General features: G+C 40.4%; 5 protein-coding genes and 6 long non-coding RNA genes across 27 annotated transcripts; 8 read left to right on the top strand and 3 right to left on the bottom strand.

The window, feature by feature from the left end:
• Positions 1-30,126: 30,126 nt before the first annotated feature.
• LOC309700121 lies at positions 30,127-32,842 on the top strand. The gene is made up of 2 exons (XR_014274593.1): positions 30,127-30,500; positions 30,711-32,842. It is a non-coding gene; the product is annotated as an uncharacterized lncRNA (long non-coding RNA).
• A 1,559-nt stretch (positions 32,843-34,401) lies between these two features.
• Positions 34,402-35,936, bottom strand: LOC309701287. Its single transcript, XR_014274933.1, has 2 exons — positions 35,405-35,936; positions 34,402-35,246 (listed from the first exon to the last, which is right to left on the bottom strand). It is a non-coding gene; the product is annotated as an uncharacterized lncRNA (long non-coding RNA).
• Positions 35,937-44,038: 8,102 nt separating this feature from the next.
• Positions 44,039-48,164, top strand: LOC309700114 (uncharacterized protein). 2 transcript variants are annotated; one of them, XM_082523525.1, is made up of 3 exons: positions 44,039-45,477; positions 46,522-46,872; positions 47,111-48,164. In XM_082523525.1, the coding sequence occupies exons 1-3, from the start codon at positions 45,414-45,416 to the stop codon at positions 47,323-47,325; spliced, it is 630 nt and encodes a 209-aa protein (XP_082379651.1). In that variant the 5' UTR covers positions 44,039-45,413; the 3' UTR covers positions 47,326-48,164. The 2 variants fall into 2 exon arrangements, 1 of the variants encoding a protein (XP_082379651.1); XR_014274578.1 differs by lacking the exon at positions 44,039-45,477 and adding an exon at positions 45,845-46,037.
• A 9,753-nt stretch (positions 48,165-57,917) lies between these two features.
• Positions 57,918-73,516, top strand: LOC309701031. The gene is made up of 3 exons (XR_014274843.1): positions 57,918-58,067; positions 58,144-58,214; positions 58,959-73,516. It is a non-coding gene; the product is annotated as an uncharacterized lncRNA (long non-coding RNA).
• Positions 73,517-84,884: 11,368 nt separating this feature from the next.
• LOC309700117 (uncharacterized protein) lies at positions 84,885-101,383 on the top strand (the record flags this gene model as incomplete). Of its 4 annotated transcripts, none has more annotated exons than XM_082523528.1 (4): positions 84,885-86,927; positions 99,586-99,921; positions 100,148-100,261; positions 101,310-101,383. In XM_082523528.1, the coding sequence occupies exons 1-4, from the start codon at positions 86,861-86,863 to the stop codon at positions 101,381-101,383; spliced, it is 591 nt and encodes a 196-aa protein (XP_082379654.1). In that variant the 5' UTR covers positions 84,885-86,860. The 4 variants fall into 4 exon arrangements, with proteins under 4 accessions (XP_082379654.1, XP_082379656.1, XP_082379655.1 ...); XM_082523529.1 differs by lacking the exon at positions 84,885-86,927 and adding an exon at positions 93,836-94,916; XM_082523531.1 differs by lacking the exon at positions 84,885-86,927 and adding an exon at positions 95,214-95,777.
• LOC309700119 lies at positions 100,999-103,961 on the bottom strand. Of its 7 annotated transcripts, none has more exons than XR_014274589.1 (4): positions 103,045-103,769; positions 102,048-102,139; positions 101,328-101,882; positions 100,999-101,071 (listed from the first exon to the last, which is right to left on the bottom strand). It is a non-coding gene; the product is annotated as an uncharacterized lncRNA (long non-coding RNA). The 7 variants fall into 7 exon arrangements; XR_014274587.1 differs by lacking the exons at positions 100,999-101,071; positions 103,045-103,769 and adding exons at positions 102,250-102,378; positions 103,874-103,960 and having other exon boundaries at positions 101,376-101,882; XR_014274588.1 differs by lacking the exons at positions 100,999-101,071; positions 103,045-103,769 and adding exons at positions 102,285-102,378; positions 103,874-103,960 and having other exon boundaries at positions 101,376-101,882.
• LOC309700118 lies at positions 102,388-106,912 on the top strand. Of its 7 annotated transcripts, none has more exons than XR_014274579.1 (8): positions 102,388-102,976; positions 103,776-103,805; positions 103,899-104,144; positions 104,380-104,458; positions 105,066-105,238; positions 105,319-105,391; positions 105,497-105,803; positions 106,561-106,912. It is a non-coding gene; the product is annotated as an uncharacterized lncRNA (long non-coding RNA). The 7 variants fall into 7 exon arrangements; XR_014274580.1 differs by having other exon boundaries at positions 103,899-104,204; XR_014274582.1 differs by having other exon boundaries at positions 102,389-102,976; positions 103,899-104,204; positions 105,674-105,803.
• A 745-nt stretch (positions 106,913-107,657) lies between these two features.
• Positions 107,658-109,557, top strand: LOC309699742. The gene is made up of 3 exons (XR_014274455.1): positions 107,658-107,970; positions 108,174-108,261; positions 108,960-109,557. It is a non-coding gene; the product is annotated as an uncharacterized lncRNA (long non-coding RNA).
• A 465-nt stretch (positions 109,558-110,022) lies between these two features.
• LOC309700116 (uncharacterized protein) lies at positions 110,023-114,384 on the top strand. The gene is made up of 3 exons (XM_082523527.1): positions 110,023-110,128; positions 112,183-112,518; positions 112,716-114,384. Exons 1-3 carry the CDS (start codon positions 110,059-110,061, stop codon positions 112,910-112,912), a joined length of 603 nt encoding a protein of 200 aa, XP_082379653.1. The 5' UTR covers positions 110,023-110,058; the 3' UTR covers positions 112,913-114,384.
• Positions 114,385-118,198: 3,814 nt separating this feature from the next.
• LOC309699934 (uncharacterized protein) lies at positions 118,199-124,699 on the bottom strand. The gene is made up of 3 exons (XM_082523187.1): positions 124,537-124,699; positions 122,025-122,372; positions 118,199-120,176 (listed from the first exon to the last, which is right to left on the bottom strand). Exons 1-3 carry the CDS (start codon positions 124,589-124,591, stop codon positions 120,007-120,009), a joined length of 573 nt encoding a protein of 190 aa, XP_082379313.1. The 5' UTR covers positions 124,592-124,699; the 3' UTR covers positions 118,199-120,006.
• Positions 124,700-125,598: 899 nt separating this feature from the next.
• LOC309699802 (zinc finger MYM-type protein 1-like) lies at positions 125,599-132,664 on the top strand. Its single transcript, XM_082522994.1, has 2 exons — positions 125,599-125,854; positions 126,106-132,664. Exon 2 carries the CDS (start codon positions 127,101-127,103, stop codon positions 128,868-128,870), a length of 1,770 nt encoding a protein of 589 aa, XP_082379120.1. The 5' UTR covers positions 125,599-125,854; positions 126,106-127,100; the 3' UTR covers positions 128,871-132,664.
• Positions 132,665-144,179: the final 11,515 nt, after the last annotated feature.

Below are 144,179 nucleotides of genomic sequence, written 5' to 3'. Positions count from 1 at the left end.
AATGCTCTAAAATGAAAAATTCTTGTTTCCACAGGGTAATTCCACCTTAGATCAACAGTATACAGCCCCACAGTGATACCATATCAATATCAAGTCATTCTGATTATGCCTTCCAAAATAAAAGCCTTTTTAAATTGTCCATAATTGACCTAACTTTCAGTGATTTCAAAATGTTTTAAAATGGAAATTTCCTGTTTCCACAGGGTAATTCCACTCCAGATCAACAGTATACAACCTCACGATGTTACCATATCAATATCAAGACATTCTGATATTGCTTTAAAAAATAAAAGCATTTTCAAACTGCCCATATCTGAGTTGCTCCTGGAACAATTTCAAAATGCTCTAAAATGGCACATTCCTGTTTCCACAGGGTAATTCCACTTTAGATCAACAGTATACAGCCCCACAGTGATACCATATCAATATCAAGTCATTCTGATTTTGCCTTCCAAAGTAAAAGCCTTTTCAAATTGTCCACAATTGACCTAACTTTCAGTGATTTCAAAATGCTCTAAAATGGAAATTTCCTGTTTCCACAGGGTAATTCCACCTTAGATCAACAGTATACAGCCCCACAGTGATACCATATCAATATCAAGTCATTCTGATTATGCCTTCCAAAATAAATGCCCTTTCAAATTGAGCATATACGGCCTACTTTTTTGACGATTTCAAAATGTTCTTAAACAGAATTTTGCTGTTTCCACAGGATAATTTCACTTTAGTTCAACAGTATACAACCTCACGATGTTACCATATCAATATCAAGTCATTCTGATTTTGCTTTCAAAAATAAAAGCATTTTCAAACTGCCCATATCTGACTTGATCCTGGAACAATTTCAAAATGCTCTAAAATGGAAAATTCCTGTTTCCACAGGGTAATTCCACCTTAGATCAACAGTATACAGCCCCACAGTGATACCATATCAATATCAAGTCATTCTGATTATGCCTTCCAAAATAAATGCCCTTTCAAATTGAGCATATATACGACCTACTTTTTTAACGATTTCAAAATGTTCTTAAAAATAATTTTGCTGTTTCCACAGGATAATTTCACTTTAGGTCAACAGTATACAACCTCACGATGTTACCATATCAATATCAAGTCATTCTGATTATGCCTTCCAAAATAAAAGACTTTTCAAATTGCCAAGATACGACCTACTCTTTTAAAGATTTCAAAATGCTCTAAAAGTGAAAATTGCTGTTTCCACAGGATAATTTCACTTTAGGTCAACAGTATACAACCTCACGATGTTACCATATCAATTTCAAGTAATTCTGATTATGCCTTCCAAAATAATGGCCTGTTGAAAATGCCCATAATTTACCTAACTTTCAGTGATTTCAGAATGCTCTAAAAAGGAAGATTTCAGTTTCTACAGGGTAATTCCACTTTAGATCAACAGTATACAACCTCACGATGTTACCATGTCAATTTCAAGTCAGTCTGATTTTGCTTTTCAAAATAAAAGCTTTTTCAATTTGCCCATATATGACTTACTCTTGGAGCGAATTCAAAATGCTCTAAGATGGAAAATTGCTGTTTCCACAGCATAATTCCACTTTAGATCAATAGTATCCAACCCCACAGTGATACCATATCAATATCAAATCAGTCTGATGTTGCCTTCCAAAATAAAAGACTTTTCAAATTGCCGATATACGACCTACTCTTTTAAAGAATTCAGAACGCTCTAAAAATGAAACTTGCTCTTTCCACAGGATGAATCCATGTTAGATCAAAAGTGTACATCCACACCATGGTACTACTTCAATTTCAAGTCATTCTGATTTTGCCTTCCAAAATAATGGCCTGTTGAAAATGCCAATAACTTACCTAACTTTCAGTGATTTCGGAATGCTCTAAAAAGGAAATTTTCTGTTTCCACAGAATAATTTCACTTTAAATCAACAGTATACAACCCCACAGAGATACGATGTTAAGATCAAGTCACTCTGATTTTGCCTTCCAAAATAAAAGTATTTTCAAATTGCCCGTAGACGACCTACTCGTTTAACGATTTCAAAATGCTCTTAAATTGAAAGATGCTGTTTCCACAGGATAATTCCACTTTAGATCAACAGTATCCAACCCGACAGTAAAACCATGTAAATTTCATGTTGGTCTGATTTCGCCTTTCAAATTAATGGCTCGTCGAATTTGTCCATATGTGATATACTCTTTCAATTATTTCAGAATGTTTTAAAAATGAAAATTGCTGTTTCAACACATATTGGGTTTTCATTTTGAAAAGCAAAATCAGACTCAATTGATTATGACAGAATTGAATCATAAAGATGATGTAAAAGGAAGCTGAAATTGCCACTAGGTTGTAATTGATAGTACGTTTATATTTTAAGTCTGTGGAAAGATGTCATGGTTGGTTTGCAAGCTGTTTTGTAATTTCTTTATTTAGAATGACATCTTTCCACAGACTTAAAATATAAACGTACTATCAATTACATTTTGGGCTGGGGAAACATGGAATAAAGCTTAAGGGAAAACAACGCACAGGAACTCAGAACTATAAGAACACAGATACACAGAGGGAGGCACAGGAGCAAAGACATGAGGAAATCTAACCACCAAAAGCTAAACATAACAACCTAGGGACTAGGACTAAACTCTAAACTAACAAGACGGACTCAAACAAAAGGAAACTGAAACCAGACTTATTTTACAGTACTGAAAAAAAAATCGTTTTTTTATTTATTTTATTTGTTTAAAAAAGTAAGTGTACTTAGTGTGCAGCATGACCTCTGACTTCACAAATCTCCAGATGTTTCTGTGTCAGTCTGAGATGTAGAAACATCTGTGCGGGTGGAGCCAAATTTCACTTTTATTAGGATGCCTCATCAACGAGCTGCACTCAAACACAGGACTGAGACTGACAGTGATGACAGGACCAGAGCAGATGGACTTAAACAGAAAGCAACGCAGAAACTCTTCATTTCTTCACCAGGCTCTTATTCTGAAACTTTAATAGAAACACAGCACATAAGGAAACACCACGTGGACAAAGCATCTGGCCACCTACACATTACACCTACAGGAGGTTTTACACTGATCTCTCTCTTTGCAGCTAAAACAGCTTCCACTATTTTCTAAATGTTGCTAAAGAATTTAATATTTTGTGAGTTTTTTGCCCATTCATCCAGAAGAGTATTTATGAGGTCACATACTTTCTGTCTTTACTCCAGTTCATCACAAGGTTTGATGGGACTGAGGTCAGCACTGCAGGAGAACACACATCAATGAAAGCAGAGCTGTGAGGAACACTAGAGTCTACTGAAGATGGTCAGACAGACAGAGATGAAGATGACTTTATGGTTTCTTAAAACAAAAAGGCATCATGTAAACAGTTTGTGACATCTACAGCAGCTGCATGATGCTATCATGACAATCAGGAGCAAAATCTCTGAGAAATGTTTTCAGAGTATATTTGAGTCTATGAAATGAAGAACTGGGGCACAAAGAGGGGGTCCACCTCAATACTGGTAAGGTGTTCCTAATAAAGTGGCCGCCTGTGCGCACTTCCATAGTTAAATCAAAAACTTGAACAAATATATGTGGTTATGTTTGTATATATCGTGGCATTCAGTGTCAGTGAAAACATGTGTGACTGGGCTCTTAATTTAAAGAGCTGAGCACTCCTGATACTGTGTGACATCACAGCAGGATGGATGAGGTTACTGCCTGGATGTAACACCACCTGTGTGAACAAACCTGTAAAAAGTATTTCACAAATACATGTTGTGAAGTTTATATCTGTTAGTGTGACTTTTCCTCTGTGTCAGATACAAAACAGCTTCTGCACAAAGTGCAGACATTGAGCCTATGTTACTGACATTTAAAGAAGCTGTTGTTGCACTTAGGTGCCAGTAGATGGCAGCACCACAGCACAGTTTAATCTTGGTACAGTCACACAGCAATAAGCTGCTGTTCACCTGAGACTCAATTATCCTGTTAAATCAGCTTCACATTTAAAAGCAGATTTCTGTCAAATGATCACGACCTTCCACTGAAGGAACTTTACTTTAAAGAGGCGTCTGTGATGTTTTGCTGTCAGTTATCTTAAGGAGATCATTTCAGCGGCATGCTTATAAAAAATCTAACATGTTGTACATAAACACAGCTTATTAGTTGAGTTTAATTTCACAAATCAATCAATCAATAATAATTACTCTGTATCCTGTTTTCTTCTACTGTCTCTGCTGTAGATTTGCTTTGCCTGGAAACACAAAAACACTTTTTTCTGATGTTAAAGTGATATTTGACTCTTGTAAACAAAAGTCTGGTCCTTCAGATCAGGTAAACATTTGTGTTAAACATGAACAAATTTGTCATGGTTCTCAGGCTCTGGAGAGGATGTGGGATGTTTTTGCCTTCACCTCTCCCTCCAGGGCTTCCCTACCTCTGAACCCGCCCTCAACGCATACCTGGGGCTCGTTTACGCTGATTCATCACAAGCATTAGTGGTTTTAGATACGGGCGACACGGGCGGTTCCCGGGGCGGCATCGTGGTGGGGGCGGCATCACGGGCATCGGCAAAAAAAGAAAGAAAAAAATTGCTCCTACTCATGCTGCGCGACGTCATGCCAGCGCATACTGGGGATGGCACAGGCACTGATCGGTTTTCTATCGCTCATTTGCTGGGAGTAAGGGCGCCCTCTGTTTGCGAGGTGCGCCTGCTGCTTGCCCAGCCCTATTCTCAAGCATCTGTTGGAAAGTCCCAAGAAATTAGTCTGGTCAAGCAAGAATTAGTCTTTCTAATTAACACTGAGCTGATAAGTTGCCAAAAAAATACTGCCTACTGGAATATAATGAACTAAAGTTAAAGACAACATCTTTCCTTATATATTTTGTATTGTGTGTGTAATTTAATTAAATAACATGTATAAATTGCCCATAATATTTTAGAAATGTGCAAATGATAATAAAAACAGCAAAATTTTATGTTTGTCTGAAATGAGTATTTATTTATTTTCTGTAGATGTACCACTATTGTTATCTGAAATTTGCTGACGTACCATGGGTGGCAGCCCCAATCAGAGTTTGGAGGAACAGACACATTTATTTAAGGTTTAGAGTTCACTCATTTATAGAAATCCTCAATCTACAATCACTGGACCAGATTCTACATATACCATGCACACACACACATTACAACACATGTGATAATAACATTTCAGCTTTTTACAAAATCCCAACATGCTCACCTATCAGACCTTCATTTTTTGGGGTCGTGCGTTCAGTGAAGTTAAAGACAACGCTGCCTAAATCCAAATTCCCACCGCATCGCCTGCAGTGTGAACGTAGCATAAGATTCATGTGTGAAAGTGTTCCTGCTGCTTTAAGTCTTGGCTCACATCAACTTTATCTGCTTTGAAGAAAACTGAAGTGTGTTTGTGTTCACAACTCATGTTTTCCATCAGACATCTTAGTGAAACCCACAGAAGCACACGAGAAGATCAAGTGAGACCAAAGCCACCTTCGGCAGATATAACACCACATTTTGTGGTGGTTTAATAGCCCTCCACCACAGGGAGCTTTAACACAATCAGATGTGTCTGTGATGCATTTATTGTCAGTTTTCTTTTAAAGACAGTTTCATCAGTATGCAGAAACTCCAACACACTGTACATGAAGACTGTTTATTAATGGAGTTTCCCTCATATCACCAAATCTTGATATGCATCTATTAAAATAAGAGTTAGAATAGATTATAACAAAGTCAAAGTCTCTTTGCAAAGTTGTATCCTGTGGTTTTTTCCCCTTCAAGCAAACTTGTTAAACATTTTATAAAACGGGGTTAAATTTTCACATCATATTTTATAATGAACAATGATCCATCGTGTAGATACAGAAAAAGCTGAGTGCAGCTGTACCTGAAATTTATTTTGTCCATTAAATGAGTTACAATCAAATCAGCTCTGCTGTCAACAGACAAACTTAACAGAAACTAAGATTCATGTGTGAAATCGTTCCTGCTGTCTGTGGCTCACATGAACTTTATCTGCTTTGAAGAAAACTGAAGTGTTTTGGGTTCATCACAACAACTCAGGTTGTCCATCAGACATCTTTGTGAAACAAACAGAAGCACACAAGAAGATCAAGTGAGACCAAAGTTTATTGAAACTGCAGAGAAACCAGATCACTGCTGTGGAGACGACAGCACTTAGAAACAAAATATAAATAACAGTAAAATTACTGAACACATGGAAACACGACACAAACAATAACTTTAGTCAATCCAGCTTCATCAGAGATTATTGGAAATGATCCAGTTTAATGTCTCATTGTACTCTGAAATGAAAGCACAGTACAAATAAGCAATTGGAGTTAAAAAAGAAATCAGAATCAATTTAAAGACAAATGTATTCTCAACTTCTCAAAGTAGCCACCTTTGGCAGATATAACAGCAGAACACAGTCATGGTGTTCTTTCTACAGTGTTTGACACTTGTAGGTTGCTTTGCTTTCACTCTTCGGTCCAGTTCATCCCAAACCAGCTTGATGGGGTTTAAGTCTGGAGACCGTGCTGGCCACTCCATATTTTCAAGCTTACCAGAGGGTACTGCATGGCGCTGCAGAATGCTGTGTAACCATTCTTTCGCCTACTCGATGGCGTACACAGATCCTGCGTGATGAACTGAAGATTTCAGATTATAATTCATCAGACTACAAGACCTACATCTAATTGTTATGATGGTCTGTCTCTCCTCCATTGTTAATTACTTTTTCTCACCATTTTCTGTAGCAACAAGGACAATACTGTTCCCCTGATGCTCACGAGGCCATGGTACACCAGTGTTCCAGCACTGCTTTTATGCAGACAGAGGGGGCTGTGGGTAATCCAGAAACATTGGACCACCTGTAAGAATTGATTATAATTATTGAGGTTAATTGAAATGATTCATCTTAAAGTAAAAGTACAAGGAAGCAACTGAAATGGCAAAATAAACACGGAGAAAAAGACAGACATACACACATTTTATTAATCATTTAAGCTTTATTTATATTAAGATTATATTTTCTTTTCAGATACTAAAAATAAACATCAGTGTCAGTCTCCATTCTGTCAAGCTGACAAACAAAGCAGAATTAAAGTCAAGTCCTCAAACTCTCCTATCCTGTTTGATAGGAGAGTGACCCCAAACACACTTCCAGTGTGTATAGTACCAAATCATAACAACAATTGCATCAGTGGGCTTTATAAGGCTATAATAAGGTAAAGACTACCATAATATCACCATGGTAACTTGATGTGAACATAACCTATTCTGGAGCCGATTAGAAATCCGCAGGTATGAAATCACCACCTTGTGCTATCCTCGCCCACTTATCAACCAGTCAACATCCACTTCTAGCACCACGCAGTCAGGATTGTGGAGGACTGCATGGGGACACGTCTCACTTAAGTGACCCGACCCAACCTTGGATGGAGACATTTGCTCACACAGAAAGATGTAAGGCAAAAGAAGTGAGTATTATTAGGGTGACAGCTGCACATTAGAGCTCTGAAACTTTAAACACTTTGTCCCACAGCCTGACAAAGGAGACGTGGAAATCTCTGCAGTTTGTCCCAAAAGGAAATTAAATCGATCGATTAAAAAGCTGTTTCTTGATCTTTCATCTGGATGACAACCTGCCCTACAGCACAAGTTACCATGGCGACTCACCCCAGTAAGAAGGGAACCACCTTCGTGGTAGAAAACCCAGACCTGCATGTACACCCTTAGTCCTACAGAGCAAATCATGTCTTCTCCTCCATCATCAGTTATCAGGAGAGCAGACAGTCAAAGTACAAGAAGTCAAACAAACACAGAGATTCTACTTACAGAGCAGACACAGCACAGATGTTTCCTTCATCGTCCTTCTCACTCATTTCAGCTTTTTTTCATTTCTGTCGCTGACACCAAGTAAAGCCCACCCTCTTCCTCTGAGCACCTTTCTGTTGGTACAAAAACAGTATATATATATTTAACAGGTTTTTATTTGAATTAAAACCTAGGAGAAGTGAAAAAGTTGATATTTTCCAACAGAAAGTTCTTACTTTCTGGGACAGTGACTCGAACTTACAAGTAGAGTACAGATCAACATAGTCAGTCATGTACGGCATGTGCAGAACAACTCAGTTTACTTGGTGAGTTGCATGTCTGCAGAACGCAAATATGTGAAGATTTACAATAAGCCAAGCTGTGGATCATATCTTTGCTGAAGGAAAATACAGAAAACAGCATTGCAATGTGAATGAGCCAGTTTCTGACGAGGAGGATGATAGAGAGCATCAACACAGACACATCTGATGAGGAGGTCACAGGTGCTGAAGCTGCTTCTGCTGAAATATACAAATCCAAAAGTGCAGCACCTCCTGGCTCACATGGCATTAACCTGGGCTCACCAGGTTTGCTGTGACAAGAATAAGTGTCTTTTTATGCCATTGACAAGAACGACATCATTGCTGTGACAAATCTTGAAAGAAAAGAAGTTGATGGCGACATTTGGAATGACACTGATAAAGAATACGTGGATTCCCATCTTCTTGTATCTGTAGTGTACAGATCCGAATACAAGACCACTGATAGTCTCTGGGATTCGTTAATTGGATTAAAGCATTCTGCAGTTTACACTCAGGATTAAACAAAATACTACATAACAAATATCTATAAAATACCTGGAATATTCTCAAACATTTCCAACATCCCCACATTGAAAACAATAACCAACAATAATCCTATAAAGATAAATGAAATTCCCACACTTTCTACTCATACCTTAACTCCTCCTCCTCCTCTAAGAAACCAATAAACTGTTTGTGGGCCCCGGGGCATCATTTTCCCCGATATTTCACAATATCGGAACCAGGAAGCAGCAGGTGAGCAACACGATCATTTATAATTGCTAACATGAAAATTATACAACTTAGACGAGTTTGTAGAATTTTGATATAGATCTCTCTGTGCTTTTTTATTGTAGACCAACACCGTAGTGATGAGGCGCAGATACCAAAGAAGACAAGTACGACTAGAACTTACACACACCGACCATGACCACCACGTATACACTCAGCTGAAAACCTGTAAATAAAGGTTTTCCTATAAACCTGTAAATAAAGGTTTCAACAGTCCCCCAATTACTGTCTGTTTACGTCACTGCCCAATAAGCCTGCAGAATATATTAAAGATGTAAAAAGAGTCCGCCCGTTCCAAGCTCTTAGCTCTGATCTTCAGAGGTGACAGCGTAGTCCATTTCCATGGAAAATGCTCCTTCTGGTAATACATGGCCAGCAATCCAGGCCAATCTGATATATAAATCATGGCAGCTTGTGATGCAAAAAACAGCTATTCCTCAAATCTACAGATTTACACAGGTGAGCCTGTGAGTGGCATCCTTGAGAAAAATCAGGGAAAACATCTAGTCCTGGAACATCTGGAAATGCCATTCCACATATTGAATGGAATAGTACGTTGTTCGTGATAGGGAAACATAGTACTGGCAAGTGTGATTACTGTGGGGTGGAGGAAACTGTAGAACATGTCATGTTGCAGTGTCAGAGGTATCAGGTTGAGAGGAGACATTTGATTCAAAATCTTAGTAACCTAAAAATCAAACTGGATCTGGTTGAGTTGTTGCGGCAGGACTCGGGAAGTAAAAGTTATCAGGCCTTATTTCAGTTTTTAAGAGAGGGGAACCTGTTTGGCAGGATTTGAGAATTTTTTTTTTTTTGGGCGTCGTTCCACCATACTCCAGTTGGTGGCGGTAATGCACCTTTCACTTGTTTGCCAACCGCCAATATAACTGTAAGAAAGAAAGAAAGAAAGAAAGCAGGAGGCGGCAAAACAAGGAAGTGCCTGTGCTTCAGAAGTGCCGGTCAACCGCGGTATCGAGCCTGATTTCTCTACACATTTATAACACTTATCTTCAGCTTCACAGAAGATACCAGTACGAGATGGGGGGTTCGGGAAAGCTGTACTTTTTCCTCGGTGTTCTCCATGTCTGCTACGCCTCGTCTGCAGGTGAGATTTCAGCCTTGAAGGCTAGCTTAGCCTAGCCGACACTAGCTCTTGAATCTATGAATCAGAAATTCAATTGGCTCTTGACGTTGGTTCTTTATTTTATAAAACGGGAGTCTGCGATCCGGGTCCGGAACCACCAGATGTCCCATAAGGACCCGGACCTACAGCCGTAACAAGAAACCAGAGTGGGGCAGCTTTTCTTGTTTTACAGTATTAGCAGTGGCTTGACAAACGCAAAGCAAATTATTCTGTGCAAAAAGGAAAACGGACAGTAATAATAGAGCACTTATGGGCTCCTCCCGAGAGTGACTGCAGTTAGTTCAAGTCCAGTCTTTGACTGTTTGCAGATTGTTGCCTCCTTTCAGGCGAGATGAGCCCTCTTGATCAATTTATTTGGTATAATTTTAGTATTTGGTGTCACTGTATCACTTTTACCCAGATACTAACATGTTTAGTAAAGCTGAGGACAATTTAACGTGTTACAGCAGTGATAAATGTTTTGGAAATTTGAGGGTTTATGTTTCTTTTGTTGATTTCATTTGTAAGAGTCTTCACAGTCCATCCAATATTAAGGATTACTTGTGTTGTAAAATAAAAATTGTAACCGCAGTTGAGCATTTGAGTCTGTGAACCACAAAGTTACAGATTCATCAGAGAGAAGTCGCTCGCTCTTTGCACACCGCTGACATAAAGACAACTCAGCTCATTTCTGCTCCGTTTCAGTAAAATCCGAGTGTTTAGAGGCATAAATCCGTATTATGCCTCTAAACACTCAGTGAGAGGACTGAGTTGAGCCAAAGCAGCTTTAAAATGCTTGTGCAAAGAACCATTACTCTATCTGGTAATGTTCCTCCCTCCTTTTAGGGATAAGGAGCAAGACAATTTTTGGAGGGGGGGCTAAGTTTATACAATTTGCAATAAGTTGTGTGCCACAGGCTTTCAAATTCATATTTATGTGACTAGTTTAAATATTCTCCTCCTGAAACTCTTACAAACGCCATAAAACCAGCTGAAACAATACAACAGTCAAACTGACGCTGAGTACATCCAGCAGCTTTTTAATCTCAGACAAGGCTGTGTGCTGCTGTAGATGTTAGTGAATCTGGCCCCAAATCTTCCTTTAAGAATTCAAGTTAGAATCAAATGCCTGACATCACACTACAATCTGACACCACAGCTTTTGGCCATCACAGAAAAAGGAAACACGAGTTCTGTCCATCGTCTGTAACTCTGAAATCTGAACCATGAGACAAACAAGAGCATCTCTACCTCTCAGCTCGGACTCTCTCTCTTCTCTCTGATGATGATGATTCGTCCATGACGGACGTCCTCAGTTCTTCCTGCAGATCCACCACCGTCTACACAACAAAGCACATACAGATGACGTCAGTGCAGCAGGCACAGTCCTACTGATACTGCTGCTGTTGTTTTAATTATAACACAAAAATCAGTCACATTATTCAATCTGGCCTAATCAAAGTTCAGCACGCTGTTCAGGTGTGAGTCCTCTTATTGGAGCACACCGGCTGATGTTTGAGTGAAAGGGAATTTTCCTTTCTTTAGTTTAATATTAGAAAATGTTTGTTACCTCAATAGTAGCATCACACACCATCTCATCTGGTTATCTATTAGTCAGTAAAAATGTTTGCTGTATGTTAAGATTAAGACTAGGATTATATTTTCTATTTTATACATTAAAAAAACTTCAATGTCAGTCGGCCTTCATCCTGTCAAGCTGACAAATAACCCAGAGTTGAGTCGATTTTTTCCTCTGAACTCAGTAGTCCTGCAGGCCTGAAGCAGGATTTGCTCTAACCTCAGAGTTAACTACAAAAGGTCATTCACTGCTTACCAGCATATAGTCAAATCATTTGTCGTTTGATAACTTCAAACAGCTACAACAGCAGTTTCCTAAAGGCATTCTTTAAGGCTTTGTAAAGTAAGACCCTAAAATAGTATCATCAACACGGTAACTTGTGCTGTTAACTGTCCTAGAATCAGTTACGTTCTAGATTATAGATCAACAGGGATTGAAATCATCGCCTCCTGACCAATCAGTTCTCCAAAAGTTAGCGCCACTATTCCTGGAAGATCCCTTGGACCACTTTGTAGACCACTGTGTATGAACCTCTGACATCTCCGCGTTTTCTTCATAGTTCAATTTTACCTTTTTATTTTTTTTAATTCTCTTTCTGATGGCTGCAAACAAACGTCCTCCTGCCCCGAAACAATCTACCTTACAAAACTCATATACCGTATTTTTCAGACTTTAAGGTTAAAGCATTTGAAAACCTTTCATTTTCTCAAAAATCGACAGTGCACCTTATAATCCGGTGCGTCTTATGTATGAATTCTCGTTGTGCTTACTGATGTCGAATCAATTTTATGGTAAGCTAAGAAGCCACATTCAGCAGTATAACTGCCACACAATACAAAACAATAACTACACAACACACTAACTATAGCCTCCAAACACGCTAAACGTCACTAATGTCTCACATATGAAAACTCGCTCTCTCTCTCTTTCTTTTGCTCGCCCGCTTTCCGTCACGGGTGTCACTCCTAAAAACTTCCCCTCCTCTCTAAACAACCAAGTACCATGTGTTGCCATATCATTTTTTGATTGACTGACATGGTAAACTAACACCAATAGGGAAGGGGTGTTTTTTTTTTCTTTTTTTCTTTCTTTTTCACTTGCAAGCCGAGAGTGTTTGCTAGCGCTGTCCATAGAAAATGCCATTTTTACCGTTCTTCCCGAAGTAAACACCACTGTTTTGTTCAGAAAAAAACATTGTGTGTATTTTTTATCATAACTCCGGTTTTACGTGGCCCATCGACACAGTTAAAAAACTGGTATATAGTTTGAAGTCCGCACTTTCGACCCAAGTTGAAATGGAGACTCTGAGCTGCTGCATCTTGTAGCCGTGTAGTCTTAAATTGGTCATGTGATTTTGACCCGTTGACCCCAAAGGTTTAACCTGTCCTACCACACAAGTTACCATGGCGATTTAAGGAGAGAACCACTGTCATAGTTAAAGATGGGTGACCAGCATCTAAACTAGGGCTGCAAGATATTAGGAAAACCTGCGATAACTGTGATCAATATTGTGATAACGATATGACTTGCGATAAAATAAATAAAAAAAACAAAACAAAAAAAACTCCCAGAATACATAATTTCAGTTTTACTGCAACAGTTTTATTTAAAGAAAGCTGCTGTATTAGCAGTGTAACAACAAAGTGCACTTTAACATTGAAACACTGTTCCCAAAATCTTTTTTCCTGAGGCTTGAATTCTGAAAGACATCCTTCCCGGTCTCTATAATTAGTTTTAGATAAACATAACTTAAATTATATTGTGAGAGTCTGGAAAATACACAGTCTCTAGACACCATGTTTTCAGTTCAAAGTCTTCGGTGAGGAAGTGCACTGTGAAGCTCATATATGGTTCCGTTGTACGACTTGACCATAGGTCTGTAGTGCCTGCGTAGTTTTCAGCTTGGCTCAGTTCAAACATGACAGTCTTGCGGCATGTTTCGTACATTTGTGGAATGGCGACATGGGAAAAGTAGTTTGGTGAGGGGATGCGGTATCTCCGGTCCACTTTATGTATCAGACTGGTGAAGCCCTCTCTACTAACTGTATTTATAGGCATCATGTCTTAAGCCAGAAAATGTGTAATGGCCTCTGTTATTGCTTTGTACCACTTTGACGTTTTCTCATAGAGTTCCACTTGAAAAACTCTGATACAGAGACGGCTGTTGGACTGCTGTGCTCTTTGTCTTAACATTAGCAACCTTTGTTTGGCTAGCCCTGTCTTTCTGGAACTTTTCAAACTGTTCTCTGTGGTTTTATTTGAAGATGATGGTGGAGATTAGTCGTGTTTCCTCTGGTGGTTGCCACGAGTGTTCGGCAAGTTTTGCAGAGTACCTGTGTTTGGAGAACGTCATCTTTATCAAATCCAATGTACCTCCAAATAAGCGAGGTACAATTTTTTTTTTTTACCCACGAGTTCATAGTCAGTAGCGTTCTCGTCATGTATCTCGCTCTCAGCCATTACAACTCTGACTCTTTGCTGCTGCGTTGTTCGCTCCCCACCTACGTAGGAGGCGGGCCTCTAATCCATTTGATTGATTAACGCTGTGAAGGGCTCCATTCGACTGGTCAAATCTGTAAAGGAGTTTCTTTGATTGGTAAATTCTTTAAAGCACGTGTGTAAACATTTTAAAGTACCCAATTATCGCAGTTTTCGCCATCTTTTGCAATGGGCCCATCGCCCATATGACAATAAATTTATTGTGCAGGCCTAATCTACACTTTCTGTCCTAAGAAAATCATGTCTTCTCCTCCATCATCAGTTATCGGGAGAGCAGACAGTCAAAGTACAAGAATTCAAACAAACTCAGAGATTCTACTTACAGAGCAGACACAGCACAGATGTTTCCTTCATCGTCCTTCTCACTCATTTCAGCTTTTTTTCCCCCCCAATCTCACACCATGTAAAGCCCGCCCTCTTCCTCTGAGCACAAGCCGTTCTGTTGGTACAAAAACAGTGTTCGTAAGGTAAACTATATCAAATATATATCACACAGCAATACTTTTTAATTTCCTTAAAACACTGAATTAAACACTTAATGACAAAAAAGGTTCTTATTTTTAAAAAGAATGTTATTGGTTTGACAACAGTGACTATGGCTTATTAAAAACAAAATCATCTGATACATCTAGTAATCTTCCCCAGTAAACATTGTCGTTATTTAACAATCAGGTGGCATTTTTTGTTAACATCTACTAGTGGCTGAAAAAAGTGGAAAGAAGCAGTGACACGGACATGTTAGTCTTCGCCAGCGTCAGTTTGTCGTACCTCTTAAACATTACCTGGTCGCTTTTATTAGAATTTGAAACGAGAGGAAAGTTTCTGCTCAATTTTTGTTTCATACTCTCATATTATCCATTCTAATAAAACAAAATACTTTCTTCAGTGTGAATTAATAGGTTACAAACCTGGATTCTGGCTTTGGAAAGCTGTAATTTGGGCAGGGTCTTCTAATTATAGACCATAATGTTTTTAATACTATCGTTTCTATTTATTACAAGCAGGTACAAGCACCTGCCGATATATCAAGAAAACAACACCTGATCTTTCATTGCTGTTTTTCCTCTGGGTTATCAAGACCTGTTTACTTAAACATCGAGATTCAAACTATAGTTAAATCAATTTTCTTATTGTAATGGAAAGATAACACTGCAAGTCACATACATAAATTTAGATTTTAACTTTAGACATAAAGTTAAAAGACAAGACCAAGTTCTATTTATTTATTTAGATTTTAACTTTATGTCTAAAGTTAAAATCTAAATAAATAAATTAACAGAACTTGGTCTTGTCTTTTGTCTCCCAAACCCCATGTAGGACATCTGAAACAAACATGTGATCAGTAAAAAACAAAACCGCCCACAGCGCATAAGAAGGTGTGCCCCAACGAAACGCCCGGCTAATGATCGAGTTGAGTTGTTGCACTCTCAGATTGTTTGTTGGTCTAATCGCACCATCCTTGGATATTTATTACACTGATCTTTAGATCCTCTGAATCCCACCACACAATGGGGGATATCTCTCTCTTATTCGGCCTGATTGTCGGTGTCTTACTTCCCTTGTTTACAGGTGAGATCCGTTAAAGCAGCTTTTGCGAGCTTATCCGTCAACTGCATCTGAGATTGTGTCTGTTACAGTTTTCATGGTCTGACTTTTGATTAAACCGCCTTTACTGTAACCCAGCAACGATGGGGGGCACAATCCAGTGTACTCTTCGCTGGCAGCTCATACTGGTGTGTTAGCATTAGCATCAAGTTTCTGGCAACATGGCCGAGCCGGTAACCGGTAACCCGGCAGCAGCTAGCTCAGGCTACAGCTAACTCGCACTGAACAAAGCGGAGACCAACACGGACATAAACACGAAGCAATCGCGATCCGTATAGATGGTAGCTACAGCTAATTAGCGGTTAACCGTCTAGAGACTGGGCTCAATACATTCACGAGCCGTAATCGGGGATCAAGACTAGTATTAATACCGACAGTCTTGCTCCGGCTAACTGAAGCCAGCGAGTTAGCACGGGCTAGAGCTAACTGGCGCTACATGGATGTAGCTGCTGTCAGGGCCATCACTGTTTGGTCTTACTAGTCATCCGCTGCTACATTTGTCGTAGTCCAAGATCGATTCGAGTATTAATACCACCCTCTGTAATCGGAGACGTACGCTGGTATTTAAACCAAGTAAAAACGGCCCCCACAGAAGCAATTGGTTAGCTAAGGCGCCAATTTGCTGTAGCCGGTGCTAAACCGCTGGCTAAATTCGCCGTAATCTTAGACCGACACTTTAAACACATTAAAACGCAATGATGAACCCGACAGCAGCTAGATCCAGGTAGCTACAAGTAACTAGCACTTAACCGTCTCACTACCTTGACTCACAGTAGGATCGGAGATGATCCCTACAGCTACTGTTAGTATCCATTTGGCCACAATGGAGTCTTCCAGAAAGTTAAACAAGAAAGAAACCCGAGGAAATTAACAAGTCGTTTAATGTAATTTATGGCAAACTGGCATATTTGTGAGGGCTTTAAAACGAGATCACGTAAAATAAATAATGAAATAATCTTTTTCTTTCACTTAAGCTTGAAATTGCAGGATTTGCATCAAAAAGGAACAAAAATTAAAACAGTAGAAGTGACAAATGTAAAGGATCTAGATAAATATAATGAAGCTGTTGTTGCCATTTGATAAACCCCTTTAACAGTGTTTTCACTGATGGTTGGGAGTGGCACACTTATTGACTAGTATCAATATATGATCATAGAGTCAAAGTTCATTTCCCCTCAAAATGAGACTCCCAAGCACAAACAGAATCACTAAAATCTGTCATACATGTTGCCTCCTATCAGGCGAGATCAGTATTACCACAGAATATGAAAATGACAACATCATCAAAGTGGTGCAGATCATGTAAATGTTAATTGTAACTGCATTTTCCATTTTGTGCCATAAGCTGCTGATACAGTTTGAGGTTTTTTTTTTTTAAGTTTGTTAAACTCACAACTGAACATCACACTGCTGGAATAAAAAAAAAAAATCTATTAACTGATCCAGTGTAAGCTCAGGTTTCATGCATGTGTTTCTCTCTGAAAACAACACGGCAGTTCAGATCAGTGAATAAAGCAAAACCAATATGCTTTGGATGTCAGGAAATAGTCTAACACACTAAAAACTGCTTTTACTCAGATATTTGATTTTATTCGTTATAGATTAGGCAGGAAGAAGTCACTGTTTGTGCAAAGCTTACATAAATGAATTCAGCAGAGCTTTCAGTTGTGCTTTACATCGCCAAAGTTACTGAGGGAGATGAACTGTGGTTTGTGTCGACTCAGTGACTGCGGTCAAGTGAGCCCTCACTTACGAAGTCGCAGTCAAGCTAGCCGCCCCGCCAGCCGCACCGAAAATGTGGTTGCACTACTCTTACGTATATTACGGTATGGGTGAAGACCGGCTTAGAAACGCAGTGTTTTGTGTCCTGACACTATTTTACTTCACAATCCACTCCCATTTTTAGTGTATCTCCACTTTCCCCCCTGTGATCCACAGCCCAAATTACTGTATGATTCAGAGAAAATTAACAATAAAATTTACCCAATTTACTCAACTATACTTTTAATGTCCTCATCTTTGACCTCAGATTACAGGAAAACTGTAAGAGGTGACGCAGATATTTCACTGGATTATGACTCTGGGTGACCCCCACTCTGCACCCTGTCATCCACAGCCAAAATTACTGTACGGATTTTGAGAAAATTCATAGCAAAATCTTCCCATTGTGCTTTACTGTACTCCACATATTAACATCTTTGAGCTCCGATTACAGGAAAACTGTAAGAGGTGACGCAGATATTTCACTGGATTCTGACTCTAGGCTGTCGCCACTCTTCACCCTGTGATCCACAGCCAAAATTACTGTATGGATTTTGAGAAAATTCATAGCAAAATCTTCCCATTATGCTTTACTGTACTCCACATATTGACATCTTTGAGCTCTGATTACAGGAAAACTGTAAGAGGTGACACAGATATTTCACTGGATTCTGACTCTGGGGGACCCCCACTCTGCACCCTGTGATCCACAGCAAAAATTACTGTATGGATTTTGAGAAAATTCATAGCAAAATCTTCCCATTATGCTTTACTGTACTCCACATATTGACATCTTTGAGCTCTGATTACAGGAAAACTGTAAGAGGTGACACAGATATTTCACTGGATTCTGACTCTGGGGGACCCCCACTCTGCACCCTGTGATCCACAGCCAAAATTACTGTACGGATTTTGAGAAAATTGATAGTAAACTTTGCACAATTTACTCTACTGTACTCTATATATTCTCATCTTTGAGCTTAGATTAAAGGAAAACTGTAAGAGGTGATGCAGATATTTCACTGGATTATGACTCTGGGTGACCCCCACTCTGCACCCTGTGATCCACAGCAAAAATTACTGTATGGATTTTGAGAAAATTCATAGCAAAATCTTCCCATTTTGCTTTACTGTACTTTATACATTGACATCTTTGAGCTCCGATTACAGGAAAACTGTAAGAGGTGACGCAGATATTTCACTGGATTATGAATCTAGGCTGTCGCCACTCTGCACCCTGTCATCCACAGCCAAAATTACTGTACAGTTTTTGAGAAAATTGATAGTAAACTTTGCACAATTTACTGTACTATACTCTATATATTCTCATCTTTAAGCTCAGATTACAGAAAAACTGTAAGAGGTGATGCAGATATTTCACTGGATTATGAATCTAGGCCATCTCCACTCTGCACCCTGTGATCCACAGCCAAAATTACTGTACGGTTTTTGGGAAAATCCATAGTAAATATGCACAATTTACTCTACTGTACTCTATATATTCTCATCTTTGAGCTCAGATTACAGGGAAACTGTAAGAGGTGACGCAGATATCTCACTGGATTCTGACTCTAGGCTGTCGCCACTCTTCACCCTGTGATCCACAGAAAAAATTACTGTACGGTTTTTGAGAAAATTGATAGTAAACTTTGCACAATTTACTCTACTGTACTTTTAATATCCTCGTCTTTAACCTCAGATTACAGGAAAACTGTAAGAGGTGACGCAGATATTTCACTGGATTATGACTCTGGGTGACCCCCACTCTGCACCCTGTGATCCACAGCAAAAATTACTGTACGGATTTTGAGAAAATTGATAGTAAACTTTGCACAATTTACTGTACTATACTCTATATATTCTCATTTTTGAGCTCAGATTACAGGAAAACTATAAGAGGTGACGCAGATATTTCACTGGATTCTGAATCTAGGCTGTCGCCACTCTTCACCCTGTCATCCACAGCCAAAATTACTGTACGGTTTTTGAGAAAATTCATGGTAAAATCTTCCCATTTTGCTTTACTGTACTCTACATATTGACATCTTTGAGCTCCGATTACAGGAAAACTGTAAGAGGTGACGCAGATATTTCACTGGATTATGAATCTAGGCTGTCGCCACTCTTCACCCTGTGATCCACAGCCAAAATTACTGTACGGTTTTTGAGAAAATTGATAGTAAACTTTGCACAATTTACTCTACTGTACTCTATATATTCTCATCTTTGAGCTCAGATTCCAGGAAAACCATAAGAGGTGACGCAGATATTTCACTGGATTATGAATCTAGGCTGTCGCCACTCTGCACCCTGTCATCCACAGCCAAAATTACTGTACGGTTTTTGAGAAAATTGATAGTAAAATCTTCCCATTTTGCTTTACTGTACTCTACATATTGACATCTTTGAGCTCAGATTACAGGAAAACTATAAGAGGTGACGCAGATATTTCACTGGATTCTGAATCTAGGCTGTCGCCACTCTTCACCCTGTGATCCACAGAAAAAATTACTGTACGGTTTTTGAGAAAATTGATAGTAAACTTTGCACAATTTACTCTACTGTACTTTTAATATTCTCATCTTTGACCTCAGATTACAGGAAAACTATAAGAGGTGACGCAGATATCTCACTGGATTATGACTCTGGGTGACCCCCACTCTGCACCCTGTGATCCACAGCAAAAATTACTGTACGGATTTCTGATAAAATTAAATCCTATTCCATTACCAAACAAAATGAGTTCATTGAAGTATTTGCTTAACTACAAGAAATGTCTTTCCACACACAATTTAAATTTTTCAAAATGTCATTCACACACCACCTCAAGTATCAACTTCAGTTTTAGACATTATTTATTCAGTGCTTAATCACAACAATAGTCAACTTAAGGCACTTACATAATAAGTTAAACCTTACAATAATACATACAGAGAAAAACCCAACAATCATATGACCCCCTATGAGCAACAGTGGGAAGGAAAAACTCCCTTTTAACAGGAAGAAACCTCCGGCAGAACCAGGCTCAGGGAGGGGCGGCCATCTGCCTCAACCGGTCAGGGTGAGAAATTACATTTCTCAGATTACTGATTTCTCATATTACTACTACACAGTTTAGATACACTCAACAAAAATATAAACGCAACACCTTTGTTACTGCTCCCATTCCCCATGGGATGGACGTAGAGACCGAAAATTCATTCCAGATACACAATCTAACCATCCCTCCCAAACAATGGTCACAAATCAGTCCAAATGTGTGGTAGTGGGCACATCTGCTATATTGAGATAATCCATCCCACCTCACAGGTGTGCCACATCAGGATGCTGATCTGACATCATGAGTAGTGCACAGGTGTACCTCAGACTGCCCACAACAAAAGGCCACCCTGGAATGTGCAGTTTTTTGCGCTATTGGGGGTCTGGGGACCCAGAACCGGTCAGTATCTGGTGTGACCACCATTTGCCTCATGCAGTGCAACACATCGTCGCATGGAGTCTATCAGATTGTCAATTGTGGCCTGTGGAATGTTGGTCCACTCCACTTCAATGGCTGTGCGAGGTTGTTGGATATTCGTGGGAACTGGTACACGCTGTCGTATACGCCGGTCAAGCACATCCCGAACATGCTCAATGGGTGACATGTCCGGTGAGTATGCTGGCCATGCAAGAACTGGGACATTCTCAGCTGCCATCTGCCCTGAACAATGTGAACCATGATTCATCCGTGAAGCGCACACCTCTCCAACGTGCCAGACGCCATCGAATGTGAGCATTTGCCCACACAAGTCTGTTACGGCGACGAGCTGGAGTCAGGTCAAGACCCCGATGAGGACGACGGGCATGCAGTTGAGCTTCCCTGAGACGGTTTCTGACAGTTTGTGCAGAAATTGTTTGGTTGTGCAAACCAATTGTTCCAGCAGCTGTCTGGGTGGCTGGTCTCAGACGATCTTGGAGGTGAACCTGCTGGATGTGGAGGTCCTGGGCTGGTGTGGTTACACGAGGTCTGCGGTTGTGAGGCCGGTTGGATGTGCTGCCATATTCTCTGAAACGCCTGTGGAGACGGCTTATGGTTGAGAAATGAACATTCAATGCACGGGCGACAGATCTGGTTGACATTCCTGCTGTCAGCATGCCAATTGCACGCTCCCTCATTGCTTGTGGCATCTGTGGCATTTTGCTGTGAGACAAAACTGCACATTCCAGGGTGGCCTTTTGTTGTGGGCAGTCTGAGGTACACCTGTGCACTACTCATGATGTCAGATCAGCATCCTGATGTGGCACACCTGTGAGGTGGGATGGATTATCTCAATATGGCAGATGTGCCCACTACCACACATTTGGACTGATTTGTGACCACTGTTTGGGAGGGATGGTTATATTGTGTATCTGGAATGAATTTTCGGTCTCTACGTCCATCCCATGGGGAATGGGAGCAGTAACAAAGGTGTTGCGTTTATATTTTTGTTGAGTGTATCTAAACTGTGTAGTAGTAATATGAGAAATCAGTAATCTGAGAAATGTAATTTCTCACCCTGACCGGTTGAGGCAGATGGCCGCCCCTCCCTGAGCCTGGTTCTGCCGGAGGTTTCTTCCTGTTAAAAGGGAGTTTTTCCTTCCCACTGTTGCTCATAGGGGGTCATATGATTGTTGGGTTTTTCTCTGTATGTATTATTGTAAGGTTTAACTTATTATGCAAGTGCCTTAAGTTGACTATTGTTGTGATTAAGCACTGAATAAATAATGTCTAAAACTGAAGTTGATACTTGAGGTGGTGTGTGAATGACATTTTGAAAAATTTAAATTGTGTGTGGAAAGACATTTCTTGTAGTTAAGCAAATACTTCAATGAACTCATTTTGTTTGGTAATGGAATAGGATTTAATTTTATCAGAAATCCGTACAGTAATTTTTTCTGTGGATCACAGGGTGAAGAGTGGCGACAGCCTAGATTCAGAATCCAGTGAAATATCTGCGTCACCTCTTATAGTTTTCCTGTAATCTGAGCTCAAAGATGTCAATATGTAGAGTACAGTAAAGCAAAATGGGAAGATTTTACCATGAATTTTCTCAAAAACTGTACAGTAATTTTGGCTGTGGATCACAGGGTGCAGAGTGGCGACAGCCTAGATTCAGAATCCAGTGAAATATCTGCGTCACCTCTTATAGTTTTCCTGTAATCTGAGCTCAAAGATGTCAATATGTAGAGTACAGTAAAGCAAAATGGGAAGATTTTACTATCAATTTTCTCAAAAACTGTACAGTAATTTTTGCTGTGGATGACAGGGTGCAGAGTGGGGGTCACCCAGAGTCATAATCCAGTGAGATATCTGCGTCACCTCTTACAGTTTTCCTGTAATCTAAGCTTAAAGATGAGAATATATAGAGTACAGTAGAGTAAATTGTGCAAAGTTTACTATCAATTTTCTCAAAATCCGTACAGTAATTTTGGCTGTGGATCACAGGGTGAAGAGTGGAGATGGCCTAGATTCATAATCCAGTGAAATATCTGCGTCACCTCTTACAGTTTTCCTGTAATCGGAGATCAAAGATGTCAATATGTAGAGTACAGTAAAGCAAAATGGGAAGATTTTACTATCAATTTTCTCAAAAACTGTACAGTAATTTTGGCTGTGGATCACAGGGTGCAGAGTGGCGACAGCCTAGATTCATAATCCAGTGAAATATCTGCGTCACCTCTTACAGTTTTCCTGTAATCTGAGCTCAAAGATAAGAATATATAGAGTATAGTACAGTAAATTGTGCAAAGTTTACTATCAATTTTCTAAAAATCCGTACAGTAATTTGGGCTGTGGATAACAGGGTGAAGAGTGGGGGTCACCCAGAGTCATAATCCAGTGAGATATCTGTGTCACCTCTTATAGTTTTCCTGTAATCTGAGCTCAAAGATGAGAATATATAGAGTACAGTAGAGTAAATTGTGCAAAGTTTACTATCAATTTTCTCAAAAACCGTACAGTAATTTTGGCTGTGGATCACAGGGTGAAGAATGGCGACAGCCTAGAGTCAGAATCCAGTGAAATATCTGCGTCACCTCTTACAGTTTTCCTGTAATCGGAACTCAAAGATGTCAATATGTAGAGTACAGTAAAGCAAAATGGGAAGATTTTACTATCAATTTTCTCAAAAACTGTACAGTAATTTTGGCTGTGGATGACAGGGTGAAGAGTGGAGATGGCCTAGATTCATAATCCAGTGAAATATCTGCGTCACCTCTTACAGTTTTCCTGTAATCGGAACTCAAAGATGTCAATATGTAGAGTACAGTGAAGCAAAATGGGAAGATTTTACTATCAATTTTCTCAAAATCCATACAGTAATTTTTGCTGTGGATCACAGGGTGCAGAGTGGAGACAGCCTAGATTCATAATCCAGTGAAATATCTGCGTCACCTCTTATGGTTTTCCTGTAATCTGAGCTCAAAGATGAGAATATATAGAGTATAGTACAGTAAATTGTGCAAAGTTTACTATCAATTTTCTCAAAATCCGTACAGTAATTTTTGCTGTGGATCACAGGGTGCAGAGTGGGGGTCACCCAGAGTCATAATCCAGTGAAATATCTGCGTCACCTCTTACAGTTTTCCTGTAATCTGAGGTTAAAGACGAGGATATTAAAAGTACAGTAGAGTAAATTGTGCAAAGTTTACTATCAATTTTCTCAAAAACCGTACAGTAATTTTGGCTGTGGATCACAGGGTGCAGAGTGGCGACAGCCTAGAGTCAGAATCCAGTGAGATATCTGCGTCACCTCTTATGGTTTTCCTGTAATCTGAGCTCAAAGATGAGAATATATAGAGTATAGTACAGTAAATTGTGCAAAGTTTACTATCAATTTTCTAAAAATCCGTACAGTAATTTGGGCTGTGGATAACAGGGTGAAGAGTGGGGGTCACCCAGAGTCATAATCCAGTGAGATATCTGTGTCACCTCTTATAGTTTTCCTGTAATCTGAGCTCAAAGATGAGAATATATAGAGTACAGTAGAGTAAATTGTGCAAAGTTTACTATCAATTTTCTCAAAAACCGTACAGTAATTTTGGCTGTGGATCACAGGGTGAAGAATGGCGACAGCCTAGAGTCAGAATCCAGTGAAATATCTGCGTCACCTCTTACAGTTTTCCTGTAATCGGAACTCAAAGATGTCAATATGTAGAGTACAGTAAAGCAAAATGGGAAGATTTTACTATCAATTTTCTCAAAAACTGTACAGTAATTTTGGCTGTGGATGACAGGGTGAAGAGTGGAGATGGCCTAGATTCATAATCCAGTGAAATATCTGCGTCACCTCTTACAGTTTTCCTGTAATCGGAACTCAAAGATGTCAATATGTAGAGTACAGTGAAGCAAAATGGGAAGATTTTACTATCAATTTTCTCAAAATCCATACAGTAATTTTTGCTGTGGATCACAGGGTGCAGAGTGGAGACAGCCTAGATTCATAATCCAGTGAAATATCTGCGTCACCTCTTATGGTTTTCCTGTAATCTGAGCTCAAAGATGAGAATATATAGAGTATAGTACAGTAAATTGTGCAAAGTTTACTATCAATTTTCTCAAAATCCGTACAGTAATTTTTGCTGTGGATCACAGGGTGCAGAGTGGGGGTCACCCAGAGTCATAATCCAGTGAAATATCTGCGTCACCTCTTACAGTTTTCCTGTAATCTGAGGTTAAAGACGAGGATATTAAAAGTACAGTAGAGTAAATTGTGCAAAGTTTACTATCAATTTTCTCAAAAACCGTACAGTAATTTTGGCTGTGGATCACAGGGTGCAGAGTGGCGACAGCCTAGAGTCAGAATACAGTGAGATATCTGTGTCACCTCTTATAGTTTTCCTGTAATCTGAGGCCAAAGATGTCAATATGTAGAGTACAGTAAAGCAAAATGGGAAGATTTTGCTATGAATTTTCTCAAAATCCATACAGTAATTTTTGCTGTGGATCACAGGGTGCAGAGTGGGGGTCACCCAGAGTCATAATCCAGTGAGATATCTGCGTCACCTCTTACAGTTTTCCTGTAATCTAAGCTCAAAGATGAGAATATATAGAGTACAGTAGAGTAAATTGTGCAAAGTTTACTATCAATTTTCTCAAAATCCGTACAGTAATTTTGGCTGTGGATCACAGGGTGAAGAGTGGAGATGGCCTAGATTCATAATCCAGTGAAATATCTGCGTCACCTCTTACAGTTTTCCTGTAATCGGAGCTCAAAGATGTCAATATGTAGAGTACAGTAAAGCAAAATGGGAAGATTTTACCATGAATTTTCTCAAAAACTGTACAGTAATTTTGGCTGTGGATGACAGGGTGCAGAGTGGCGACAGCCTAGATTCAGAATCCAGTGAAATATCTGCGTCACCTCTTATAGTTTTCCTGTAATCTGAGCTCAAAGATGTCAATATGTAGAGTACAGTAAAGCAAAATGGGACGATTTTACTATCAATTTTCTCAAAAACTGTACAGTAATTTTTGCTGTGGATGACAGGGTGCAGAGTGGGGGTCACCCAGAGTCATAATCCAGTGAGATATCTGCGTCACCTCTTACAGTTTTCCTGTAATCTAAGCTCAAAGATGAGAATATATAGAGTACAGTAGAGTAAATTGTGCAAAGTTTACTATCAATTTTCTCAAAATCCGTACAGTAATTTTGGCTGTGGATCACAGGGTGAAGAGTGGAGATGGCCTAGATTCATAATCCAGTGAAATATCTGCGTCACCTCTTACAGTTTTCCTGTAATCGGAGATCAAAGATGTCAATATGTAGAGTACAGTAAAGCAAAATGGGAAGATTTTACTATCAATTTTCTCAAAAACTGTACAGTAATTTTGGCTGTGGATCACAGCATGCAGAGTGGGGGTCACCCAGAGTCAGAATCCAGTGAGATATCTGCGTCACCTCTTTCAGTTTTCCTGTAATCTGAGGTCAAAGATGAGGACATTAAAAGTATAGTTGAGTAAATTGGGTAAATTTTATTGTTAACTTTCTCTGAATCATACAGTAATTTGGGCTGTGGATCACAGGGGTGAAAGTGGAGATTAACCAAAACTGGGAGTGGATTGTGAAGTAAAATAGTGTCAGGACAGAAAACACTGCGTTTCTAAGCCAGTCGGCACCTATACCGTAATATGCGTAAGAGTAGTGCAACAACATTTTAGGTGCGGCTGGCGGGGCGGCTAGCTTGACTGCGACTTCGTAAGTGAGGGCTCACTTGACCGCAGTGACTCAGTGTGAGGACTCTGCAGCGGCAGCTTTGAGTCATATAAGTAAATTACATGTTAGACACTTGATCTTGTTAGCTTGAAAAAAAGCTGAATGCTGGTGTAGATGTTACTCAACCCAACGTTTTTTAAAAATTCAAATCTTATTTTTCACACGTTATTCTCGTTGTTTGCTGTCGCAGTTTAAATACAGTGGTCGTTTAGAGTCTCCGAGCAACGCTTTTCCTTAGCAATCCTCCCAAACACTACCTTGAGTACAAAAATTACGTTTTTATTTAAAAAACGAAACGAAACAACATCAGAAGAAACAGCCGTTAAGAAAGGGGACGCGCCCTTCCCGTGTCGCTAACACGGCCTGCTAGCTGTGGGGTAGGGTTAGCTCAGTAACATGAGGGTTTATGCTTAAAACAGCCATTATAACTAAAGTAACACACAACAGGCTGGCACAGGAAGACTAAAACATGACTTTCAACGTGTGTATCAGCTCCGTGATCAAAATTACACCCACAAAAAAACCCTGTTTGTACTGTGAATAAGTTTTAACACGCCAGTGTTCTGTTCTGAAATACGGAAAATACAGTTGGAAAAAGACTAATATTCTTTTAGAATCTCCACAAAGATTACAAATATGTAACTAGAGCACTAAAGAAGGAACACTTTTAATCTAAGGTCACACCTTATTTCAAATACTTTAGGTATTAAAGCTCTACAAGTCGATTAAATGTTACTGAGGATCAGGACAAAGGTAGCTGATCGTAAACGACACGGAGCTGCTGCCGCGAGCACTCGCCATCTTGTTCTCTCAGCGAGGATTCAAATCCAAAACCAGGCCTGAAACACAAGCTCCTTTTTACTGTGTGTATCTGTACAATAACTATATAAATATATATTATTTGTCTTTGAATCTATAAAAACGTGTTTTGGCTTTAAAATCGTGAGCATTTTCTGTGTGACTCGGAGGTCATCAAATATTTGTAAGCTGAGTAAGCGCAGACTGTATGTGCGTTTGTTCGGACTACATGAAAGATGAATCCCTGTGTTTGTCTCGGGTTTAGCTGCTTAGTACTGTATCATTTGTTCTCTAAATTGTGTTTTCAGCACAGATCGGTCCGCGAATGCTACTGCAACAAAACATCGTTATAATAACACCGAGCTTCTAATACATGTATGTCATATGTTTATAAAAGAATAAAGCTTACACTTACAGCAGGCACCCGGTAGTCTGTCCATCTGAGCCTGCGTTGTGTCGGGCGCGAACAGGATGTGGTCTCTAGTACCGTAGGCGCCTGCTGTGTGAGTCTACTGTGTGAGTCACACAGTAGACTCACACAGCGACACTTTTGTAGTGGGTGGGGAAAAGTGACGTGTAAAGAGGGTGGAAAAACCAGCCTTACTTCTCCACCATTAGACCATTTGACCTTAGAACTGAAGAAGCTTCTCGGATGAGAGGCGAAACGTCTTCAAGTTACGCATCATTACACATTTACAGATCTGAGTATTCACACGCGCGTGTCCGCGTTCACAGCAAAATCTACAATCAGCTCTTCCAATAAACTGTTACGTAATATGTGTGTGATAGAATTTAGAAATCACGTCAGTGTAAATTACTAGTCTATATCATGATGTCTGGCGTCCACAGGTGAGATCTATCTCTTACATTGCTGCTGGATTGAATTGCCGTTATGGTTTTATTAAACACACGCAAGCGGGACGTAAGACTAATTAGCGAAGCTCGCCGAAACAAACAACGCCGAGCACAAGTTAGCTCGCCAGTTGCGAAGTAGAAGCGGCTATATGTGGTGTGAGTTTTCTGTGTGTTTTGCTTAGTCTTAGTATTTGTGTGTAGTTGAAGTAATTACTGTTAGAGTCACCGTGACTTACTGGACATCGTTTTTCGACTGAAACTTCAGAAAACGGAAGACATTCGCTTCGCTCAAAGCACGGCTACTTGCCGCGCTAACGACGGCAAAGCGACACGTCACGCTAACGTTAGCATGTCGGTTATACGGATTACTTTGACATCATGACAGATTTTAATCCAGGAAACCTGAAGTTGGAATCAATATAATGCCATTAACATGTGCAGTGCTCTGGTACGGGAGAACATGTTCGGATAAGAAGCTCAAAACAGGCGTTTCGACACGATGTCGTGCTTCCGTAGCGATCAGCGAAGGAGGAGAAGCGCTACCGCGAGTGTTAATGTTCGCGGCGGGTAACAGGTCGGCTGGCTTCACCCCGGCGCACAAATCACAGCTCACTTTACCGCGTTATCTCAGGAGAACAACCAAGCCACTAAAGAAGTACTAAAACTCGAGGAGTCGCACAACTGCAGCACTGTTTGCGCGCATTGTGTGTGGATTATTTAACCATCAGAGCCTGGTTAAGGAACAGTCATTTTTTGTCTCGCATCAAGTACCTGCTGAGAACATCACTGTAGTGAAGTTTATCTGAGTTTTCCCCATCCAGAAACTGGATGACAGCGAAGGTCAGGGATAAAAGAAAATAGGTCCTGTTGATATTTGGGCTTCGTTCCTCCTGTTCCAATAAGAAGTAATCCCTCACTTGAGAATGCGCTCAAACTTTAACATTTCCGCAGCAATTTGCTGAAACCTCTGAACCAACAACAAGGATGTAAGACTTCCTAAAACTATAACTTCTTTTTCTAGGAGGTTCCACTTTATGGTAATGTAACGACATCCAACTGTAACTTTGTCACCAAATTAAAACATCACTACTTGACTAGCTGGTTGTAAAGAAAGCGGAGTAACCTGGATCCTGACCAGTGCGCGCTCCCGACGCTGGGGAACGCTCCGTCGGTGATAAATGGCACAACGCTCAACCAGAGCAGCAGCCATGTTTCAGCGCTACAACCAGACGTGAAACACGACCTTCTTATGACTCTGCGTGTCTGTGTTTTACTTACCCCGACATGCAGAGGCTCTAAAAACATACTAGCAGCTCCTTTGTGCCTGATCCCACACGTCAGCAAACATGAAGACGGTGAAAGCTGCTGATAAGCTTCGTTTTTGTCGACGTCACGATTAAAAACAGGCTCCAATATCCAAAGTTAAGCCCACGTCGTTTTCGAGTAAAGGGCATCCTTGTTCAAAGCTTCTAGCAAAGCTGTTTTCCACCGTCCACGAACGATAACACAAACGTTGATAACACAAACAGCTTTATGGCAAGCCGTTAGAGCCATAAATCGCCACTTTCCTAACCCGTTTGGTTAAGAAATGGCGTAAAAAACGCCGTTTAATTATTCAAAACGCCGAAAAAAGCGGCGTTCTGTTCCGATAAACGCCGCTTTTTCCGCCACTCGGATGGCGCCCTGAACGCACCATCCGAGTGACGTAAAAAGCGGCGTTCAAAGACAGACGGAAACGCCGTTTTTTTACGTTACTCGGCACAAAACGCCGTTTTTATGCATCTTTGAACGGCGTTTTTTACGGCGTTCTCTGCCAGCTGTAACGGCGTTTAAAACGGCGTTTTATTGAAATTATGCAGGGCACTCCCCATGGTTCCCTCATCCAATTACTTTCAACTCATTTCACCCAATCAAAGAAGAGGAAGTGCAGACCACACTAATGCATCACCGATTCACCTTGCTGCTAAGTGATTGCCTATTCAGTACCAGTGCTTGTCACAGTATTCACTTGTATTATAATCCCACTATGCATTTTGATGTGTTTAAGGCATGATCGAGCAAACAAACGACAGAATACTTTTTCTGAAACCTTAACTGTGTTACCTGTTATGGCAGCTAACAGGTAATGAGCAGAGCTAGCTCTGCTCATTTCTGAGCTTCTTTCTTATTTTCCTCTTTACTTCTCTTAACCTTTAACTTATGTTTTAGCAATCAGATCCTGCCATCTTGCATTACCGCTTCGTGCTAGTTATGTTGACTTTTCTCTTCTTTTGTCTCCACTTTTTTCACCCGTGTTTGGACACTCGGCGCATGGCTCCTTTGTTTACATTAGGGATCAGCTGTTAGCGCTGCGCCCTGCAGCTGCGCTACCGGCAGACAGACCCTACATCCCCAGTGAGGGAAGAAACGGGGGTGATGTCTCCCGAGGACACCTCACACACCATCTCTCCTTCCTGTAATCACTTTAAATGTGAGATCGCTCCCTGATATGATTGAGGAGCTAATGACGCTAACACGGTCACAGTGGCAGTATCCCGGCACTGCCCGGTACTCCCTCTGTGAGTAGGCTGCCCGGCTTCCAGCTGCTGCGGGCGGACAAGACGAGAGACAGCGGTGAGAGGAAAGGAGGGGGGCTGGCAGTGTTTGTTAAAGACGGTTGTGGTATCTCTGGGCACATCGCTGTGAAAGAACAACTCTGCAACACAGACATTGCGCTATTAGCGGTTAGCATCCGTGGAGGCAGCCTGTGACTCTCTGTGGTCCGCAGACTGCAAACGCAATCTCCGAGAGCTCTTCTTCTAATATCAGGGGACTTTAATCATGTCTCGCTGGACTCCACACTGCCCACCTTCACCCAGTATGTGACCTGCCCCACCGTAGGCAATAAAACATTGTACTTAATGTATGCCAATGAAAAAGTGGCATACAGTTCATCACCTCCCCCTGCCCAGGGAAGATCCGATCGTAACCGAGTGCGTCTTGTCCCTGTGTGTGCAGCCCTTACTGTGCAGGGAGCCACTAATCACCCACGCAGTGCAGAGATGGTCCGCGGAGGGCATATAAATAAATAATAAAAGCAAGTAAATGACAGTATGCTCTTTCTGAAACAAACGGAGACCTTAACTTTTATCAAAATACCGTTTTACTCAGTTTAAAGTAATACCACTGTATAATAGCCTTCACATTTAATAATGTTAACAGTATCTCATGAATATTTTTGCCCTTTCAACATGCATTAAAAAAATAGATATACAGTTTTGAATCAGACCTGTATGTACGTTTTCTCAAAAGTGACGTAAATAAGTAATCTCAAGAACCTGAAATAATAGTTTCCCATGTAAACTGGAGATGTCCTTGTCAATGTCATCAGAGTACTGTGGATGTCTTACACGAATTTGAAACATAAAACCAGAGTGGCACATGACAGTGTTGCACATAACATAACTAGTTTATATGACATGAAGTTATAAAAAAAAAAAAGAATCCATGTAACTTGGTAATGGCTTCTTTCTGATAACTGTCGGCTGCAGTGTGCATTATCTTGACAAAAGTATAAGATACTGAACCCACTGATATGATGTGGTGGAGGAGCACAAATACCTGGACACCCACATATATACATTTGCTGAACTGGAAGATCAAAACAGAAGCTGTACACAAGCAGTGTATGGGCAGGCTATTTTTTGTGAGCAAGCTTGTGCAGCGCACTTTGATGTGTTCTTCTTGGATCAGGAGAGCAAGCTCTGTGATTGGCTGCACTTCGGAAGCTGTGGTGGAGAGGAAGTGAGTGAACAAACTGCCATGCATCATGGATATTCCTCTCAATCCACCTCACCAGGTACTTCTCTAAAAGTGTGACTCAGGTCTGTTGCCCCAAAGGATACAGGAAATGTTAGATATTTTAGTATTTTGGGAGCATGTACTGAATACCTTTTTTGATGATATTATACAAAGGACCCTGTTTCTGCAATGCCCTTTGTTTGAACTTCATCTCCTCTTGCTGCGACCCCACGGGCAACTTCCTTTGGCCTGCTGGTCTGGAAAATCCAACAGTTCATCTATATGTAAAGAAGGCACTTAAACTGGAACAGGCATAGCTGTATTGATCCTGCTGTGGTATAGTGGGACAGTGCATTCCTCGAGTGCACATCAAGTTTGCAGCCTGCTAAAGATCACACACCATTGATTATGTGCCTCTAGGTATATATGGTTAAACATTTCCTAATGCAAATAACTACATGCAGTATTCTACCATGTGCAAACTTATATCACTAAAGGATTCTAACTGTCTAGTGTTTAATGGACCTGTCAAAAGTATGTTGAGATTATAGAAGGCCCCTTTCAGAGCTAGGGGGAACTTCCTTATATGGTTGTAACTTGTAACTTGAAACTTGTTGACACACGAACCCTTCTGCCTATAAAAACCCTGCACAGAAGAATAAACTTTGAGTTGATTTTGGGAAAGCAGTCTCTGTATCATTTTGTTCTCCCAGGCTACTCCCGGCGCTGTAACTAACCCGCTGAACGGCATACCTGAGCTTACTTTGAATAATTAATCTTATACAAAACTCTGCTTATCGCTGCCCACGTCTCGAAGGAAACTCGATCCACGGATGACCCGGAAGGAGAGATTTCTTTCAGGAAATGCACTGATTTCCATGACAAAATTCACAACAACACAGACACAGGTCGGTTCTTTGAAACGGGTGTTTATTACTTGGGCCTTCTCTCCTTGGCTTCACCATCACCAGTACGGGAGGACAGGGAGCGATCTCACATTTAAAGTGATTACAGGAAGGAGAGATGGTGTGTGAGGTGTCCTCGGGAGACATCACCCCCGTTTCTTCCCTCACTGGGGATGTAGGGTCTGTCTGCCGGTAGCGCAGCTGCAGGGCGCAGCGCTAACAGCTGATCCCTAATGTAAACAAAGGAGCCATGCGCCGAGTGTCCAAACACGGGTGAAAAAAGTGGAGACAAAAGAAGAGAAAAGTCAACATAACTAGCACGAAGCGGTAATGCAAGATGGCAGGATCTGATTGCTAAAACATAAGTTAAAGGTTAAGAGAAGTAAAGAGGAAAATAAGAAAGAAGCTCAGAAATGAGCAGAGCTAGCTCTGCTCATTACCTGTTAGCTGCCATAACAGGTAACACAGTTAAGGTTTCAGAAAAAGTATTCTGTCGTTTGTTTGCTCGATCATGCCTTAAACACATCAAAATGCATAGTGGGATTATAATACAAGTGAATACTGTGACAAGCACTGGTACTGAATAGGCAATCACTTAGCAGCAAGGTGAATCGGTGATGCATTAGTGTGGTCTGCACTTCCTCTTCTTTGATTGGGTGAAATGAGTTGAAAGTAATTGGATGAGGGAACCATGGGGAGTGCCCTGCATAATTTCAATAAAACGCCGTTTTAAACGCCGTTACAGCTGGCAGAGAACGCCGTAAAAAACGCCGTTCAAAGATGCATAAAAACGGCGTTTTGTGCCGAGTAACGTAAAAAAACGGCGTTTCCGTCTGTCTTTGAACGCCGCTTTTTACGTCACTCGGATGGTGCGTTCAGGGCGCCATCCGAGTGGCGGAAAAAGCGGCGTTTGTCGGAACAGAACGCCGCTTTTTTCGGCGTTTTGAATAATTAAACGGCGTTTTTTACGCCATTTCTTAACCAAACGGGTTAGGAAAGTGGCGATTTATGGCTCTAACGGCTTGCCATACAGCTTCTCTTCTCACGGAGAGAAACCGTGTAGCGAGCTCACAAAGACTGCTGCGGAAGCGCGTTCCCTGTGTGCCTGCAGAGCGAGCCGATGACCGATAGGGGCAGTGTACAGTATGGTACGTACTACAGCGCTCCCCGGTTGGCACGGAGTCGTGGGCCTGATGTATGGAGCTCATTGCATCATTTAGTCAGCCCCGTCACCTGCATCTATCTGACTCTGATTTCTCAGAGGGAGCAGTGTAGTAGATGAAGAGCTGATGGTGAAATCAGGAGCAAAAACTGACGAATGTTGGCCTGGTCAACACATTTTCAATTCAATTCAGTTTTATTTATATAGCGCCAAATCACAACAACAGTCGCCACGAGGCGCTTTATATTCTAAGGTAGGATGTCTGAAAACCTACACAGACATAAACTTATTATCATTATTTAATCATGTGGTCACAACTTAATAACCTGACAAACATCACATGTTTCTGAGCATAAGAACCAAAACAACAAATAAGCAGCTGTTCAAAGCCGTTTGCAAAAAATTATTTTCCCTTTTTTAATAAATCTTTTCAGATTGTGTTTTTGTTCTATTTCTGACACTGGGAGCTAAACACAAGTTGTTTTGTTTTGTTGCTTTATTGCTTTGTTGTTCGTCTGAATTCTGTGGTTCCTTAGCAGATTTTAACAGGTCTATGGTCATGTTTATGTGATTCAACCAGCATAAAGGAGAGAGCAGTTGTCTCTGTTCCTCACCCTGATTGGCTGCTGTAGAAGTGACCGCTTCCTCTCTTCTCTGTTGTTTCATCTTTTAGACCAGGAAACCATCACGGCTCAGTCAGGACAGAAGAACGTCACCCAGCCATTTCGAGCTCCAAACAACAACATCATAATAATTCAAGAGTGGTCCAGAGCTGACCTACATAAATGTGCCCCTAAGTACTGGAATGGACACTTTTTTCCACAAGAGCAGCATCCATCTTTTGAGAACCAGGTGGATCTGGAGTTGTTGTGGCAGTTTTTGGCGATGGCGTTTGTCCCGTGCGTGTTGGTGAAGTTGGTGATGATGCCGTTGGAGGATTTTTTCAATTTGGTGGTGTTGATGGTGTCAGCAGTGGTGTTGAAGGAGGTATTGTTGTTGTTTGTGGAGATGGTGTTTGAATCTACAGAAACATAAACAACAGAAGCAGGGTTCATACCAGCCTCCAGCACCTCAACTGATCCTTTTTCTTTCAACGACTCTACTGCCTCCTCCCCCTGTGCCATTCATCAGGAGACACCTACCCACAGCCTACACTGCAGCCTCTCCATCACAACTTACCAGGGGCGAAGTCAGCTGATGAAGATGAAAACCAGGAAAGCCATGGGCCCGGGTGGAGTAGCTTCCACTGAAGTCCATCAAGCAGGTTGGGGAGGAGAGGATGTTGTCTAAGCTAACATCCATCATGGACAACACCTTCTTGGCCTCCAAACCCTCTATGACCCTCTGGTATTCCTTCCCACTGTTGCCAAAGTGCTTGCTCATAAGGGGTCATATGATTGTTGGGTTTTTCTCTGTATCTATGAAGCGCCTTGAGGCGACTTATGTTGTGATTTGGCGCTATATAAATAAAATTGAATTGAATTGAATGGTGGAATTGAACTCAGGAGCTTCTTACATACAGTTCATGCAGTTTTTAGGAGATTGTGGTTCTTTTTTTTTTTTTTTTTATTAATATTTTTGGATGGACAGAAACATTAATAAATAAATATACAACTGCAATAATCATACTGTCAGTTCTCTGTCCATTTCTAAACAAACAAACAAACTAAGACAAGCAAACAAACAACACACCAAAAAAAAAAAAAAAAAAAAAAAAAAAAAATTACATAAATAAATAAATACATAAAATAAATAAAACCCAGGAGAAACAAAATAATGCACCGCCTCCTGGAGAACATCAGCAAAAACAAAAACGAATAAAGGTAAAACCCCCTGGTGCAAAAAAAAAAAAAAAAAAAAAAAAAAGACAACAACCAAAATACCAATGACACATGAAATATCCCTCTAAGAGACCATTTATCATAATGTCTAAGAGACATTGTCAATGTACCGCAAAAAGGGACCCCAGACCTGCTCAAAAATATCTTCTCTTCCCTTCATTCTATACATAACCCGTTCATATGATGCCATCCTAGACATTTGTTCGGTCCATTCCTTGAAAGAACAGGGGCTGGATGACTTCCAATGCCTAAGAATTACCCTGCAACCAGTTATAAAAGCCAGACGCATCCACAATCTCTGTTTTTTTGAGAGAATGTTATCGTCAGGTAGTAGGCCCAGGACGCATATAGCTGGAGATTTAGAAAGATTAAGTTTAAAAATATCATTCACCAAGTTGATGATCCCATCCCACAAATAATCATTTTTCCGACATGTATACAACATATGAACTAGAGTCCCGACTTCCTGCTGACATTTCCAACAAATGTCTTTATCTGTGAGCTTCAACCTGACTAATTTACTGGGTGTCCAATAGTTTCTGTGAAGCAACTTGTACTGGATAAGTTGAGACTGTGTTTCAGGTGAGCAGACATACCATGATGAGATCAGCATCTTCCAACTGTCCTCTGAGATCTGGATACCCAGATCTTTCTCCCAACACCGCCTCAGTCCCCCCAAACTGGGAGCGTGTGCCTCTCTGAAGCTCCCATAAAATTTAGATGCCCTGATTCTGTTATTGTCAGGGGTTGCAAACATCTTCTGAACACTAGATGGAGGGTCTAGATTATTTTTCAAAATGGCTTTAATACAATGTCTTATTTGAAAAAACCTCCAAATTTCCCTTGGATCCAAATTGAATTCTCGTCTGATTTCTGCAAACGATTTCATACCAGTCTGCCCAAATAGGTCCCCCATCTGATTAATACCTGTCCTAGCCCAGGCCTCCCACCAGACCGGTTTCTTACCTATTAATACTTTCTTATTATACCAAATAGAGGCTCTAGCGGTGAGATAAGGGCTGCTGTTGGTATATTGGTGAGCTCTAAGCCAGGTCTCTTGCATGAAAGACAGTACTGGATCTTTAAACGGTACTGGCCTTCCCTTCTGAGTAAGGAAGGCCTCTAAAGACGAAGGGGCCACAAGACTTTCCTCAATCCCAACCCATGATGGCTTATCAGTAGAGGAATTATGTATCTTAACTAACTGAGAGAGGGAGAAAGCATAATGATACCAGACCATCTTAGACAATGCCAACCCACCACTCTCTTTAGCAGCATATAATTTAGACCGATTGAACAATGGCTTTTTACCTGCCCACACAAAACCCTCTACACATGTATTATAAAGCTTTAGCAAATTATGTGGGACTGCTATCGGTAACATGTGAAGAAAGTACTGAAGTTTAGGGGCAATAATCATCTTCACCAAATTAATTCTGCCCAAAAGGGACAGATTTATTTTAACCCAATTCTGCAACAGCGAACGGATGTTTTGAATCACTGGGGAAATATTTACTTTCATTATGTTGTCTAAACCAGGGGTCAATTTAATCCCCAAATAAGTCAGACCCTCGGGCATCCACTTGAAATGCCATGAACTCCTCATAACAGGCGGACACAATTTAGAAATAGGCATAGCTTCAGACTTAGACCAATTTATAGTGTATCCAGAGATTACAGAGAAAGAATCAATAATTGAGGAAATTGCAGGAACGGCCTGTTCTGGGTTAGTTGAAATCAGTAAAATATCATCTGCATACAAAAAAGTTTTATGTTCTTCTTGACCCAAATCCACCCCTCTAATTTTCTTACATTCACGTAAAGCTATGGCTAAAGGCTCCAAAAACAGAGCAAAAATGAGAGGTGATAAGGGTGAACCTTGTCTAGTACCCCGACTTAACGAAAATGAGGGTGACATTATCCCATTGGTAATAACTGTAGCCATTGGATCTGTGTATACCACCTGAATCCACTGCCTAAAAAAGGGACCGAAACCAAATCTCTTCAAGGTATGAAACAGAAAAGGATACTCAACTTTATCAAAAGCTTTCTCTGCGTCCAAAGAGAAGGCAACGACAGGGTCTAGCTTAGTCCTGCTCTTCCAGAGTATATGCAATATCCTACGTAGATTATCCGCAGAGCTTCTATTTTTCACAAAACCGACCTGATCCCTATGCACCAAATACGGAAGAACTTTTTCAAGCCTAAAAGCTAATATCTTAGAAATAATTTTTTCATCCACATTAATTAATGAAATTGGGCGATAATTCCCACAATGCTGTGGGTCTTTCCCTTTTTTATGTAATAACGTGATCACTGCCGATCGCATACTAAACGGTAGTCTCCCTCTTTGAAACGCATCTTGATATACCGACAGTAGTCTTGGAGCTAGTTCGTCCACAAACACCTTATAAAAATCTGATGGAAATCCATCATTACCTGGAGATTTACCCACTCTAAGGCTGCCGATTGCCTGCTTAACTTCAATTAATGTAATCTTACCTTCTAATATACTTCTTTGATCTTCCAACAGGCTGGGAATTTTAATAGAAGAGAAGAAATCTGACAGCCTCTGTTCCTCCACCAGTCCATTAGAAGTGTACAGCTCCTGATAATATTTAGTAAAAATATCATTTATTTCTTTTTTACTAGTAGTCAACTTATTATTATTACTAGGATCAAAAATAGATGGTATAAGGTTACTAGATTTTATCTGCTTAACCCTGTGTGCCAACATTTTACCTGTTCTCTCCCCTTGTTCAAAGTACTTCTGATTTAGACAAAACATTGCATATTCCACTTTTTTCTCCAATATGCTATTCATCTCAAATTTAAATTTAATAAATTTGTTCCATAAGTCCCTCTCTGGGAGCAACATATGTTGTTTTTCAAGCTCCTTGATATCCTGTTCCAACTTCATCAGCTTATCCCTCTCAGCTTTTTTAATCAAGGAGCAATATTGAATAAGGCGCCCCCTCAAATAGGCCTTAAAAGCATCCCAGGTCATTCCAACGTCGTCAATAGAGCCCTCATTGTACAACCAAAACTCCTTTATCATTTCCCTTATACATTCACAATGACCCTTATTCTTCAGTATTGAGTTATTCAAGCGCCACCTAGGTGACGGTTTAATATTATCAGTGTCAGTAAGAACAAGGTCAATGGGAGCATGATCCGATATAGCAATGTTACCAATAGAGGACCCAATAGTTTGACTTGCCAAAGAACGGGACACCAAAAAGTAATCTATCCTGGAGTAGGTTGAGTGAGGATGCGAAAAAAAGGTATAATCTCTTTCTTGAGGATGAAGAAGTCTCCATATATCTACTAGACTCAGTTCCTCTGACATCACGTCCACCGCAGCGTTTGTTGGGTCCTTGCTTAGTCCAGTACAAGAAGATTTATCCAATAAGACATCCCTGACCCGGTTAAAATCTCCCCCAATTACAATGTGTGTGTTACCTATAGTCCGCACCATGTTACAGACTTCATGAAAAAATTGTGGCTGAGGAGAATTAGGAGCATATATATTAACCAATGTCATTTTCCGCCCCTGTAAACATGCATCCAAAACCACCCATCTACCCTCCTGATCTGTATAATGCTTAAAGACCTGAAAATCCAAGTTTCTTCTAATCAATATGACCACCCCTCTTTTTCTAGCCGAAAATGCACTAAAATAAACTTGCGCCACCCAGTCTCTTTTAAGCTTTAATGATTCGGCCTCATCAAGATGGGTCTCCTGAATCAGGGCTATATCAGTCTTTTTCTGTTTCAGATATGTGAGGATTTTCTTCCTTTTAATAACATTATGACAACCCGCTATATTCCACGACACAATTTTACATAACTCCATAACACCATGTGAGCCGAATTATTATACAAATTTATCCAGAGGAATATCCCATTTACCCATATAACAACTCTTAGAGCCAGTAACATGAGACAACCCAATGATCCAAAAATTAGGTCTATACAGGACAGTTGGTACCATACCATCAAAACCAACAACAAAACCAAACACGAGAAAAGAGAGAAAAAAAAAAAAAAAAAAAAAAAAACAAACAAACAAAAAAAACAAAAGAACATGAAAACATAAAAAATCGCAGGTCCGTGGCACTCAAAAAAAATTCCCAGATGGTGTCCCTCCTTACGTCTCCCCCCCCCTCAGAAGTAAACCAACCCATAGCTTATCAAATCCTCTTAATCTACATCACCCGGAATGTTAACCAAATCCAGGCCGCTTAGAAATTGCTTAGCCTCAGCTGGGTTGGAAAACTGATGATACTGGTTATCCACTGAAAAAGTCATAACAGCCGGAAAACGAAGAGAATAGCCAATCTTGTACTGTTGCAACAAGCGGCGCACCTCATCAAACTTCCTGCGTTTTTCTTGTACCTCCTGAGCGTAATCCTGGAAAAAAAGAACTCTCATGCCTTTCCAAACGATCTGCCCCTTTTTTCTGGCAGCCGCCAGCACGGACATCTTGGCTTTATCCCGTAGGAAGCGAACAATAATGTGTCTCGGTCTGGAGTCCGCAGTGGGCTTCGGAAAAGCTGGCCCCACTCGATGGATTCTATCTATTTCGTAGTAATCTCCCATCTCAATGTCCAGAGCTTCAGACAGCAGATTCTTCACGTAATCCTCAATATTACTGCCTTCGGATCCTTCTCTAATACCCGATATTCTAATATTCTGGCGCCGTGAGGAACCCTCAAGCGCCGTTACTTTTTCCTGCAGCCGCTGGTTCTGTATCTTCAAGAACTTACATATTGAGCTGGCTTTAGCCTCTTCGTCCTCCAATCGAGAAATTCTTGTCTCTGTTTCATCCACTCTCACACCCAAACTGTTCACAGCTTCCTTGAGAGACTCGATACCACCTTTCACCGCCGTCATGTCTTGTGCTACCTGCTCAAGCAGAGATCTTATAGAAGTCAGCTCGGCCGCCACACCATCTTGGGAAGGACACCTGGCATCGACTCCATCAGGTGTCTCCGCCATAGTAGTTAGTGAAGTAGCCTGAGTGTTGTGTGTTTTTCCTCGCGGCATAATCGAATCGTTGCGTAAAACGTAATGATTCTTCTGACTCCTTCCACTGAATTTACCAGGGCAGATCCCAAATAAGACAAATAACCAGCTCTGACCTATTTTTAACGAGGTTTCGGGGGAAGAGGAGTGCGCGTCTCCAACTTAAGCTGCCATCTTGGGCGGGCGTACCACGTGACTGAGGAGATTGTGGTTCTAATGTTTTTACTGTAAATAAAGTGTCTGTTGATATGATTGTTGTTGTTTCCTGGTGCTTCCTTAATAAATCTGAGCTCGGGATCAAAATAATCCATGTCTTGTTTTTTTGTTGCAGTTTTTCACAATGTTACTACGAATATTTTTTTTTTACCAATAAATATTAAGAATACATAATGAATCCCATAAATTGTGACAGAGTTTATAAACACAACAGCTTTTATAAATGCTGTAAAACACGTTTATGTTTTAATTTGTTAACCTGGTCCTTTATGACTACAGAGAGAAAGAACAAAGGATTTACCAAGTGCACTGATGTGCAGACACGTAAACACTGAAACCTCATCCAGATGTTTCACACATCACATAAAACTGATTTGGATGTTTTCTTTCAACTAATGTGACAAAAACATACTTTAATGCATGTTTTGCTCTAAACGGCTCCCAGATCTACAGGATGTTAATTCTCCTGAGTTAACATCCTGTAGATTTGGGACCAGTTCCCTTTTTCCATGGATGCAGTGCTGGTGACCAAACTAGAACTGGTTCTGTGTTCCCATCAGGACAAGTCTGGTTCTGCTGAGAACAGGAAACTGAGGCTGTGATTCACACAGGCTCACCAAAGTCTGACAACAGCAGACTGGAGAAACATTTCCAGGTCTGATGAGTTCTGATTTGTGCTGTGACGGTCACATGGATCCATCCTGCCTCGTATCAGAGCATCAATTAAACACCACAGCGTGTTGCTGCTGACTGCGTTCATCTGTAACCATCCTCTGATTGCACTCCATGTCACAAAACTCAAATCATCTCCAGCTGGTTTCTTGACCATGACGATGAGTTCACTGTACTCAGGTCACCTCCAGTCTCCACATCTCAAACAAATGTGTTGGAACGAGAGATTCACATCATGTCTGTGCAGCTGATAAATCTGCAGCAGCTGTGTGATGCTCTCACATCTACATGAACCAAAGTCTCAGAGGAATGTTTGCAGCACCTTGTTGAATCTCTGCTGTGAAGCATTAAAACAGTTCTGGAGGCCGAAAATCAGTACGAGGAAGCTGTACTTAATAAACTGGCCAGTCAGTGTATATTACTATAATTACATTTTAAAAACTGTAAACACAAATCTGTGGTCATATATTTTGTTGTATTCAGTGTTAGTGAAAACATGGTGCTCCGACTCAGACTCAGTTTCTCTGTTTTTTAATCAGCTTCTCATTAAAATTCAGACTTTATTCAAATGACCACAACCAGGGGGCACTTTAATGTAAACAGATGCCTCTGTGATGCATTTACTGTCAGTTTTGTAATGTTCACAGTCTGTTTAGGAGATCTGAAACACATTTTACATAAAGACAGTTGTGAAAGTGAAATTGTTCCTCCTGCTTTTAGTTTGTGGCTGAAGTTAACCTGTGTGATGTCTTTATTGTGGATGAAGTAACTGCAATTTTCTGCTGATGCATTTGTAGTAAATGACAAAGTTTCAGATCACAACATCCACAGAGACGTGAAGCTTTGTGTTTGACACGTTTTAACCACAAGATTAAACACATGAAATCATGAATCTGACTGTCTGCTGACACTTCCTGGAGAGTGAGGATGAGGAAAATCCCTCCATCCTCACACAGTTTATATAAAAAGAGAAATGTTAATGTTTTTCCCCTCTTCCTTATACTTTTACTTCAGTCTCAGTATTCCACGATTATCACGGGGCAGTGGCAGATCCAGACCAAACTAACCGCAGGCTAATATTTAAATGTTTAATATATTAAGTGAATTTATTTTCACTCATTTATATAAAGATCCAAAAGAATTTCAAAGTAAAGGTTTCACATACTGCTCTTCCTCATACCTTTACTTCAGTCTCAGTATTGCTGTATAGTATTCCACCTCCCACACCCAGGGTTACCGAACAAAACAAGGAGAGCAATATTTCATTGTTTTATATATTAATTGAAAATATTTTAGGCACTAACATAAAATCAAAAATAAATATCCAAATGAATTTCAAAGTAAAGGTTTCACATACTGTGCACAATAGCTGTTTAAAATACATATTTGGTGGCCTGAAACAGGCAGAGTCCATAATTACAGGGAATCCAACGATGACTTTCATACCAGCTTTGATGGAAGCTGCGTCTCCTGTCCCCCATTAATGTGACTGGAAATGTCCTCAAACTGGGCAGCACTGGTGGATCATCTTTGTACGTCTGATAAGAGATGAATGCAGAGCAAACATGAGGCTGTAACTGAGGACAATAACTGATCATTGTTAACTTATTACTTTATTCTGTCATTATTGTTCATTACTGTCAGTTACAATGACTGTATGAATTGTAATGACACGACACTCACAGTCACACAGGTCTGTTCAACATCACAAACCGCTGGTTGTCCCTCTTCCTCTCCCTCACAGCTCGTCTTCCTCCTCACTCTCAGGACTGTCCCTCTCTGCATCCTCTCCAACTAACTCCTCTGTCTCTCTGTCATCCTGCTCCTCAGCTCCTCATCATCTCCATCCTCTCTCTCTACATCGTTCTCTACTGGCCCCTGTCTAAAGCCACCTATGCACAGGGGGGGTTATGTTCAGGGATTTATGATGTTTGTAGTAAAAGAAGAGCAGCTGAACCTCTCGTCTTTGTTTTTCTTCTCTTTGACGATGATTCGTCCATCACTGACGTCTTCTTTTCTCACTGCTGAGCAGACTGCAGCTGATCGCTCTCTGCACATGAGACACACAAAGATAAATAAACCAGTGCAGGTTTTTGCAGGTAGAACAGTTGTTAGCAGTGCTGCCACACGTGTGATATAAAGAAGAGTCGTAGCATCACAAACATCTTTCTTAGAAACTGGCAGCAGTTTTCAGCAGCTCACATTTTACTACAAGGTCCAAAACCAAGACTCTTTCTAACGTTACACACACACTACAATCAGCACTGTGGTGAGAAATGAGCTTCACACATCAGTCCTGTGGAGCTCAGGGTCAATGTTGTAGCTGAGATTCATTTACATGATGCTTGGATTCATTCACTGAATTCTACTTTTACTCCACCTGTTTGCTGTCTGGTATAAACACACTATAAGCAACATGTTGTGAAGACACTATGGCAGGATAGCTCGTGAAACATCTGCTCACATCTGGTTGAATTCAGTTGTGTACATCCACAAAGAGCAGCAGGTCAGCTGATCACAGCCTGGACACTGAAAACCTGAAGCTCACGTTAGAAACGACTCTGATTATTTTCCTGTGCTGAGCCACTACAATCACTTTGAATGTTCCTCACCTGCTGAATCCACTTTAACCCTGACTGTACATATAAAACATCTTTGTTTTCCTCTGCTCATGTTCTACTTCACTGATTCAAACTGAGGATCTATATTAGAATGAACATTTAGACTGAAAGAGTTCATTAGAAATACAGAAATGTGTGTGTTGGACCAAAAATTAATTTCTGATGTTTCTGTGTTTTTCTCTAATAGTTATATTGTTAAACAGACTGTAGTGAACAGCATTTATGAATGAGTTATAAATAAAATAAAGAAATGAGCTGCTGTTGAAGTATCTTGATGACACTGTGTAATTGTACCACAATGTAATTAATTCAGTCCTTTGTGGTGACTTAAATATCCTCATACAACTGTGATGTTATATTTCTTCAAACTTCTTGGCCACATCTCATTTTAAAAGGACATTTTAATATTAATGACACTTTTACCCATATATATATATATATATCAAATATATCAAATATATCAAATATAACTGATTGCAGTTCTATTCTAGTGACAGAAATATTCTTTCTTGCTCAAAATAAGTGGATATCGTTCATGAGAGATATAGACCTATTTAAACAAATCTCTTTTAAATTCCCGCGATGATATCTGGCACATTCCGAAAATTACGTATTAGCAACTGATAGGCTGAAGGGCTGGGCGGTCCCCGCCAAAGTTCATTTATATGAAGGGTTTTAAGGATTTTAACAGCAGGTCGCTGACTGTAGATCAGTTCCGGCTTTGGCAACAATTTTCCAGTCAAATTTTCAGAAACTTTTCCCGCGAACTTTAAAAACACTCTGATCTCAGCACCCACAGAAGTACAAGTAATGGACCTGACATCAGCCTGCTGCTCTGTGATTTTCACCTGCCTTCTCTCGGCTGTCTGTTCAAGTGAGTTCAACTGATTTTTTGTTTTTTACACTGTAACTACACACTCATAACACACTGCGATCCACTGTAACTACACACTGACAACACACTGAGGTGGCAGAGATGGATCAGTGGGGTGCTTGTGTAATGATCGGAAGGTCGGGGCTTCACCGACCGTGAGGTATCCCTGAGTAAGGTACCGTCTGTACACACTGCTCCCGGGGCGCTGGACTGGTGGCTGCTCGCTGCTTCACCGAATGAATGTGTTAAATGCAGCGGACTCATTTCCTACTGGACTAACAGCAGCCCGCTGTCACTGTGAGCAGGACACAAATGTGTGAAACAAACTCCACATCTGTGCTGATGTTCGCTCAGTGTTGTACTTACTCTGAAGAGTCCCGCACGGGGGGGTTGACGTCAGAGAAGGGGGCGGGGTTTTCCGGAAGCTTCTAAAGCAGAGCAGAGGCCTGGTCCTCTCCCGGTCCTACTTCTTCTAAGTCGTCTGGATATCCTCGTTAAACCTTCTAACAATGCAGAGTTTTCGCTCGGAAGTTGTTTCTACCATCTCTTTAAGGGCTGAGGTAAAACGAAACTTTATAAACTAGAAAATCCGTCAGAAGAAGGAGCGAGTAAACGCAACGCTGTCACAAACGAGCCCGAGGTTTTCCTGCTAGTCTTAAAAAAGGGTTGTACTTCCTGTCCCAGTGAGCAGGAGGAAACTGTCTGAATCGCTTCACATTTACATGGAAATGATCATTAATGCTGAAGCCGTGTGGGTATCAGTCACGGACCGGCCTCCCCTCGTGTGTTTTTCTGTTGAGATCAGGATCATTGCCTGAAAAATGATGATGTTACCGATCAGATTCTTTCATGGTGGATCAAAATCTGATCTTCTCTGTGTTCATAATTTCATCCATTCAGACAAGATCAACAACACTGACTGACACGCAACTCCAAAAACTAACAGAGCCTCCATGGTGTTTCACAGATGGCTTCAAAAATGTACAATTTTGATTCATCATTTAAACCTTTAACCTCTCTAATCTGTGTCGTTTCCTCTTTCAGTCCAGGAAAACATCATAGCTGTTTCCAAACAGAAGACCATTCTGACATGTCTAGTTCCAAACAACAACACTTACACAGCTGTAGAGTGGAAAAAAAATGGCCTGGGAGAAGAATATGTCCTTTTGTATCGGAATGGGCACTTTGAGCCAGAAAACCAGCATCCATCTTTTAAGAACCGGGTGGATCTGCAGGACAGACAAATGAAGGATGGAGACATGTCTCTGATTGTGAACAATGTGACGACTACTGATAATGGAACATATGAGTGTCGAGTCTACCCAAGAGGAGAAAATCAAAATAATGCTCCAGAGACGCTCATATGCAGCATAAACCTGAGAGTTGATCCTCCAGGTGAGTGAGTAGAGTTGAGTGTGTGTGTGATCAGAGGTGAAGCTGCTTCCTGGTTGTTGATGTTTGTTTCTAAAGATGTTGTTGATGAGACTTTGTAGAAAGCAGCTGGTCTGAGTGATGTGATCAGAGTGCAGTAGATAATGTCTGACAGCAGTTAGAAGAGGAAATGGATTCTGTTCTGTTCTTCACTCATCACCTACCTGACAGCTGACACCTCACACCTGTTTCTCACCTGCAGGTCAGACAGGAGGAGACACGGAGGACGGAGGGAAGGAGGCAGAAGAGAAGGAAGCAGGAGGGAAGGAGGATGGATCTGTTGGACTGAAAGTTGGACTTCCTGTTGGCGTTATTGTTGCTGCTGTTGTTGTTGTTGTTGGTGTTTTAATCTACAGGAAACTTAAACCACAGAGTCAGGGTTCATACCAGCCTCCAGCTGAACAGCAGCCTGTTTGAAATGTGAAAATAAGATTTTCACAAGTTTTTAAATGTTATTTTTGTTTGGTGCAAACATCGACAAACAGTCCAACAGAGAAACAGAGTCAGGATTCAGGATTCGCCTCCTTGAACTCTCTCAGAGGGCTTCCAGCTGATCTGAGTCTCCTGCTGCTGTTCCAGCTTCTCAGAGCAGAGACAGACGAGGAGATCCTGGATTTGTTGTTCAGCATCTTTGTGAACGATTTCATCACGCTGTGTTGAACAGTTTTAAAGATGGATTCATTCCAAAAGAAGATTGAACTAATGTCGTACATTTCCTTCTTTTTCTTTAGTTTGCTTGAATTTCAGACGTGTCCTGTTTCTACTGTATGTGTAGCTGTTAGCTCGTGACCTCTGCTCCTGCTGAGCTGAAGCCTCAGACTGTTTCTGTAGTTTAAATAGACATCTATGATATATATTTGTATATATTAAATTACACGGAGCTTTTATTTATTTCTGTTTATTTATACACTTTTAAAATTATTCCTGGTACAGATTTTATTGTTTTACGTTATTATTGATGAAAAAATGAGTTGGTTTTTGTATACATGAATTCTCTTTTATAAAAAATATTTTCTATCCTGTATTCCAAAACGTTGGTTCTGTTCGTCTGGACGTAGCTTGTAAATGTCCTGTTTATAAGGTTGGGGAAACCTGCAGTCACTTGGATGAGTGACGAAACGTTTCTCCCACTGAAAACACCACATCCAGGTGAACAGAGTCAACTTTTGGAGATTTACTTACCTGGATGATTGAACATGCATCAAGGCCCTTTCTCACCTGTACAGTCTGTTTTTGTTCTGTAAATAAAGTTTCTTAACCTGCATGTTGTTTCCTGTTGCTTCATGAGTAAATCTGAAATGAAACTGAATAAGCTGAGCTGGAATCAGTCAAAAGTGAGTTTGTGTGAAATCATCTTTGCTTCTGCTTTTAAAGTGAGTTTTTTTTCCCAACTATCGCCATCTGGTGGCCTTCAGAGAGAATGCAGGCGTCCATGTTTTATGCTGTGTCTACAATGTATCAGTGTGGTGCTATTAGTATAAGGTGGGATGTAGATTTTGTTACATTGTACCTGTGAGCACAAACTACAGGCATCAATAGGCAGGTCATGTACTTACATTCATACTGTGCTACAAACCCCTCAAAGTGCTTTTAATTAACCACATATTTATAAAGCAGCTTATTCTGGGCACTTCATCTCCCTCACATACACGACCAACCTAGAATCTTCCACTCCAGAGTAGCTGAGTGCAAACTCCACACAGAAAAAAAAGAAGCCCAGCAGGATTTGAACCTAGAACCTTCTTACTCTGACAGGACAGCAACAACCTGCACCACCTATGGCAGAAACTGGATCTGTGCCAAAGCAACATCTCTCAAGGCGCACTCTGACATCTGTATGACCTGTGCTGTTTTCTTTTTCACTCTAGGGAACCTTGGACTTTTGAGTCTTTGTCCTTCGTGGGGTTTACCTGTGCAGGTGAGTTTGATATCAAAATCTTATTAATTTCATACGACAGCTGAGTGCTGTTGGCTGCTCACAGAGAGGACGCAGGTCTCCTGTCACCAAACCTCTGCTGTCATGTGGCAAAGCAGATGTTAGTTTTTAGATGTACTCACACACAAACAGTTTGGTGCAATTAAGTTGTGAAGACAAGATTTTTCTGTTCATAACTCAGCTGTCACCAGCAGAGGGAGGAGTCGAGGCAACGGCTGATCTAGAGAAATCTTCTCAGGGTAGCAAAATCAAAGTCATTTCTTTACACATATTACAGAATGTAACATCTGCATATGTATCATATACATGGTTAAAATACAGGAAATATACTTGCTGCCTACTTTATATAAAAAAAAAACTTTATTGTTTTCTTTAACACTCATAATTAAATATTTCACTTAAATAAAAAAGGTGAACTGTTTAGCTTATATGATAAATAAACATACAATACAGAAAGCTACACGACATGAGACGGTTCATTTACAAACACTAGTCTAACTTAAGTTTCACACTCTGTTACACAATACTAACCTGATCTGCTTCTGTTGTTATAGACTGTACGTGGTTCCCACTGGTCTGACATTTCTCACTTTTACAGCTTTCAAACTGTGCTTTACCTTCTTTGTTATCTTTATTTTTTTAGCAAACTATTTTTTATTAACATTCTTTATTAACACAACTGATCTAAAAAAACAAAACAAAACATAAAAACCTACTGGGGAAAAGTTATTTTTTACTGTAAAAACCTCAGCTGTGTTTATTGGTGGTGGTAGGTAACGTCCGTGCTGCATTCACATCATCTAGTAGATCTTCTGAGGGTACTTCATGTAGATTTGGTAACCAGCTACACTGGATCCAGGTTTCAAGCTCAGTTCCTCTCGCACTCAACAATCCTTCTCCTATCGCACTTGGGGCTTTGTACCCAATCTCGGGTGGGGGTGATGATATGTCCCCCCTGACCTGGCGTCCTGGCTCCCCCTTGCCGTAGCATTTGTGTTGTACCTCATCAATCTCTAGCTGTGAGAGCAGTTCCTTCTGTCGAATGTTGGAACACTGAGCTACTGGTTGTTTCACCATCCATGTGGATGTTGGGTATCGAAGACCCCATAGGTCCCTCTTCCTGTCCATGTACCTCCTTCTGCTGGGGTTACTTGTGTAGTAGCGTTCCAACAACACCCTGTTTTCATCTCTTGCACACCAATGTCTTCTTGTCCAGTAGCCACTTCTCATCAGGGTGTCCTGGTTCAAATTTGTGAGATGCTTGTTTTAGTGTCACACCAGTCCATGATTTCACTTCTCTAATCATTCCTCACATGCTCCATGATGTCCTCTTATAATAAAACATCAGACTAAACCAAGTCTGCAACTCTTGAGGTCAAAAATGTCCTCCTGTGTCCAAACTATGCTCATAAAGCACGCTGTCACATGCTTTCAATTTTATATAAACCCTCCTACAAAGCATGAATGTTAACAGTAAATGTGCACGACAAACAAATAGAAGCACTCAGAAACCATCTAGATAACTTTTATGTCAAAGGTCATGGGACATAAAATCATTGTGCATCATCTTATAATAAAAACATTTAAAAAGTTTGCTGACTTTATGCAAAAAATAAGGTTTCAAATTCTCCTGCAGATTGAAAATCAAATCAACCTTATGCAAAAGTTCAATAAGGAAGATCTGTAGTTACACATCTGTCTGCTTTCCAGGTGTTGGCACTGCTTTTCAAAATGGTGATAATGTGACAGACATCACATCTTCTTAAGAAATCACACACAGAAACAATGAAGGGCAGAAGGTTTGATCATCTTAAAGAACTGAAATAAACTGAATAAAGAGGGCGAGCTGTTAAAGGAGTCCTCTGCGGTTTCTATATTCCAGCTGTGGCCACAGCTGTTTAACCTCTGCATCCTCTATCAGCTGTCCTCCAGATGCATTTTAGGACCTGAGACATACTTCCAGCTTCCAGATATGTAAAGTACATCCTTACCAGAAGCTCGGGTCTCAGAAGGAAACTTACAGTCTGTTTGTTCTACTGTAACATTAAAGGTCAAAGGTCACATGAAAACTGTCATGCATTGGGAAAACTAATGCTCCACTGCTGCCATCTGCTGGTTGCTATCATGAAGTGACTGATCTTCCCATTTACACACAGTGCATATATTCGGCGGCCACTTTATTAGGTATACCTTGCTAGATGGATGGATGGATTGTTGTCACGTTCAAGAAGTTACATTAGTTACATGGCACTTTATCCTGCAGGAATCAGCCTCAGACAACACTGTGGTTATAAAGTGATGCACACAGTCAGTTAGAATACTTCAAGCAGGCTGTGGTGTTTAAACAATCCTCAGTATGGGGTCCAAAGTGTGCCATTAAAATATCCCCCACTACACCACCAGCACCCGGTTCTCCCTTCTGCAGAAGCAACAGGATCATGCTTCTGCAAAACTCCTCTGTGATCTGTGTTGTAACTCTGAACTTATCCATATGATCCTGTTTCTGATTGAATTCTCTAAAAAGTTACATTTTCAACAGATTCTGGTTTATGTGAGTCATCTTCTTCCTTTTCGGAGCGGAATGTCAGGGATATAAAAAGGTTCTCAACTTCACTGGATCCACTTCATCATGTCTGCATGCCAATCGGTAGTGATTTGACACACACGCACAATGACTGATCAATGGTCATGAGAATTTGCACAATTATGATGAAGGAACTGACCTCACAGCCCATTGTTCCTTCAGTGATTCTAGTTTCAGTCATTATGCAAATGTACTGTTTATAAGATTGGGGAAACCTGCAGTCAACTGAGACTGAAGAAGTCACTTGGATGTAGGGATGGGTATCGAAAACCGGTTCTTGTTGAGAACCGGTTCCCACTGTGTCAATTCCTTGGAATCGTTTGCCATTTTTGCAAACGATTCCCTTATCAATTCCAGTCGCCCCGAATGACGTCACCACGTTGCGGAGCGTCATTTACCTGGCAGGAAACACGGCGCCTAAGCGGCTCAAACGCTCAAAAGTTTGATTAAGATAAGATAAGATAAGATAACCTTTATTAGTCCCACACGTGGGAAATTTGTTTTGTCACAGCAGGAAGTGGACAGTGCAAAAGTTATGAAGCAAAAATTAGAATACGATAAGAATAAATACAGTACACAGCTGTACAGAATAGAATAAAATAATATACTATATACAGTAGAATAAAATAGAATAAAAATATACAATAACATAAAAATAGAATACAAATGCTATATACAACTGAGTAAAAATACGATGCCAGAAAAGATTATTGCACTTAGTGTTATTGCACATGTGTGGATGTGTGTGTTTGTTCAGTTAAAGTCTTTGTTGTGGAGTCTGACAGCAGTGGGGAGGAAAGACCTGCGAAATCTCTCCGTCCCACACCGTGGGTGCCGCAGTCTCCCACTGAAGGAGCTGCTCAGTGCTGTCACAGTCTGCTGCATGGGGTGGGAGATGTTGTCCAACAGGGATGACAGCTTAGCCGCCGTTCTCCTGTCACTCACCACCTCCACTGGGTCCAGAGGGCATCCTAGAACAGAGCTGGCCCTTCGGATCACCCTGTTCAGTCTCTTCCTGTCCCCAGCAGAGATGCTGCCGCCCCAGCAGACCACACCATAAAAGATAGCAGAAGCCACCACAGAGTCATAGAAGGTCTTCAGGAGTGGGCCCTCCACCCCAAACGACCTGAGTCTCCGCAGCAGGTACAGCCTGCTCTGCCCTTTCCTGTAGAGGGCGTCTGAGTTATGAGTCCAGTCCAGTCTATTGTTCAGATGAACACCAAGGTACCTGTAGCTGTCCACAGCCTCAATGTCCATACCCTGGATGTTCAGTGGTTGCAGTGGAGAATGCTTGTGCCTGCGGAAGTCTACCACCAGTTCCTTGGTTTTACTGGCATTGATCTGGAGGTAGTTCAGCTGGCACCAGTCCACAAAGTCTTGGGTCAGACCTCTGTACTCCTTGTCGTCCCCATCAGTGATGAGGCCGACTATTGCAGAGTCATCAGAGAACTTCTGCAGGAAGCACTGGGTGGAGTTGTGGGAGAAGTCTGCAGTGTAGATGGTGAAGAGGACCGGAGCCAGAACCGTTCCCTGTGGGGCCCCCGTACTGCAGACGACCCTGTCCGACACACAGCCCTGAGTCCTCACATACTGTGGTCGGTCGGTGAGGTAGTCCAAAATCCAGGTAGTGAGGTGATGGTCCACTCGATGACAACAGGGCAATTTGCAAAGTAGATATTTCATTTAAGGGAGGAAACACTACGAATATGCAAAAGCATTTGCTCACAAAACACGCGATGACACGTGTTTTTAATTCCGCTCCGGACTCGTGACTCTCAACCCAGCAGCAGCGCTAACGTTTGCACGTCCTCTCCCGTTAATGCGGCAGGTAAATAATCAACTAACAGTGCATATTATGTTAGCGCAATCTGCCTTATTACAAGACCTGCCATTACTGTACATGTAGGTGACCATGATGAGAGAGACAGACAGAGTCTGGCTGGCGCTCACTGGCAGTTCTCGCTGCAGTCTACCGGTAGCGTCTCCTTTCAGGCCAGGATAGATGAATGTCACCGAGCAGTGACTCAGTTTGTGGTAAAAGGCTTGAACCCATTTGCCACAGCAGATGCCCCCGATTTTTGGTAAGTGAATGTGTTTAATTGTAGGCAGGGACATTACTGGATATTCTTGTGTAATTGCCACAGAACAATTTATGTTATACTTTGTTATTGCTACAGAAGAATATTTATTTTATTATTTTACATTTACAATTTTTTTCCTGGGGACCCTGTGACACCCCATTGAAGAGCCGTAGGCTGGATCTCTTAAGATCTCACTGTTGGGTTTGTAAGGCCATGTTACTCCTAAATTTCTATCTTGTTCAAAGAGAAGATATAAAACAAAGTTCTAAGCTAATCGACCTTAGTGTTCTCCTTTTTAAAAAAAAAAAAAAAAGAATCGATAAGAGAATCGATAAAGAATCGAATCGTTAAACAGAATCGAAAATGGAATCGGAATCGTTAAAATCTTATCAATACCCATCCCTACCTGTGAGTCAATCGTGCAATTTGAGCAGGAGCTGAATAACGTGACTGAAAAAAATCTCACAGTGTTGTGGAGTAGGGAAATTATTTTACTGCTATTGTTAAATAATAATATAATCTGGAGTTTATATTGCATTCAGAGGTTTAAACAGTGTGTCTTTCAGAAAGGCTAAAAGTCACAGAGAGTTTGCAGAAGTGAAAGCAGAAAGTTATTTTGAGCAGCAGGCTAAGACGATCATTGCTTTAACAATGTAACACATAGCTTTAAGAAGGCCTTAAGGTTTTTTATGCATACAGTTATTATATTAACTTTGTATTTCAGGTGCAGTTATAACTATTTTGTATACATTGCATATCTGTGCTTATTTGAGTTGATGTTCAGGTTCTTTAAAGGTTTGAAGCTTCACTGGCGCGACTGTTCAGGTGATACATGTTGAGGGAAAACTAGAACATAGAAAGGATTGCAATACATGCTTACAAAACACTTATATCAGGTCATTTTTATATTAAACTTTAAGTAGAGGTTCTTAGTTAGAACATTTATTTAGTAGATGACATACACATAGTCTCAGTTAGGTTGTAACACATAAGGATGAGCCTCTGTCCTGGTGAAAGGTCAGAAGTGCAACAGGTGAATTGAGAAAGAGCATTTGAGGACGAGACACAGACAGTTAGTAGGTGAAGAGGTGACACAGAGAGCATGTGAGGTCGTGACACACACACATGAGTTAGATTTATTTAGAGGAGAGGGGTTAGTCATGTCTGGATTGTAACGGCGAAAGTGTCTCTGAAAAAGAGGAACCGTCCTTGTCGTCTCGGCAAGAAAGAGGAACAAGACAAGAACTGAAAGGTAGACAGGAAGTGCCAGGCATGAAAATAGAAGATGATGTTCTTTCGAACGGTGGTAAAAGTCATTGTAGTTTTGATATTGACGTATGTCTATATCCTGTCTGTGACGCATGAAGGGGCGTCAGTAAATCAAACCCTGATGCTATAAAAATCTGTGTATGCTTTGATTAAGTTGAAGACCAGTTCCTGTCTGCGAACAGAGCTGTTCTTCCCACACGTGTGTATTCATTAAAATCAATTGTTTGACCAAGAGCTTCTGGACCAATGGTTGTTTGTACTCTCCTTCCTCAATATTTTGAACCTTAACAGTGTCTGCCCAGCTTTAGGTGTACTGTCGTCCGAGACTTGCACCGCAGTGTCGGCGTTGGTTTCCCTGTTGGCCATGCTTTTTGTTGTGGTCATCTGTTGTCTTCCGGTATTTTCTCTGTAAGTGACCTTTCCTCGACCAATGAGATGAGCGGTAATCTGAATTGTCATACTCGAATTGTCATAAGTGTGCTGTCAGCTCATTGGTCACAAAGCAGGAGAGGGGCTGGGAATTATGTTTTCAAACAAAGCGTTAATTCCATAAACATTTATAGACTACTTTTGATTCTCACTGTATTACGGGACAAAGTGCGTCCCTTATTAGCTCAATACGGGACGTGTGCTTTTGTTTCTAAATACGGGATGATTCCGTTTTTTAAGGGACGGTTGGCAACCCTAGGAGTGATACATCTCCTATTGTAAGGCCTGCAGGTATCAAGCTTGTGACTTGATGTTCGCTCTCTCTGCGGCAGAGTATCACTTCCTGTTCCTGCTCAAACAAAGTGGTGTTTCTGAGTAGCTTATCTGCTCAGCAATTTAATCTTCACGTGCTTCATCCAAAGCACAATTTCTGTGTACCCACTCCCTAATTTATAGTCAATGTATTTACTCACTGTACTGTACTGTTTTGCTAGCTTAGCTCATAGCTGACTCGCTAGCACCATGGCTACTTTACCTGTCCTTCCTGCACTTTCCACTCACTGTGTCAGATGTTTAGTTACTCCTCGGCCTCCTTTAGAAGGAATGATACTTGTAACAGAGGTAGCATATTTGCATCTCTGGAGGCCAGGATTACTAAATTAGAGACTTTGCTTCGCACCCTTCATTCACCCATAGCTAGCATGGCCTTTGAATCTGGTGCAGCCAAAAATAGTGTAGGCCCCACTAGCTGTTCCAGGCAGACCCCAAGCAGCTGGGGGAAAAGGGCGGCTGGGCGATGGTGAGGATGAAGGATACTCTAACAGAAGCCCCAGGTGCACCACGAACCTGTTCATGCATAAATCCGCAGTAATGACACCCGGTTACACCAATCGGAGGTCACTAAAATCAATCAATGCTTCTCTGCAGCTTCTCTCCTCCTGCTACCCTTCAAAAAAAACCCATCTCCATAGAGACTGTGTCAGCTCCCAAACAGACAAAAAACTGAAAATCAGCAATAAACAAAAAAACAAAGAAAGAACAATACAGTATCCACATCTGAACCAAAGAGTAAAACAATGAAATGTGGATTATTAAATATTAGGTTTCTCTCCTCCAAGTCTTTTAGTACATGATTTAATAATTGATCGACAAATTGATTTACTTTGACTTACAGAAACCTGGTTGCAGCAGGATGATTATGTTAGTTTAAATGAATCAACACCCCCGAGTCATTCTAACTACCAGAAATCTTGAAGCACAGGTCGAGGGGGCGGTGTGGTAGCAATTTTTCACACCACCCTATTAATTCACCAAAGACCAAGACAGACTTTTAATTCACCTGAAAGCATGAATCTTAGCCTTGCCCACCCCAGCTGTAAAACTCAGAAACCAGTCTTACTTGTTACCATCTATCGTCCACCTGGGCCTTACACGGAGTTTCTGATTTCTCCGACTTTTTAGTTCTCAGCTCAGATAAAATAATTATTGTGGGTGATTTTAACATCCATGTGGATGCTAAAAATGACAGCCTCAACATGGCATTTAATCTGTTATTAGACTCAATTGGCTTCTCTCAAAATGTTAAAGAACCCACCACTTTAATCACACTCTAGATCTTGTTTTAACATATGGCATAGAAACTGAAAATTTAACAGTGTTTCCTGAAAACCCTCTCCTGTCTGATCATTTCCAGATAACATTTACATTTACAATAATTGATTACACAGGGGTGGAGAGTAGACTTTATCACAGTGGTTGTCTTTCTGAAAGCGCTGTAACTAAGTTTAAGAATATAATCCATCCACTGTTATCATCTCCAATGCCCTGTACCAACACAGAGCAGAGCAGCTACCTGAACGCTACTCCAACAGAGGTCGATTATCTTGTTAATAATTTTACCTCCTCACTACGTACGACTCTGGATACTGTAGCTCCTGTGAAAACTAAGGTCTCTAATCAGAAGGCAAGGCAAGTTTATTTGTATAGCACAATTCAACAACAAGGTGATTCAAAGTGCTTTACAGAGACATTAGAAACAAAAACAAATAAAAAGCATGATTTAAAATTGATTAAAACAAGCAAATAAACTAACTAACTAATTAACAAACAAACAAACAAACAAAACAGTATATAAAATCAAAACAGATTAAATCAGAACAGTAGATAAAATCAGTAGTTAATGTAAGTTTTGAAATTTAAGCTTAAAAGTGTGGATTTGGTGCTTTATTCAAATGCAGCTGAGAACAGGTGAGTCTTCAACCTGGATTTAAATAAACTGAGTGTTTCAGCTGATCTGAGGCTTTCTGGGAGTTTGTTCCAGATATAAGGAGCATAAAAGCTGAATGCAGCTTCTCCGTGTCTGGTTCTGACTCTGGGAACTGATAAAAGACCGGATCCAGATGACCTGAGGGATCTGGAAGGTTCATACTGGGTCAGGAGGTCATTGATGTATTTTGGTCCTAAACCATTCAGAGCTTTATAGGCCAGCATCAGAACTTTAAAGTCTATCCTCTGACGGACAGGCAGCCAGTGTAAGGACCTCAGAGCTGGACTGATGTGGTCCACTTTTTTGGTCTTAGTGAGGACTCGAGCAGCAGAGTTCTGAATGAGCTGTAGTTGTCTGACTGATTTTTTCGGTAGACCTGTAAAGATGCTGTTACAGTAATCAAGCCTACTAAAGATGAATGTGTAACCCACATCAGATTTGTGGGTTGTGCTGCTGCATAAGGTTGGAGGTGTAATTTTCCCTCCCCGCCGCTAGGAGGCGAGTATGCCTTGAGATGACTTTCTGTTAGTCAACATTTCCTGTTGTGGAAGCCATTACTCACGAGGCAACCGCCAAATTAGCTGAAAGATCCTGGTAAGAAAAACTGAAATAAAAGTTAAATTCGCAATTTATCTTCACATACTAGCTGTTAACAGATGGCTATTATTAGGATCTGAGATCTGTGAAATACGGCCGTGGGAAGCTGCGTCAGCTGGACGAGCTATCTCACCACGAGCTCCGGTAAGGGATGCTACATGAATGTTAGCACAATAAAGACATGTAGTTGACTGCTGTCAATATATTTTCTGCTTTAAAAAATAAAACCAGTCGGAGTTGTGATATTTATGTTTAAAGTACTGTAAGATCACTGATGTGCAGATGTTTAATTTTAAGTGCTAAAGTATACATTAGAATGTGCCCAGCTAACCGCTAGTATTAAGTTACTGCTTAGCGATCTTTGTGTTCTAACATTACTGTGATTCATCTGAGTTTGTTAGCTTTCCAAAACGTTGGAGAAGCAGTAATATTGTCATGTAGTGCTTAAATGCACCCTTTCAGTTTTGTTGACTTAGAAGTTAATTCATTTGATGAAGATGCAAAAAGTTCATAAAATGTGATTATAAAATGTGAGGGATCTCATTACTCTGTTGATGTATTAATGTTTAAAGAAGTTGATATATTTTTCTGAGAAATAATTCAGGTTGAAATATCTGAAAAAAGAAGAACAGTTAAAAGCAAGCTGTTAAAAGGATAAATATGGGAGAGTGAATCTTATAAGTTTATTTATTCCCAAAAGGGTAAATATAAGGTATATTTTCTGTTGCACTAAGACCTTGTGTGATGTAACTCAAATTATTTTAGGATGGTTGAGACATTGTATAACTAAAATAATTTGTTATACTTGAGCAATACTTGACTGAAAGATGAGTGATGGAAAAAGCATAGATAAAATAGTAATGTATGCACTCTGCACTGTGTGCATAGATTGGTTTTTGACCAGGACTGGATCATTTGAGATCTGAACCCTGTGGGTTCAGTGGCGAGCCAATCCCAAGAGAGTGACTGTCGACGGACCCGAGTGCGGTGTGGCCAGCCGTGGGATCCATCTTCAGCGAACCTCAGGACTATTACTACCTTCCTTGATACAGATAAGACTAACACTTTAAAAATCTACCCGGGTAGTGTTAGAACCAATGGACAGAAACACACACACACACACAAGGAACTCTAATTTCTCTTTCTAAAGAGAAGTGGACTGAGCAACGGGAGCGGAAGCTCTTTAATTGAAACTCTTTGGAGAATTTCCTTAAAGAGGATGTTGTTTTGATTTTATTTTTGGGCCCTTTAATGTGCGTTTGTGCACTGTAGGAAGCCGGCTTTAGACAGGCAGGGTTTGTAAACTTTACAACTTTCAATACAGTTTCTACTCAAATCACATCTATTCTATCATTGTGTGGTTCCTTCTCTGCTGATCCTTTCAAGGCTCCATAGTCTTACCTAGAACTTTCTGATACTGGTCCAAAGTCGTTGAGACAATAATTTAATGCATATCTCATGTTGTTTAATTGTAATACCTGTTACAAATGCATGGACTAGTTTTTCCAGGTCCTGTTGAGACATCAGATCTTTTATCCTTGAAATATTCTTGAGGTGATAGTAAGCTGACTTTGTTATTGTCTTAATGTGTTTTTCTAAGTTTAGGTCTGCATCCATCACTACACCCAAATTTCTCGCCTGGTTTGTGGTTTTTAGATGTATAGATTGAAGTTCTCTGGTGACCTGTAATCGTTTTTCTTTGGACCCAAAGACTATTACCTCAGTTTTGTTTTTGTTTAGCTGGAGAAAATTGTGGCACAACCAGTCATTGATTTCCTCAATGCATTTACCAAGAGCCTGCACAGGGCCTTGGTCTCCTGGTGACATTGTGATATATATTTGTGTGTCATCTGCATAGCTGTGATAGTTTATTTTGTTGTTGTTTATAATCTGTGCCAGTGGGAGCATGTAAATGTTAAACAGAAGGGGTCCCAAGATGGAACCTTGGGGAACTCCACATGTGATACTTGTCTGCTCAGATGTGAAGTTACCTATTGATACAAAGTATTTCCTGTTTTCTAAGTATGTTTTGAACCAGTTTAGTACAGTTCCTGAAAGACCTGCCCAGTTCTCCAGTCGTTTGAGTAATATGTTGTGGTCAACTGTATCAAATGCTGCACTGAGATCCAGTAAAACTAAGACTGACATTTTTCCACTGTCTGTATTCAGACATATGTCATTAAACACTTTGGTCAGAGCGGTTTCAGTGCTGTGGTTCTGTCTAAAACCTGACTGGAAGGCATCGTAGCAGTTATTCTGTTTTAGGAAGTAACTGAGCTGTTGAGAAACTGCTTTTTCAATGATCTTACTTAAAAATGGGAGATTTGAGATCGGTCTGTAGTTGTTCATTTGTGTCTTGTCAAGATTGTCCTTTTTCAGTATAGGTTTAATTACAGCAGTTTTTAGTGATTCTGGAAACACACCTGATAATAAAGAAAAGTTGACGATCTGTAACAGGTCTGACTCTAAAGTCTTTGAGACCTTTTTGAAAAAACATCTAAACAGCAGCAGGAGGAGTTCAGTTGACCTAAGATGTCCTCCAGGTCTTTGCTGTTAATAGGTTTAAACTGTTTCATGGTATTTAAACAGTTTTTTGGTGGACACAGTACATATCCTGGATCTGCTGTTGATGTACCAGTTGCTTGTCTAATTTTTTGGATTTTTTCAGTGAAGAATTTGGCAAAGTCATTGCAGGCCATGGTCGAATGAAGTTCAGCTGCCACTGACACAGGAGGGTTTGTTAGCCTGTCAACTGTAGAAAATAAGACCCGAGCATTATGGCTGTTTTTAGTGATGATGTCAGAGAAGTAGGATCTCCTTGCACTCCTCAGTTGTAAATTATAATTGTGAAGTTTCTCTTTATAGATGTCATAGTGAACCTGGAGGTTTGTTTTTCTCGATCTGCGCTCAGCTTTCCTACACTCTCTTTTTTCATTTTTCACCAGTGTGGAGTTTCTCCATGGAGACTTTTTCCTTCCAGAGATAACCTTCACCTTAATGGGAGCAATAGTGTCCATTACATTTAACATGTTAGCATTGAAGCTATTGACGAGCTCATTGACTGACCCTCTGGACAGGTCAGGTGTTAATGGGAAGACCTGGTTAAAAATTGCACTACTGTGTTCAGTTATACACCGTTTTGTGATCACTGTTGTTGATATATTTGTGTGGGCTGAGATTTTACTTTCAAAGAAAACACAGTAATGATCAGACAGGCCCACATCAGACACAGTAACCTTTGAAATGCTCAGGCCTTTGGAGATCAGTAGGTCAAGAGTGTGTCCTCTATTATGTGTGGCCTCTGTTACATGCTGAGTCAGCCCAAAGTTGCCCAGAGTGTTACTCAGGTCTTTGGTCCTTTTGTCCTGAGGGTTGTCCACATGGATGTTAAAATCCCCAACAATAATTACACAGTCAAAGTCAACACAGATCACAGACAGCAGTTCACTGAGGTCATTAAAAAAAGTCTGTGCAGTATTTGGGAGGCCTGTAAACATTAAGAAACACAACTTTGGATGGGGCCTTCAGCTGTAAAGCCACATATTCAAAAGACTGAAAACTTCCAGGAGATAGCTGCTTACATTGAAATGATTCATTAAATAAGACAGCAACCCCTCCTCCTCTCCTGCTCACCCTGGCCTCACTGATAAAACTGTAGTTAGGAGGGGTCGTCTCGATGAGAACAGCTCCGCTGTTACTTTGGTACCTGACTCCGTGTTATAGATCTCAAACATGTAGCCTAAAGCAGATGACTCGTAAGCTGGAGAGGAAATTGCGTGTCACAAATTTAGAGGATCATCATTTAGCCTGGAGAAATAGTTTGTTGCTTTATAAGAAAGCCCTCCGCAAAGCCAGAACATCTTACTATTCATCACTGATTGAAGTAAATAAGAACAACCCCAGGTTTCTCTTCAGCACTGTAGCCAGGCTGACAGGCTACAGAGCTCTATTGAGCCAACCATCCGTAAACCATAACGTTAACTAGTAATGACTTCATGAGCTTCTTCACAAATAAATTTTTTATAATTAGAGAAAAAATTACCAATAATCATCCCAAAGATGTAATATTATCTACAGCTACTTTTAGTACCATTGATATTCATTTAGACTCTTTTTTCCCAATTGATCTTTCTGAGTTAACTTCAATAATTATTCCCTTCAAACCATCAACGTGTCTTTTAGACCCTATTCCTACAAAATTGCTCAAAGAAGTCCTGCCATTAATTAATGCTTCAATCTCTAATAATCGGCTATGTACCACAGGCCTTCAAGCTGGCCGTAGTTAAACCTTTACTTAAAAAGCCATCTCTAGACCCAGCAGTCTTAGCTAATTATAGGCCAATCTCCAACCTTCCTTTCATATCAAAAATCCTTGAAAGAGTAGTTGTCAAACAGCTAACAGATCATCTGCAGAGGAATGGTTTATTTGAAGAGTTTCAGTCAGGTTTCAGAGCTCATCACAGCACAGAAACAGCTTTAGTGAAGGTTACAAATGATCTTCTTATGGCCTCTGACAGTGGACTCATCTCTGTGCTTGTCCTGCTAGACCTTAGTGCAGCATTCGATACTGTTGACCATAATATCCTATTAGAGCGATTAGAACATGCTGTAGGTATTACAGGTACTGCACTGCAGTGGTTTGTATCATATCTATCTAATAGACTCCAATTTGTGCATGTAAATGGAGAGTCCTCTTCACACACTGAGGTTAATTATGGAGTTCCACAGGGTTCAGTGCTAGGACCAATTCTGTTTACATCATACATGCTTCCCTTGGGCAGCATCATTAGAAGACACAGCATACATTAACACTGCTATGCAGATGACACCCAGCTCTATCTGTCCATGAAGCCAGGTAACACACACCAATTAGTTAGACTGCAGGAATGTCTTAAAGACATAAAGACCTGGATGGCCGCTAACTTTCTGCTTCTTAATTCAGATCAAACTGAGGTTATTGTACTCGGCCCTGAAAATCTTAGAAATATGGTATCTAACCAGATTCTTACCCTGGATGGCATTACCTTGGCCTCCAGTAATGCTGTGAGGAACCTTGGAGTCATCTTTGACCAGAATATGTCCTTCAATGCACATATTAAACAAATATGTAAGACTGCTTTCTTCCATTTGCACAACATCTTTAAAATTGGAAATATCCTGTCTCAGAGTGACGCTGAAAAACTAGTTCATGCATTTATTACTTCCAGGCTGGACTACTGTAATTCATTATTATCAGGACGTCCAAAAAACTCACTGAAAAGCCTTCAGCTAATCCAAAATGCTGCAGCAAGAGTGCTGACAGGGACTAGAAAGAGAGAGCATATTTCTCCTGTTTTGGCTTCCCTTCATTGGCTTCCTGTTAAATCCAGAATTGAATTCAAAATCCTGCTCCTCACATACAAGGTCTTAAATAATCAGGCCCCATCTTATCTTAATGACCTTGTAGTACCATATCACCCTATTAGAGCACTTTGCTCTCGCACTGCTGGCCTACTTGTTGTTCCTAGAGTATTTAAAAGTAGAATGGGAGGGAGAGCCTTCAGTTTTCAGGCCCCTCTTCAGTGGAACCAGCTTCCAGTTTGGATTCAGGAGACAGACACTATCTCTACTTTTAAGATCAGGCTTAAAACTTTCCTTTTTGCTAAAGCATATAGTTAGGGCTGGACCAGGTGACCCTGAATCCTCCCTCAGTAATGCACAATAGACGTAGGCTGCCGGGGGATTCCCATGATGCATTGAGTTTTGCCTTTCCAGTCACCTTTCTCACTCACTTTGTGTTAATCGACCTCTCTGCATTGAATCATATCTGTTATTAACCTCTGTCTCTCTTCCACAGCATGTCTTTCATCCTGTCTTCCTTCTCTCATCCCAACCGGTCGCAGCAGATGGCCCCACCCCTCCCTGAGCCTGGTTCTGCCGGAGGTTTCTTCCTGTTAAAAGGGAGTTTTTTCCTTCCCACTGTCGCCAAAGTGCTTGCTCATAGGTGTCATATGATTGTTGGGTTTTTCTCTGTATCTATGAAGCACCTTGAGGCGACTTTTGTTGTGATTTGGCGCTATATAAATAAAATTGAATTGATGTTCTCCTTTATCTCATAGTGGACAGAAATTATTTTTTGGAGTGGCACAAATAATTTGCGTGGCATCAAATCTGATTGTTCAAAAAATGGTTTGAAATATTTATTTTAAAAAAACTGCCTCGGCTGCATTTTTAGGTAAACAGCTGCAAAAAACTTGTTGCAAAACTGTTGTAACTTTTTGAAGTAGTAACTATATAATTAATTGCCCAACATTGGTCATTATATTCTGTATTTTGCAGACGGAGAGTCCTGGGAGACTCTCTCCAAGACCACAGACTCATACTCATAATACAAGTCAGAGCTTTATTTAAAAAAAAAAAAAAAAGAAAAGAAAGTTGTGTTTTCAAAATTGGAGTTCAAGTTATTTTTTACTTCCAATACTGTTAACACACTACACAGGTCATGAACAAGATTTTTTAAATTTTCATTGTAAGTGGGCTAAAGTTAATTAAAATTAGTAATGTTTATTAAATTAAATTAAATGTAAATGCTGTGTTTTGATTATTTTAACCATGTAACTTGGATGGATTCGATGCTGGCGTGACCACAGTGGACACGTCTGCTGTTGCTCACAGTGGCCCAAGGGATCGCTCAGGGAGTTTGTGTGTTCGCTCAGATACATGAAAAATTAGAGGGAACATTGGTTGTTACTGTGATCATCATGAATGCGAAATTTATTCTACTAAACAAACACAGACATAAAAGATAAGGAAGTGAGCTCCGCCCAGGCAGAGAGGTAGGGGAGAGAGAGAGAGAGAGAGAGAGAGAGAAAGCAAAAACACAAGTGTAGCCTTGTGAGGCCGGCTGGGCAGGCACAGGGACCATGACAGTAATGGTCCATTTGATTCACCTTTTATTGTTTATTTTTTTATTTTCACTTGCTAGATACGGGACAGACTTGAATGAGGAAAAGAAAAGGGAGAAAGGAAGAGGGGGGGAAACGGTGGAGAAGAGGGACGGGGATAAAGGGCTAAAAAACAAAAAAACAACTAAATAAGCAGACAAAAAAAAAATACTTATATCAATCACCTGGATCACCTGTTGAGAACAAAAAGAAAACAAGCAGAAGAAAAACGAGAGCAATAGAATAAACAACATCACAATGATATATGGGAATATAACAGTAAATACTAAATATTAAACATTATTGTGCAGCAAGTAAGATCGACAGGACACAGTGTGCTTTGAGGTAGGAGCCAAAAAGGGTGTAGTTTGTGTGTGTGAGCACCCGTGTGTACACCTGTGAGCATGGGCGCTGTTGTGGATAGGCGTAGCTTTGGGTCACGTGTCGGTAATAGTAATAGTGATTGCTATATCACCTGTTCACGGCCCGAGGGAAATTTTGTGAATGAGTGGGTGATGGGGGAAGTCGACTTTTGCTGACCGCTCAAGCTTTGAATGATTTGATCACTGTTTTTTTACGGATTTTAAGGATTTGATAACAAATAAAGGAGTTTTAACCTGGAACTTTGACTTACGTTTTAAACAGCGGGCGCGTCAACATTATTCCCCTATTCAGCTGCTCGGCGACTGAAAGGCTTGACAGTCGCCAATAGACGCGCTTGTTTTGTTAAAAGGTTCCTTCATGTAATGATCTGCTAGAGGGTGTGGGGGGGCCACAGCCCCGTCCTCCAGGGCATGAAGCAGGTATGGAGGATGTCAATGGAAAATTGTATTTAGTAGTCAGTATAATCTTTTAGTGATATAAGTTTGCTTATGGTAGGATGCTGTTTGTAGTTATTTGTATTAGGAAATGTTTAACCATGTATACTTAGAGGCATATAATCAATTGTGTAGTGACAAGATGTGTGATCTCTAGCAGGCTGCAGGCTTGGTTCACCCCCCACATCCTGGGAGCATGGGAGAGGTCGCACCTTGTTTTATTGTTTTAACGTAGCTATGTCTGTTTTAGTCTAAGTGCTTTAACTGCTGGACTTCCTCACCGTGCCATCTAGGGTGGGGGAGACTACCCTCTTTATGACCAAGGATGTACCTTTTGTGTTTGTATGTTATATGACCCTTTTGATCAGCAGTGACACACACACACACACACACACACACACATACGCTCAAGAGTATAAATAAAGACCAGGGCAGTTCTCTCGCTGGAGTCTCTCAGTGTGGAGATTGCCCTTGCTAGCAAGAAGTTCTGTGTGTTTCTCTTCTCTGAGTCTTTACTGAAGAAGTGTTTTAGAATATTTTCCCTATCATTTACTTGGTCCTTCGTAGCCGGAGCAGAATATATCAGAACTGTTATCTGTGACTCTGTTCCAGGATCCAGCACTGATTCCTGACGCCGTGGGGAGCCGGCACCGAAGTCTGTGCACAGCCCTCTTAGACGAGGAGAGAGTCCCAGAGTGTGAATTCGAGTCTGGGCCGGTGACCAGGTCCACGGCGCTGGGATTCAGTCTGGTGATCAAACCGTCAGTGGGACGTCAGGGGTGAGAAACACTATTTGATATTTAAAGACGGCCGCAAAGATTTAAAGTAACGTGACAAATTAGGTTTAAGTTCGCCAGAAGGAACTGTGTTTCGACCAGTTTTAGAGGTAGCTGAAATTATCTCGTGACAAATTAAAAATACGTTTAACAAATGAAAACACGTTGAGTATATAAAACGGCCGCAAAGATTTAAAGAAATGTGATAAAATAGGTTTAAGTTCGCCAGAAGGAACTGTGTTTCGACCAGTTTTAGAGGTAGCTGAAATTATCTCGTGACAAATTAGCGCGCAAATGTCTATGTGTGTGTATGTGTCTGGAAGTAAGTTGATTTTACAGCACAATACGCTGCTGAACTACTTCCATTTTTGTTTTCTTTGCTGAGGCTCACGTAGTGGTGACAAAGGAGAACGGTTGAGTTTCATCTCATAAAACTGATACCGCTTCACCGTTAGGGTGAAGTCGAAGGCCGTATCAGTAAACCACTCTGAAGTCAAGCGTGCCAGTGACGGCCCAGCAAAAATCTTTGAAAATGGGGGATAAACAAGTAAAATTAACACCTGATGAGAAATGTCTAGAAAAACAGCAAGCCAGAGCAGGACTAATCCAAAAGAAAGAGAGAGGAATGCATAGTGGAAGAGCAAGAGGTAGAGGCTACACACACACACCAAACAGTGACTTTAACACTACATGCTGGAGGTGTGGAAAAGAGGGACATTTTGTACGTGACTGTAAGAAACAAAGAAGACAGTAACTCAGAATAGGATAGCAGCTCAGGTGAAGAGAGCAGTTCAGACTAGGAAGAACATAATAATCCCTCACCCAGTGAAAATTAGAGATCATAGTAGTTTTTAGTTGTTTAAAAAAGGGTTGGAAACAGACCCGACTGAATAGATATAAATGCAAGAGGAGTAAAGTAAAATAAACAAAGGCTAAATTACAACTTAATTTTAATGCATTCAAACTAATAATAAAAAGGATAACAACCTATAAACTGGTATTAATAATGAAAGCAGATAATTCATAAAAACAGAACTGTGATAACTGGAGTGTGCAGCGTTTCCGTGAGCAGTTTTCCTGCATCTTGACTTGTGTGTAGAGTGTTCATAACATCAGCATTATGTTTTTGTTTATTTGTTTTGTTGGGTTGAAAAATAGTTAAATAAACTGGTGATCATATTTATGGATCACCATGGTACATATCAGCTATGTGATTTGTTTACGCAGATGAAAAAGTGAGTGTGAATGTGTTTGACGTCACAGTGTTTTTGTGCGCTGTGTAAAAATAATTGTTTTTGATTGTGAGAGCGGTGATTCTGCAGGTCACCAGCTATTTAAATAATAATAATAATAATAATACAAACAAAAAAGAGTGAAAAAGAGACAAAATTTACATTGTAGATGAAAAATAATTATAGGAAAAAGGTTTTGTGTTGATCAACCAAGAACAACTACAATCTTATTTTCTGCTTTTAAGAAAGGACGGTTCACAAAAACAGAGAGAGAGAGATGTGTGTTGATTAAGCAGTGAGGATAATAATGAAAGTCTCTCAGTCTGTCGTTTACAGGTGGGGAACGGACCTGGATCAATTCTCCACGGGCAGCAGTCGGAAGAAAATTATAGGTTGAAATCATTAGAAAAAATAGAAAACACCCAGCCAGAATTTTGGCTGAATTGTTTTGCAGCTTCCCGTCCTCATCCCGAACAAGCAAGCTCCAAGGAAACGAATCTCTCCCTGAAGACACCGAGTGCAGTTTCAGAAGCACGAGCATGAACATTTAACAGTGGACAGGAGTCCAAGAGACAATGTGAGCAGAGAGGTCCAGCAGCGCTGTGGGCAAACGGCATCAGAAAGAGAAGAACCACCATCTAGATTGGATGGATGGAGATGCGTTTCCAGCAAGCTGCAACCTCACTGTGTGTGAAGGACTTTTGAGGAGACTGTCTGAGTTTGACATTTTCCATGTTTGGAGTGAGATGGCAATAAAATAGACAGTGGGACAAAGAGTGACACGGGACAAAGCTGAAAAAACTGACTGCCATTGGACTGAAAAGTGGGAGAGATGAAAAGGAGCAGAAGAGGACTGAGGCTGCTGTTTTAGTGTGGGCAATCAAATTAGGTTAAGGAATTCGGGGAGACAAGCGACTGCCTGGAAGTGGAGGATTGACACAGTGTCCAGACCACCACAAAAGGGGGAGGAAGACAAGCACTAAGGTATGCAAGTGTGCTGTTAGAAAATGGAAAGGTGACACCACACATGCAGCTAATATCCACCAGAGATAACACAAGACCATACACAAAGTGTTACACATTAAAAGAGGGTATTTGTAGAAGGGGTTAACAACACACAGTGTGGTTGCCGATGGTAACCTGTTTCAGAAGAAAGGGGGAAGGTACATGAAAGGATACATAAAAAACAGAACATATATTAACCCTACTAACAATTCCAAACACAAAATGACTTATGAAGACTCATAGCACATTAGTTAAGAAATGATCGAATAATAGCAGAGAAGTGTGTAGGAAAGGCAGCTCTAAGAACATGCTCTGCTGAATATGCAGATCCACAGACATGCATTAAACCTGCCTAATAACACAAACCCATGCAATGAAAATTAGCTTGTTATCTTTCATCAGTGTTAAAATAGTGTCAATTTAGTAGACACTTGTTATCAAATACTGAATTTATCCTAAAGAAAAGAAATTGACGCTCTAGGTTGCAGGACAACAATATAAATGTTGTGGGGAAAAAAGGATCCTGGTTTGACCAACCAGTGATCAGACAATAAATTTAGTGTTAAAATGGTAAATTGGGAGAAGCTTCCTGCTTGATTGATGCAGCAAGTGATTTACTGTATGAGGGAAATTGTCTTTTGTGATAATATTTTGAACATGCATTTCTGTTGTCCTGTCAACTTAGTGGGTTAATAACTGATATGCAAATTAGTTGATCGGGTTTTAGATTAATGAAAGGTGACTGAATTCTAGCACGAGTGAATGAGATGTGTTTGAGTGGAAACTCTAAAACACTGAGTTTCCTGCTTTGATGTGCGAGTGAATTCTGTATCTAGATATACAACTCTGAATACGTCAGAACAAACTTTTTATGAAGTGCATGACAGCATGTCACATGTTTTATGATGAAGGAAAAAGGAAAATTGAATAAAATAGATCTGTGGCCTAAATGAGTGAAGAGCACAGACTTGGTGATTAAACTCATAGCTAATATGACATTAGGGTTATGTTGTGTTTTGTGCAGCTGATGATTGATTTGGAGTGAATCTAGCTGATGATTCTTCTCCTGTTGTGAAGTCGAGCTTGCCGATTAGTATAATGGTATGATTTACCCTCCTGAGATGAGGAGTTTGTGTCATGACTTAACAAGGCCTTTTTATTTTGATACTTTTACAGTGCACTGAAAGTTTGGTTTGATAATTTGTTATTTTTCATTTTTATCTTTTGAACAGGCACTGATTTTGTTTGTTTATTTCTTTTCTTTAAAGCAGATCTGCACGTCGGGAATTGAAAGTGCTATACGACCGATCGAGAAAGCCACTCATTCGGGACAATTATTAAATGAAAGTCCCGGCCTAAAAAAAGGATTCAGCGATGTAATCCTATCAAAAGTTCTTTTCCTTTTTGAAATGACGTCATTTTGCTGAGAGTGGAAACTAAATGCGACAATCGATTCCACTATCAGCAAAGAAAGAAAGAATGAATGTATGAATGCGTGAGTGAAAGGAAAGAAAGCTGACTGACTGGTAAAAGAAACTGTGAGAAAGTGTACACACCTGCGCAGCGCTGACATTTACATTTCTTTTTGCAGCAGATGATTAATCATGTGTTTGATCATGTGGTTTATAAGAGGATTAGTTAATTTTTTTTTACTATAGGATTTCTGGGTTTATATGTGAATGACATTCTTTCCACGAGAAGGGATGGTTGACTTTATGGTGTTTTTATGGCACCTCTGGAACCTGTTGACCTGTGTCTGACCCCCGTCTGACCACAGTCAATATGTATTGCTAATGTTTGTTTCTTTGAGAATGCTGTGGAGGATTCGGCAGAAGCGGACAAGTGACATGAGTAAAACAAATAAGAAATTACGGTATTTATGGAATAGTTTATTATGGGCTCATTTGCTGGCCACTTTTGAACCCATAATAATAATATATGAGTGGAGTGACTTTGCTTAAGAGAAGTCACCGATTACATTAATGTTAACTGAGCACATGGGATGATCCATGTTTTAGGCGAATTATGGTAATGATAGTGATTTAATGATTTGAGAAAACCTGCACATGACACTTGTCTCGCCCGTGCCGAATGCTTATTACTTTTTGATATAATTGTTTATACGTGTGAAGGTTGATTTTATTTCCAGATTTTGTGTATGCAGGCTCCTGGTGGAGCCAGTTTTTAAGACAGGGATCCAGGTTTGGTGAGTTGACGCATGAGCGTGTCCATGCGTCAAGAGGTGGAGTCCAAGGTTTAACATTTAAACAATGTTTTCTATTATTATTGTTGCAGTGATTTAACCGTTTATTTACGGGTATTAAACCTATGCAAGTGGTGCACCCATGTTCAGATGAGGCTTTGATGGTGTATAAGTTCACTGAACTAAAGAATGTGGTTTGATGATTGTTGACATGCTCTCCAAATAGAAGTTTTTCTAAAATACAGGTGCAGCAGGAATCTCCTGGGAAATCTTCAGAGGCCCAGTGAGAAGCGAGAACCATTCCAGGCATAGCTGACAGCACCAAGCAGTGGTTGAGGTCAAAGGTCAAGCTGGTTAGGGCCCATCATGAGATCAGATTTTGGAGCCACAGCAAGGACCATGAAACTGCGTTGGAATGAGAGCTGTGCCAAAGGGGATTTCCAGAGGCCAACAGAGGAGATTGTGGACAACAGATGGGCACCTGAAGGATGAGGGGAGCGTGCCAAGCTCCATCGACAGCGCAGAGGGAATCTAAGGATGGCATTATGATTCTGTGAAAAGCACAGGAACCAGAAGCTATGGTGGTGATGACAGCAGTTTCCTATGAACATCACCTTGACCTGCAAAATAACGGAGAGACTCTCCTGGATTTATCAGAGCCACTGCAAAAAGGTTGAGGTCCCAGGAAACCCCGACACCCCCAAGACAGCACATTAGGGAAATCTCGCACTTGGTTGTTTCAGTGGTGAGGGGGGAGTGCTGATTGAGCCCCCGTAGGGTAAGCTCGCACTTCAACCTCCAGCCTCTGATCAACTCTAGGGCAACCAAGTGTGAAGTGTGACGGATCTGTGTGCAACCATGGGGAGGTGGACCCTCCTGGTTACCTTGACTACGATGCTCACCCTTACAGGACTTCAGCTGACCTCAACAGCAGCTGAACCAGGAGGCAGGCAGAAGAGATGGACACACGACAACTCTCACCTAAGGGACATGACGCAAGATCACATTTCATCCGTGGATGAATAATGCCTGGTACCGTTATATCCACGACAGAACAAAGGCAGAATCAGCAAATACAGACTGTTATGTCTGTTCTCATATGCCCAGCACGTCGACACACCCCACATTACATGGCGAATGTATGAACAACACTCAAGCAAAGTGTGCAGCCAGCTTTGCTGGCATTGGATTCCAACACAGCCGAATCATCATCGACGATAAAATCTCACACGCTGTTGGACTTAGTAATGGAACATGTGCTCCTATATTCCTGTCAGACCACACCTTCAGGATGACTGCAGTGAACACCACTTCTACACTACGCCGGAAAAGAAGATTAAAGATTCCTAAACTTCAACCACATGACCCGATATGGGGAGGCGACGTGCCTAAGGAGTTTAAATTATGGACTACTGGACAGAAGTACTCCATTCATTGTTCCCCTGGATGGGAACTAAAAAAACATGCTGAGAATTGAAACTCTGGATTACTGGTTTGGACTTTTCCTGAACGCTTCATGTAAGATCAACGAACAGCAGAACCAGGAAATTGATGCAATACGGATTACAGCGATGCAACATCAAGTAGCTCGATGTCCATTCATCAAACATGACTGACGCCCTGAATGTTTTGAGACAGATCCAGCAGGCTCAAAATCAGGACTATGTAAGTGATACAAGTGACTGGTTCTCTTGGCTATAAACTGGATCCTGGTTACAGGTGCTAAAAAGACTACTCATCGGAGTTGGGATATTTTTACTTTTATTTTGTGTTTTTGTAACGTGTATATTGCCATGCCTAAGACTCATGATTAACCGCATAATATTTTCTACTGTTGCTGCATATACAGCTGTGACAAATGATGATGATATCTTTGGCCTGTTGGAACATGAAGACTTTGTGTGATTAATGACGATGTGACAGAAAATGTACGACAAGATGTTACAAACTGATATCTCACTTTAAAAGTTTTTTCTGACAACAGGAGGGAATGTCAATGGAAAATTGTATTTAGTAGTCAGTATAATCTTTTAGTGATATAAGTTTGCTTATGGTAGGATGCTGTTTGTAGTTATTTGTATTAGGAAATGTTTAACCATGTATACTTAGAGGCATATAATCAATTGTGTAGTGACAAGATGTGTGATCTCTAGCAGGCTGCAGGCTTGGTTCACCCCCCACATCCTGGGAGCATGGGAGAGGTCGCACCTTGTTTTATTGTTTTAACGTAGCTATGTCTGTTTTAGTCTAAGTGCTTTAACTGCTGGACTTCCTCACCGTGCCATCTAGGGTGGGGGAGACTACCCTCTTTATGACCAAGGATGTACCTTTTGTGTTTGTATGTTATATGACCCTTTTGATCAGCAGTGACACACACACACACACACACACACACACACACACACATACGCTCAAGAGTATAAATAAAGACCAGGGCAGTTCTCTCGCTGGAGTCTCTCAGTGTGGAGACTGCCCTTGCTAGCAAGAAGTTCTGTGTGTTTCTCTTCTCTGAGTCTTTACTGAAGAAGTGTTTTAGAATATTTTCCCTATCAGAGGAGATCAAAACTCCAGACATCCAGAACACAAGAGACCAAGGAAGACTAACAGAGGAGCAGCCGCGCCACTGTCCCGGAAAGAGCTAAGCAGAGTCCCAGATGAGGGTTCACTCAGCAGCCGCGGAGCAGAAGCCAGGGGGAGTTGCAGTGACACGCCCGTGAGCTCCGCCGACAGCCAGCTGTGCCTGAGTGACAGAGCCCCAGGCCGAGAGGCCGAGGGCACCCGACCCCCGAAGTGGCCCGAGCGAGCTCCAGGCTCCAGGCCCTGACCAGCAGCCACCAGGAGTGAGCCGGTGTGTACCTGGATGGCCATCCCCGGACACAAAGAACCACCAATGCACCGATGTCTGAGGGCGTCCGCCACTGGCAGGGGTGTATTTACTGTTGAGCTGGGCATACACTATGCGATTTTTGGTCTTTTTTGAGGTGATTTTTTCAGGTATGCAACCATTTTGGGAGATCGGCCCAAGTTTCGTCCTAATCATGTATCGTGCATTGTGTAGTATACATGAGGTAAGGAGAAGCGATTAACACCTCACCGAAACAAACACAAAACAACAAGGAGCCAGGGTCCAAAGCAAACGGGAAACAAGAGTTCAAACCAAAGTGCCCACAACAGTGCTGAGGCTCAGGAAACAATCCAAAACCAAACTCAAAACGTCCGTGAAAGAACTGAACTAAGGAAGGGTCAATAACTGAAATGAGTGTACCAGGGACGAACATACAAGGTATAGTGGTGGTTGGGATGGTGGTTGTAGTGATGATGGATGTGCAGGTAGCAGGGCTAGTGACTGAGCAGATATCTGACTCTTAGCTGCTCTCCTCCGGGGAGCAGGAACTGGTACCGGGTCTGGCCGAACTCCAGCCATCCACACCCGAGGAACAGATACAGGTGCAGGGACAAGCTTGGTGCTGGCTGCCTTTACCCTGCGAGCTGGTGTGGGTGCAGGAGCTAACTGGACCTCTGCTGGCTCATGCACCCAAGGAACTGGTACGGGTGCATGAGCCGTCACAATTGTCTTCACCCGCGAACCTGGAACAGTCACAGGCATAGACTGGGCGTCAGCTATCCCCACCCAAGGAACAGGTACGGGTGCAGGGACGAACGGAGCCTCGGCCAGCCTGGGGACTGGAGCAGGGGCCAGCCGGGCCTCTGCCATCCCCACCCGAGTAACTGGTACCGGTGCAAGGAAAAGCTAGACCTGAGCCGCACTCAAAGCAGGAGTTGGAGGTGGAGAGCGGAGCTCATGAGTTGTACCAGCCACTGGGAAAGCCAGGTTAGTGGAGTCAAACACAGTATTAGCAAACAAAGATTTAAGGCCTGCTATATTTAGTAACTCTGCTGGCTTTGTGCTGTCCAGGTTATTGTTAATAGTCTTTGGAGAAGTGAGTTCAGGAGCAGTCACTGGGGCTGGAGAGTTCACACAAACAGTGTCTGAATAAACTGGGTGTGAAGCCACACTAAACTCTATCTTACAAAGCACAGCCAGAGAGTTAGGACACACAGGGACCAGGACAACTGGCTGAAAAGCATGGTGCACAGAGTTAAACTGACATGACTGGGGAACGGAAAAGTTAACCTTGTCAACCAACCCTGCAGTGCCCAAACCAAATTCTTTTGCCAGTCTATGTATAGCAGACAAAATCTTGTTGCTCATAACCTTAGCAGGCACCGAATGTACAGTTTGAAACAGTCCACTAGGAAAAACAGAAGCAGTCTCAGAATAGACAGACTCTGGGCTTGTAATCTTTATAGAAGCTGGAGTCTTAACACAGGCAGCCTCAGTATCTACTGGTTAAGAGGCTGCACCATACACAGGTTAGGCAACATCAACAATACTCTCCTGTGGTATAGCCTGAAAAGCATTAATAGAGTCTGGCTGGAAAATTAAACAGTCCATGGGAACAGGATGGCTAGCAGGGTAAGTACCAGGAACTACATAGTCCACATATGTGAAAACATGAAAGTCACTTCGAAGATCTGAAGTGATAATTTCGCTAGCTTGTTGGTCAACCTCACACACACCAGATTCACTGACATCTGTATAGTGCTCAGAAACATTTAGGATAGAAAACACTGGGTTCAGCAACGAGATCCTGACCCACACTGTCTAGCGCAGAAATGCAATGTTTCTGAATATTCCAATTTGACATGGAAACAAAACAGTCCGTAGAGGGATTGTCGCCGGAGGGAAGCATAATATCTGTCAGCAGCGAAATACAAACTGGCTCAGTGTTAACTGGCTCAAGCAAAACACTAGGTGTATACTCCGCTGGATGGAGATGATGCTATCATGACAATCAGGAGCAAAATCTCTGAGAAATGTTTTCAGAGTATATTTGAGTCTATGAAATGAAGAACTGGGGCACAAAGAGGGGGTCCACCTCAATACTGGTAAGGTGTTCCTAATAAAGTGGCCGCCTGTGCACACTAGCATAGTTAAATCAAAAACTCGAACAAATATATGTGGTTATGTTTGTATATATCGTGGCATTCAGTGTCAGTGAAAACATGTGTGACTGGGCTCTTAATTTAAAGAGCTGAGCACTCCTGATACTGTGTGACGTCACAGCAGGATGGATGAGGTTACTGCCTGGATGTAACACCACCTGTGCGAACAAACCTGTAAAAAGTATTTCACAAATACATGTTGTGAAGTTTATATCTGTTAGTGTGACTTTTCCTCTGTATCAGATACAAAACAGCTTCTGCACAAAGTGCAGACATTGAGTCTATGTTACTGACATTTAAAGAGGCTGTTGTTGCACTTAGGTGCCAGTAGATGGCAGCACCACAGCACAGTTTAATCTTGGTACAGTCACACAGCAATAAGCTGCTGTTCACCTGAGACTCAATTATCCTGTTAAATCAGCTTCACGTTTAAAAGCAGATTTCTGTCAAATGATCACGACCTTCCACTGAAGGAACTTTACTTTGAAGAGGCGTCTGTGATGTTTTGCTGTCAGTTATTTTAAGGAGATCATTTCAGCGGTGTGCTTATAAAAAATCTAACATGTTGTACATAAACACAGCTTATTAGTTGAGTTTAATTTCACAAATCAATCAATAAATATAATTACTCTGTATCCTGTTTTCTTCTTTTGCTCTTTGTTCTTTACCAACTCACATTTTCTATCAGATGTTCTTGTGAAACCAACAGAATTACAAGGGAAGAAAAAGAAGCAGAGACACCAGATCGCTGCTGCGGTGATAGCAGCAGGTTCCACACCACCTGCTGGTTGTCCGCCTCAGTGAGGTGACTCTTGCTTCTTTTAAATCTCCAAAGAGCCACAAAACCAATTTATGAGTGTCACATACTCATAAATTAAACGTAATATTCTTCAGGATCACAGAAACGTCTCCATCCTTCATCTCCGGGTCCCTCAGCTTCACTCGGCCATAAAAAGATGGATGTTGATAGTTTTCATAGGAGCGTTTGTTCCTGTAGAACGGGGGTGGCCAACTCCAGGCCTCGAGAGCCGGTGTCCTGCAGGTTTTAGATTGGTCCTTGATCCAGCAGTTGATTCAAATGGCTAAATGACCTCCTCAACATGTCTTGAAGTTTTCCAGAGGCCTGATAATGAACTAATCATTTGATTCAGGTGTGCTGACACAGGGTTAGATCTAAAACCTGCAGGGCACCGGCTCTCGAGGCCTGGAGTTGGCCACCCCTGCTGTAGAAGTAGACGTAGCCGTCTGTGTTCAGGTCAGCTCTGCTCCACTTCAGCACTGAGATTATTTCATCTGTGGAAATCTGACACTGGAGAGTGACGTCATCTCCAAACTTCACCTGAACATCCTGCTGAAGAGCTGAAGCAAAAAGAAAGAAGTGATATTTTTGACATTTAACACACCTCAGTGACCTGAACTCACAGGAAAATTTAACATAAATCACGTGGTCTCAGGTGATAAAACACCAGAAACATTTTTAGACGGTGAAACAAACAAGCTTCTTGTGGTGGTGAAAAACAAAGATCAAAGATAAGTGAGGTAGGTAACTAAGCACACTAGTGATTCAACTTGTAGAATCACTTATGATAGGAAGTACATTTCTTTCTGTAGAATACCATTGTCTCTGTGGAGGAATTTTGGGCCACTCTTTTTTACAGTGTTACTTCATTGAAATGATTGCACACAGTTCGGCCACTACAGCGTCTCAGTCTGGTTGATTTTTCTGTTTTTCAGCGTCTCTGCTGTAGATTTGCTCTGCCTGGAAACACAAAAACACTTTTTTCTGATGTTAAAGTGATATTTGACTCTTGTAAACAAAAGTCTGGTCCTTCAGATCAGGTAAACATTTGTGTTAAACATGAACAAATTTGTCATGGTTCTCAGGCTCTGGAGAGGATGTGGGATGTTTTTGCCTTCACCTCTCCCTCCAGGGCTTCCCTACCTCTGAACCCGCCCTCAACGCATACCTGGGGCTCGTTTACGCTGATTCATCACAAGCATTAGCGGTTTTAGATACGGGCGACATCGTGGTGGGGGCGGCATCACGGGCATCGGCAAAAAAAAATAAAAAATTGCTCCTACTCATGCTGCGCGACGTCATGCCAGCGCATACTGGGGATGGCACAGGCACTGGTCGGTTTTCTATCGCTCTTTTGCTGGGAGTAAGGGCGCCCTCCGTTTGCGAGGTGCGCCTGCTGCTTGGCCAGCCCTATTCTCAAGCATCTGTTGGAAAGTCCCAAGAAATTAGTCTGGTCAAGCAAGAATTAGTCTTTCTAATTAACACTGAGCTGATAAGTTGCCAAAAAAAATACTGCCTACTGGAATATAATGAACTAAAGTTAAAGACAACATCTTTCCTTATATATTTTGTATTGTGTGTGTAATTTAATTAAATAATATAAATGGCCCATAATGTTTTAGAAATGTGCAAATAAAAACAGCAAAACTTTATGTTTGTCTGAAATGAGTATTTATTTATTTTCTGTAGATGTACCACTATTGTTATCTGAAATTTGCTGACGTACCATGGGTGGCAGCCCCAATCAGAGTTTGGAGGAACAGACACATTTATTTAAGGTTTAGAGTTCACTCATTTATAGAAATCCTCAATCTACAATCACTGGACCAGATTCTACATATACCATGCACACACACACACATTACAACACATGTGATAATAACATTTCAGCTTTTTACAAAATCCCAACATGCTCACCTATCAGACCTTCATTTTTTGGGGTCGTACGTTCAGTGAAGTTAAAGACAACACTGCCTAAATCCAAATTCACACCGCATCGCCTGCAGTGTGAACGTAGCATAAGATTCATGTGTGAAAGTGTTCCTGCTGCTTTAAGTCTTGGCTCACATCAACTTTATCTGCTTTGAAGAAAACTCAAGTGTGTCTGGGTTCACCACAACTCATGTTTACCATCAGACATCTTAGTGAAACCCACAGAAGCACACGAGAAGATCAAGTGAGACCAAAGCCACCTTCGGCAGATATAACACCACATTTTGTGGTGGTTTAATAGCCCTCCACCACAGGGAGCTTTAACACAATCAGATGTGTCTGTGATGCATTTATTGTCAGTTTTCTTTTAAAGACAGTTTCATCAGTATGCAGAAACTCCCACACACTGTACATGAAGACCGTTTATTAATGGAGTTTCCCTCATATCACCAAATCTTGATATGCATCTATTAAAATAAGAGTTAGAATAGATTATAACAAAGTCAAAGTCTCTTTGCAAAGTTGTATCCTGTGGTTTTTTCCCCCTTCAAGCAAACTTGTTGTTAAACATTTTATAAAACGGGGTTAAATTTTCACATCATATTTTATAATGAACAATGATCCATCGTGTAGATACAGAAAAAGCTGAGTGCAGCTGTACCTGAAAATTATTTTGTCCATTAAATGAGTTGCAATCAAATCAGCTCTGCTGTCAACAGACAAACTTAACAGAAACTAAGATTCATGTGTGAAATCGTTCCTGCTGTCTGTGGCTCACATGAACTTTATCTGCTTTGAAGAAAACTGAAGTGTTTTGGGTTCATCACAACAACTCAGGTTGTCCATCAGACATCTTTGTGAAACAAACAGAAGCACACAAGAAGATCAAGTGAGACCAAAGTTTATTGAAACTGCAGAGAAACCAGATCACTGCTGTGAAGACGACAGCACTTAGAAACAAAATACAAATAACAGTAAAGTTACTGAACACCAGTGTTGGGTAAGTTACTTTAAATTAGTAACTTAGTTACATTACTAGTTACTTCTATCAAAAGTAACTCAGTTACTTCAAGTTACTCGTTACTTTCAGAGTAACTAGTTACTAGGGAAAGTAACTTTGGTTTAACTCAGAATTCTCTTGTTAATGTGTTGCTTCCGTAACTGGATACCCAGCAAGAGTGCCAGTCTTCTAGCTTGCTTACTTGCCACAAGTGCACTGTGCCACCTACCAATACAGGGAGTGCAGAATTATTAGGCAATTTTTGAGGAATAATTTCATTATTGAACAACAACCATGTTCTCAATGAACCCAAAAAACTCATTAATATCAAAGCTGAATGTTTTTGGAAGTAGTTTTTAGTTTGTTTTTAGTTTTAGCTATTTTAGGGGGATATCTGTGTGTGCAGGTGACTATTACTGTGCAGAATTATTAGGCAACTTAACAAAAATCAAATATATACCTATTTCAATTATTTATTTTTACCAGTGACACCAATATAACATCTCCACATTCACAAATATACATCTCTGACATTCAAAAACAAAACAAAAACAAATCAGCGACCAATATAGCCACCTTTCTTTGCAAGGACACTCAAAAGCCTGCCATCCATGGATTCTGTCAGTGTTTTGATCTGTTCACCATCAACATTGCGTGCAGCAGCAACCACAGCCTCCCAGACACTGTTCAGAGAGGTGTACTGTTTTCCCTCCTTGTAAATCTCACATTTGATGATGGACCACAGGTTCTCAATGGGGTTCAGATCAGGTGAACAAGGTGGCCATGTCATTAGTTTTTCTTCTTTTATACCCTTTCTTGCCAGCCACGCTGTGGAGTACTTGGACGCGTGTGATGGAGCATTGTCCTGCATGAAAATCATGTTTTTCTTGAAGGATGCAGACTTCTTCCTGTACCACTGCTTGAAGAAGGTGTCTTCCAGAAACTGGCAGTAGGACTGGGAGTTGAGCTTGACTCCATCCTCAACCCGAAAAGGCCCCACAAGCTCATCTTTGATGATACCAGCCCAAACCAGTACTCCACCTCCACCTTGCTGGCGTCTGAGTCGGACTGGAGCTCTCTGCCCTTTACCAATCCAGCCACGGGCCCATCCATCTGGCCCATCAAGACTCACTCTCATTTCATCAGTCCATAGAACCTTAGAAAAATCTGTCTTGAGATATTTCTTGGCCCAGTCTTGGCGTTTCAGCTTGTGTGTCTTGTTCAGTGGTGGTCGTCTTTCAGCCTTTCTTACCTTGGCCATGTCTCTGAGTATTGCACACCTTGTGCTCTTGGGCACTCCAGTGATGTTGCAGCTCTGAAATATGGCCAAACTGGTGGCAAGTGGCATCTTGGCAGCTGCACGCTTGACTTTTCTCAGTTCATGGGCAGTTATTTTGCGCCTTGGTTTTTCCACACGCTTCTTGCGACCCTGTTGACTATTTTGAATGAAACGCTTGATTGTTCGATGATCACGCTTCAGAAGCTTTGCAATTTTGAGACTGCTGCATCCCTCTGCAAGATATCTCACTATTTTTGACTTTTCTGAGCCTGTCAAGTCCTTCTTTTGACCCATTTTGCCAAAGGAAAGGACGTTGCCTAATAATTATGCACACCTGATATAGGGTGTTCATGTCATTAGACCACACCCCTTCTCATTACAGAGATGCACATCACCTAATATGCTTAATTGGTAGTAGGCTTTCGAGCCTATACAGCTTGGAGTAAGACAACATGCATGAAGAGGATGATGTGGACAAAATACTCATTTGCCTAATAATTCTGCACTCCCTGTAGAAAGGAAAAAATAATGTGCACACTTCCACGAGAGAAATCCCACGCCTGATTCTATCCTAGCCATTCTATCCTCGCTTTTTACATCCAACACAAAAACTGCAGTCGTGTTGCTTTCGATTGTACTCAGAACTCGGAAATTCTGCCTTCTGAATAGGAAGATGTAGGTAACAACAGACTGCAGATGAGCTGCATACAGAGCTGGACTGGGACAAAAAAATCGTCCCGGGCATTTTGACTAGAGACCGGCCCACAATTATAGGAAAAACCATAAAGCCTTTGAATGAAAATAAACACTGTTGTGACAGTGATGTACACTGATCTGATGGTATATATGTATCAATCTATCAATTGTTTGTTGTAAGACTCAGATAATTATTTTTTTAAAAGTGAGACATTTTAAATGAGAATAAGAAAGTATTTCCTTGTGCCCCCCTTTCCCTTTTAATGCCCTACATGGACCCCTGGCAACACTTTGCTAGACCCGCCCCTGCACAGTTACCAGCTGTCAGCTACTTAGAAAAGGATCCTGGTGTTATTTGTCTCTCAGAAACAGTTCATAACTTCCCTTCAACTCATTCATGTCACCTAAAAGGTAAACCTGTTTCTCCATCACAGCTCTGGTGATTCAGTAAGGACATCTCCTGGTTTCATCTTCATGTTTCCCTCTCACCACATAACCAAACCGATATCATGACCAGCAGATTTACAGCTGTGGCTCCAGCAAACATCAGCTGATACTAGAAATTAATATTAAATAAATTCTAACAACAGCTGATCAAGCTTAAACGTGCTGCTGTTGTTTAGCGCGACATCCGCTGGTTTCCTCTTTCTGGCGCAAAGTGGGCGATAAATAAACAAGAGAGAAAAGCCGATCAGCTGATCATTGATCAGTTTTACGATTGAAGCAGAAACAGGAGAGAAGAAGAGGCAGCTGTGCAGCAAACACACAGTAACTCCAGCTTTGTGTCTTTTTCATTGTAGCTGAAGTCCGGGACAAACTGTTCCTTTTCACCTCAATATGAAACGCGTAATAATTTCTCTGAATATGAGACGATTCTGTTTTTTACAGGACGGTTGGCAACTCTAATAATTAACCTTATGAACAAAATAAAGTTCAACATCAGTAACATAGCACCACCCAGTTGTATAGAAACTCCGTCATGCTAGCTAGCACGCAGTACGAAAAAGTCAGCACAACGAAAATAAACTCCAACTAAACTTGGTTCATATCTGACCCAGAATGACTGCAGGTCATAACTTCTTACCTGCAGTTCAGTTCACCTGACACTCTCGGACCAGGGGCCGCTTCGGGTCTCTCCTCTTGCCTCCCTTTCTCTCATCCACCTGCTGGCTTCCACCACTTGCTAATGTTACTGAATCTGTGGAAGCTCTGCGATAGCCACCACACGAAGTAACGAATAACGAGCCTATCTAAATCCCAGTAACGAGTAACGCGTTCCTGGTTTTGGCATAATAACTAGTTACCGTGCTCGTTACCACAATAATAACGTAGTTACTGTAACGCGTTACTTAATAACGCGTTAGTCCCAACACTGCTGAACACATGGAAACACGACACAATCAATAACTTTAGTCAATCCAGCTTCATCAGAGCTTATTGGAAATTATCCAGTTTAATGTCTCATTGTACTCTGAAATGAAAGCACAGTACAAATAAGCAATTGGAGTTAAAAAAGAAATCAGAATCAATTTAAAGACAAATGTATTCTCAACTTCTCAAAGTAGCCACCTTTGGCAGATATAACAGCAGAACACAGCCGTGGTGTTCTTTCTACAATGTTTGACACTTGTAGGTTGCTTTGCTTTCACTCTTCGGTCCAGTTCATCCCAAACCAGCTCGATGGGGTTTAAGTCTGGAGACCATGCTGGCCACTCCATATTTTCAAGCTTACCAGAGGGTACAGCATGGCGCTGCAGAATGCTGTGTAACCATTCTTTCGCCTACTCGATGGCGTACACAGATCCTGCGTGATGAACCGAAGATTTCAGATTATAATTCATCAGACTACAAGACCTACATCTAATTGTTATGATGGTCTGTCTCTCCTCCATTGTTAATTACTTTTTCTCACCATTTTCTGTAGCAACAAGGACAATGCTGTTCCCCTGATGCTCACGAGGCCATGGTACACCAGTGTTCCAGCACTGCTTTTATGCAGACAGAGGGGGCTGTGGGTAATCCAGAAACATTGGACCACCTGTAAGAATTTATTATAATTATTGAGGTTAATTGAAATGATTCATCTTAAAGTAAAAGTACAAGGAAGCAACCGAAATGGCAAAATAAACACGGAGAAAAAGACAGACATACACATTTTATTAGTCATTTAAGCTTTATTTATATTAAGATTATATTTTCTTTTCAGATACTAAAAATAAACATCAGTGTCAGTCTCCCTTCATTCTGTCAAGCTGACAAACAAAGCAGAATTAAAGTCAAGTCCTCAAACGCTCCTATCCTGTTTGATAGGAGAGTGACCCCAAACACACTTCCAGTGTGTATAGTACCAAATCATAACAACAATTGCATCAGTGGGCTTTATAAGGCTATAATAAGGTAAAGACTACCATAATATCACCATGGTAACTTGTGCTGTGAACATAACCTATTCTGGAGCCAATTAGAAATCGGCAGGTATGAAATCACCACCATGTGCTATCCTCGCCCACTTATCAACCAGTCAACATCCACTTCTAGCACCACGCAGTCAGGATTGTGGAGGACTGCATGGGGACACGTCTCACATAAGTGACCCGACCCAACCTTGGATGGAGACATTTGCTCACACAGAAAGATGTAAGGCAAAAGAAGTGAGTATTATTAGGGTGACAGCTGCACATTAGAGCTCTGAAACTTTAAACACTTTCTGTCCCACAGCCTGACAAAGGAGACGTGGAAATCTCTGCAGTTTGTCCCAAAAGGAAATTAAATCGATCGATTAAAAAGCTGTTTCTTGATCTTTCATCTGGATGACAACCTGCCCTACAGCACAAGTTACCATGGCGACTCATCCCAGTAAGAAGGGAACCACCTTCGTGGTACAGAAAACCCAGACCTGCATGTACACCCTTAGTCCTACAGAGCAAATCATGTCTTCTCCTCCATCATCAGTTATCAGGAGAGCAGACAGTCAAAGTACAAGAATTCAAACAAACACAGAGATTCTACTTACAGAGCAGACACAGCACACGTTTCCTTCATCGTCCTTCTCACTCATTTCAGCTTTTTTTCATTTCTGTCACTGACACCAAGTAAAGCCGCCCTCTTCCTCTGAGCACCTCCTCTGAGCACCTTTCTGTTGGTACAAAAACAGTATATATATATTTAACAGGTTTTTATTTGAATTAAAACCTAGGAGAAGTGAAAAAGTTGATATTTTCCAACAGAAAGTTCTTACTTTCTGGGACAGTGACTCAAACTTACAAGTAGAGTACAGATCAACATAGTCAGTCATGTACGGCATGTGCAGAACAACTCAGTTTACTTGGTGAGTTGCATGTCTGCAGAACGCAAATATGTGAAGATTTACAATAAACCAAGCTGTGGATGATATCTTTGCTGAAGGAAAATACAGAAAACAGCATTGCAATATGGATGAGCCAGTTTCTGACGAGGAGGATGATAGAGAGCATCAACACAGACACATCTGATGAGGAGGTCACAGGTGCTGAAGCTGCTTCTGCTGAAATATACAAATCCAAAAGTGCAGCACCTCCTGGCTCACATGGCAGCGCATTAACCTGGGCTCACCAGGTTTGCTGTGACAAGAATAAGTGTCTTTTTATGCCATTGACAAGAACGACATCATTGCTGTGACAAATCTTGAAAGAAAAGAAGTTGATGGCGACATTTGGAATGACACTGATAAAGAATACGTGGATTCCCATCTTCTTGTATCTGTAGTGTACAGATCCGAATACAAGACCACTGATAGTCTCTGGGATTCGTTAATTGGATTAAAGCATTCTGCAGTTTACACTCAGGATTAAACAAAATACTACATAACAAATATCTATAAAATACCTGGAATATTCTCAAACATTTCCAACATCCCCACATTGAAAACAATAACCAAAAATAATCCTATGAAGATAAATGAAATTCCCACACTTTCTACTCATACCTTACCTCCTCCTCCTCCTCTAAGAAACCAATAAACTGTTTGTGGGCCCCGGGGCATCATTTCCCCAGATATTTCACAATATCGGAACCAGGAAGCAGCAGGTGAGCAACAGTATCATTTATAATTGCTAACATGAAAATTATACAACTTAGACGAGTTTGTAGAATTTTGATATAGATCTCTCTGTGCTTTTTTATTGTAGACCAACACCGTAGTGATGAGGCGCAGATACCAAAGAAGACAAGTACGACTAGAACTTACACACACCGACCACGACCACCACGTATACACTCAGCTGAAAACCTGTAAATAAAGGTTTCAACAGTCCCCCAATTACTGTCTGTTTACGTCACTGCCCAATAAGCCTGCAGAATATATTAAAGATGTAAAAAGAGTCCGCCCGTTCCAAGCTCTTAGCTCTGATCTTCAGAGGTGACAGCGTAGTCCATTTCCATGGAAAATGCTCCTTCTGGTAATACATGGCCAGCAATCCAGGCCAATCTGATATATAAATCATGGCAGCTTGTGATGCAAAAAACAGCTATTCCTCAAATCTACAGATTTACACAGGTGAGCCTGTGAGTGGCATCCTTGAGAAAAATCAGGGAAAACATCTAGTCCTGGAACATCTGGAAATGTCATCCCACATATTGAATGGAATAGTACGTTGTTCATGATAGGGAAACATAGTACTGGCAAGTGTGATTACTGTGGGGTGGAGGAAACTGTAGAACATGTCATGTTGCAGTGTCAGAGGTATCAGGTTGAGAGGAGACATTTGATTCAAAATCTTAGTAACCTAAAAATCAAACTGGATCTGGTTGAGTTGTTGCGGCAGGACTCGGGAAGTAAAAGTTATCAGGCCTTATTTCAGTTTTTAAGAGAGGGGAACCTGTTTGGCAGGATTTGAGAATTTTTTTTTTTTTTTTTGGGCGTCGTTCCAGACCATACTCCATACCAGTTGGTGGCGGTAATGCACCTTTCACTTGTTTGCCAACCGCCAATATAACTGTAAGAAAGAAAGAAAGAAAGCAGGAGGCGGCAAAACAAGGAAGTGCCTGTGCTTCAGAAGTGCCGGTCAACCGCGGTATCGAGCCTGCTTTCTCTACACATTTATAACACTTATCTTCAGCTTCACAGAAGATACCAGTACGAGATGAAGGGTTCCGGAAAGCTGTACTTTTTCCTCGGTGTTCTCCATGTCTGCTACGCCTCGTCTGCAGGTGAGATTTCAGCCTTGAAGGCTAGCCTAGCCTAGCTTAGCCGACACTACGCTCTTGAATCTATGAATCAGAAATTCAATTGGCTCTTGACGTTGGTTCTTTATTTTATAAAACGGGAGTCTGCGATCCGGGTCCGGAACCACCAGATGTCCCATAAGGACCCGGACCTACAGCCGTAACAAGAAACCAGAGTGTGGCAGCTTTTCTTGTTTTACAGTATTAGCAGTGACTTGACAAACGCAAAGCAAATTATTCTGTGCAAAAAAGAAAACGGACAGTAATAATAGAGCACTTATGGTCTGAAATCCTGGGCTCCTCCCGAGAGTGACAGCAGTTAGTTCAAGTCCAGTCTTTGACTGTTTGCAGATTGTTGCCTCCTTTCAGGCGAGATGAGCCCTCTTGATCAATTTATTTGGTATAATTTTAGTATTTGGTGTCACTGTATCACTTTTACCCAGATACTAACATGTTTAGTAAAGCTGAGGACAATGAAACGTGTTACAGCAGTGAAAAATGTTTTGGAAATTTGAGGGTTTGTTTCTTTTGTTGATTTCATTTGTAAGAGTCTTCACAGTCCATCCAATATTAAGGATTACTTGTGTTGTAAAATAAAAATTGTAACCGCAGTTGAGCATTTGAGTCTGTGAACCACAAAGTTACAGATTCATCAGAGAGAAGTCGCTCGCTCTTTGCACACCGCTGACATAAAGACAACTCAGCTCATTTCTGCTCCGTTTCAGTAAAATCCGAGTGTTTAGAGGCATAAATCCGTATTATGCCTCTAAACACTCAGTGTGAGGACTGAGTTGAGCCAAAGCAGCTTTAAAATGCTTGTGCAAAGAACCATTACTCTATCTGGTAATGTTCCTCCCTCCTTTTAGGGATAAGGAGCAAGACAATTTTTTGAGGGGGTGCTAAGTTTATACAATTTGCAATGAGTTGTGTGCCACGGGCTTTCAAATTCATATTTATGTGACTAGTTTAAATATTCTCCTCCTGAAACTCTTACAAACGCCATAAAACCAGCTGAAACAATACAACAGTCAGTCAAACTGACGCCGAGTACATCCAGCAGCTTTTTAATCTCAGACAAGGCTGTGTGCTGCTGTAGATGTTAGTGAATCTGGCCCCAAATCTTCCTTTAAGAATTCAAGTGAGAATCAAATGCCTGACATCACACTACAATCTGACACCACAGCTTTTGGCCATCACAGAAAAAGGAAACACGAGTTCTGTCCATCGTCTGTAACTCTGAAATCTGAACCATGAGACAAACAAGAGCATCTCTACCTCTCAGCTCGGACTCTCTCTCTTCTCTCTGATGATGATGATTCGTCCATGACGGACGTCCTCAGTTCTTCCTGCAGATCCACCACCGTCTACACAACAAAGCACATACAGATGACGTCAGTGCAGCAGGCACAGTCCTACTGATACTGCTGTTGTTTTAATTATAACACAAAAATCAGTCACATTATTCAATCTGGCCTAATCAAAGTTCAGCACGCTGTTCAGGTGTGAGTCCTCTTATTGGAGCACACCGGCTGATGTTTGAGTGAAAGGGAATTTTCCTTTCTTTAGTTTAATATTAGAAAATGTTTGTTACCTCAGTAGTAGCATCACACACCATCTTATACTTACTGGTTATCTATTAGTCAGTAAAAATGTTTGCTGTATGTTAAGATTAAGACTAGGATTATTATATTTTCTTTTTTATACATTAAAAAAACTTCAATGTCAGTCGGCCTTCATCCTGTCAAGCTGACAAATAACCCAGAGTTGAGTCGATTTTTTCCTCTGAACTCAGTAGTCCTGCAGGCCTGAAGCAGGATTTGCTCTAACCTCAGAGTTAACTACAAAAGGTCATTCACTGCTTACCAGCATATAGTCAAATCATTTGTCGTTTGATATCTTCAAACAGCTACAACAGCGGTTTCCTAAAGGCATTCTTTAAGGCTTTGTAAAGTAAGACCCTAAAATAGTATCATCAACATGGTAACTTGTGCTGTGAACTGTCCTAGAATCAGTTACGTTCTAGATTATAGATCAACAGGGATTGAAATAATCGCCTCCTGACCAATCAGTTCTCCAAAAGTTAGCGCCACTATTCCTGGAAGATCCCTTGGACCACTTTGTAGACCACTGGGTATAAACCTCTGACATCTCCGCGTTTTCTTCATAGTTCAATTTTACCTTTTTATTTTTTTTAATTTTCTCTTTTTGATGGCTGCAAACAAACGTCCTCCTGCCCCGAAACAATCTACCTTACAAAACTCATATACCGTATTTTTCAGACTTTAAGGTGCATTTGAAAACCTTTCATTTTCTCAAAAATCGACAGTGCACCTTATAATCCGGTGCGTCTTATGTATGAATTCTCGTTGTGCTTACTGATGTCGAATCAATTTTATGGTAAGCTAAGAAGCCGCACTGCTTGATGTATTGTCGGAGCATTACGGTTACTGTAGTCAGAAGCGTCGTAGAGTAATACGTACTGCGCGTCAACATAATATTACCGTATTGTGTGTGCATAATGGACCCTAAACTGGGGCTTGTTGAGAGAAATGTGTACGAAGTAGATTTCAAACTCAAAGCTATCAGTCACGCAGCAACATGGGAACAGAGCAGCTGGAAAATCGGTCTGTCTTTGTTATTATGCTCTATGACTTTTTAGTTTACATTTGACTGCACAATTGCAATCTTTTTGTTATGCACAAAAGAACATCGTTTTATTTTATTCATGGAGTATTATTTAATAAATCTTGATCATTTATTTTGGAGTATTTTTTTTAATGTACATCTACGTTGTATGTTAATAAAAGTGCCTGTGTGACATCTGGGACATGCTTTATATCATGTGTCAGCATCCAGCTAAAGAATATCAAGATATGAATTTTAGGCCATATCGCCCAGCCCTACGTACGCATAATGTTACAGGTTGTTTTGATATCAGCTAATAATAAATATAATTTGTAAGGATCTGACTGTTATAAAAATAATGACCCTAGCTAGTTTATATCAAAATTTCAATTCAGATAAATTCACACATCTGGGAGGAGTTATGAACAGATATACATGCGTTACAGTCGTTACAGTTTATTATTCCTTTATAAATCTGTCCCTCAGCTGCTTGGTCACACTGATTGGTGTACTGGCAGCTAATAGTTTAACCACTTGGTGCACGCTCAGTGCTGGTGTTTAGTTCTAAGTTGATGGCTGATGGTTGAAGCTTACTGTCCTAAACCCTGAGGAAGGAGACGTGGAAATCTTTGTTGTTTGCTCCAGATCAAAGTGATTAATGTGACTGATTGAACAGACATTCTTGGTGTGTGTTTGGTGTTTCCAGCACTGTGTAAGAGACAACAACAACAGCAGGTTGGAATCACAGAGAATAATACATATACCTTTTCTAAATCACCAAATTAGGGTTTGAGAGAAAGTTTAAATATAAAAGCATAGATGTTAGATATGAGGTCATCAAGTACACTCTAGATGTCTTGTTTTAGAATCATACATTAATTCATTTAGAATAACAAGAATAATGCAAACTGTTGTTAAAAGCCAGGGATCAGGGAAACATAAAGACTATTAAAAAACACCCTCCTACTAACCCTGTCGAGGCCAAGGAATCTTCTGGGAATGGTGACACCATTTTCTGGAGAACTGATTGTTCAATAGGTAGTGATCTCATACCTGTTCATCTCTTATCTGGATCTTAACCCTCTGGGATTCAGGGTATAATTGGCCGTTTTTGACTACTTTTGAGTTTACCTCTATATTTCACCTTTAGAAACTGTTAATCTTGCCTTGTTTGGTATCGGGGGTTTTCAGCACAACCTCAAATATCTGAAATTTGAGTTATTTTTTCATTTTGGTATACTATATTAGCACAATTGATCTGAATTCAGACAAAACATTCAAAATCAGAGTAGAAAAAAGTTATTTTTTACTGTAAAACCCACAAACATGTTTAATGAATCATTTTCATAACTTGAAATGGAAATTGTACATTTCTAAAAATTATGCACACGTTTTACAAACAACAAAGTTATATGGTACTATTTACCTTAAAATGCAGCCAAGGCCTCAGGCGTTTTTTAATATAACAATTTAAATCTATTTACAGAACAATCAGGTGTGCTGCATCAAATAAGAAGGCACACAAATCATTTGTGCCAGTCCAAAAAAGTAGTTTGTGTGCCTAAACCCTGCAGGTCTGACAGCAGGTGTATCAGTCCTGTTTTCCATGTGGAGACAGCGTTTACACTGAAATTTACCTTTGGTGGCTTTTATGGAGCAAATGTGACATTCAGCAGTATAACTGCCACACAATACAAAACAATAACTACACAACACACTAACTATAGCCTCCAAACACGCTAAACGTCACTAATGTCTCACATATGAAAACTCGCTCTCTCTCTCTTTCTTTTGCTCGCCCGCTTTCCGTCACGGGTGTCACTCCTAAAAACTTCCCCTCCTCTCTAAACAACCAAGTACCATGTGTTGCCATATCATTTTTTGATTGACTGACATGGTAAACTAACACCAATAGGGAAGGGGTGTTTTTTTTTTTTTCCTTTCTTTTTCACTTGCAAGCCGAGAGTGTTTGCTAGCGCTGTCCATAGAAAATGCCATTTTTACCGTTCTTCCCGAAGTAAACACCACTGTTTTGTTCAGAAAAAAACATTGTGTGTATTTTTTATCATAACTCCGGTTTTACGTGGCCCATCGACACAGTTAAAAAACTGGTATATAGTTTGAAGTCCGCACTTTCGACCCAAGTTGAAATGGAGACTCTGAGCTGCTGCATCTTGTAGCCGTGTAGTCTTAAATTGGTCATGTGATTTTGACCCGTTGACCCCAAAGGTTTAACCTGTCCTACCACACAAGTTACCATGGTGATTTAAGGAGAGAACCACTGACATAGTTAAAGATGGGTGACCAGCATCTAAACTAGGGCTGCAAGATATTAGGAAAACCTGCGATAACTGTGATCAATATTGTGATAACGATATGACTTGCGATTAAAAAAAAATAAAAATAAAAAAAAACAAAACAAAAAAAACTCCCAGAATACATAATTTCAGTTTTACTGCAACAGTTTTATTTAAAGAAAGCTGCTGTATTAGCAGTGTAACAACAAAGTGCACTTTAACATTGAAACACTGTTCCCAAAAATTTTTTTCCTGAGGCTTGAATTCTGGAAGACATCCTTCCCGGTCTCTATAATTAGTTTTAGATAAACATAACTTAAATTATATTGTGAGAGTCTGGAAAATACACAGTCTCTAGACACCATGTTTTCAGTTCAAAGTCTTCGGTGAGGAAGTGCACTGTGAAGCTCATATGGTTCCGTTGTACGACTTGACCATAGGTCTGTAGTGCCTGCGTAGTTTTCAGCTTGGCTCAGTTCAAACATGACAGTCTTGCGGCATGTTTCGTACATTTGTGGAATGGCGACATGGGAAAAGTAGTTTGGTGAGGGGATGCGGTATCTCCGGTCCACTTTATGTATCAGACTGGTGAAGCCCTCTCTACTAACTGTATTTATAGGCATCATGTCTTAAGCCAGAAAATGTGTAATGGCCTCTGTTATTGCTTTGTAGAGCTTTGACGTTTTCTCATAGAGTTCCACTTGAAAAACTCTGATACAGAGACGGCTGTTGGACTGCTGTGCTCTTTGTCTTAACATTAGGGTTAGCCAAACAAAGGTTGCTATCTTTCTGGAACTCTTCAAACAGTTCTCTGTGGTTGTATTGAAGATGATGGATGATCTGATATTGTCATGTTGGTGTTGTTCCCTCATCATCACAGATAATGTTGTTCCAGGTTCAACATTGCAAGTGACGAATCACCTTCTCCTGATGTCATCCGCGACCTCGAAAAAAACAAACGCCTCACTTGCGAGAAGAGAAACCGCCTCTGTAAGGACAATATGTATAATGCTTACCGTTTATTAAAGAAAAGTATCCTGAAATGCAAAGAATTCAAGTTCCTGGATCGGCGGACAGAAGCGGTTTCTCTTCTTGCAAGCGAAGTAGATTTTTTTTAAGGCGGTATTTTTCAAAGGCAGAAAAGGGGGACGTCACAACAATGTGACTGGTCACTTGCAATGTTGAACCTGGAACAACATTTATTATGATGATGTGGGAACAACACCAACACGAGGATATCAGATCGTCCGAAGAGGATGGTGGAGATTAGTTGTGTTTCCTCTGGTGGTTGCCACGAGTGTTCGGCAAGTTTTGCAGAGTACCTGTGTTTGGAGAACGTCATCTTTATCAAATCCAATGTACCTCCAAATAAGCGAGGTACATTTTTTTCTTCTTTTTTTTTTTTTACCCAAGAGTTCATAGTCGGTAGCGTTCTCGTCATGCATCTCGCTCTCAGCCATTACAACTCTGACTCTTTGCTGCAGCGTTGTTCGCTCCCCACCTGCTTAGGAGGCGGGCCTCTAATCCATTTGATTGATTAAGGCTGTGAAGGGCTCTATCTATTTATATCTATCTCTATTCGACTGGTCAAATCTGTAAAGGGGTTTCTTTGATTGGTAAATTCTTTAAAGCACGTGTGTAAACATTTTAAAGTACCCAATTATTGCAGTTTTTGCCATCTTTTGCAATGGGCCCATCGCACAGGCTGATATCGCGGTGCCAATAAATTTTCGATTTATTGCGCAGGCCTGATCTACACCTGTCCTACTAAGAAAATCATATCTTCTCCTCCATCAGTTATCAGGAGAGCAAACAGTCAAAGTACAAACTTTCTCACACAGAGATTCTACTTACAGAGCAGACACCGCACAGATGTTTCCTTCATCGTCCTTCTCACTCATTTGAGCTTTTTTTCACTCTCACACCAAGTAAAGCCCGTCCTCTTCCTCGGAGCACAAGCCGTTCTGTTGGTACAAAAACAGTGTTGGTAAGGTAAACTATATAAAATATATATCACACAGCAATACTTTTTAATTTCCTTAAAACACTGAATTAAACACTTAATGACAAAAAAGGTTCTTATTTTTTAAAAGAATGTTATTGGTTCAAGAACAGTGACTATGGCTTATTTAAAGAAAATCATCCGACACGTCTACTAATCTTCCCTAGTAAACATTGTTATTTGACAATCGGTGACATTTTTTGTTAACATCTACTAGTGGCTGAAAAAAGTGGAAAGAAGCAGTGACACGGACATGTTAGTGTTTGCCAACGTCAGTTTGTTGTACCTCTTAAACATTACCTGGTCGCTTTTATTAGAATTTGAAACGAGAGAAAAGTTTCTGCCCAATTTTTGTTTTATGCTCTCATATTATCCATTCTAATAAAACAAAACACTTTCTTCAGTGTGAATTAATAGGTTACAAACCTGGATTCTGGCTTTGGAAAGCCGTAATTTGGGCTGGGTCTTCTAATTATAGACCATAATGTTTTTAATACTATCGTTTCTATTTATTACAAGCAGGTACAAGCACCTGCCGATATATCAAGAAAACAACACCTGATCTTTCATTGCTGTTTTTCCTCTGGGTTATCAAGACCTGTTTACTTAAACATCGAGATTCAAACTATAGTTAAATCAATTTTCTTATTGTAATGGAAAGATAACACTGCAAGTCACATAAATTTAGATTTAACTTCATGTCTGAAGTTAAAATCTAAATAAATAAATTAACAGAACTTGGTCTTGTCTTTTGTCCCCCAAACCCCATGTAGGACATCTGAAACAAACATGTGATCAGTAAAGAAACAAAATAAAAACAAAAACAAAAAAACACATACACAAAACGCCCACTGGGCACAAAAAGGTGTGCCCAAGTGAACAGACCGCTGTGTTAAGTTGTTGCACTCTCAGTTTGTTTGTTGGTCTAATTGCACCATCCTTGGATATTTATTACACTGATCTTTCGATCCTCTGAATCCCACCACAAGATGGGGAATATCTCTCTCTTATTCGGCCTGATTATCGGTGTCTTACTTCCCTTATTTACAGGTGAGATCCGTTAAAGCAGCTTTTGGCTTTTGCGAGCTTATCCGTCAACTGCATCTGAGATGTGTGTCTGTTACAGTTTTCTTGGTCTGAATTTTGATTAAACCGCCTTTACTGTAACCCAGCAACGATGGGGGGCACAATCCAGTGCACTCCTATAATCGCTAGCAGCTCATACTGGTGTATTAGCATCAAGTGTCTGGCAACTGCAGCCAGCAGCTAGCTCCGACTACAGCCAGCTAGCACTGAACAAAGCGGAGACCAAAACGGACATTAACACGAAGGAATCGCGGTCCGTATAGATAGTAGCTGCAGCTAATTAGCGGTTAACCGTCTAGAGACTGGGCTCAATACATTCACTAGCCGCAATGGGAGATCGAGACGAGTGTTAATACCGAGCAGTGATGGCCTAACAGGTGCTGTTCCTTGGCGGAGCCAGGGGGTTAGCCCCGGCTAACCGAAGCCAGCGAGTTAGCACAGGCTAGAGCTAATTGGAGCTACATGGATGTAGCTGCTCTCAGGGCCATCACTGTTTGGTCTTACTAGTCATCCGCTGCTACATTTTTCGTAGTCCAAGATCGAGACGAGTATTAATATCACTCGCTGTAATCGGAGACGGACGCTGGTATTTAAACCAGGCAAAACGGCCCCTACAGCAGCTGCTGGTTAGCTTAGGCTCCAATTAGCTGTAGCCGGTGTTAAACCGCTGCCTAAATTCACCGTAATCTTAGACCGACACTTTAAACGCATCAAAACAGCGCAATGACGAACCCGACAGCAGCTAGATCCAGGTAGCTACAGCTAACTAGCACTTAACCGTCTCACTACCTTGACTCACAGATGCATCGGAGATGATCCATACAGGTACTGCTAGTGTCAATTTAGACATTGGCCACAATGGATTCTTCCAGAAAGTTAAACGAGAAAGTAATCGCTAGCAGCTCGTACTGGTGTGTTAGCATTAGTATCAGGTGTCTGACAATATGACCGAGCCCTCGCGTAACACGGCGGCAGCAGCTAGCTCCGGCTACAGCTAACTAGCACTGAACAAAGCGGAGCCCAACAAGGATAATAACACGAAGCAATCGCGGTCGTATAAATGATAGCTATAGCTAATTAGCAGTTAACCGTCTAGAGACTGGGCTCAATACATTCACTAGCCGCAATGGGAGATCGAGACGAGTGTTAATACCGAGCAGTGATGGCCTAACAGGTGCTGTTCCTTGGCGGAGCCAGGGGGTTAGCCCCGGCTAACCGAAGCCAGCGAGTTAGCACAGGCTAGAGCTAATTGGAGCTACATGGATGTTGCTGCTGTCAGGGCCATCACTGTTTGGTCTTACTAGTCATCCGCTGCTACATTTTTCGTAATCGGAGACGGACGCTGGTATTTAAACCAGGCAAAAACGGCCCCTACAGCAGCTGCTGGTTAGCTTAGGCTCCAATTAGCTCTAGCCGGTGTTAAACCGCTGGCTAAATTCACCGTAATCTTAGACCGACCATACATAGTATGTTATTCTTTTCATCTTATTATGTTCCATTGGTTTTCCTAATTTCAACAGTCTTTCTGAGAGTGTCTGCATCAGAAAAAGTCCAAGCTGTTACAGTTTGCAGAAAGGCTGCCTCCTATCAGGCGACATGAGTATTACCACAGAATTATATCACTCGTGAAAATGAGCAACATCATGTAAATATTAATTGTAACTGCAGTTTCCATTTTGTGCCATACGCTGCTGATATATTTTGAGTTTTATTTAAAAGAAAACAGTTAAAACTGTAAACTCACAACTGAACTCTGAACATCACACTGCTGGAATAAAAAAAATCTATATTGACTGATCCAGTGTAAGCTCAGGTTTCACGCATGTGTTTCTCTCTGAAAACATGTCAGTTCAGATCAGTGAATAAAGCAAAAACCAATATGCTTTGGATATCAGGAAATAGTCTAACACACTAACACAGACTAATTAAAAACTGCTTTTCTTCAGACATGTGATTTTATTCGTTACAGATTAGGCAGAAAGAAGTCTGTTTGTGCAAAGCTTACATGAATGAATTGAGCAGAGCTTTCCGTTGTGCTTTACATCATCAGTTACTGAGGAAGATGAATTTGTTTGTCTTGACTCAGTGTGAGGACTCTGCAGCGGCAGCTCTGAGTCATATAAGTAAATTACAGGTTAGACACTTGATCCTGTTAGCTTGAAAAAAAAGCTGAACGCTGGTGTAGATGTTACTCAACCCAACGTCTTCTTTAAAAATTCAAATCTTATTTTTCACACGTTATTCTCGTTGTTTGCTGTCGCAGTTTAAACACGGTGGTCGTTCAGAGTCTCCGAGCAACGCTCTTCCTTAGCAATCCTCCCAAACACTACCTTGAGTACAAAATTGCGTTTTTATTTAAAAAACAACAACAACAGAAACAGCCGTTAGGCAAAGGGACGCGCCCTTTCCGTGTTGCTAACACGGCCTGCTAGCTGTGGGGTAGGATTAGCTCAGCAACATGAGGGTTTCTGCTCCATTAAACTAAAGTAACACACAACAGGCTGGCACAGGAAGACTAAAACATGACTTTCAACGTGTTTATCAGCTCCGTGATCAAAATTACACCCACAAAAAACCCTGTTTGTACTGTGAATAAGCTTTAACACGCCAGTGTTCTGTTCTGAAACACGGAAAATACAGTTGGCAAAAGACTAATATATTCTTTTAGAGGCCGTCCCTCCACACAGATTACAACTATGTAACTAGAGCACTAAAGAAGGAACACTTTAAATCCAAGGCCACACCTTATTTCAAATACTTTAGGTATTAAAACTCTACAAGTCGATTAAATGTTACTGAGGATCAGGACAAAGGTAGCTGAACGAGCACAAACAGCCGCCATTTTACGTCTTTGACTGTAGATTCAAATTTAAAACCAGGCCTGAAACACAAGCTTCTTTTTACTGTGTGTATGTCTCTGTATAATAACTATATAAAGACATATAATTTGTCGTTGAATCTATAAAAACGTGTGTTGGCTTTAAAAACTTGAGCATTTTCTCTCTGACTAGTCAGAGGTCATCAAATATTTGTAAGCTGAGTAAGCGCTGTAGGTGCGGGTTATTCAGGCTCCGCCTATGATTATGGCGATGATATTCCTATATATATGGCCATGATGATATTCTAATACAAAGAGAAACGAAACCGATGCAGTCTGCGTTTCACCATCGCTCGGAAGATTTCTAGAAATAACACGTTTGTTCGGACTGTTTGAACGAAAAAGGACAAAATGAAAGATGAATCCCTGTGTCTGCCTCGGGTTTAGCTGCTCGGTACTTTATTATTTATTCTTTAACTCGTGTTTTCAGCACAGATCGGTCCGTAAACGCCACTGCCAAAACACTGTCATAATAACACCGAGCTTCTAATACATGTATGTCATACGTTAATAAAAGAATAAATCTTACACTTGCAGCAAGCACACGGTAGTCTGTCCATCTGAGCCTGCATTGCGTCGAGGCGCAAACAGCACGCAGTCGCTCGGTCTAGTCCCGCAGGCGCCTGCGAGGCTCAGTAAACTCTGTAACAAGAGGGTGGAGAGAATGACGTGTCCAGAGAGCGGGGAAAACCTGCGTGACTTGTCTGTTTCGAGAGCTTTGAGCAACACTTGACTTTTTCGTATCTGTGCATCTTACGCTTTATTTCACATTTACAGATCTGAGTATTCACACGCGCATGTCCGCGTTCACAGCAAAATCTACAATCAGCTCTTCCAATAAATGGTTAATTAATATTGTGCTGAACACAGTGCAAAAGATTCAATAAGCCACATCAGTGTCTACTGTTTACTGTCATAGCCGAGTGACTAACAAAGGTAAACAGAAGTTTCGACAGGTTGTGTGTGAGACTTTAGCAGCAGCAGAAAGCAGGCACACTGAGGGCCCTCGCGCTCACGTTTCACGTATATGTGATAGAATTTAGAAATCACATCAGTGCAAATTACTAGTCTGTATCATGATGTCTGGTGTTTTTATGTTTGTTGGTTTGTTTCATTTTGCCAGCTGGTTATTAGATGCTGCACCGGCCAGCCCCGCCCCTCTCTGTGCAGCAAGCAGCAGGCACGCAAACCGAGGGCGAATGGAGAATAGAAAACCGATCGGTACCTGTGCAATCACAAAAATGCGCTGGCGTGGTGCTGCCCTGGGCAACGGCCCATGTCGCCCATATCAAAAACCGCCACTGGTGGTCAATGTGACCTCATTAGTATGAGGTCCAGAGGGCCTGGTGTATGAACAGCAGGCTCATTTAATTATTTAATCACTCACTTGAACTGATTTCAATGTGCTGGATGTGATGACGATGATCATTTCTGATGGTGAAACTGAAAAATTAAAATTTTCGGGCATGTTCTTGTCTACACAAGCCCAGCAAGTGGCTCACAAAAGTGACAGTTAAGTTTTTTGTTTATGTTATTTAAGATTTTGTTATTAATGAAATGTTTCATACTCTGTTCAGGAGCTTTTATTCCCTGTGCTCCGTTCTTGTTCTGACAGTTTTTTAACAGATCTGATGCTCAGATTTAATTCGGCCACTGTAAACCAGGATCCCAGAGAGACTCTTCACTCTGATTGGCTGGTGTAACAGTTGTACTTTGACCTATAAGCTCTCTGCGCTGTGTTGTTTCCTCTTTCAGACCAGAAAATCATCGCAGCTGATTCTGGACACAACGTCAGTCTGACATGTCGAGCTCCAAACAACAACATCTTCATTGTAGAGTGGAGCAGAGATGACCTGGAAGATAAACATGTAGCTGTGTTTAAAGACAAGGAGCTCAAAGAAGATGATCAGCATCCATTATTTAAGAACCGGGTGGATCTGCAGGACAGACAGATGAAGGATGGAGACGTGTCTGTGATTCTGAAGAATGTGACGATTAATGACACTGGAACATACAAGTGCTGTATTGTGAGAGAAACAGTCTCATGTGACCCTATCTGCACCATCGACTTGAGTGTTGTTGATCCTCCAGGTGAGTGAGCAGAGTTGAGTGTGTGTGTGATCAGAGGTGAAGCTGCTTCCTGCTTGTTGATGTTTGTTTCTAAAGATGTTGTTGATGAGACTTTGTAGAAAGCAGCTGGTCTGAGTGATGTGATCAGAGTGCAGTAGATAATGTCTGACAGCAGTTTAATTCTGTTCTGTTCTTCACTCATCACCTACCTGACAGCTGACACCTCACACCTGTTTCTCACCTGCAGCTCAGACAGGAGGACACACAGAGGATGGACCTGTTGGACTGATCGTTGGTCTGAGTGTTCCTGCAGTGGTTCTTGTTGCTGCTGTTGTTGTTTTTTTGATCTACCGAAAACAACGTAAGCAGGGTTCATACCAGCCTCCATTTGAACTTCAGCCTGTTTGAAATGTTTCAGTTTTTTCCAGCTGATCTGAGTCTCCTGCTGTTTCAGCTTCTCAGAGGTGACACTGAGCATTCTGGATAAAGACAGTTGTGGTTTTCCAATCATGTGTAGACTCAAATGTCACACATGGCATCAAAAACTGCCAAAAAAAGATTTTTATGAATTTTTACATTTTCTCTTTCTTTGGTTTAAATTGTCGACAAAGAATCCAGGAAGCATTTTCAGGTTTTATGTTTAAACGTACTTTTTATTCTCAAACTCCTGCTGAGTTAATGTCTCTTTATCTTTAATATTAAAATACCTGCTGCTTCACTCATATTTATATCACAGAAGCTTCTAATGTTTATTATATACAGCTTTAAGCATTGCACACACTTCTTAACTTTACAGCAGACTTTATATTATATATATTTAAATAATATATTTCTTTTTAATGCACGTTAAATAGTAATGTGGATGTTAAGTAGGTTTCATGTTTATATTTATATTATTATTTATTATTATTATTATTATTATATATTTATATTTTTAATCAGAAACTTTCTGACTTTGACTCAGTTCATGCATTTTTCATGGACTTTCTGATTCTAATGTTTTTACTGTAAAAGTGCCTTCGGATGGTTGTTGTTTCCTGCTGCTTCATGAATAATCTTGAAGTGAAACGGAATAATGTGAGCTGGACTCAAACATACCTCACTGAGCACATGTGTAAACTGGATCTAAGCGAGATGGAAACCTGCTCACTGAATCACTTTGACTCTGAAACTGTAACGAGAGAAAACATTTAGACATTAACTGTCATTATATAACAAGTTTGTACAGCTGTAGTCTCTTGATGCTACGAACAGAAAACAAAAAATAAATAACTTGGTCATAAAAAGGTGTCGGTGTAACTGGCTCAACCAGGACTTTGCACGAGGGCTCAGACAGCTGTGTTCATGGTCGTACCTCAGTATTTACAGAGTCAGTGACCAATCTAGGACTGGTTCCATGTTCCCACCAGGAAAAGAAAACGACTCACGTTTTCCATCAGACATCTTTGTGAAACCCACAGAAGCACACGAGAAGATCAAGTGAGACCAAAGTTTATTGAACCTGCAGAGAAACCAGATCACTGCTGTGGAGACGACAGCACACTTAGAAATAACATAAATAACAGCAAAGTTACTGAAGACATGAAAACATGGATTGCATCTATATTTTAGTTACATACCATTTATTATTTTTTATGTATAAATTACGTCTTGGTCATGCTTTTATTCTGAAAGGCCTGGTGAAGAATTGTTCCCTCAAGTATGAAAAATAAATAAAATCTTTATGGTACCATTCTGCTTCTGCTTCTTTATAAAAGAAAACAATAACTTTCCATTTGAACTTTCAGTGATTTGAACTCAGTGGTTGTGTGAGGTTTCCTTCATGAGGAGAACAAACAGAATATAAACCAGTGTGTTTACAGTGAATGTGTCAGGTCTGAGCTGCCGTGTGGACCAGTTAGAGAGCAGCAGCTGGATTCCAGTGGTTGGACTGGTGGACGACTTCAGTGAGGAGTCGATGACATTTGGCTCTGGTAGAAACTCTGCACACACAAACACACAGGAGGAAAAAAAATTATAAGAAGCTATCCAAAAGATTTTCAAATTAAAGGTTTCACATACATGTGCACAATGTTTAAAATACATATTTGGTGGCCTGAAACAGGCAGAGTCCATAATTACAGAGAATCCAACGATGTCTTTCATACCAGCTTTGATGGAAGCTGCGTCTCCTGTCCCCCATTAATGTGACTGGAAATGTCCTCAAACTGGGCAGCACTGGTGGATCATCTTTGTACGTCTGATAAGAGATGAATGCAGAGCAAACATGAGGCTGTAACTGAGGACAATAACTGATCATTGTTAACTTATTACTTTATTCTGTCATTATTGTTCATTACTGTCAGTTACAATGACTGTATGAATTGTAATGACACGACACTCACAGACACACAGGTCTGTTCAACACCGCTGGTTGTCCCTCTTCCTCTCCCTCACAGCTCGTCTTCCTCCTCACTCTCAGGACTGTCCCTCTCTGTACTGCAACAGTGTCAGAAACCCACATTTGATTTTTTTGTTTATTTATCATATTTAATTTTTCATCTGTCTTTTTGATTAATGTGTGAATTAGGGTAATTGAGGTCTATCAATGTCAAAAATCTCACTGTATGATTTCAGTCAGTGTTTAAATAAATCCAACAGGAAATGAGATGTTTATGTTAAAACAGTGGCAGTGTTTTCAAATGATGGCACAGTGATTGTGCTTAGAAATACTCGGGTGATTATTATTTACAGGAATATTATGTGAAATACATTTTTGAGAGATCAAAATGTTGTCATTCAGGAGAAAATCTTCCCTTTTAACAGGATCCATGAAAACAACCTGCTCTAGATGAAACACGAACATTAACACACAAATTCAGCAGAAATCCCCTGAATGTATCTTCAGAAAGGGAGGAGTCTATGACTGTATCATCATCACTCGTCATTAGTTCTGGGCAAGCGCTCCAAGCCGGTCTGGAACTTTTCACTTCAACTTTTGTACCATCTGATCAGGACCCAAAAACTGCACGTAATGGATGTAACATCAGTCTGCAGGAATCTACTGGTTGTCCTTTTTTCTTGATCGTGACTGCAGGTGAGTTAGAGCGAGAATCAGATTTTTTTATTCACACTAGAATACCGCGTTACTCTGCAGCAGCCCACCTTCACATCACATATCAGCCAATGTCCTCCACTTTGTGCCAACTCGGTCAGCAGCCCGCTGTCACTGAACGTTTTTCAGCATTGAGGCCATTCGTGTGCAGCGCAACATTATCCATATCCAATTCTTGAAACCCGTTTTAGTCGGCATGGGTTGGCCCAACCAAAGTGTCAAGTGTCCTATTTCGACGTTCGAGAAAAGGCGGAGGGAGAGGGCGATGTCTGCTCGACGCCTGTTCATGAAGCTTCTCTCTAAAACTAAACACGGTCCTTCTTCTCCTTCAAAGTCGTCTGGCTATCGTCCTTAAACTTTCTAATAACGTCTGAATACCACCTCTAGGTTATTTCTACCGTCTCTTTAACGACCGAGACAAAATAAAATGTTCTTAAACGAAAGAATCCGTCAAAAGAAGTAGCGCGTGAACGCAACGCTGTCAAAGCCGAGCTCTACCGGAAACAAGTTCTTTTCCCCACCTCTTTGCCGAAAAGAAAAAATAACACTTACTTCCTGCCCCAGTGAACCACAAAATGAATGTTACTTATATACACGCAGGTATTTCTTGTGTTGGATTAAAATGACTGAAAAACTGTCAGCTAACATCTGTATGTTTATGCCGCTGTCTGTGTTACATAAACTTAAACAATAATAAGTTCGTGCTTGTTTCTACAAATAGGTCTCATTTAAAATAACTTGAAGCGGATTTCGTGTGTGTGTGTACATTGTTTTATTGCAGGAAGCTTTATTAAAGCCCCACTTTATGTCTGTAAGTATTAAACATCTTTAGATATGCGCTATACAATTTAAAGGCTAAATAATTGTAACAAGTGTCACCTGGCAGTTTGTTGCTCTCTTCCAGGTGATTGGCTGAAGAGCTGTGAAAAGGTAGTGGGTGTGTGGGGTGAAGTCGGCGCTCTTCTGTGGAAAAAACCAGAGGCAATTAATTCACTCGGTGCGAGTGGGTATACTGTCGGTAATAGTGATGGGTCGGTGAGGCCTCGTGAAGCGTTTCAGCACATTCCCCAAACTGTATCGATACTGTGTCGACACAGTGCTGCTGTTTTGCTCCATACTGACACCTGCTGGACGTTAAATATCATTGCAGGCAACTTACTTGAGACTCACAACAGACACTGATTCAATGACCTAGTCATTCTTTTACACTGTAAGTTATTGTACTTTCCATATAATCATTTTATATCTTTTACATTTCAAATATTGTAGACATCTTTAAAATATATTGTGAATGACATTAAGTGAAAGACTTCTATTCAGAAAAATAAGTTTATCCAATGTTTTAGCATTCAGTCTATTGCGTTTTTTTGACACCATTTCCACAGCTTTGGAAAACACATGCTCGCAGGGCACAGGTGAAGCTGGGGTACACAAAAACTGTAAACCCAGGTGGAAAAAGTTCAGGTAAGATGTCTTCCTGTTCCCTCAGTACGTTAAAGGATCCTCTGATCTTGGAATGTTTCTGTCTGACACTCTCCACAATACTAAGGGGTTGGCAGTCCTTTATAATAAAATTCAGGAATGCCTGGTCCAGAACAATCTTCCTAGATGCTTGATTTCAAAATAATCAAACACATATTAATAAAAAAAAAAGATGATAAAGCTGTTCAGTGTCTATATAGGCCGACCTGTGTTCATTCTCAGTGTGTTTGTCTTAGTTTCATGTTTGGCTCTGTGATGCCTAAACACTGAGGAGGTGATTTTGTTTGTGTAAGAAGCTCCGCAGAACAGATGCGACATTTAACCTGCATAAAATGAAATAAATAATTTACACTTCAAGTCACATTGCTGTTTTTCCTATTCTGGTAGATCGCACTGAAACAAAGACAGACAAACAGATACCTTATTTGCAGTTAAAAGATCAAAATGATCCCACACAGCAGAAACTTTTCTTTTTCTTTCGGGCTCCATTTTGTTATGGAGAGATGTTTTGTTTTTTTTGTTTGTTTTTTTTTTACCTTTGTGAGAGTAATTTTGTGGTTTTTTCGGTGGCGACTCATTCCGTTGGCAGATGCAGATGCGGTACCTTTTAAAGACAGTTTGGCGCGTTGGCAATGAGCGATACAGCAGCTGGATCGATCACGTGACTTTGTCTTAAAGCGACGCACGCATCGAGACAGGCTTCGCTCTGTGAGCTTGATACATGCGTCGGTGCGTCAGTGTTGCAGGACCCATCACTAGTCGGTAAGTGACGTTTGCCATTTTTGTTTAGATCATTTGCTATTGTATGTGCCTATTTTAATGTGTTGTTGGACTTTTTTTAGTGTGACCACAAATTTTAATAGAAGAATTGATCAAGCCCTAGATCGACGGCGCCCAGGGAAACTGAACACTATTGTAGGTATATTGAGTGTTTGTTTTAGCTTCATGATTTTGAATGGTTTCATAAAATTGATATTTTATTGGGTAATATTTTAATCGATAATGTTGTTTGTTTTTCAGCTGTGCTGTCTCTGCTGTCCTTTTTTTTTTGTTCTTTTGATTGATTTGTAATTTTGTTTTGGTTAGTCCGTCCAGCCGTAAAGGCGGTTATTGATTGAGAGTAAGTTGTGTAAGGGCGGACTAACCTCTCTTTTGTTTTTTGTTTAATTGTTTGTGCCACTTCCCTTTATCTCCCAGATCGCAGGTCATGCATAGCACTGATTCCCAGCTGCGCTGAGACCCGAATTGTTTGCAGTGTGTGCCACGATTGTAGTGTCGCTAAGCGGGGTGTGACGGGTTGCAGTGTTATTTTCGCACCGTTGGTGTGGTAAGTCTCATGTGCAGCTGGGATATCAGCAGGATGTGTCGTAAGTCCTGTCTGGAAATAACTGGGAATTTTATGTCTAATTAATGTAATAAATAATCAATTTATATCTTTGCCCCATTTACTCATACCTTGTCCTCGGTTACACAACAACAACTACAACTAACTTAATCTAAATAATTTAATGTATTTGGTAGACCATAAAAACAGCAGAGCTGCAAAAACAAGTAGATGTCAAATATTAATAAATACCAATAACTAGAAATGTGCATAAAAGAGTTTTGCTGGGTGTTGTCAGTGTCAGTAGTGTGTATGTAATGTCTATACAATCCATGTAAAGAAGCTGTCGTTATTAACACAAAGTGGTGCTAATAAAATGGAAAGCACAAGTTTCTTATAACACTAAAATCTCAAAGTGCTTGACTTATATGTGTAAATCATTTTATGTACTATTAAACACTTTTATTGTGAAAGCACGAAAACGGAAACTCTCACTGTAATGATCCTGTGTAATCACCACACAGGTTTACAGCTGTTGGTTTTGGCTCTGTTGGTGTTTTTGCTTTGTTTTGTTTTTTGTTATTACTAACCCTTAAAGTTTGGATTTGTTTGGCTGAATTTTAAATTCATGTCATGTTCTAAGAATATCTCCAACACAACAGGCTGATATGCAGCTCCAAACCATGATTGGCTGCTGTACAAGTGAATGGTTTTAACTTTGACCTTTAACCTCTCTGCTCTGTGTTGTTTCCTCTTTCAGACCAGAAAAACATCACAGCTGAGTCTGGGCAGAACGTCACTCTGACATGTCGAGCTTCAAACAACATCATAGTTGTAAAATGGATCAGAGCTGATCTGAAGTCAGATTATGTCCTTTTTTTCCCCGGGATGATCTGTTTGTTCCAGCCAACCAGCATCAGACAGACTGTGAACGCTTACAGGCAAACATCACACTCATGATCAGTGATTCATTTTTCTCTGTACTTTAAATTAAATACATTTTACTTCATGTAGTTGTTTGTTCTGAGTCACTTTATAAGACCCTTTCTGACCTGTACAGTCTGTTGATGGTGTTTGTCTCCTGCACTGTAAGTAAAGTTTCTTGACATGAATGTTGTTTCCTGTTGCTTCATGAGTAAAACAGAACTGAAACATAATGTGAGCTGGAATCAATCCATAGTTGGTTTGTGGTCATTTTTCTTGCTTTTCACCACAAAAAATGACCACACCGACCAGCCAATCGGTGACATCAGTTTACTACCTGCTCAGATCTCTTGGAAACCCGGCCGAGCAGGTACTAAAGAATTACCTGGTACCAGGTACTGATGACCATTCACACTCACATTCAGACCTCTGGGCGATTCAGAATCACCAGTGAACTTAACCCCACTGACTGCATCTCTGTGGACTGTGGGAGGAACCTGAAGAGAACCCACACAAACACAAGGAGAACATGCAAACCCCCCACAGAGACTCCCCGACCAGGTGGTGGATGCAAAGCCTGGGTGTCACCATGTGGCCCTCTTAAAAATATATTTAGGTACTTTAAATATACACAACATGTAAACTATAAAAATAATAAATGAAAGTTATAATGTCACTTATGTCAGCTGTAACTCTCATCTGGACTCTAATTTTTACAGTTTTGATTTTATTATTGAGTGTCGGTGCAAAAACCCCAAATGAACAGTTATTAATAAATATAACAAACATACAACATACACTGATAAACACACAGAGCCGATCTGAGTTTTTTTTAAAAACTGATCATCTGCCAAGAAGTCATTTCCATCCATCCAGCTGGAGCCTATCCCAGCTGTCATAGGGCGAGAGGCGGGGTACACCCTGGACCAGGGGCGGAGCGTGGGGGTGGCTTACTGGGCTTAAGCCCGGGTTGTTTTGTCAGAAGCCCGGGGTATTTTGGAGTGCAATTTTTTCATAGTTAGATGCCTGGCTGACAACTGTATAAAACAAAAAGTACACACAATATTCGAAGCACATAGTGCACACTGTGGGAATTTACGACTGTGCGTGAATCCCCCCCTGATATTGGTATGATCCAAGCTCAGGCACTAAGCGACTGAGCGAGGGGGCGGGGCAGCTGCTGCCCGTCAGTGCGCTGTTGGAGAGACGGAGCCAGCCATACTAAGGAGAGCTTAAGTTTGACCAGGTACCAAAGCAAATCATTCGTACCGTACAAATAATGTAAATATGACGGTGCATCACGAAAGATTGATATCAAACTGATCACTTGACCAATATTACGTTACTTGCTCTTCAAGTGAATCAACAAATGGCGAAATGAAAAGCCGAACAAATGCTATTTTTTTTTTAGAGATTCTTAGCTTACGTGTGTTTATTTCATATTTTCAGTTCTTACCCTCCCCGACTAAATCGGTTTCAGTTATGTACTGAAATATAAGAATGGACATTAGAGGGTTCTTTCAAAGAAAAAACTCAGGTAAATGTTATTTTATATATTATGCTTTGTATGTTGTTCAGTATATTTGTATGCAAAACAAGAGGGATTTCAGTACACAGCAGGATATTCACATTTGTAACCAGATATTTACACTTTAGGGAGAAAACATAAAACATTTTTACTGCACAACATCAATTTAGAGTAAACTTTTGTTTTAGATAAATATTGAAATATCTTTTGAATTAGTTAAATGTCACAATAAAGAGAGACAGAGCTTTCTGTTTTTTATCACTTTCATCAAATTTAGGAGTACATGTACACTAAGTTTATTGTTAATTAATAAGAAAACTCCAGACGATTCCATTCTGAGCTGAAGAAGCTTCTGATAGGTTAGTAGAGTCCATGTGAGTAAACTGGTGGCACAGCTGTGGATGCATATAAGGCAAAACACAGAGCCTGTTTCTGTGACATGGGAAAATCAAGAGATGTCAACCAAAACACCAGGAAAAGAACTGTGGAGCTCCATAAGTGTGGCTCAATTTGAATACAATTTGGTGCCATTTGCAATTAAGAAATACAGACGATTTCTCTCTTTACTCTTAAAGTTAACAAATATGTTTTTTATATTTATCAATCTAAAAAAATAAACATTTAGTCTGATTTGATGTTACAATTAAAAAGTGTTTGTGTTTTTATCTGAAGAGTTTGTAAATATCTGTATATTTGATGATTGTCAGCACAAAGAGGGAGAGAGGAACAGAGAGGGAGATGGAGAATGAGGACAGAACAGAGATGAACAAGAGCAGGTGAGACACACATGTTAGTCAAATGGTTGTTTACCAAAAGTATCACCGTATCATAGGTACTCATGTATCTCATACCTAGTGTTTCTTTTTAGGTTTGTTATTTTTCAAATTCTATATTTATTAAGTTATGCAGGCTTGTTTGCACAACAAGGCTAAATAATTATATAAACCTTTCTCAATCTAAATATTGTACTTTGGTAAAAAATTAAAAAATAAATGTAGTGCAGGTCTATGATGATTTTTAGTGCTACTATCATCTAGTTCTGATTCTGGTTCTGTCTTGGTTAAGTCCCAAGTAGTCCTGATTTTGAACTGTTGTAGTCCTGTTTTAATTCTGGATCAGTTCTTGGTCTGGTTGAATTGGGGTTTAGTCCTCGTGTCTTGATACAGCCCTGATTTTGTTCTGCCTTGCTGCTTAATTAAAAAACTAGTTTAAGGTGTTCTGCACATGTGATATATATTTTTCCCTATATGAAGTCATTCTTTTTTGAACAAAACTCAAAACAGAGCCAATTAATCTTTCAGTCATTTCTACCCCCCCCCCCCCCAAGGGGAAAAAAAAATCCCACATGCATACTATCCTTTTGGGCTAAGCCCCGGGTGTTTCAAATGTCTGGCTCCGCCTCTGCCCTGGACAGGTCGCCAGTCTGTCGCAGGGCTAACACACAGGGACAGACAACCATTCACACCTATGGGCAGTTTAGATTTTTCAATTAACCCATCCCCACATTTCCAATGTTTCTATTTATTTTTTTATTTTATTTTTATGTGTAATGTCTTTACTTATATTGGTAAGTAGACTTTAGTGAACATGACTTATGACGGGTTATATAAAATATAGAAATAAGCTGTTTAGTAAAGTATCTTAAAGACTGTGTTATTTGACACATTTCACATATTATACACCAACAAGTCATTTACAGCAGTGTTGGCCAATCATTTTTATGCAAATACCGGAAACTAGTTCGGGGCACAACCGTATTTGGCGCCGTCCCGAGCGAACGTCGTCACAGCGGGGACACCGGACAAGATGGGTACCGGAGTTCTTACGTCGCTCTTCGGGATTCTTCTCGTCTGTTATTTCGCGTTTGCATCAACAGGTGAGTATGAAACTCTTAGATTGCTGATGAATTGATTTGCCGTTATTGGCATATTAAACACACGCAACCGGGACGTAAGTGTGATTAGAGAAGCTCGCCGGTTACCGGGCTTCGAGCGCAAGTTAGCTCGCTAGTTGCGAAGTAGAAGCGGCTCTGTGTGGTGCGAGTTTTCTGTGTGTTTTGCTTAGTGTTGGCATTTGTGTGTAGTTTAAGTGATCACTGTTAGAGCCACCGAGACATGATGGACATCGTTTTTCGGCTGAAACCTCAGAAAACAGAAAACGTTCACTTCAATCAAAACACAGCTACCCACCGAGCTAGCGACAGCAAGGCGGCACGTCACGCTAAAGTTAGCCTGTCGGTGCAAACAAGAGTGGCGGAGAAAAAGCGGACTGTCCCGGATTACTTTCACATGACAGGGGATTTTAATCAGGCAAACCCGAAGTTGGGATTAATATAATGCTATTAGCATGTGCAGTGCTCTGGTACGGGAGAAAATTAAGAATAAAAAGCTCGAAACTGACTTTTCGACACGATGTCGTGCTTCCGTAGCGATCAGCGAAGGAGGAGAAGCGCTACCGCGAGGCTTAATGGTCGCGGCGAGTAACAGGTCGGCTGGCTTCACCCCGGCGCACAAATCACAGCGTTATCTCAGGAGAACAACCAAGCCACTAAAGAAGTACTAAAACTTGTACTAAAACAAGTAAAAGTACTAAAACACACTCACAACTGGAACACTGATCAGAATCAGAACCTCGTTAACGGCGTCAAGTACCTGCTGAGAACATCACTGTAGTGAAGTTTATCTCCCCATCCAGAAACCCTGGATTACAGCCAAGGTCAGGGATAAAATTTGATTAGTACTTTGAACATTACTGTGTGATGTGGTTAATGAACCATAGTCACGGTGGAGGTATGGCTGAGCAGCAATGCTTTTATTCCTTGTCCTGGATCGCCATCTTGTGGCAGATTTGGGAATTGTTTAGGAAGTATTTTCCTATTTTTGTACATTGAGGTGTCGCAGCTTCTTAGTATGTTTTTCCTGTCGATGTTTGTTATTAGTTTTTTTTAAACACGTACTATCACGTTGAACATAAAGTAAAGTTAACCTCTTGCAGCCTCTTCTGCAGCACAATCCAGCGTTACACAAACGTGCAGCACTGTGTAGGCCTACAGTCCGCCCTACAGGACCGACTCCACAGCACACAAACCAGGCTGTGGCCCCGCCGTCTTTACTCTCTTCACCAGCCAGGGCTGAAACACGACCTCCCCACGCTGTGTGTCCGTGTTTACCACAACACGCAGAGACTCTAACATGTACCGAACGTGCTGCTTTGCTTTGTATTATCCATTAACAAGTTTGAGGAAAAAACATCAGCGTGGAGTCATGGATAGCCTTGGACCTTGAAATATAATTTGGACTTTAATGTGGAAATTTCGATGTTGTTCTCAAAAAATCTTTCTTGTATTAATGTTGCCCTGAGACTCTTTGATAGGAGTGACAGAGAGTCACTGATCTTCACTCTGCTTGGCTGCTGTACAAGAGACTAGTTGCATTTTAACCTTTAACCTCTCTGATCTGTGCTGTTTCCAGCTGTGTCTGGACAGAACATCAATGTGACGTGTCGAGCTCCAAACAACAACACAATCACAGCTGTAAAGTGTAAAAGACCTGACCTGGGAAATAAATATGTGTTTTTGTATCGGCAAAAGCGCATTGATACCAATAACCAGCAAAATAACCATTATTTTAATGACATTTAAATCATGACTGAAAACTAGTATGAAAATTGTTAACGTGTGTTATCCATTTGAAAGCAAATTAAAATGAAAACCAGCGCAAAACATCGAACTAAAATAATAACGCTGTGAAAAAAACAACAATTGTTTAAGGTTACGCTGACACGGTCCTGAAATTCTGCTGGACTCATATGTTTCATGTTTCTCTTTGAGTGTTTTTGGATGGAGCCCATCACAATAATCACTGTTCTAGAAATGAAAAGTTGCATTTTAACCTTCGTGACCTCTCTGCTCTGTGTTGTTTCCTCTTTCAGCCCAGAAAAACATCACAGCTGAGTCTGGACAGGACATCACTCTGACATGTCGAGCTCCAAACAACAACATCACAGTTTTAGACTGGAGCAGACCAGACTTGAAAGATAGCTCTGTCCTTTTTTATGACAAAAAATTTAATACCACCAAGCAGCATCCGTCTTTTAAGAACCGGGTGGCTCTGCAGGACAGACAGATGAAGGATGGAGACGTGTCTTTGATTCTGAAGAACGTGACGGTTAATGACGCTGGAACATACGAGTGTGGTGTCATCCAGAAACGTACAGATGGTTTGAAGATCCTCTGCAGCATCACCCTGAGTGTTGTTGATCCTCCAGGTGAGTGAGTAGAGTTGAGTGTGTGTGTGATCAGAGGTGAAGCTGCTTCCTGGTTGTTGATGTTTGTTTCTAAAGATGTTGATCAGAGTGCAGTAGATAATGTCTGACAGCAGTTTGAAGAGGAAATGGATTCTGTTCTGTTCTTCACTCATCACCTACCTGACAGCTGACACCTCACACCTGTTTCTCACCTGCAGGTCACACAGGAGGAGACACAGAGGATGGAGGGAAGGAGGATGGAGGGAAGGAGGCTGGATCTGTTGGAATGAAAGTTGCTGTTGGGGCTATTGTTGCTGCTGTTGTTGTTGTTGTTGGTGGTTTTCTGATTTACAGAAAAGTTAAACCAAACAAACAGGGTTCATACCAGCCTCCAGTTAAAATTCAGCATGTTTGAAATGTTTCGGTTTTTCCAGCTGATCAGAGTCTCCCAGAGAACAGTTGAGGATATCCTGAAATTAATTTTCATGTCCTCGCTTTTCTACTCTGAGCACTCAAAGCGCTTTATACAACAAATTCATTCACACGAGCACTTCTTCCAGTCTCTTAAGTGCTCAATCTAACATTCATACACATTCACACTCCAATGGATGCATCGGAGAGCAACATGGGGTTAGTATCTTGCCCAAGGATATTTGGCATGCAGACTGGAGCAGCCTGGGATCGAACCACCGACCTTCTGGTTAGCGGCCACCTGATCTACAGCCCGCCTTCCTGTATGGAAATTCAAGTGTGCCAGGACTCACAGGTGATTGGCTGGCCAGGGACCTATGCCCGCCCAACTGCATGCAGATCAGAGCCATTGGCTGCTGCGGGATCCTCGAATGCAGCGGACCAATGACGCGGCTGCCTGCGTTTACCTAGGAATACAAAAGGCTGAGGATTCTTCGCTCGTGGGGGACTCTTTGATTTGAGCAGACTGTGCAGGCTGTCCCTCCTGCCTCTGGCCTCTGGCCTCGGTTTTTGAGAGAGTGTTCTTGTGTTATTTTTTTCAATCATGTAAGACAAACGAGCTGAACTGTAACACCAGCAAGTGCCAAAAGACAATTTTCACAGATTTCTTCAAATTGTTTTCTTTGGTGCAAAAAACAGACCGTGTGGATTTTTCCATATTACTAACATGCCAATTTGTTTGTTGTGATTTATTATCAGCCAGACTCATATTTTCTTTAAATGACAAATTTATTTAAGACGGAGTGATTTATCCAAGTCTGGGATGGTACGTGTTAACAGCCGCTCATAGATCCTACCTGCCGGATCTTCTTTTCATTGATATTGCTATTATGACTGATGAAGCCGAGCTGGTGAGTTTCTGTTTTAACTGAGTAACATGTTAAAGCTATAAATATGACTATTACTAAACTGTACTGTCATTAATAGTGTTGCTTTGTTAATGTTGTGTGGTTGTTTTATTTTGTGTCTTTCAGTTGATTACCTGGCTTCTGTAAAGGCACGGTTACTGTACTGGTGTTAGTTTATGCTTGTGCAATAAAACTTAAAAGGCAGCAATCAGATGCCTGAGTACGACACAGTTTCATCAGTTAAAACACACCCTTATGGTGGGAGTTTACTAATTTAAAGGTAGTTAGCTTAGTAAAAACCGTACACAGACAAACAGTCCAGCAAACATTTTCACATTTTATTTTTACATTTCCAATAATTAATGATTATTTTTTAAAGTTGTATAAAAATGATCCAAATTAGAAGTTTTGTCTTTAACTCCTCAACGTCTGACCAACAATCATGCTGAGCTTTGTATTTATCTGTAAAGGAACTTTTCCCAAACAAAGAGTTTGTGCTTCAAATGTTTCTACTGTAAATAAAGTTCCTGTTGATATGATTGTTGTTGTAAATAAATCTGAAGCTGGAATCAAAGTAATCCATGTTTTTTTTTTCTTGCAGATTTCAGACAATTTTACAAAAAATATTAAGAATAAATCCCATAAACTGTCAAAGTTTATAAACACAACAGCTGTTATAAATGTTGTAAAACACATTTATGTTTTAATTTGTTAGGCTGGTCGTTTATGACTACAGAGAGAAAGAACAAAGAATTTAACTGATGTGATATAAATCATGCTCTGATGTGCAGACATGGAAACACAGAAAACCTCATTCACATGTTTCACACATCACACTGATTTTGATGTTTTCTTTCCACTAATGTGACAAAAACGTCCTTCATGCATCTCCAGCTGGTTTCTTGACCATGACGATGAGTTCACTGTACTCAGGTCGCCTCCACAGTCTCCACATCTCAAACAAATGTGTTGGAACGAGATATTCACATCATGTTCATGTTGTGCTCTAATTGGCTCTCAGGTCAGCTGTTACACCATCTCTAAATGACCTCCACCTCCTGCCACTGGATGTGGTGAAAGGTGGAGTATTCAGAGGATTACAGTCAAAGTAAATCAGTATGAGGTCAACATGGCGAGAAACACTTTGGTGTTTAAAGTGACAGATCTTTGACACTAGGAGGAGAATATAAAGGGACAAATGGTTCACGTGGCTCTACAAAGGCCTTTATATACACTTCATATCCAGTTATAATTTAAAGCAAAATTCTTCTGAGTTAACATCCTGTAGATTTGGGACTAATCCTCTTTCTCCATGGATCCAGTGCTGGTGACTAATCTAGAACTGGTTCTGTGTTCCCATCAGGAAAAGTGTGTTTCTGCTGAGAGGTGGAGTTCACCTTATTGCCAGTAGAGGGCAGCATCAGAGCTCGGTTTGATCACAGCACTGAGCTGCTGGTCCATTTTTATAGAAACTTGCTCCTGAGCACTTCAGTCGTGACTCTCACCTCTGCTGGTCTGAACTTATTGAACCAGCGACGTCTCCAGACTGTCTAAGACTGAATGACGTCACAGATGTTTCCGACCTCAGCACACACTGCACAGGAACAAAGACTCACGTGTGCAGCTTAAAATTAAAATTATGTGTTGGTGCTATTGATGTGCAGTGTTGGTCAAGTTACTTGAAAAAAGTAATCAGTAACTAATTACTGATTACTTCCCCAAAAAGTAATCCCGTTACTTTACTGATTTCTTATTTTCAAAAGTAATTAATTACTTAGTTACTTTTTAAAACACGATTTACAAACCTGAAGAGGTGATAAAGCGATAGATCTTTCAGCCCAATTCTACTTTTTCTGCATAATCCATCATACAAAATGTAATCAAATGGAAAAGTCTCTTTTTAAAACTTGTTTCATCAGTTTTAATCTTTTAACTTTATGCATCAAGCAAAAATTTCATTACATGCAACATTGACTGACTGGAAGAAATTTGTTTAACATTTAAACCTATTTTCTGCACATTCCAGCACATAAAATAAAATATTTTTTGTGTTTACACTCAGTCTTTCAAATAGATGCAAGTAAAACACAGCAGAAAATAAATAAAGTCAAAGACTCAGCGGTCCTGTTGCTCTATTTTCACCTGTAAAGCAGGAGTAGGGTAGGCGGAGGTTTACGGTCAGTTGAAGAATCCGCGAGTTTCTCTGTGAATTTAGGTCCTAGTGCACTCGGTGCTTGCTTGGAAGTTTAGGGTTTTTTTCGCTGTAAAAAGAAGTTTTCTTCCCACGCACAATGGACACTAATGTTTTTGTCACTTTTTATGGAATCAAACTCAAAGTAAGGTCAGTACTTCCACACTTTAAACGCTGCACGCTCATACTCTCTCCCACACTTGATATATTCTCCATTGTTGATCTGCACACAGCTGTTGCCACGAACGTCGCACTTGCTTACGTCACTGTCATGAGACATTCTCGCAAAAAAAAATAAATCATGGTTTTAGTAACGCAGCGTGCTTACGGGAAAGTAACGGTAATCTAATTACCGTTTTTGCAATAGTAATCCCTTACTTTACTCGTTACTTGAAAAAAGTAATTGGACAGGTGTAACAGTGTACATAATAAAGCCCCAAGAGTGTTTTTGATATTTATTTCTGACATGTGAAAAACATTTTTTAAAGAATATGTTTCAAAGTTAATTAATTCATGAGAATAAAATCTAATGTTTAATTAAAGCTTCAGTGACAAACTACAGCCAACAGGTGGCAGCACATCTCTCTTCCCCTCATGAGCACAGCCACTTTACCACCATCACTGCTCACTACAAGGCCTGTTTCTGTTTTGCTCCAAGTTTAAAACTCAGGGGGAAGAAACAGATGTTCATGTTCAGGGGCTCTCCTGCATGCGCACACACACACACACACACACACACACACACACACACACACACACACACACACACACACAGTGTCCATAGGTTTAGTTTAATTATTTATTCTGGCCGCATCCTGTTCACAGCACCAGCTGAAACCAAAGAAAGTACAGCAACAATCTGATGATCTGATTCTGGGGATCGTGCAGTTGTTTATGTGGCTGTTTTTGTCAAACAGGAAACATCCACAGCAAAGAACATTAGTGAAACAGCACAGGAGGAGAAAATGTGCAGCTTCACCCTCTAAATTATTTCTGCTTTAATTCTGGAATGATGATGTCATGAAATTGATTAAATCAAATTTCTGACCAGTAGTGTTTGTGCTGTGCTGAGTCGATTATTTACAGGCTGTGCACAGAGGAGTCTCCTTCTGCCTCATTTCAGTTTCCCGAAGTGAAAAGTCACACTCCACCAGTCCCCACCTTATCATAAATGTTTATCTACAAGTCACTGCACTACACGTCTCCTGAGCTCTGCCTGCGGTTATGACAGAGTTCACGAGCTGCACTCGTGGCTTCTGACTGTTCAAAACAAGGTGACTGACAGTCAGCTGCTTTTTTTTTTATTATTATGGAAGCAAAGGGCACCGCGCGAATAGCAGACGCTGAAGATTCACCACTACCAGCATGACTTTATGATGACAGAGAAAATAAATAAATACATGAAACCAGTTCCTGTTGGAAAAAGAAAGATAAAAACAGACCTTAATGGATCCTTTAAAGTCTGGATGTGAGGGAGTGTTGAAGGTGCTGGAAGTCACGATCTTTTGAACGGGACAACTAAGCCGTCATCTCCAGAGGACGGACTCATCTGTGGCACCACGTCTGCAACTTTCATGAAAAGCTGTTTTGGTAGTTATTATATACAGGACATTATCCCCAAGACATAAAAACCACATGTACAAACCTGACATCAAGTGTTTTCAAAAATAATTGCTGACTTTGCCCAAAATAAGGTTTTAAAAAGCTTTGCTAGCTCTGGAAAAAAAAAAAAAAAAAGAGTTACTGAGTGACAGTTTAAGTCTGGAGGGTTTACACTGTGTTGTGTTTCTGTAAACAGAGTTTTAATCATGAGAGGAAATAACCCAAGAGGATCTGAAATGAGCTGCAGCCATCCCTGCGACAGCCCAAAAACAGTACCAGTCACTGTTAGAGGAAATACTTTTCTTCTTGACTGTGCTGATTGAACTCGTTTTTTAGTTTGTCAAATAGAAATCTAAACATATTTGAATGCTGGACTTCTACATTAACTAAGAAAGTAATTTTTACAGGAAAGTATTTAGGACAAAACACAGAGAATTACAGAGTTACTCAGACTTAAATGAAGGAAGAGAAAATGCACAGATGTAAACAGGCTCAAGTTAATGACATAATTTCCCCATTTTTACTTCAATCAGAGAAAAAAGGCCCCAAAGGAAATAAGACCAAACAAACAAACCCTTCACTCTGTTACTTGTGATGCGTGAGGCTCTCATTTTATTTCTGTGATCAGATCAACAACAATAAATATCAAAAAATTATGTCACAACAAACAAAGGAGAAATATAAAAACATGGTACAGAGAAATGAACATGTTCAAATGCATACATACGAATACACAGAAAATATGTATCATCTCCTAATTTGAGCCACATAACATAAGAAAACATAACAAAAAACAGAGTGAGGCTCCATTTCCCTCCACAGGCTTTCATACCTCGATCTTCCTTCAAATTCCTGATACGACCTCGTGTCCTGCTCACTTTCATTTATTCAGGTTTTAGTTTTGAACATCCGTCCATCTTCTTCCACTTTTATTTTGCTCATTGCACTGTCCCCTTTTGATCTTCAAATATCCTTTTTATTCCCCTTTTTATGACAGTGGATATTTACAATGGACTCAGCTCATCACTCAGAGTCAGATTGGATCCACAACATTTGTACTGACGGTGGTGTGATCAGTGGTGGGTAACAAAACAAAAAACAACAAGTGAAACATTAACATTGAGTACACTAGTCAAAGACATAAATTCTGAAAAGGCCTGAGAACGGATCGATAAAAACCAGAAACCTCTGGACTGTTTTCAGAGCAGCTGCTGCTTTTAGATCTCAGAGGAAGTCCCTCTCTGACCTCTGCCACAGAGCGCTCTGCAGCCTCACCACACACCTCAAACGTACAAATGACAAACAAATTAGATTTTAAACCAACCGGAACTTCACGACTGAGCAGTGTACTGATGAGTTTCAACACCTTCAGGCAGCACAATAGGCGAGGATGCAGATCAGGAGAAAGGACGAGATCCTGAGGCATCAGAACAGGAAACGAGCCAAACTGTCAGGGCTGAAAGCACCAACTGACTCAGATTGTGTTAAAACGTCTTCAGATTGAAAATCCTCTCTATTCACCAGATTAATGCTCATGTGAAGTCCTGAAAATGAAAAACGCTGAAAGATCAACTGTGTATTTTGCACAGAGGAACAAGAACAAGATGTCATGATGGAAGTCTAAAAACAGCCACGCCCGAGGTGGAGATCTGAACTTGAGATCAGCTGAATTTAAATCACTGATAAGGTTTCTGATATTTACAGATCCAACTCAGAACTTTCCACAACTCATATAATAACACAATAAAACCATTATGATAATGGTTTTTATATTTTATTAAATAAATATCATGGGTATACTATAATCACATATTAGATTACATTGAGTCATTATTTCTAATGGGGGCGATGGACAGAAAGCAGGAAGGTGGCTGATTGGCTGCAGTTGCCACAAACAGAAATAAATCAAGTGTTTAAAAGTGCAAAATAAAAACTTAAAGTTAATAAAGTGCTTAACTCACTGAGAGAACTTGCTAACCGTGCTACTGTGGCCCCATCTTAATGCCCCGTCTAATCAGAGCTTACATAAACTGATCTACTCTACGTCTGTCTCCTCCACCTCTCTACCTGCTAAAAGCTCCACTACGCTCACCTGCTGTTCTCACGGTAAAATCAAGCTCTGCAGAAAAATGCACAGAATAAAGTTAAACTTAAAAGAAAAAAGAAGAAAAATAAACAGATTTAAAGTCTATAAAAAGCTTGTTGCAGCCACAGTATTGATGTAATGTTACTTTTAATGGTTGTTGGGAGAAAATGACTCCCGAATGTGACTCGAGATCAGAGGAGCGGTGCATCGAACCCTTGTTGCTGTGAGATGAGTGCTGTCAACAGACGCTCTGTTTATGCTGTCTGCTCACTAAATAACAATGCTTCACACATCGTCTCAAACATTTCAGATCAACTCTTTAACATTTCAGGTGGATGTTCATAAGAGTTGCCGCGTGTTGATGATTTCCATTTTCGGATGAAAAATACTGCAACACAAACGCCAACAATAAGACAACTTACAACTGCAACAATAATGATAATTAAATCATGCGTGTCCTTGTGTTCTACAGTCGGATCTCCTGAAGAGAAAAACAAAAACAAAACAGGTGAGAGGCCTGAGGTATGCTGACAGCATTTCTTCTTTTACACTGAAATACGCCTGGCAGTTAGCAGAGGTCATAACGTCCAACAGTGACGTAACTGTCAGAAAAGTAATAAAAGTATCGGCAGGCGCTTGGATCATAAACACTGAGCACATCACTGTGCTCATGTTTCAGAAACCAACGCTTTTATTTTTTCTCTCAAACACTTGCATGTGTATTAGGTAAAGTACCTTAAAGGTACCTTTAAAAAAAAAACCCTCAACAGCAAGCAACAGAACGAAATATAAACTTAAATATAAATATATACTTCTAAATTCTTCAGTTTTCAGGCCCCTCTTCTGTGGAACCAGCTTCCAGTTTGGATTTGGGAGACAGACACTATCTCTGCTTTCAAGATTAGGCTTAAAACTTTACTTTTTGCTAAAGCATATAGTTAGGGCTGGACCAGGTGACCCTGAATCCTCCCTCAGTTATGCTGCAATAGATGTAGGCTGTTGGGGGATTCCCATCATGCATTGAGTTTTTCCTTTCCAGTCACCTTTCTCACTCACTATGTATTAATAGACCTCTCTGCATTGAATCATATCTGTTATTAACCTCTGTCTCTCTTCCACAGCATGTCTTTATCCTGTCTTCCTTCTCTCACCCCAACCGGTCGCAGCAGATGGCCCCGCCCCTCCCTGAGCCTGGTTCTGCCGGAGGTTTCTTCCTGTTAAAATGGAGTTTTTCCTTCCCACTGTCGCCAAAGTGCTTGCTCATAGGGGGTCATATGATTGTTGGGTTTTTCTCTGTATCTATGAAGCGCCTTGAGGCGACTTTTGTTGTGATTTGGCGCTATATAAATAAAATTGAATTGAATTGAAATACATTTTCCTCACAGAAAGAAAAAAAGCAGGGGTGCACCCAAAGAGCAGAGTGCAGGGTGACACTGCACCACATGAAATCTGAAACTTTAGTTCATTATTTTACACTTTTAGTTGTAAGTCTACTGATATATATTGCTGGATTAATATAGATAAAACCACCGAGCAGCATAACTGAATAAAATTTCCATTTTATACATTAAAAGGATGCACATATTAATGCTACAACAACTATGATCCAGTCATATCATGCATATTTTTCTGCATTATAATTTACTCTGCCATAGGCACTCTACAACATCAAACTCAGTTTAAACAGTTCTCATGTCCGACATCTGTGCCAGCCTCAGAGCCTCTGGCTATCAGCTCTTTGCCTTTTTCTCGGTTCACTGCGCCACCACCTTCAAAACTCTAAGACAGTCAAAGAAGTAAAATGCACTCGGCTGGTATAATCACACACAGGAAAATGAGCAATAACAGATGTCTGAATGAAAATAAAACGGGGCCAATAAACAACTACGTCAGATCAGATTTATCACCACTCACACGCCACTGCAGGAAGCATCAGCATATGTCACGTAACACAAGTAGAAAGATCATGTTAACTGCAGACTGCAGTGATCTTTCAAACCACGTCAAGTTCGTGGAAAGTAGACCAAAAAAGATAAATAAATCCTCTGCAGTGGCAAAAGTTGGGGCTTTTTGTGTCTCTTTTTCCTTTTCTTTTGTTTTTGAAATCAAATGGTGGAAAATAACAAGCATGGTCTTCTGTTTTTACCACGCATGGACAGACAATGCTTCCCTCAGAGAACATCTGTGGGGGTGCAAAAAGCCAGCGTCACAGTTCACAGACACAAAAAGCTCTTTTGTGCTTAGCAGTGCAGCGAGGGCTGCACTTTGGCTCTGCATGTCCCTACAAGTCAGAAGAAGAATAAGTAGTAAGGTGGACCTCTCAACTCACCAGAGTCTATGACTGTGAGGTCGATGGACTGCCTGGACTCACTGTGAACTCTCTGACCGCTGCTGAGATCACTGGTTATAATCCGACACTCATATGTTCCTGTATCGTTGACGTTGACGTTCTTGAGAATCACAGAAACGTTTCCGTTTTTCATAGACGGGTGTGCCAGCTCCACTCGGCCTTTAAAACGCTCGTGCTGGTAGCTTTCATATGAGCGCCGGTTTCGGTAGAAGAAGACGTATCCGTCTGACTTAATCTCAGGTATGCTCCACTCTAACAGGGTGATATTTACACCCCTGGGATCCTGACAGTGAAGAGTGACATCTTGTCCACACCTCACTGTTATATCTGTGTGACCAAAGACAAAAAGAACAAACATTGATAAGATGTTGCGATCCATTTCTTTACGACATATTGTGTAGAAATGCTGGTGTAACTCCTCCTGTACAGTTCTTTTTTTTCAGTAGACGAGCATATCAAGAGACATCTGACAGGAACTATTTGGATCGAGGAAGTCTTAAAAAAACATCAGTGGATTAATCAAAGTAATGGATTCCTGCAGCTCGACATATTTCCAAAACAAGGCCAGCGACCAAAGAGAAATCTGCTTTTTTTTTTTTTTTAATTTCCTCTTGATGATGCACTTTCACACACAGTGACAAATGTCCTTGATAGATGTAGGCCAGAGGCTGTTATGGGCCTACTTTTCTGTTGCTTGTTGGGGAAAGCGTCCTCCATAAATGTGCATGCGTCACCTGCTCGTGTGAATGCACAAGAAGAGAAAAGAATAAAAGCAAACTCATCCTCCTCAGTCGTTATTAACCTACCCATGTGTTCATTTACAGAAAAGAGGCAGCAAAAGCTACTGACTTAGATTACAGCACTCGATGTTTGTTTGTGTCTGTCTGGGTTATTTAAGATCACCTCAAGGGATCAAAAACTTTCTTGAAATCTTGAAATGCCTTGAGTAACAAGCTCTTCTCCAGGAAAACCAGACTTTCATCATACGGTACAAAGTGTTATGGATCAGACTTTGTGGCTATTTTAAAAGAATATTTCCTTAAAATAACACATTAATTTCCTCATGCTGTTCTGAATCGCTAAACTCTGTTGACTGTTACCACATGTGTAGCTAAGAACCCACAATGACACAGATTTGTAAATAAGAATAAAATAAAATAGAATAGAATAGACCTTTATTCTCATTGGACATGCACATTGAAATTGTGGGTATGCCATGCCAACTGGGCAAGTATAAAGTGTAAATAGTGAGAGTGCAGGATCAAATAACAAACATGAGGAGTGTGTACAAAGCAAGAGAAAGGTCACGGATTAGCGAACAGGTTGTGAAGTCTCTTTTATTTCACGTGGCACACTCAGTTCCTTTACAGGAAAATGAGGATTGGTAGAGCCTAAATTAAGAGTTTCCTTTTCTTTGCTTCCTTCCAACTTAATGGTTTCATTTCTACCACTGCAGAAAACAAAAGTACAATATTGTGGACCTGACAGATTACTTGCACATACGCTGATGTCACACTTGTATGAACAAACTATAAACCTATGTCTGGGAGCTATGACGCCAAATGCAATAAGATGTGATAGAGTTGTAACACATGAGGTCATTTTCTGGGTTCATGAAGAAATGTCTGCAATTACACCAGTAAACTTTTGATATGTTATAAAAAAATTCATAGTGACATCATACCTATAACATAGTGCACGCAACATACTGGGGAAAACAAAGGGGAGGAAAAAATTCTGATAACTGCATATTTCTTGTGTAGCTGATGTATCAGTAATCTAAATATGTTGACAATCTGACAACTTAAAACTACTGTGTCGTGTTTATGCACACTGACTGTGTGCAAGTACAACGCAAGAAGTATGTCCCGAGAAAGGTTTAATCCCTCAGAGGGAGACAAAAAACTCCCAAAAACAAACACGACAAGATCAGCAAGATGCGACTTGACTAATTATAGTATCTTATCATAAGCATCTACCGACAGACACGCTAGTTAAACAGAAGAATGAAGCCAGCCCTTGTGACTTAGAGAAGATGTGGCAAGTTTTTAAATGAGATTAACTCCACATACTCAACTCTGCTGCTCTGTGTAGTTCAGCAGTTTTGTTAATGTAATTTTTCCAGTCTTTTCTTTTCTTTTAGTTCCAGTAAGATAGCGGTGGGGGAACTCCAGACAAGATTAAAGACCTGGCAAATAACAATCTCTGTCTCCAGCTCCGGAGATTTCCTCCGCCTGTATACTCCCACGAGAGCACTGGGATCAGTTGTTCTTGGTGGAATCATAGGTTACGGCTAAAGACCAGAGGTCCTCTGGAACAATCTCCTCCAAGCTATTCGCACGTCCCGTCCTGCTGCAAACACGCTGCTATTGATGTTTACATTTGAACAGCTGTTAAAAAAAACGTGCTCTAAAAAATTGTGAGTCACAGCATTTGTCAGACTGCCAGCAGTTTTTTTTTTTAATTTTTAATTTTATTTTTAGCTACTCACCTTCTAATGCCACAGTCTCAAAAGTCAGAAGAAGAAGAAGAAGGATGTGAGACATTTCTGTTGAATAACTCACAACTGACCCTCCTGAAGCTGCTGGAAACTCGATTTGTGTAAATCTGGTGTCATGCCAAAAGCAGTCTGAGGCAAGGGGCAGTCTGCTGCGTTCAGGGACACACCCACCTGAACTACATCAGCCGTCACAGCGTGCTTTTAACCCTGAAGCTGCATTCAATGTTTCTCTCTCCTGTTTTTGTTGTTTTTGTAGGAGAAAGCGCAAAGTGAACACGGGAAAGTGCCTCGAGCCCACATTCATGACACCCTAAAATGATCCTTATTTAGGTTTTGTTTAATTGTTTTTTTTTAAATTTATTATTCCACTGTAGATGCTGTAGAAATAATATCTGCTTTCCGTCTGTGTATTTTTGTAAATATCTTGTGTAATGACAATGAACCTTATTGAATCTTCAGTGTGAATCAGTGAACCAGCATCAACATTTAGACAACAAAGTTAACTTAGCATGGTTCTAACAGAGCTCACTGGCTGCCCTCTAGTGTTCGCCAGCGGTCACTGCAGGTTTAATTCTTACTCGGACGGAAGTGACGGACAAGGTAAGCGACTCATGTTGACGCCGGAGATTTTGGCGGAAAATTAAAGCGAATGGTAGTTTAGAATTGAACAAATTCCTTTAAGCTTCAGTATTACCAAATACACTTATCAATTGTCTTTATTTATTTTAATTGTGTGTCTTTAATTATTACCTAAACATTTCTATGTGCTACAAAATAGACATAATTGTAAATGTGCTGAGGTGAAACTATACTTTCAATAATATTACCACTACAGACGGTGGTTAACAGGCTGATTAAATTAATCTATGCTGATCAGCAGTGGCGTCGTTAGGCCTATTTTAGGGGTGCTGAAGCCTCCCTAAAATATTCTTAAGCCCCCCTAAATAATTTGGTGGGTTTTTTTTTTTTTTTTAACTTATTCGATTTTTTTTTTTTACAGAACTTGCAGACAAATTCAATATAAAGATGCAGGAATATGGGTTTAAAGAAATAATAATATAAACCTGTCGCTATTCACACAAATATGATCATAACTCGGTTGGTCCCTTTCGCTTTACATTGTTAAGGTAGCGTCAGTGCTTCGTTATCCAATCCCTTCCAGTTGTTCACAGGGGACATCCACATGACTGAAAATCCAGTCCTCATTTTCACTGCTACTTTACACTCCGCTCGTATACACCTGCGGACACACTAGCGTACATGTGGCAAACGGCAAGAAATCATGGATATACGCAAGTTTTTCAAGAAAGTAAGTCTTCATCACTGGCTGGTAGTAACAATTAGTTAGCTCCAGCTAACAGCAGAGAGTCCCATGTAAATAATGAACCAGGTGCTCCCCATTTTGTAAATAAAAACCTGGCTAGCGCACTAAGTTAAATTGTTAGCATAATGTTAATTTCTGTCACTCGTTTTAGCTCTGAAAAATCCAGCTGAGCTCATTCAGGTATGGTCATCATCAGTGGAAATAATAATAATCACTCCATCCCCATTAACCTGTAGGAGTCAGGGCAGAGGAGCACAGAGAGGCAGAGGGGAGAGACGTCTGCTGGAGAGGAGAGTCAAAGGATGGAGTCATTTGTGATGGAGACAGTCTGATTAGAATTTTATGGGACTCAATATGGATATGAAATATGAAACATTTCAGTCACGGTACAACATATAAGACCTGTTTAACTTGAGCTTTTATTTAGGAGAGTCAAGGTTAGAAAGTGGAGAGAGCAAAGAGAGAGATATGTATATAAGTCAAATTAGCCTGACTCACATATTTTTGAGGGTTCTATTTTAATATTACTTCAATTCAAGTAATTTAGTAATATTTTTCAGGGCTTTAAATTGCAACCATTTTAGTCACATGCGTGCTCAAAATATAATGTTTGTAACTTCAAAATATTTGGAAGCAACAGAAGTCATGATATTAGCAATTTACATTACAATTCAGTATGTTTTAATGTATCTTGAAGGGTGAGGCAGAAGGAGTGGCTGAGGGAGAAAAAGGTCAACAGGCAAGTTCAAGTCAGAGAGAGCAAGGAGAGACAGAGGAGCTGCAGCAAATAGATCGAGAGGCAGAGGAAGATCAAGTTATTACAGAGAGAGGAGAGCAAACAGGCCAAGAGAGGGAAAATGATGAAGCAGCTGCAGCAACTCATTCTACTACAGGGTTTGATTTAGGTGACAAAGACACAGGGCCCAGACAGGTGAAGCTGAAGAGCTATCCACATGATACTTTTGGTACACAGAAGCGAGCATTTAACCACAGCTGGTTTGAAAAGCACAACTGGTTAGAATATTCAGTCAACCAGAGTGCAGCTTTCTGCTTCCCATGTAGAGTGTTTGGCAAAAACATCAAACATGATAGTTTGGTCAGTAACGGTTGCAAGAACTGGAAGAAAGCTTTAGTCATCTTTGGCAAGCATGAGATGGCACAAACACATAAGGACAGTGTTGTTACATGAAAAAGCTACCAGGGAACTAGCAAACAGGGAAACGTTGCACAGATGATAGCAACTGCAAATGTGAGTGAGATAGTCGAAAGAAGAGAGTATCTCAGACGAATTGTTGCAGTCACCTCTATGTTAGGGAGACAGGGACTCCCTTTTCATGGTCATGATGAAGGTGAAGACAGCCCAAACAGAGGGAATTTTCTTGCGTGCATGGAGCTTTTGAAGGAGTTTGATCCTTTTCTTCAAAAACATAATCCCCCATCAAATGCACAGTATATCTCACCAACATCCCAGAATGACATGATTGACTGTTGTGCCCAGGAAGTTACTAGTGTCATTGTATCTGAAATGACAAAGTCTAAAGTCTATTCCATCATGGTGGATGAGGCAAGGGATAAAAAGGCAGAGCAGTTAGCTGTTTGTGTCAGGTACGTGTCAGAGGGGGCAGTGAAGGAGCGTTTCCTTGCACTCGCAGAGATAAAATCATTTGATGCCCAGTCCATTGCAAATGAGATTCAGCAGCAGATCCAAAACTATGGTCTTGCAGAGCTTAAGTGTGTAGCACAAACATATGATGGTGCAGCCGTTATGAGTGGCTCCACTGGAGGTGTACAAGCACATTTTAGAAGGCTCCATCCTGAGGCTATCTATGTGCATTGTTATGCTCATCAACTCAACCTGGTTTTGTGCAATACTTGCAAGGCTGCCCCAGAGGCTGTGGAGCTTTTCAGCTTGTTGGAGTGTGTGTATTCTTTCTTCAGCACCTCCCTAGTCAATCATCATAAGTTCATGGAGACTCGGGCAAAGCTTGGATTGACAAAAACTGAGCTTGTGCAACTTTCAAACACTCGCTGGGCATGTCAGTTGCGATCAATCAGTGCAGTTCTTGAGACATTGCCTGCCATTTTGGAGTGCCTATCTGCAATTGGATCCCCCATAGCTGTTGGTCTCAGAGCAAAGCTCTACAAGTTCTCAGCAGTCTATGCACTACTGATGTTTCAGTCGATTCTGTCTGTAACCGAAGGACTCCACAAATTCCTGCAGAAAGAGACTTTAGGCCTGGCAGAAGCTTTTATCTGCAAACAAGCTGTGTGTGACACACTTAAGGGCAAACACTCAGATGCATTTGCTACAGAGCTGTATGAGAAAACCAAGGCCCTGTGTAACACCCACAGTATCCCTGAACCAGGTGCCAAGACAAGGCACAAACAGAGGAAAATGGAGGATTTTGTCCTGGAGGCAACTGTGGGTACACGCACTGAATTGAACAACTCAGACACATTGAAAAGAGAGTTACTTTTCCCTTGTGTGGATCGGTTGGTTGGCGAGCTTGATCAAAGATTTTGCAGTGTAGATGCAGGGCTGCTAAAAGGCGTCCAGGCATGCAGTCCTAAATCTGAGAACTTCTTGAGTGAACCACACTTGAATGAACTTGCAAAGCACTACAGACTTGACCTGAAAAAAGAGGAGGTTCTGGTGGCCAGAAACTTTCTTACCCGGAAAACAGAGGCTGGATGTCCACCCAAAAATATGTTGTCTGTGTACAACCTCCTTGATTCAGACATGTTTCCCTCTCTGAAGGCAACCATCCAAGTTGCCCTAACAGTGCCTGTCAGCAGCTGCTCGTGCGAACGGTCCTTTAGTGCACTGCGTCGGCTGCACTCCTGGCTGCGTCAAACAATGGGTCAGAAAAGACTTCACAGTCTTGCAGTCATGTCTATTGAAAAAGACACGCTTCAGCATCTGAGTCACAACAGAGTGATTGACCGATTTGCCACTCTTAAAAACAGACGTCATTCTTTGATGCTTCCACCCACCAAGTAACTGGTGATTGCAGCCAGAAAAATGTACTTTTTTATTTTCAGTTTTTTTCTTGTTATTGATGCAGCAAACACATTTCCTCTGTTTTTTTGTTGTACTGTATTATAAAGCAGACTGAAATAAAACAATAGATCTATTGGTGGCCTAGGATGTTTAATCTGTCCAAAAAAGTAGGAAAACAATTTCTCAGTCTTTGTTTTCTGTTTGTGAAATTTTGTGCTCATTCACTACGTTCGTTCATGTCGTGTGCATCTCTTGGGGGCTAAGCCCCCCCTGTCCTTAAAACCTAGTGACACCCCTGCTGATCAGCTAGCTAAAAGTCTTTACTTTAGCAGCCCAAATCAGAGGCTAACATTAGCATTTGTTAGCGTCAGCTAGGAAACTAGGGTTAGTGTAACTTTGCCTGAAACTCTTTAAAGAGTAAAGTAGAGCTAAGTGTGGCTCAATTTTGAATACAGTTTGGTGCCATTTACAATTAAGAAATACAGACAGTTTCTCTCTTTACTCTTAAAGTTAACAAATATGTTTTTTATATTTATCAACCTAAAAAAAAATAAACATTTAGTCTGACTTGATGTTACAATTAAAAAAGTGTTTGTGTTTTTATCTGAAGAGTATGTAAATATCTGGTTTCAACTGTATATTTGATGATGTTGGTGTTTGGCTTGATTGTCAGCACAGAGAGGGAGAGAGAGGGAGAGAGAGCAGGTGAGACACACATGTTAGTCAAATGGTTGTTTACCAAAAGTAATCATATCATAGGTACTCATGTATCTAGTACCTGGTGTTTCTTTTTAGGTTTGTTATTTTTCAAATTCTATATTTATTAAGTTATGCAGGCTTGTTTGCACAACAAGGCTAAATAATTATATAAACTTTTCTCAATCTAAATAGTGGACTTTGGTAGAATTAAAAAAATAAGTGTAGTGCAGGTCTATGATGATTTTTAGTGCTACTATCATCTAGTTCTGATTCTGGTTCTGTTTTGGTTAAATCCTAAATAGTCCTGATTTTGAACTGTTGTAGTCCTGTTTTAATTCTGGATCAGTTCTGGGTCTGGTTGAATTGGGGTTTAGTTCGCGTGTCTTGATACAGGCCCGACTTTGTTCTGCCTTGCTGCTTAATTAAAAAACTAGTTTAAGGTGTCCTGCACATGTGATATATATTTTTCCCTATATGAAGTCATTCTTTTTTGAACAAAACTCAAAACAGAGCCAATTAATCTTTCAGTCATTTCTAACACCCCTTTGAAAAAAAGTGTGTTTTTAAAAGTGATTTAAACATTTCAAGTGTTTGGGGCCAGTGTAATATGGAGGGGCAGTTTATTCCATAATTTGGGGGCCACAACAGCAAAAGCTTGGTCCCCCAGTTGTTTCAGTCTAAACAAGGGGACAGCAAGGGGTGACTGGTCAGTTGATCTAAGCGACCTTTGTGGAGTGTACAGGTGTAGAAGGTCTGACAGGTAAATAGGAGCCAGGCCATTTAAAACGTTAAAAGCAAACAATAAAATTTTTAAATGAATTCTAAAACGGACAGGCAACAGGTGTAAAGAGGCAAGAACAGGGGTAATGTGCTCACGTTTGCGTAACCCTGTGAATAGGCGAGCAGCAGCATTCTGGACCATTTGCAAGTGTGATAGTGAAGCCTGATCAATACCAATATAAAGTCCATTACAATAATCAAGGCGAGTGGTCACAAATGCGTGTAAGACTCTCTCCAAGTCACAAAAAGAAATAAAAGGTTTTAAAAACTATTTCTCACCACTGTATTTATCTGTTCGTCCATTTTAAGAGCAACACAGAGATTCATATGTTACTATGTATTAATATATCACTGATGGGACATGAGGCCTGCTGAAGGCAGTCAAACTGAGGCCAGACTCAAGGTGATGAAAACCATCACTTGTTGAGCAAACTGAAGCTCTTCTGCTGCCACCTACTGGCTCTTATTCATCTGTGACTTTTTACACAGTGCATACACTCACTGGCCACAATTTTAGACACACCTGCTAGGTCTGCTATGTGAATCTCACAGAGAACATTGTGCAGTGCATGAACTGTTATTTGTTCTTCATTGTTAAAATGAATGTTAGAAATAAACAGCAGCTTTTTTTGTGACACTCTGCTCTAAATACGGAGTATGAACTGTACAACATGATGGGATTCCTCCATCCTTTACACCAGTTTACTGTCCTGTCAGATTCTTAGTTCGGCCGAGAGCTGCACACTCATTTTATTGTCTGCGCCTGACCTCAGTTATTGGAGCGCTTCAGTGCCGCTCGACAGCAGAGTAAGACCATTTTTAGATAGTGGTTGGTTAAATTTTGTTGTCTGTAGATGTTACAGCAATGTAGCTATTTAAACTATTTGTTTTGAATTTAGCAGTTACTGATTCTTTTTAATTAAAGCAACTGGAAATACTTGTTTTTGTGTAGTTTAGAGACACACGTGGGTTCATCTACAGACACATTTGGGTTAAAATAAAGATTATTCATAGTCATTTCTACAATAATAAACACGTTGAACCTACAAGAGCAGAAAATATTAATTAATTGCCCAAAGTTTGAGCATTTTCCACGTAAAATCCACAATTTAAAAAACACTGAAACTCAAACCTTGACAGGACCATCATACAAACACAGAGGAGAGTGTAAATCATGACAGAAACCATGAACAGGAGCAGGTTTCACACACACCAGATTCAAACAGGATAAAAGTCAAACACAACACTGGTGCAGTTATTTTTAGCAATATGCTTGCAGTATATTTTATGAAGTTTAGCTGCTACTTCTGATACTACATCTTTGGAATTCTGCTTCATGGCTCATTACTTAACGTAAAACTAAAGTCACAGAGGAGTTGATCGAAAATTCTCATAAATAGAAAATCTGTTCAAACATGTAATACTGATTTTTTTTTATTGTATTCAAGTGATTATAGAAAGACTAATAAAACAAGTATTATTGATGTACACAATTCATTGTATGCCTAATTGAATTTTATATTATCATTATTATTTTATTGTTTCCTTTACAAAACATGTTACACAAAAATTACACGTAATCACAGGACACTTGCGGTCTAACAATGACATTGTTTCATTGTTTCAACATTCTTCCTGATGTACTCGTTGATGTTCTTGTCCCATCCTGGACTGTGGTACTGACACTCACTAGTCCCAGGCCTCTTTTCTTTTGCTTAGCATGCAGCCTCAGGGTGCTGGACTTGGGGTGAAACCCTCCATGCATGGTCAGTAGTGATGGGAATTCCAGCTCTTTTAAGAGAACCGGCTCCCAAGTGGCCCTTCAGGTTGTTTTGTTGCTTTAATTAATTTATTATCAACAACAATATAAAATTATGCACAAAATGAACTACTTAATGAATTACATCTGTGTTGTGGCTTCTGTGCCTTTCTGTCCCACGTCTCAGGTCTCTATGTTCTGTCTCCGCAGTCTGTTAAGTTTACATGTCTGGAGTTCAGTCCATGTGTTTCCTGTTTTACTTTGAAGGTCTGTGTTTCATGTCACTGCATTCAGTTTTGCTTTCCCCTATCTTGTTATGCCCAATTAATCCCAGCTATGTCTCCCTCCTGTTTCCTGTTTCCTGATCACTCCCTCTGTGTATATAAACTCTGTGTTTTCTTCTGTTGTCTGTCGTGCTGTCTGCTCATAACGTGTGTTTTCCTCTGTGCTCAGTGGTCCTAGGTTTCTAGTTTTTTGTTTGTTTGTTTTGCAAGTGTAATGTTTATTGAGTTTTTTCATTGCAACTGCAATAAAGCAGCCTCTTTGAGTTTACTTCCTCGTCTGAGCGTCCTGCATTTTGGGTCCTACTTCCTGCCTGCCCAGCCCGTTGGCCTGCCACAGTGGAACATGCCACAATGCAGAGCTGGAATGGGACAAAAAAAAATCGACCTGGCCATTTTGACTAGAGACCGGCCCACCAGGTATTATAGGAAAAGCCATGAAGCCTTTGAAAACAAACGCTGTTGTGAAAGTGATGTGCACTGTCTTATTGGTATATATGTATCAATCCAATAACATTAAACCTTGCATTTAAATCTATTTTCCTTTTTATTCTGACTCACAGTAAAATAGCGGCAGAATGGTGGCACAGTGACAGTCCCGAGTTTGATTCCACCACCTGGCTGGGGTCTTTCTGTGTGGAGTTTGCATGTTCTCCTTGTAAATGGTAAATGGACTGGTTCTTATATAGAACCTTTTCTACTCTTCTGAGCACTCAAAGCGCTTTATGTGCATTCACTCATTCACACCCATTCGCACAAGCACATTTTTGTAAGTGCTTTCTAAGTAACATTCACACACATTCATACATACGGTACTTGTGTTTGTGTGGGTTTTCTCACTTTGGCTTCCTCCCACAGTCCAAAGACATGCAGTTAGAGGCATTATGTTAATTGGTCACTCTAAATTACCCACACATGTGAGGTTGTGTGTCTCTGTGTTAACCCCGTGACAGATTGGCAACCTGTTCAGGGTGTACCCCACCTCTCACCCTGTGGTAACTAGTTAGGCTCCAGCCCCCCATGTCCCTGACAAGGGTAAGTGGAAGAAGATGGACTGAAGACTTAGGAGATCTTCTTAAATCTAAATATCACATATCCTGTGTCCCAACCTGTACCTTTATCTCTGAAAGCTGAGTGAGGTCAGTTTTCCGTCACAGACAGCTGGGTCAGGCTGGCTGTGAATCATCTCTACAAAAGTCTGTGTCGAGGACACATGCTGATGATGTTTACAACAATCTTAAGTAGTCAGATTTAGAGGTTGACAGTGAATCTCTTGTAGTTTCAGCTCAAAGAAAAGATGTGACTGAAACCAAAACCTAGAGCCTCTGAAAGGATCAGAAAACGAGGAGGAAACTTCAGTCTGTTCAGGCAGTCTGCTACTGACTATGAAATAGATTTTTTAAAGTCACTGACTTAAACACACTTTGTTATGAACAGTAAAAAAAGAACATTTTCAGGATTCATGACATTTACTGAAGACCCCATCCATAGTCCACTGAGTGCCACCATGAGGTCAAAATGAAACATAGCTGCAGTAGGTCTGATTAAAAAGGAGCTTCTGCACAGTTTTTAGGTTTAAAAAGATTTAAAAAGTAAAGTTTGTTTTGAAATCTGATCTTTTTGATGTTACTGAGAAATATTTAGGAAAAAGCAGCAGGTGATAAACTGGACACCCTCAGACTGATAAAATATGAAAAGATGAGTATTATATATTTTACATTTACTAGACACTTTATTAGGTACACCATGTCTGTCTGACCCTCTTTTTTCTGTGAGAACTACTCTAATCCATCATGGGACTGATCCAGTAAGGTGATGGAAACATCCATCCATCCCCTTCACTTATCCTTTTCAGGGTAAGGGGGGTCGCCAGTCTGTCGCAGGGCTAACACACAGAGACAGACAACCAATGTTTCCAATTAACCTATCCCCACTAAGTGCATGTGTTTGGGAGGAAGCCAGAGTACCTGATTATGGAAGCATTCCTAAGAATTTTTTGTCAGAATTGTTAGAGCGCCCTCTAGTTGAAGATAGCTTGCTATGACACTGGCTTTAAATCAATATGATAAAAATAAATTCTCTTTACAGCATGAATAACAGACGAGCTGCAGAAATGTATTAAGCAAAAGTGTAAACGCCAGCTCATTTATTTCTTTATTTGTGTGGACAGAGAGTCGTGATGAGGATCACAGTAAGTGTAGCTGAGATATGATGGTAATGAACTTCCTTAAAACTATGTTTTATTTTTTGTTTTTTAATTATTTTTATTTTTATTTAATTTATGTTACACAAAGCTTCCATATGTCACTGTTGTAGTGGGACATTAATCAGCAGGACACCATTTGTGAGTCACATATGTGGGGATTCACACTCAGAGATGCGACACATTCCCCCTTTAAAGTCTTTGTTTAGATTTGGTGTATGTTGCTTTACTAAGTATTAACTCATAAGTGTAAAAGTCCCCAAAACACATTTGATTACTTTAAATAAGAAAAATAGTGATCTAAAGAGTCCGTTATTTTTATCTGATTCTTTTTTTATACCATACAGTCATATAGATCACCCATGTTTTTTGTGCTAAATAGGGATGGAACATGGGTATATTATATATATTATATGTAATAGGGATGGAACACCTGTTTTTGTTCACTGATTTTGGGTATATTGTAATTTTTAAGGTTGCAAATTGTACTTTCAGACATTTTGGAAATTTTTTTTTATGAATATGTGTTTTGTAAATGATTTATCTTACTGGGAATTTGAATATTAAAACTCATTGTCCGTTTAGTTCATTTCTGAGTATACTTCTCCTCATTGTTTCAGTGGCTGTTTAGGGAAAACACGTCACTGTTTTAATGTTTGCATATATTGTAAGCAAGACTTGCATAGACTCCACGCTGGGGTGGAAGAGAGGCATGTTTGTGTCTACTTATATTACCTTTTAGAAAACAGAGCCAGTTTATTAACCAACCGACACAATGCAGTCTATCAGTTTATATCTGCTTCATCAGTATCATGTTTGTCTGACAACATTAAAAGCTTCAAAACAAAATCCACAGAGGTCAGAATCACTGGATTATCCAGAAAAACAAAACATGCAGTTAGTTTATTGCCTAAGACAGGATTTTACAAACCTACAGAAGTAGTGAATGTGAGACAGTTGTAAACATCAGAGTCTAGCAAATGCTCGCTGCTCTCACACTGTGACTGTCACTACTGATTCTATGGCGCAAACAGGATAACAGATGGCTGTAGCTTCAAGCTTTGGTAAGGGAAGCCTTACACCTGCTTTATTTTTAATGACCAGCGGTGGGCGATTCACAGTTTCATATAAGTCTTTGTTTGTGATTTGTGACAATGCAAATGAAAACATAAAGTTCATCTTCCACATCGTGATATTCTAAGATGCATATATGAGGATTATGGAGGGTGAAGAATGCTTTTAAATATCATATAACAATTTCCTTGGTAGAAAACTGTGCAGACTGTCATGAATGTGCATCACCAAAGTCTTTGTTTCATACTTTACATAAAGCATGGTTGCTGAGGCAACAGTAAAATTAGACTGCCTTCACATTTGATATTCAAACTAGCTTTATCGAGTGCAGGATCAGGTGATGGTTTAATGGAGTGGCCGTGTCACGCAATGTGGAAACACACTTCTGCAAACACACCCTGTTCATTTCTGTTTCCTCTCTGAAAGTTAAAACCATCATTACCATTCTGCATATTTTTATTGCAAAACCACAGTTATGTGCCTGCTCTTACTATTTAGAGTTAGAGAAACAGCCATACTATATTTTGAATCATCCTTCATTAAATCAGTGAGCACATTATTAACAGCTATCTATGACCAGGGGATTAGATTTACAAAAAGGAATTGTTGAGATAATGGGTAGAGAAATGCTACCTATACAACTGAGATTTAAGCAGTATTTTATGAGAAAGTGACTTACAGTAAATGAGATGGGAGAAAATTAAAGTGGTTTTAGCAGTTCCACATTATTGAGTGCCAGTGAAGTTCTGGTTTTAGTGATTTTTCTTAAATAAGACTAAATGAGACCCACAAATGATGGAGTTCTGTGCCAGATGGCCTCCACAGTCACCTGATCTACATGTAAACAAAATGGTTTGGGATGAGATGGACCCCAGAGTGAAGATAAAGGGCCAACAAGTGCACAGCATCTCTAGGAAAGCATCTCTTACAGGTGATTATATCATGAAGCTCATCAAGAGAATGCCAAGAGTGGGCAAAGCAGTAATCAAAGCAAAGGGTGGCTATTTTGAAGAATCTAAAATATGAAATATGTTTTGAATTCTTTCACACTTTTTTGTTTTACTACATGATTCCATATTTGTTTATTCATAGTTTTGATGCCTTCAATGAGAATCTACAATGTAAATAGTCATAAAAATAAAGTAGAATCGTGAAATGAGAAGCTGATTCCAAACTTTTGACTGGTGGTGCATGAGTCAGAAAATCCTTCATTTCCTTGCACATAGAAGTTTGTATTTTCTTCACTTATCTTCAGCTTCTGCACTCTCTTCTAATTTCACTGATTCAATGGGAATGATTTCTAACATCTATTTTGAGGGGCCATATTATCAAGAGGTGGTCATGACATGGACAAATAAGAGAAATGGCTGGAAATTTAGCTGCTAAGTTAAGTTTAGGATAGGCTAAGAGTAAAAACAAGGTATCCCAGCTGTCATCAGAAGAACAATTAACATGTTGCCCTAAATGATTTTAATTATGATTATGAAATTTGTTGGCAGTATAATTAGAAGAAAGATCAAAGTCACCTACAAACTGAACAAACCAAACTTGTTAAGTTCAATAAAAAGGAATAAAAGTTGATTTGAATTCAGGAAGGGATTCTGAAACCAACTATTCCCCACCTCGACCTGCCCAGGTTAAAGCCACGTGTCAGTGAAAAGAAAAATGTCTTGTTTCTGAGAAATGATTAAATAATGTAAAACACTTAACACATGTGTTACTCCCCCAAAGTCCAAGAAATATACTAAAAATTGATGTTTTAAGTTTTATATTAGAATATGTTGGAGATGCCCAGAGAGACAGTGGACTTGTTGATTGGTTCCTTTGCTATCTGGGAAAGTAGTGGAGGTTTACACTATAATAGATGGGGAAGGAGCATGATACACTGAAGACCTAAAAACCACACTGATGACCAAGTTCACCATTTCATCTAAGGTGTATTGGCAGAAGTTCTGGTTGAATGCTGGCCCTCCTGTTGAGAAAACCACATTACGATCTAAATGGCCTCTACTGTTGCCAGAGCAGCCCAAAATATTCAATTCTATCTCCGGATCATCTGTACACAACATAAAAGTTCAAATTTGACACAGAAAGGTTTTTTTTTTTAATGGTTTAGTTAATATCACAGTGATTATAAAACTGCATGTATGTGTTGTTTCACAAAGTCTGCAGAGGACAACTAGTGTCCTGCGCCGCAACATGTTGTGCTGTAGTAAAGAATAGAAGAGTCACACACGTTGAGCTTTTGTTAACTTCACAGCAAGAATGTTTATTCTTTACAACAGGGTCATCTGAAATCATCAGACCATTGCTTATTTGCATAAAAATTGTATATTTCAAATTTTGACATTAGCTTGTTATATATAAAAAAATACAGAGAATTGACAAGTTAAAATCTGAAAAATTATAATATTTAAGGACATATTAATAATAAAAATTTAATAAAATTACAAAAACTTTACATTGTAAAAAACACTTAATGACAATTTCTGAATGCTGAATTGCACGATACTGCAAAATGAAAAACTTGTATGAATACTTGTTATTTAAAGTTTTTTTCACAAAATGAAGTGCAAAACACACAGACTCGAGAACAGCTTCTGCCCGTGGGCTGTCAGAACTCTTAATACAAATTAAGAGTGTAAGTGTATCTCCCATACAGTCATTCTATCGCTACTATGTTGCTGCCATTCCCTGTGCAATATTTTGGCAGATGTGCAATTACCATCCCTATCCTTACTGACTATAGCCCTTCCACTCTTATTTATTTATTAAATTCTATTATGATTCCCTTGTAGGCTCAGACATCGTGTATGTCTAGTATATATATATCTATATAGTGTTCTTATATTGTTTTTTTTTTCTTTTTTGTATATTATTTTCTTTAATTTCGCTGTGCAAGCAACTGTACAATGACAATAAAAAAGTTGTTCTGAGTTATCCGAAAGAAAAAAATATTGGAGTTTCCAGTATTTCAACACTTTTTTGACTCCAATATTTTGAAATCTGACTATGATTAGAATGATAAATGATCTAATTTTTAGAACCACCTCAGATTTGTATCTCTTGAAAACATTTAGAGATCAATACTTTCACTTTTCACTGGCCTTACTTAACATCAGAATAAATCAAATTTAAATGAATATTTTTATGCAAATGTTTATTTTTATATTAGAACATGATTTAGCATGAAAGCTGAATGAAAATTGAATTTCATATTTTTGACTAAAGAGCTAAGATTTAAAATTTGCACAATAATGAAATTCAACTCAATTCCATTAATTGTCTTTTACAACTTTACTTTAGGATTTCTCTTTGTATGTTTAAATATGTGATTCTACAGGAGTACTTAACTATTTGTTTTATGTTCTAGGTTCAGATTTTAACTAGCCAACACTCATGGACATTTTTTAGTGACTGTCTGAAAAAAAAAAAACACTTAGCGATGCTGATTTTTTTGTTCTTTTTTATCTGCTGATATCTTTCTTGGACAGTCTTATTAGGCTTATTTCACCTCTACATTTTTTGCGTCCTTGCTGTGCAGTTAACATTGCTAAATGATTGTTGAAAAAGTCTGTGCTGTGTTGGAATACAGAGTAGACTGTTTGAGTATTGAATGTCATCACACAAAACCAATGTCTGTCTCTGTTCAGTGATGATATTAATAAGTGGAAAAGCAGCAGGAGACTCACAGACCAGCTGAAAAAAAGCCATTTAAGATTTCAAAAAGGCTGCATTTCAACTGGAGGCTGGTATGAATTCTGACTCTGTTGTTGTTTATGTTTTCTGCAGATCAAAAAACCAACAAAAGCAGCAACAGGAAGCACAAAAAAAGGAACTGACAGACCAACAATCAGTCCATCCTCCTTCCCTCCATCCTCCTTCCCTCCTGCCTCCTTCCCTCCATCCTCCTTCCCTCCATCCTTCTTCCCTCCATCCTCCTTCCCTCCTGCCTCCTTCCCTCCATCCTCCTTCCCTCCATCCTTCTTCCCTCCTGCCTCCTTCCCTCCATCCTCCTTCCCTCCATCCTTCTTCCCTCCATCCTCCTTCCCTCCATCCTCTGTGTGTCCTCCTGTCTGACCTGCAGGTGAGAAACAGGTGTGAGGTGTCAGGTAGGTGATGAGTGAAGAACAGAACAGAATCCATTTCCTCTTCAAACTGCTGTCAGACATTATCTACTGCACTCTGATCACATCACTCAGACCAGCTGCTTTCTACAAAGTCTCATCAACAACATCTTTAGAAACAAACATCAACAAGCAGGAAGCAGCTTCACCTCTGATCACACACACACTCAACTCTACTCACTCACCTGGAGGATCAACAACACTCAGTGTGATGCTGCAGAGGAGCTTCAAACCATCTGTACGTTTCTGGATGACACCACACTCGTATGTTCCAGTGTCATTAACCGTCACATTCTTCAGAATCAAAGACTCCAGAATCTCCACCCACCACCACTTCCCCTGCCGGTGGCGGACTCCCTCAGGTGTCAGTGTGTTGGTGGTTCTTTGTGTCTGGGGGTGGGCGTCCGGGTACACACCGGCTCACTCCTTGGCGGCCGCTTGTCGGGGCCTGGGGCCTGGGGCTCGCTCGGGCCCCTTTGGAGGCGGGGTGCCCCCGGCCTCTCGGCCTGGGGCTCGGTCACTCAGGCACAGCTGGGGGCCGGCGGAGCTCACGGGCGCGTCACTGCAACTCCCCCTGACTTCTGCTCCGCGGCTGCTGGGCGAGCCCTCATCTGGGACTCTCCTCAGCTCTTACTGGAACAGTGGCGCGACTGCCCCTCTGTTGGTCTTCCATGGTCTCTTGTGTTCTGGGGGCCTCTGGATGTCTGGAGTTTTGATCTCCTCCATACCCGCTTCACACCCTGGAGGACGGGGCTGTGGCCCCCCCACACTCCCTAGCAGATCATTACATGGAGAAACCTTTGGAATGCAAGCATGCTGATCCACACAGGTATGCACACATGGTTATTCACAGACGCGGACTAAAGCTTTCTTGGCTGCTGCCTCAAAGCACACTGTGCGCTGTCTATCTTGCGTGCTGCACAATATTGTTTATTATTTAGTAAATATTGATATCTATGACTAGCTAGTTTATTGTGATGGTGCTTTGTTTTCGCTATTATTATGTTGCTCTTGGTTGTTTGCTGTCTCCTCTGTTTGTTTTTTTTTGTTTTTTTTTTTTTCTCCATACAGGTGACCCAGGAGTTCTTTTTTTTTCTCTCTCTCTTCCCCCCCTTCTCACCGTCTCTTCTCCCCTTTGGTTTTCTTTCTTTCTCTCATTCATTCCCCCTGTCCTATTTATTAAAAAAAAAAAAAAGAAAAAAAAAAAAAAAAAAAAAGAATCAAAGACACGTCTCCATCCTTCATCTGTCTGTCCTGCAGATCCACCCGGTTCTTAAAAGACGGATGCTGGTTGGTGGTATAATTGTCCCCTTTGTAATAAAAAAGGACACAGCTATCTTCCAAATCTGGTCTGCTCCACTCTACAGCTGTGATGTTGTTGTTTGGAGCTTGACATGTCAGATTGACGTTCTTCTGTCCAGACACAGCTGTGATGTTTTTCTGGGCTGAAAGAGGAAACAACACAGAGCAGAGAGGTCACGAAGGTTAAAGTGCAACTTTTCATTTCTAGAACAGTGATTATTGTGATGGGCTCCATCCAAAAACACTCAAAGAGAAGCATGAAACATATGAGTCCAGCAGAATTTCGTGTCAGCTAGTGGTTATATTGTATTGATGTGTGCTCAATCATCCAGGTAAGGAAATCCCAAAAGTACATATGGGTGACAGATGAAAGAAATGAACATGTGTTTTAAAAAATTAATAAATGTTGCCTGAAATTATACTATGATTTCTGATATTTAGTAGCGGACCTTTTTCATAATTTAAAATTGGAACTTTTGTTTCATTTTGGTGTTTATACAGGAGAGATCAAATTAAAAATCACAGAATTAGAAACAAGGGGAAAGTGATGTTCTCACGACTCAATGTTTCACAAAGACTGCCTCACATGGAGCCAATAACCACGATCTCCTTTACGTTCAGCTACACTAACATCCGCATCAATGAGCATCATTACTCGGCATGTCGCTCTACTCAAACCACACTTAAAAACGCTCATGTTGAATCATTTGATCAGGTATTAGATGAGGCTTGAATCTGATCTGCTGATGTGAAGCTGAAAGCAGAAGTCACCTTCGCCAGCAGATCACAAACAGGAAAAGTGACCGGGGCGTTATGGTAAATAATGACGTTGCCTCTCATCTGTTCTGTCGTTCACAGAAGTCTCCTCAGTTACCGCAGCCACAAACGACGAGCTGAAAACATTTCAGCAGCCTCTGCGTGAAAACTTTCGCTGACTTCGTTGAGATTTCTCGGTTTTATCGTTTCAGAGTGGACAGCAGCTTTTGTGCCCAAGTTTGGCTTCAGCCTCTGATGCTGTGTTATCAGAAACGACGGTTGATAATATATATGTTGATTTGAAAATCTTTCAGTTATTGCTTTGATAAGTGTGGCCATAACACACACTCCAAAACTGTAACACTGGTCTCACAGTCCACTGGTCGCCTAGCATAGGTAACAGTGAGATAACACTGCCACCATGAGGTCAAACTGGAACATTACACCAGCTAAATCTCATCCACCAAACTCCCCTGAAAAGGATACACATTTGTAATCTCTAAAAACATCTAAAGAGCAAAGTTTGTGACCATTTAGTCCAATTATGTTTATTCATATAATGCTAAATCCCAACAAGCATTGCCTGGAGGTGCTTTATATGTATGAAGACCCTACTGTACATATAGATATAAACAGTAAGGAAGCAGGAAATAAGACATTGAGTTGATTGTCATGCTTAATGAGCATCAACCCAGAGGAATTTAGGAGGGACATTAGCATTAGTTATTTCCACTTCATCTTAAACAAAGCATTGAGTCAAGATAAACCTGCTGATAAACTCCAAAACTCCTTTTTAAAATTTAAGAATTCAAGAAATCCATTTCATCATCTGTTTGTGTGGACAAAGTGTCATGATCGCGATCACAGTGAGTGTGACATCTTCTTTCAGGCTGAGGTCAGAAAACACTTCAAATATATCTTGAGGTCAGAATCACTAATTTATCCAAAGTAGAATTACTGCCTAATGGTCGAGTTTACACACATACAGAACTAGTGAAGGTGAGGCAATCATGAACTTCAGCGTCTGAAGTCACTATTGATTCCACAGCACAAACAGGAAGAAAGATAGATGCAGCTTCCAGCTCTGATAAGCAAAAAAACAGAAGCAATTTGAATTCAAAAAGCCATCCCAACGAAGAAGGGTACATGCCTTATGGGGTTGAGTTGGTCTTATGCGCTATCCATTTTGTCCAATATTTTCGGAATTTGTCAGATTTCAGTCTCAAAGTGTAGGCCATTTAAGGGGTCACTTTTCAGTCAGTTTTCTGTATTTAACTTTTTGCTTGACAATTTTAAAATAATGTTTCACAAACATTTGTTCTTCATACCTTCCCCTCCTTTCTTCTACTATGTGCGGGTAAGGTGTTTACAGTAAGCAGACTGCATGCCTGGATCCAGACATATGAATCCAGGTAATCAGAGTAAGCAGGCTGCATTGTTTGGACAACTTACAGTGTGAACAAACTCCTGACAAAGGTGAATAGCAGATAACAAAGATAGTTCTAATATTGATTACATACACATAGATTTTACAAAAACAAACCTGAAGAGCTTTGAGATTTAAATGTGTTGCTGACTTATCTGTATGCTGCATTTTAGAAAAAGCACTCATAAAACACAGAGCCCTTTGGTCCGCAGTAAGATGGCAGAGTAGGTCCCCTTCTTCATTTGTCATTTAATAAAATGCCATCTCCTCAGTGCACAACTCACCAGTCACTGACCTTCAGCCCTCAGACTACTCTTCCAGACAATTCGCTGTGCTTCTGCATAAATCTCCCCAAATAGTAAAAACATTTATTTAACCTGTGTATGGCATATCAGACTTTTAGCATACTACTTCACAGTTTCATGAAAATAACTTTGTAAGGAACTTGTTGGAGATCCAACACTTAAAAATTAGGTGATGATATTATGTGATTCTTTCTTTGTAATGTTGTGTTTTGCTTATCTGTTGTCTAGGTGAGGTTATAGAAAGAAGAAGAAGTACTGAGTTTCAGGCATGGTACTTTGACACAGTACATTTACGTGTTTAGAAATAAAAGCTGCACATAAATAACACAGAGCTGCTTCTTTTTCTCCAGTTGTTTAAACTATTTGTAGAGACAGAGAGAATCAGTCTGATCACTGGAACCAGTAACAAATGTACTGAGCAACATGCAGTACTGACATCACTGCTGAGCCAAGTTGACCAGGATACAAACACAATTCACACTATAATGAATAGTCTTACACCGTTTTAAGATTTGCCTTGTAAATCAGGTTAACGAGGAAATACAGCTGCATTTACATGTTGGTGGCTGTTTGATTCAGAGGTCTCTTTTATCTTTA

This window comes from Aulonocara stuartgranti, assembly GCF_965226115.1.
Source record: "Aulonocara stuartgranti genome assembly, chromosome: 23".
Taxonomy (NCBI): Eukaryota; Metazoa; Chordata; class Actinopteri; order Cichliformes; family Cichlidae; genus Aulonocara; species Aulonocara stuartgranti.
Note: the sequence above shows the minus strand (reverse complement) of the source record. Positions and strands in the feature narration are given on the sequence as shown.

What these genes read in the sequence shown, in the direction of transcription:
- LOC309700114 (XM_082523525.1), top strand. Translation starts at nt 45,414, where the DNA reads ATGGACCTGACATCAGCCTGCTGCTCTGTGATTTTCACCTGCCTTCTC. An exon ending in TCTCTCGGCTGTCTGTTCAA is followed by an intron (nt 45,478 to 46,521) that starts GTGAGTTCAACT and finishes TTCCTCTTTCAG; the next exon opens with TCCAGGAAAACATCATAGCT. An exon ending in CCTGAGAGTTGATCCTCCAG is followed by an intron (nt 46,873 to 47,110) that starts GTGAGTGAGTAG and finishes TCTCACCTGCAG; the next exon opens with GTCAGACAGGAGGAGACACG.
- LOC309699934 (XM_082523187.1), bottom strand. Translation starts at nt 124,591, where the DNA reads ATGTCTCACATCCTTCTTCTTCTTCTTCTGACTTTTGAGACTGTGGCA. An exon ending in TGAGACTGTGGCATTAGAAG is followed by an intron (nt 122,373 to 124,536) that starts GTGAGTAGCTAA and finishes TTGGTCACACAG; the next exon opens with ATATAACAGTGAGGTGTGGA. An exon ending in CCTCACAGTCATAGACTCTG is followed by an intron (nt 120,177 to 122,024) that starts GTGAGTTGAGAG and finishes TTTTCTCTTCAG; the next exon opens with GAGATCCGACTGTAGAACAC.
- LOC309699802 (XM_082522994.1), top strand. Translation starts at nt 127,101, where the DNA reads ATGATAGCAACTGCAAATGTGAGTGAGATAGTCGAAAGAAGAGAGTAT.
- LOC309700116 (XM_082523527.1), top strand. Translation starts at nt 110,059, where the DNA reads ATGGGTACCGGAGTTCTTACGTCGCTCTTCGGGATTCTTCTCGTCTGT. An exon ending in TTTCGCGTTTGCATCAACAG is followed by an intron (nt 110,129 to 112,182) that starts GTGAGTATGAAA and finishes TTCCTCTTTCAG; the next exon opens with CCCAGAAAAACATCACAGCT. An exon ending in GAGTGTTGTTGATCCTCCAG is followed by an intron (nt 112,519 to 112,715) that starts GTGAGTGAGTAG and finishes TCTCACCTGCAG; the next exon opens with GTCACACAGGAGGAGACACA.